The following is a 144179-nucleotide window of genomic DNA, read 5'->3' on the forward strand; positions in this document are numbered from 1 at the left end:
ACCATTTATTTAGGACTACAAGTTAGATTTACCGTTTTCCTTAAACTGTTTTCTTGAGTGTTTACTTATTGCATTGTCTTTACATTTCAATTGATTATTTTTCTTTCTTTCGATAGAAATAGAATTGCATGAAATTGACCATCCATGCATGATCACCTAGTTAGTTTTATTGGCACGAAAAAAAGTAAAAGGACATGTATGGATACCTTAGGAAACACAAGAAACCGTTAGGTATTGAAAGGGCGTTAATATAAATATTAGTGTAACCCAAGTTCTTGAATCTTAGAATCTCTAGTTGCATAGAAATCAAGAAAACATTGATAACCCTTGATTGGGTTTTCTAGTCCACTCCCAAAAACTAGGCTAGTGGCAACTCCTAACTTATCTAGGTTTTATTAAACAACTCATAGATAATAGATGAATCCGTCGTGAGAGTATGGGTCTCGACAAGACTTACCATAGTTTAGCATACACAAAGTGAAAATCTCTTAAAGGATGAAGTAATGCCATTTTTATGGTTGATAGTACTATTAAGAGGGCTACTATGGTAATGATACCCCTAAATTCGATATCCACATCCGATCACCTTTTTTAAAATGCATAGTCTATGTAAATACGAATCACGACACCTATCATTGTCACACGAGGATATTTCATGAAATTGCATGAAAATGTCAAATTTAACATTTTCCTCTCCCTATCGAGGGAGGGCTAAGGAGGTCGGTCACAACAACCATCTCCTTCTTCCTTAAGTTTCTTTCTTTCTCGCTTTCTCGCTTTCTCTCCCCCACATCTCCATTCAACCAACACCCTTCTCCTTTCCCCTCTCTTTTTCGTCTCTTTCTCTCTTTCTCTTGGTCCATTCACTCGCCGTTCACCCCTTCCGCCCATCTGGCACTACTTCTATGCCATGTCGTTGTTGCACTGCTACTTGCTCACTATTTGTTCGTAGTTGCTGCTATGCCAGCCTCAAGCCACCATCCCCACGCTGTTTGGATTTTCCGCATCTCGATTATGCATAAGTAGATTTCCTAAATGTTGGCTAGGCCATTGCATTATGTAACTCGGATTTAAGTTCGATTTAGAGTTGTTAGAGCTATCATAGGTAAAGGAGTTCATGTGATTAATTTTGTATGTTTGTTCATGATACGCTTGGACTATAAGCCTTGGGGATAAGCGGGGAATGAGTATGTGATCGTCGAGGTTGTTTGGGTTGGCGTGATTCATAGAAATAATTTGTTTAAGCTTAGGTTATTGCTCGGGTTCCAAAAATCATTGTAATTGTTGCTTGTGGATCGTTTACTATAGTTAATTAGGCTTAATCTTCATAATGATTGCTATGGTTGATTGTATAAATGTAAGGTGATGTGGTTTATTGCATGTCATTGTTAAGGAAATCCCTTATGATGTTTTGAAGATGACAAAATAAATCAAATGCTACTAAAGTGTTTAATGATTAAGTAATAGACCATGCAAATGATAAAACATGTAAAGGATATTGTCAAAGTCTGAAGACGGCCAGAAGACTAAACGTAACACATGTCTAAAGTATATTTTGAAGATTTCCAGACTTCTGTGTCAAAATTTGAAAACTGTCAGACTTTAGTGTCAAAGTCTATTCTACATCAGAAGTCTGCCAACTCTGACAAAATTCTAGATTGAACGTGAATGAAGAACCAGAAGACAGATTATATGCTGAAGCTGAACCAGAAGATAAATTCTATGTTGAGGCTGAACTTATTCAGATAGTGTCTTGACCTTAACGCTAAAACTGTTCAGAAGCAGAATATGTTCAGACTCAAATTATAAAGTCTATTGTACTCAGACTTTACATCTAGATTCGATAGAATGTAACATAAGTCACAATCATATAACGGTTAGTGATCTGGTTTGGATTTCACATCAAGATTGATTTGATTGACTCAATCTAATTAATTGACGATTGACTATTGAAAACAAGAAATTTCTATACAAAGAAGCTCTACTTATGGAAACCAAGATTATGTTTGTATGGGCGATCAGAATCAATTTGAAATTCTACTTTTATCACTCAACGGCTACCAAATCTTCTAGATACAGATCTGTCCAATGAGTAGATTGGAAGATGATCCTCAAAATACTGTCCAACAGCTAGTTTGGAAGTTGAGGAGTATTTGAGGAGATCAAGGACCGATAAGTAAGTAAAAGACGGAGCGTAAAATTTGTAATTCCAAAGTCTGAGCGACCTTCGATCATACACTTGTCTTTTATGAGCTTAAACGTTTATGATCGTGAGAGAAATACCAAAAGAGTGATTTAGTGAGATAGTGTGATCTACTACTAAGTGTTTGCACTTAAAGTGGTAATCTCTTATTGATTGCATAGTGGAATTCAGCCAAGACGGTTGTTAGCGTGGGAGAGTGGACATAGGCTTGGATTAAGCCGACCACTATAAACATTATGTTTTTATTCTTTTCCCTGAATCTCTTTATTTTGTTCGTAGTTCTATTTAACTGCTAAAGTCTGATCTTACTCAAAATCTACTGCTCTTCAGACTCAGTTACAAAAGTCCATTGTTATTCAGACTCGGGTTAAAAGTAAAGGTTTTCACTGAATTTTACAGAATCTGTTTTTACACCTATTCACCCCCTATCTAGGTGTTTATACTAGCACTTTCAGTCATAACTATTGTGGTTGAATGGTCCATTTGTGCTACTATTAGATTTGATCTTCAGGGATTATGATTGCAATATGGATGTGGTACTCATATATAGAAGCCCATAGGTCATGGTTGATGCTTGAATTCACATCAAGCCTCCAAAGCTAGAACGGGGTTGGTTCTTCGACGTGTGTGGAAGCACGCCATGCCAGGTCACTCTCTTGGTTTGGCAATATTGAGGCGTATCATCTTATCCCAATTTGACCTAGGTTGGTGCTGAAACATAACGAGTCAAGCCACAATTCTTGTTTTGTGCTTGACATATTTTAACGACGCATTCCTCATAGGTCATGATTTACACATTACTTGGCAAACACTTGGTGCATTCATACTTTACACTACTATGAATAATAAAATCGATTGTATGCTTGATTCATATGGTCACACAAGGGATTTCGTTGCCAAAGGTTTCGGGGGACGATGCCGCCACCAAGAGACATCGAAGGATAATGCTCGAAGGTCTCCGGATGTCATTCGTTGGAGTATTATATTGGAACAATGCCTAAAAGGATGGCTGATAGGAGTTTGAATGCCATGCTCAATGAGGTGTGACGATGTCCCGAAGGTTTTCGAAAGAACCGGAGGGTTTCGACTATGTGTGATTAATAATTAGACTCTAAATAGTATAATATTATGAGGTATCATGTGATTCTCGAAGCATTAAATGTGTGCGATGCATTTGCATATTATATGCATACTTTAGAAGTTGATATATGACTCGTGCATGTTTACTATGACCTCATGTGATGTGTGGGATATGTGTGTAATTTCATTGTCATTTTTAGTGACTTGGAAAGCACTTGCATGCTATAATTGTCGTTACTTGTGATGTGAGAGGCATGTGAATGTTCTGAAGGTTGTTAATTGAGTCTCAAAGGCTATAGTATTATTTTAGATGTTAATATTCGACATGTGGGAATTTTATTGGCTATTAATTGCACTATTGGTAGTATGTGCAAATTTATATCCCTTTAATTAGGTCTCGAGGGACTTTTGTATGAGGTCAAAGTCATTAATTGATACGTTTAGAAATTTTATAAATAAGGACTATTTGGTTGTTTTGATAGGATGGATGTCTAGGTAGAGGATGGGCTCTCTTATGTATATAATTAAGGCAAAGCATAGACTTTGCTATTAATATGCCATCGATATGTTTGGGTCGGGTAATCGTAAGATTCCAATGCGAGGCATCTGTCTATACGAGATTTAAATTATTTACTTATTGAGTTTTCAATTCATTTGTTGTTATTTAACTTTTTTCAAGCCTGGAGGTATGAGTCTTTTGCCTTCATGTTTTGGTCTCCCTATACATATGAAAGTCATGGTGCTTGACTTTGAGGACACTATGACTAACATCCTTTTCTACCGCCACACTACAACAGTGTGGGTGGACGAGGGTGTGGAGTACCCAGTTCCCCATCTTTTTGTGGCCTGGTTCACCTGGGTCAATGGGGACTTCTACGGTCCTTTGTGCGGGTTTGATGGTCCGCACGGTGACGTTGATGGATTGATGTTTCCCCCTCTTGATGGCACTATGGATGACCCCGAGTCCAACCCCGACTATAACCTAGAGCTCGAGTCCTAGCCATGAGGATACCAGCTTTTGATGGGAACCATTTTTGGTAGCCATCCTATAGAAGGAGTTAGGATGAACCCCTCTTTATATCTTTTTATGTGGGGATGACAAATCAAAATAGTCATAAAGATAAGGGTTTGTAAATGAAATGTTCCGATAATATAAATGAAGCATCTAAGTTATGACAGGGCTAGTAAAGACACCTAGATGGGGTGAATAAGTGTTCTAGCAAGTTTTAGCTAGACTTTCAACAAGTTAACTCGTCTTTCAAGAATAACAGATTGAATATGTAAAAGACTATAAGCAATTAGATAAAGCTATGAATTAAAGTAAGAAGTATAGGGAAAGAGAATTGAAACATAGGGTTTATAGTGGTTCGGTTTAGATTAAGTCTACGTCCACTCTCTCGCACTGACAGCCCACTAACTCAATTTCACTATGAACCAAAATAGATTTTTACAGTCTCACATCCTTGATTCTACAGTGTAGAGACTCTACTACACTTCTTCAAGGTCTCACAAGTATTTAATCTCTCTTTTAAGTACAACTTAAGCTCAGCGAATGAGAAAGCAAAGAACTAAAAGTTTCAGACTTTAGAATTTTTCTTTCATACACACACTCAAATAACTTGAGCGTCTTCCTTATATACTCCTTCATGCATTTATATTCGTTGGCACTTTCCAAATGAGTTCTTCCAATCTAACCATTAAACAGAATCAATCAAGGAGATCTCGAGTTGTTTAAGGAATGTGATAATAGCCCACCAATCATGCTCGCCCATACAATCAGGATCAAGGTTTTCATAAGTAGAACCTTCCAAGTATACTTCGCCTTTCAAAAGATCTTGATTATCCAAATTGATTCCAATAAGAATAATTTATCACAATGTGTTATCTCTAGCCGTAAGATCTTCTTTAAACTGTACGAACCGAATCCTTAAAGATAAACTCGCATCTGGATAAGTCTTCTCTTCGTTGGTCAAGAAACTGCCAATGAGGGTAGACTTTAAGTCTTGAGTCTTGCAGTCTTCAGACTTTGACTACAGATGGAAATGTTTTGTCAACTTCAAAATAATAGAGTTTTCTCCAACAATCTCCCCATTTTTTATGGTGACAAAACTTTCTTGCAGATTTGAATGCTTTTGACCTGCAAAACAAAACTTAAGTAGAACAAGATATCTCATAACAAGTTAATAGATTAGGACAAGGATAGTAATAATTCTTCAATCACAAAAAACTTGTTAGTCCTGCAAACATAACTATCCTTCCATAATCATTACCACAGCCTAAATTATTGTAAGCATCAAAAGATCAAATCAAACAATCAAAAAGTTCAATCCACAACCAAACAAAAAATAAGTCCAAAAGTCAAAGTCAATTGTCAAATCTACACAAACTTTCTCCCCCTTTTTGTCAACAGCAAAAAGTGGAAAACATTAAAAGAAAAAAAAAGTGTTGGATAAAATCAAGGTTTCTTGGGGATGCAAACGAGCTGGAAATCTCCCATAGACTTAACAGTCTCCTCTAGCCTCCTCAAATCCTCCTTCAGTTGTTCTAAATCCTCACCCTTCGCATTTGCTTGAACTTGAAGATTAAGGGCTTGTACTTGGTCGTGCAAAGAAACTGAAGTGGCTCTATAAGCATTCTGCATGGTCTGAAATTCACATCACAACCCATAAACCTGAGCTTTAATTTCAAGAAGAAGCTCGAGTAGTCTTTTAAAGTCTGTTGTATTATCAGTTTGAGTACTTGCTTCAGCACGATCATACTGTGGAGTATTAACTGATGATGGAACTTCAGCATGTATATTCAAACTTGAAGATGACGCCTCATTACGATCTTCAGGAAATTGAGAGGCATACCATCTTCTGGATTGGCAGGAGAACAACTAACATCATCACTAGTAAAAGCAAGTGAAGAAGTACATCTTTTATCAGCAGCTCCCCATGTTTCAATGCCTTCAAGTGGACAAAAGTACTCTTCTTGCTCTTGCTCCTCTTCAATATCATGAAGATCTTGTCCTTCGTCCTCTGCACAAGAATCACCATGATCCTCTTCTTCTGCTTGCTCGTTTCCTCTCTCTTCTTCTTTTGATCTTCCTTCTTCTTCTTCTTCCCTCATCGCTTCTTTCTCTGCATCTCGCTGCTCTGTCTCTTCTCTATCCTGGTTCTCTCAATCCTTTGTCTCTGAAACAAAACTCTGTAAGTTTTTCAAGTCAAGAGCAAAGATAGTAATGTCATCCTCATCTTCTTCATCCTCCAAGATGAGTGCTCTCATCTTCTTAGATGGTGCTGTCATGGGCTCTTTGCCTTTCCTTTTTCCAACCGTAGAGTCTTATCGTGCCTTGACAAGGTTCTTCTCCTTAAAGCGCTCCAAAGCCTTGTTTAGCTCCTTCAGACGCATCTTGAAAACCATCTTCAGTCTCACTACCATTGGATCAATGATTCGAACACACAGAATTTTGAGAGGCTGAATGTTAAGATGTCTGAACAAACGAGTGATAAGAGCAAAATAAGGAACTTGTCCCTTATCCTTTGCCACTGTCCTATACATGTGCATAAGGATAGTGTGAGGCAGAAAGAACTTAAAACCAATGTGAATGGCGTATATTAGCTTTGCTTTAGAGTTTGAGACATCAGTCTTTGATGTGGATTTGGGTCTAAAATAGTTAATGACAATCTTGTGAAGTAAGATATTGAAAGCATTCATCTTGTTGTAAGAAATCCTGCCTTCAGCAATTGTATCTCGAACAAGCGCCAAGGAAGCACGAGTAATAGACACACTTATTGGTTGAAAACTCCCTCTTTCCACCCCAATCACATCAGCCAGAGAGTCCACATCCACCATAAAATCCTGGTCTCTAACATTAAAGGAAAATCTATTCGCATCTAAAAAGGATAGATTGGAATAGAAATAAGCTATAAGTTCTAGATAAGCAACAATTGTTATAGAGCAAAACTGTTTGAGTTGAAGCAATGAAAACTTCTCCCGTAACTTCACATTCAATGAATCGAGAAAATCAAAATCCACACTCCTTAGAACAAAAAAGATCCGTTCTTGTACCACGAATGTTCACAACGACACCCATCTTTGGCTTAAAATGAGTGAACATCCTCTCATCATCATCTTTTCCTTCAGGTTGATTAAATGATCCAAACCGCGGATCACTTGGGAAATTTGCAAAAGCCCTGTCTGCCGAACCAGCAGTAACAATGCCTAAACTCTCCATTGTCCTTAAAAAATGAGTTTAATTTATGTACCCTTTTTTCGCTCAAAAACTCATCAATAAAGGTCATGGGAGAACCACCTTCCTTCAAAGCGGTGTAGAGTTTGAAAAATAATGCAGGCTTAAGAGTTCTTACAGGTTCTACATTCTCGATGATTTCTTCCTATGCTTGTTGTTGCAAAGGCACTTCAGTTCTAGCCTAAGAAGAATGGCGCGGTTGAGAATGTTGTTGACTTTGCTAATGCCTTTGAGAGTCTTCTTCATCGGTAAGATCAAAATGCATAGGACCCTCAGGCATATGTTGTGATCCCCTACTTACGATCTTAGAGGACTTTCTTTGGGAAGACATTATCACAGTCTTTGAGAGATTTCTTGAACTCGATTCGCGAAAAAGATGAGAACTTTATGGATTAAATTAGTGAGAAAAAGTAAGAAAGTAAGGTTCTGTGTTCTAGGGTTTGTGAGTGAAAACAAAGAAGAAAAACAACAGTATATAAAGCAAATAAACCGGGGTATATGAATCGTTATAAAGGAATAAATAAAACTGCCTTTTTTTGAAAATGGATAACTGCCTTTTTTAAAAAGAAAAACTACCATAAAAATATAACAATCAATTAGCGATTAAAAAGAGACTACACCTTTTCAAATCTTTAACTAAAATTATCAGTACGAAATAACTTACAGTCATAACTCTTGATTTTCTAAGTCTGAACACTTTCAGATTTTACCTCTGAGTCTGGACACCTTCAGATCTGGATAAAAGTTGTGATGTTTAGTCTGGTGTGAATAGACTCAAATAAGCTTTTCTTCAGAGGCTTTATAAATATGTCTGCTAGTTGATTCTTTGAATTGATGAACTGTATCATAACTTCTCTATTTTGAACATGATATCTAATGAAATGATGTTGAATCTCTATGTGTTTTGCTCTTGAGTGGAGAATTGGATTCTTTGTAAGACTGATTGCACTGGTGTTGTTACATTTGATCTTAGTGCACGAGTTTTCTATTCCAAAGTCTCTCAGTTATTGCTTTATCCACAAGATTTGAAAATAGTAACTTCTAAGAGCCACATACTCTGCTTCTGCTGTTCAAAGAGTTACAGTGCTTTGCTTTCTTGAGAACTAAGATACTGTCCTGTTTCCCAGCAATTGACACATACCAGAGGTACTCTTTCTATCAACTCTGCAACCTGCTAAATCTGCATCTAAATATCCAATGAGAGTAAAGTCTCATTCTTTGAGATACCATAGACCTAAATTTAAAGTAGTTGCAACATATTTGATGATGCGTTTTGTAGCACTTAAATGAGATTATTGGGGATCTAATTGAAATATTGCATAGATACAAACTTAAACAAAATGTCAGGTCTAGAAGCGGTAAGATAAAGAAGTGAACCAATAATGCTCTTGTAAAGTTTTTGGTCAACTTTATTTCCTCCTTCGTCTTTGTCCAGCTTCAAAGAACTTGATATTGGTATTTCAGTCTTTTTGCAATTCTCCAATCTGAAATTTTTAACGAGATCTTTTACATATTTTTCTTGGTGAATGAAAATTCATTTCTTCAATTACTTCACTTGTAATTCGAGAAAGAAAGATAGTTCACTCATCATGCTCATCTCAAATTCATCCTGCATAAACTTAGAGAACTTCTTACACAGATTTTCATTGGGTGATCCAAATATGATATCATTAATATAGATTTGAACGAGTAAAAAATCTTTACCTTCTCTTTTAATAAATAAAGTAGTATCCACTTTTCCTTTAACAAAACCATTATGAATTAGAAACTTATTTAACTTGCCGTACCAAGCTCGAGGTGCTTGTTCTAATCCATATAGAGCCTTCTTCAGTCTGAATATTGAATCTGGTCTCTTTGGATCTTCCCACATAGACTTCTTCTTGGATAAATCCATTTAGAAATGTGCTTTTGACGTTCATTTGGAATAATCTGAAATTTTTATAGCAAGCAAAAGCAAGTAATAATCTAATTGCTTCTAACCTTGCTACTGATGCGTAGGTCTCATCATAGTCTATCCCTTCTTCTTACGTATATCCTTTGACCGTGAGTATTGCTTTGTTTCTGACCACTTTTCCTTTTTCGTCCATCTTGTTCCTGAAAACCCATTTAGCTCCAATAATGGATTTACCTTTTGGTTTAGGAGTTAATTCCCAGACATCGTTGATGCGAAACTGTCTGAGTTCTTCTTACATAACTTCAATCCAGCTTTCATCATCTAAGGCCTCTTCTATGCTTTTGGGCTCTATTTCAGAAATAACTGCCAGAACACTAGACTCTTCTCGCCTTTTGGATCGTGTGAAATCCCTTCATCAATGTTGCCGATGATGAATTCCTTGGGATGACTAAACTTATGCTTCCAGTTACTGGTCGGTCTAACAGTTTGCTGATCTTCTAATTCAGTTGATCCTTCCGTTTGTTGTTGATTTTCAGAAGTCTGAGCTTCTTCAGGGGAGGTAGACTTTGTAAAGTCTGAAGCATGTTCAGATTCTTCAAGTTGAGTCTGACTCAATTGATTCTGCAAAGAGTCTTGGAATTTGACGTTCATAGATTCTTCCACGGACTGAGTTTTCTTGTTAAATACTCTATAGGCTTTGCTTGAGGTTGAGTAGCCAAGGAAAATTCTTTTGTCTGATTTCTCTTCAAACTTACCAATTCGATCATTTGCATTTTTCAAAATAAAGCATTTGCAACCAAACACATGAAAATAAGAAACAATGGGCTTCTTTCCTTTGAATAGCTCATAAGGAGTTTTCTCCAGAATAGGCCTTAAGAATACTCTGTTAATAATATAACAAGCTGTATAAATTGTTTCAGCCCAAAAACGAGAATAAATATTACTTTCAATTAAAATAGTTTTTGCCATTTCTTGTAGAGATCTTTTTTTCTTTTTTCTTTTTTGCACAACTCCATTTTGTTCTGGAGTGTATGGAGAAGAGAAAGCATGCTGAAAACTAGATTCATCATAGAATTTGGCAAGGTCTTGATTTTCAAACTCACATCCATGGTCTGTTCGTATGCTTGAAATTGCATATCATTTCTCATTCTGAACTTTCTTTGCAAACTTTGAAAAGTAAGAAAATGTTTCAGACTTACTTGTCAAAAAGTAAATCCAAGTAAATCGTGAATAATCATCCACAATTACTAGGCAATATCTCTTTCCACCAATACTTTGAGTTCTGGTTAGTTCAAGGAGATCCATATGCAAAAGCTGCAAAACACGATTAATAGAAATCTGATTTATTGGTTTAAAAGAGCTTCTAACATATTTTCCTAACACACATGGTGTGCATAAGTCAGATTTTTGATACTTCAGGTTGGGCATTCCATGAACAAGATTCTTGGATGAGATCTTGGCAATTTGCTTCATGTTAACATGGCCAAGCTTTCGATACTAAAGATTTGCTTAATCTTGAATCGATATTAGACATCAGGATCTTTCTGGTTTTATATCTAGAAGATAAATGTTCACATATCTTCATTCGGTAAAAGATTGAGAAAGATCTTTACTAGTTCCCGAACATATTCCTTCTTGGAACTTGATTTTGAATCCAATGTCACACAATTGGCTAATGCTGAACATATTGTAATTTAGTCATTCCACCAAGAAGACATTGTTGATTGTGAGACTTCCAATTTTTACAGTTACACACCCAACAATTCTTCATTTGTTGTTTCCACCAAAAGAGACTTTTCCACCATTTATTTGCACAAGTTTTATAAAACAATTTGAATATCTAGTCATGTGTTTCGAACAGCCACAATTCAAATACCATTTTAATATTTTTCTTGATAGTGACCTGCAATTATAAAAAGAACTCAAGCTTTCTTTGGTACCCAGATCTTTTTGGGTCTAGAGAAGTTAGTTTTAAACATAGTCTCTCCCCAATCATTCTTAACAGGCCTCCAAATCATAGGACAATCTTTCTCAAAATGTTTTGACCTATTGCACTTTGAACATTTGAGAGCACTTCGGCCAACAGGTTTTACAAAAATTTTTTGAAAATGATTTCTATAAAAAGTTTTTGTAGGTCTTTATTTGATTCTTTCATTTACTTTTGGAAAATCGATCAAAGGAATGGTTTCTGGGGTCATTCACAATCCTGACTTGTTGAAATAATGTCTTTGTACTGAAAGAATCTTTTACAACTTCTCAGATCCTATTGAAAATCTTTTTCAAATATTTGAAATATCTTGTTTCAAAAATGTATTTTCTTTTGAAAGAGTGTCTGCATTTTCTTTTAAAACTACAAAGCTTTTGTCTAGATTTTCAAACTTTTCTTTCCAAGAAATTTCTTATTTCTTAAGTGTAGAATTCTCCCATTTTAGCTCGGAAATCCTCTTAAGAGAGGTTTTGAGACTGAGACAAAGTTCATCAATATATTTCGAGACTTTAATAGGAATTTTTAAACTGTTTATCTCGATTTCACTGTCTGAGTCTGAATTTCATTCTATCTCTGAGTCTGAGTCTAAACTTGATTTTGTCATTAGACATATATTGGCATAATCTTCATCACTTTCTTCACATTAAGTATCACTCCATGTCTTTGCTTTGAGAGCATTTTTATATTTCTCAGCTTTTCCCTTTTTTTTTCTTCAACAGAGGACAGTTGGGTTTGATGTGTTCCTTTTTCTTGCATTCAAAATATATTACATCTTTGTTTGTTTCATCATCCTCAATTGATTTGTTTTGAAACTTTTGAGTTCTTTGTTTCTTCCAATTGAATCTTCTTCCCTTTTTGTTCAGTTTCATGAACCTCTTTATCATAAGTGCTAACTCTTCATCGTCCATATCATCTTCAGAGTCTGTAACATTAGAGTCATCGTTAGATTTTAAAGCAATTGACTTCTTACCCTTGGGATCTTCTTCCTCGTTGATTTGCTCCACTTCATAAGACTGAAGTGTGCTAACCAACTCGTCTATAGAAAGCGGCATGATCCTTTGAGTTTCCCTTATTGAAGTCTTCACGTGATTCCAGTCTATGGAGAGTCCACGCAGCAATTTGTTGACCTTCATTGGTCTTGAGATTGGTTGTTTCTAATACTCCAGACCATTTACAATCTCTGTAAAACGACTAAACATATCAGTAATAGATTCTCTTGGCTTCATCTTGAAGGCTTCACACTGTCTGAGTAGAATATCGATTCTTGTTTCTTTCACTCGATCAATGCCTTCATAGGTAATGTGTATCTATCCCAGACTTCTTTCACTGTTTCACAATGTTGACACCTATTTTTAGCAAATCTAGGAAAATAAAGAAAATAAAAATTGCATTAGAACAAATAAAAGGAAAAAATGAAAAAAAAAATGAGGGAGATTGATTTGATTGATTATGCATGGAATTTTAAAATTCTGATGAATATTCAGATTTTGTTAAATGCGGAAACAATTTTAAAATCAGGTAAATAAAGGGCAATGATTTTTATAAAATGGAAGGAATCGGCGCAAAATCGAGCGATTGCGAAATCATGCTCCGATTTGCATTCTTAATTTAATGCAAATGAAGATGGAAGTTTGAAATTTACCATAGAAAGTGGCCGTGCGAAAGCATTATAAAAGGAGTTGACCTGCACAAGGTTGGGGGCGCGAAAAATTGGGGGAATTTGTGAAAATTTTCGTGAGAAGAAAACCCGAGAGAATTCGTGAAAGTGAAAAAGAAGAAGAGGAAACCTCCTTTGTCGTCCAAGAAAAGTCATTTTTCTTCTCTTCTGACAACCTGCAGAAGTGCAAGGAAAAAGAAAAGTGAGCGAGAGCTAAAAAAAATAGGGAAGAGAATTCGTACAAAGGGGATCATCTTCTATTTCTATTGTTCATTTCCCTTTTGCATGAGTCAAAGTCCACCAAAAGTGAGTTTTGGTTTCTGCAGAAAGGTACAGCAGAGAGACGTCGTGTGAGGAGACAGAAAAAAAAAAAAAGAAGAAAGAAAAAAAGAAAAAGCAGCAGCAGCAACTGTTCTTCTTCTTCGCGTGGACACCAGCCCGTGCCCGCGCCTGCACCACGACGCCGGCCACCGTCGCGCCTAGCCACCTCTCCGGTTCGCTCTTCGCGCCCACCACCGCAACCGTCGACGCCGTCGAATCTGCAGCCAACAGCCCCTCGCGCCTGGACCCGAGCCCTGCACCGCAGACGACTCCGCCACCGCGCCTCCGCCCGAGCCCCGCACCGCAGACGACTCCGCCACCGCGCCTCAGCCCGAGCCCCGTCGCCGCGACCCTTCTCTGCCCCGACGGACCCCGCGCTGTGCCCTTGCTCCACCGATCTCTGCTGCCCCGAGCTCAAGCCCGCCGCCGTCCACCTGCAGCCGCTCCCGCCGGAGCCCCGACGACAGACCAACGCTGTCCGGTTTACCCCCCCTTTTACCTTTAGGTAGTTTTTTGTTCTTTTTATTTTATTCTGCTTTACTTTTATAGTTTAGTTTATTTTATTTGTTACGTTATTTTTTTGCTTATTTAATTTGACAGCATTTTTAGTTTAGTATTTAATTTGTAATGGTAGATGTTAATATTTGTGAATTTAGTATGCATTATCCGTAGGGATTTTGTTCGAAATTGATATAATTATTAATTTGATCCGAGAGACATCGGATCATTTTTCTAATTATTTTTAATTTTTGGGCTTTTGGTAGAATCTCAATTGTTAAATCATAATAATTATTTAATTTGGTCCGTAAGACTTCGGACCAGATTTTTTAATTATTTTAAGTTGTTGTGATGATTAGGGTTAGAATAATTGTTAATTTAACCTGTGAGACGACGGGTTATTTTCTCAATTATTTTGATCCTTTATTTAGTGATTATATTAATTGTTTAGACTTAACCATAATTTGACAATTATTCAGCTTATAAAAAAAACCAAAAAGAAACTAAAAAATCAAAAAAATCAAAATATTCAAAAAAATTGCACGAGCATATAGGACATTAGGGTTTAATATAGTAGACATTTAGGTTTAGTAAATTAGAAATCTTTTAGGATTGCTTTTTTAGGAATAAGTTAGGGTTGAACCTAAATATTTTATTTTAAGGTTTTAGTTAATGTTCGCATATTCTAATTATCTATTTTTCCCAAAAAAATAGTTTTCTAAGATAGGATAGGGTTTAAGTCAAACTAATCCCTAGAATAAATTAGAAAATTATCATTTTTTTTAATTAAGGTATTCATGAATTCTGAATTTCTATAAAAAAAATTATACGAAAAATACTAGGTACATGTTAACTAGTTTGCATAATAGGATTATTTAATCAGAGCTTGTTAATTAGTGAAATTAGGTCATGAGGTGCATAATAATTAGTTTGCATAATAGGCCCATTTAATTAAAATTTGCATACTAATAAGATTAAGTCATTTAGTTTTAAAATGCATTTTCATCTAATTTTTAAGAAAACCCAAAAAAATGATTGCTTGCTTTGTGTGATGCAATTTATTTGAATGCTTTAATAATGGATGAGCACTCGTGTGGTCACCATATTTGCATGAGTAATTTAGGTTAAAATAAATCAGCTGCTTGCAAAAACATTTTGAAAAATTAAAAAGAAATGGTACCGAAAATGCATTAGAGAAATCTAGTGTAATCAAGTTCCCGTACCCTCAGTCTCTGGTTCGTAGGAGTAAAATAAATCTCCCTTTATTTTACTTAGGTGTCTAATCGACCTACCCTAAACCGATTAGTGGCGACTCCTAGTTATTAATAATTTGCGTGTTAAATGTTTGAACCCTAAGTCGCGAATTGGTATGGGCTTGGGAGAGTCCAAGCTAAGTGTAAAAGTTTAGTAGTCCATTAACCTAGTTTTAGGTGGTGCACCCGAAAAACAGGTCGCCCAAAAATTAGGTCGCGACACACAAGAAGAAATTATGTTATACTCAGTAGGAGATAAAGCACAATATAAAAAGTAAATTGCTTTAGTATCAAGAGCTTATCTCTTGGTTATTTCTTCTTGTGTCATCTCACTAGCATCTGCAACTTCTTTTCCTCTTTCTGAAATTGATACAGCTTTATGAATGATTCCTTTTTCTACCACATCCCATTCCAGAGGATCTTTCGATCTTAGGAATGCCTTCATCTTATTTTTCCATATGCTATATTCATTTCCATCAAAGTAAGGAGGTATGGTGTTGCTTTGGCCTTCAACAAAACCTAAAGCCAACATACTAGCATAGATCTTTAACTCAGAAGTAAAAACACTTCAATTAAATGAGTACACAGGCTCTAATACAAATTAATAGGGCTATTAAAGACACGTAGAGGGAAAAAATAGGTGTTCTAGCAAGTTTTAGCTATACTTTCAACAAATTAACTCGTCTTTCAAGAATAATAGATTGAATATGTAGAAGACTATAAGCAGTTAGATAAAGTTACGAATTAAGGCAATGAGTATAGGGAAAGAGAATTGAGACACAAGGTTTATAGTGGTTCAGTTTAGACCAAGCCTACGTCCACTCTCCCGCACTGACATCCCACTAGCTGAATTTTACTATGAACCAAAAGAGATTTTTACAATCTCACATCCTTAATTCCACAGTGTAGAGACTCTACAACACTTCCTCAATGTCTCACAAGTATTTAATCTCTCTTTTGAGTACAGCTTAAGCTCAATGAATGAGAAAGCAAAGAACTAAAAGTTTCAGACTTTAGAATTTTTCTTTCACGCACACACTCGAAGAATTTGAGCGTCTTCTTTATATACTCATTCATGTCTCTATATCCATTGGCACTTTCCAAATGAGTACTCCAAATATACCTGTTGGACGGAATCAATCAAGGAGATCTCGAGTCGTTTAAGGAATGTGATAATAGCTTACCAATCCTACTTGCCCATATAATCATGATCTAGGTTTACATAAGTAGAACCTCTAAGTATACTTCGCCTTTCAAAAGATCTTGATTAACCGAATTGATTCCAATAAGAATAATTAATCACAAGTGCTATCTTTAGCCGTAAGATCTTCTTTAAACCGTACGAACCAAATCCTTAAAGATAAACTCGCATCTGGATAAGTCTTTTCTTCGTTGGTCAAGAAACTGACAGTGATGGTAAACTTTTAAGTCTTAAGTCTTGCAATCTTTAGACTTTAACAACAGAGTATGGAGTTCATTAGACTTTAATAATTGAGTCTTGAAGTCTTCAGACTAGACTGATGGAAATGTTTTGTCAACTTCAAAATAAGAGAGTTTTCTCCAACAAGTTATATAGTATGTATATGTGTTTTCCTTATTATCCGTTGCTGTTGTTGATTGGGTGATTGAGATTGCATGCTTTCACATGTGCTTAGTGGAAAGATAAAATCAATGGGATGGCGATGCATCCCGGGATGTCATAAATTAATCTCGATGTAACAGATGTCCCATTCTCATGACGAGGGCAAGGTGTAGGGTGTGACAATGATAATGAAGATAAAGAAGTAGTTCTCTTTAGAAGGAATAACAGGTCTCATACCTATGATCCAAATGCTAGAAATCATGTGTTACTATTTAGGAAATTTGATGATGCAAAATAATTCAGAGATGCAATTGTGAAGTACTCAATTGTTAAACATGTTGATTTCACTAGAAATATCAAGGAATATGTCTGAACAAAGTGTGCACAAGAGAATGTCCATGAATGGGATAAAACATTGACTAAGAGCACTAGCTTACTCCAGTCAGGTGATTCCATGAGTAATATAGCTATGTCATTGTATTTGACAACAAAAGAGTGATCAATATGTGATTGGTCAATCACTTCTTCAACACCATCAAAGTTGTGCTAGACATCAAGTCATCAATTGAAGCAATTAGTGAAGAAACAACTAGAGGGTAATGTGTTTGGAAATCAATCCAAATGGATCAAGTACAAGGTAATGAGTACATTGATGAGCTTGTACAAGGAAAATTTTGTATAGATATGTGACTATGTAGGAGAATGTAGGTATCAAAACTCAAGCAGTAAAGTTTATATAAAGGATATTGAAAGGCCATCGCCAAATTCTAGGGCTAAGTTTGACAAGACATATTTTTGCTTAGATGCACGCAAAAAGGCTTTCTTGGCTGGCTATAAAAAGATGATAGGGTTAGATGGATGCTTCTCAAAGGATTTATGAGAGGTATTGGCGGCTATTGGAAGAGATGGATACACCAAAAACTTCTTACATAAAGTTTAAGTCTCGGTTGCAGATGGGAGGTATAGGTTGCCATTGGAAGATATGGAAAAAAAGAGAGAAAGCTATTGCAGAATGTTTACTTGGCTGCAAATGGAAGGTATTGTCACAATCGTTCTCTCTTAGTCATACTCTCTCACATGAGCGTGCGGCGTAACACAACTTCGCTTGAGCTATATAGCGCATTTAATTTCCTTTTCTTTTATGTGGAAGTGCAATTTGTTTATCCGATCTAGTAATGAAATGTTGTGAGAAAGCATTCACACCTTCGCAAAACTCATGCACAGGAAATGGCAATCAGTGACGTGAAAACTCAGTTGGGCACTAATGCAAAATTAGCCCAACTTAATAATGCTAAAATATTGTGAGAACGCAATTTTTTGTTTTTCTTTTTAAATCTTTTTTTATGTGGCCATTAGCCCAACTCATCCTTAAAAAGTATTAACAATATCATGTCAACTGTCAGGTCATATTTTCTACGGTGCTCGTTGATAGGTTTAACAGAGGGTAGATATTTCTCATGGGTGTAAGTTTGACAAAGGGATTTGTAAATCCACTGTGGGAACAGTGGAGGGTGTGAAAGCTCTGGTACTATTACGGGGCATCGGTAGAATAAAAGGGTTGATTCTACTGTGCGGCAGCAACAAAAGAACTAGTCTTGCGGAAAGGTGAATTGCACGAGAAACAAGTTCTGCCCGAAAGCAATTTGTAATATTTGTTAATACTAGTGGATAAGGCTTGATCGGATCAGTAGAGACGAAAGACTGGAGTAGGCAAAAGAAGAACCGAATCACAATAATCTCTCTCACGATATTCACTATCCCTCTTTCTATTGTCATTGCTTTCATCGCATAGTTTTGAAGAAGATCCAAAGTTTAAAGTTTACAAAAGTTTTAATATCTGCACTAGCACTAAAGGAGTTTGTAAATAATTTGATTACGTTTCAACCAATTCATTGACCTATTGGTTGTTATATATGATGTAACACGGGTAGTCTTTCTTTCCTACTCTAGTCTTTAATTATGGCCTGACCACTTTCCTAGGCATTTTTTGAAAGGTCAATTCTTTCATTATCAAGAACCACGTGCCAAATTAGCCGTCATTTGGCTGACAAGCCGAGAGATTAATTTAATACAGCAAGAGCTCATTACATCACCATAGTTTTCTCAGCATTATCACCTGAATTCTGAATTTAAGTACAAAACAACAATTTCATTCATAGTTCAAAAAAGGAAGCTGCATTAATTTTCTTAATTATGAAATGCAATGACGGTTTCCCACGGAGGAAGGGACGCTTCTACGCAGTCGCCGCCAGTTTTGGCATCAATTCCACATCTTCAAAACGAACCAAACATCTGGAATTCAGAACAAAAATTCACTTGAGTTATCAAACAAGAATTTACATAGATTCAAAACTTGGAAAAAAAAAAAACCACCAACACAAATTTCACTGTTGCGCTACGTAATCTCGTTCCCTCCTTTCCATAGTAAATCACCCCCGCTCAACGACCCTCTTCGATGCTATTAGTGATGAAAGGCTCGCCGGAACAAACGGACGGTGGCAACGGCGTGTTGTACACTGCGACCGGCAACTTATTAGGAAGAACCGGGACCGCAGCCTCGAAATTGAGGACTTGAATCACCTGCCTTACGGTGGGCCTCAGGCTCCGGTCGGGATGAGCACACCACAAGCCCACAACCAACAAGCGCTCCACTTGATTTTGGTCGAAATCCACTTGGAGTTTATCATCCATGGCCTCAATAACCTGACCTCTCCCGTAAAGGTCCCACACCCACCCCACCAAACTCACATGCGAGGATTGCTCCATCGGATCAACGGCTCTCCGTCCCGTAGCAATCTCGATGGCGACCACCCCGAAGCTGTACACATCAGACTCCTTGCTTGCCCGCCCTGTGCTCACGTACTCCGGAGCCAAGTACCCGAATGTGCCAGCCAGCCCAGTAGTCTGTGGCCCGAGCTCGTGGTCCATGAGGCGGGCCAGCCCAAAGTCTCCGAGCTTGACGTTGAACCCCGAGTCTAGCATCACGTTGCTCGACTTGATGTCCCGGTGCACCACGCACTGCTCCCACTCCTCATGGAGATAGAGGATCGCGGAGGCGAGCCCAACCGAAATCTTGAGCCGGGCAGCCCAACCTAGAATGCGCTTCTTGCCGAAGAGGTGCCTATCGAGGCTACCGTTCGGCATGAGCTCATAGACGAGCATGAACTCGTTCGCCTCGTGGCACCAACCTATAAGCTGCACCAAATTTCTGTGCCTCAAGCTGCTGATCACCTTCACCTCTGTGATGAATTCCTTCTTCCCTTGTTTTGAACCTCTCGATATCCGCTTCACCGCGACTGCCGCATCCAGCCCAACCAGATATCCCTTGTAGACCGCCCCGAACCCGCCCTGGCCCAGCTTCCTCTCCTCGTCAAAGTTGTTGGTAGCAGAAACGAGGTCCGCATACGTAAATCTCCGTGGCCCGGCGCCTCTCTCAAGCTCGCCGTTTATGGACATCAAGTTTGCCGTCTCCGATCCCTCGCTCCTCCTCTTCCTCCTCCTGAGGATTGCCGATATCACCACGATGCCGCAGAGTAGGACCCCAGGAGGAACTGCTACACCGACAACCAACTTGGTCCTTTTTGCATTTCTATGCTGTTCCTCGAATTCGAGATTTGAACTGAAGGACCAAGACTCAAGTTGGTGACGTTCCATGTAATAGCCAGTCGCGGCTGAGAAACCGATCATCACCTCCTCGGGCAAGACAGTGGTGAGATCAATCTGATACGAAATACTTGTGCTCTCGTTTGGGTTTGACGTGGTCTGGTAGCTCCAAGAAACGCTCAAGTTCTTGGTCGTGGAGTTGTACACAATCCATGCATCAGCGCTGTCGGCGCTGTGGAAGCTGGCGTTCCAAGGGGTGGTCACGACCGAGGCGATCGAGTTTATGTTGATCCCAACGTGCTCATATGGAGGATCCCAATCGGAATTGGCGCAGGGGTCAAACTCGACCGCGACAATTCGGTTCAAAGACGAGTCACTGTATGTGGTGTTGAACAGGCCTAAGAAGCCACCGACTGAATTGACTGGGATTTGGAACCCGACCGGGGCAAGGAAGAAGGCCAAGCCGGCCCCATACTCCAACGACCGGTTCCACGTGTCGATGGTGAAGGAGAAGCGAGTGGAGAAGTCGGTGAGTCTCCTGGTGGCGGAGTCCCAGAGCCGCAGCTTCTGTGTGTAAAATGCCCGGCCAACATGGCAGTAGTAAGTAGCACTAGTGAAGTCGACGGTCCCGGTCCCGCCATTCGGCCTCGCGTCACCTTCATAGACCATATTTGTGACCTTGCCGTCGAACCGAGAAATGTTGAAGGAAAGAGAATAGCTCGATCGAAGCGGCACGAAGAAGGACAAGAAGAGAAGCAAATGGCGCAACGAGAGCTTTGATTCCGAGTAGATGGCCATGGAGAGAGAGAGAACGTGAAAATTGAATTTTGAGACATCCAGTGACGATTATTTTATGTTGTCCATGGGTCTGAACAGAGTCAAGACCATAATGTAAAGAACACGCCGATCTTTCCAGACCGATCATCATCCCCAAGATAAACGGCGAAAATAACGACATTATAGGATTAAATACGATGTAGTCAAGGAGGGCAGAGCTCGATTTGTCCAAACCTAAGACGAGCTCAAACGGGGAGCTCGGATCTTTCCTCGTCCGAAACAAATTTAATTCAAAAGGGTCAATTGTTCAAGTGACATGGGGGATTGGGGAGACTTCAATAGAAAACTTGTTCATATGATATGATCGGCTCTATAATTCCAAATGCAACTTTGAGAATATATGCGATATTATAATATGTCTCGAATCTGAGCTCATAACGAAACAAATTTGAAATAAATTATTATTATTTCCGGATATCCAAATATTTGCTGTGGAAATTTAGATCTCGTTTGAGCTATGTTGGATGAGGATTACAAATAAAACAAGAATAGGAAAAATTGGGTGAGAGAAAGAATAAAAAAAAAAGATTTAGAAATATTTTTTTTTCCCTAATTCTCGTTGAAGTTACGTTCAAGAAAAGGAAGGTGCAAGAGTTGGACTCGTTGACCGGTTGACCGGTCTTGCATGGTTTCCTTTCAAATTCGTCGGTCATCGCGCACCGTCCTTTTTCTTGGGTATATACATGTAATTATTGGACAGCTAGATTTCTGAAGCCTTGAAGAAACGTCTTTTTTTCGTGAGATCTTGAAGCACCGCCTTTTACGCGAGTGCTTGGAAAGGAAGCCGTGTTTGATGCGAGAAAAGACTTGAAGCGCCCAAACTAGTGCTCGGGTAGTGTGGGCTATTTCCGTTGATTTTGTTAACGTAATTATATCCAAGAAAGATTAGTGTTTATAGCTGTAAAATCTTGTGAAAAGATTTGCGTGTAATTCGTTCGTGAGATTGAGAGATTATTTCGCCAGGAATTTCGGAGCTAAATACTGCTGCATTATTAGATATAATTAGGATTTAGACAAGTAACTCGAGTGTCTAATCTTTTTATATCGTTTGATTTATATTGAAATTCGTTACTGCTTTACCATGGACATAGGTTGCTACAATCAAATCATGTAAATTTGTGTCCAATTTATTTTTTTATTATGTCTATTTTATTATTTGATCGCTCGCTTTCCGCAAAAATTGATTGCATCAAGTCTTCAATTATTCAATGAAAGCTAGTGTCGTCATACAAATTAATAGTGAATTTGGCCACTTGAGTTCACACTTATTCCAATCTAGGTCACTAAACTATAATTTGTTTTGGGTTGATGTCTTGACTTCACGAAATATGTCGAAGTTGGGCATCTGATACTGAAGACCGATGTTCAGCACAACTTGACTGAATGGAGAACGTAACGGTCCAAACCCCAAATCGAATGAGAGAAATCTTCTGACATAATTCAGAAGAGCAACTGCTCTTTATGTCCATCCCCTTAAGTACCCTCTTGGGAAAGTGCAAAATGCCTTCCTTTCTTGTTTCTCGTAAGGACTTTTGTGCCTTCGTCATCACGCGACGTACGGTTGGCTGGGTCCGAAAAGTCCGCCTCTTTTCGGGGGCCAGCTGACATAAAATAAAAAGGAAAAAAGAAGTCAAAGAGCAAAGAGGAAAAAAGGTAAGCCTTCTTTAATTCCTTAATTTCGTTTAGTTAATGAGAGAGGAGAAGACGGAGTGTGTGGATAAGCAAGCAATACTAAGGTTCGATGGTAAGCATTCAAGGTAAGTTTCTAATCATATTTTTTTTTCCTTTTAATTTTTAATCTCTAGTAGAGCCAACTAAAAATTACAGATTTCATTTAGTCTTTGAGTGGAACTTCTCCGAACTCTCTTTCAAAAATGGGTAGCTATTGACATTTGATTTTTAGTCAATGCATCACAAAAAATAAAATCTCAAGGTTAGGATTGCTAATTGCAATGGAACTCATTTCTTGAGCAAAAAAAAAGTGTCACTTTCCATTTATTTTTCATTGGTCTTTCATTTGTAGATAATTTTCTAGCCATTTTCAATAAAAACCCTAAAAGTCAATTGACTTTGTTATCGAGAAACCTATTATTTCTATTTTCGGTACTTAAAATTCAATAATTAATGTTTTTGGGTTTGGCAATGCTTAATTTCTTAGTATTTATTTTTATGTTTTATCATAAAAGCCTTAAATGTGGAGGAGGGTCCAACAGTGTGAAATCCTCACCTCACCTAATGAGCGGGCCAAATCCACATTTTACCTAAGTGAACGGGCCGGGAGCTTTCTCTCTAGTCGACATTGTTGAAATTTGTGGGCTTTTTTCTTCAAGAAATCTTCAATCTTGCATATAGAGAATCTCCTTAAGAAACAAGACTAATCCTCCTCATCTAATTAATAAGTGACGATCACGCAAATTTTCTTAATGGAAAACCAATCCAATTTAAAAGTTTTGTTCAGCGGAAATGTGGAATAATGCACTATGAGAAACATGTACTTTTATAGGGAAAATGAAAAATGACATTACTATTAACACCCGATTTTTAGTCGACACGTCAAAAGATAAAAATCAAGACTTCGGTTTCGATTGCGACGGAGATCATTTCTCGACCAAAAAGTATTGTTTTTCATTTATTTATTTTGCATTGTGGCTTTTAAGTAATTTTTCATTTTCAAGAAAAACCCAAAAAGTCAAATGGTTGACTTTCGAGTTAAATTTTTTGTTAATCCTGTAACCAAAAATCATGCTCGGGTCATAAATTGGCTTTTCATCCAAAAAGATATCATTTAGTTTTAATTTCTTTTTTCTTAGATCAATTTCTCAAAATCTAAAAATTTGGCTAAAAAATCAAGCTTTTAGAGGTCATAACCTTTGACAAAAAAATTATAAAAGTAAAAAAGTCATGAAATACTTTTTTTTTTTAATGTCAACTTGATTTTAGGTTCTAAATCGATTAAAAATAAAATTACTTTTATTTTAGTCATAATTAGATATAGTTTATTTTACGACATTTGGTCTCGGGACTATTATAAATCCACTTGCGCATTCAATTTTCCGAATTACACATCAAAAGGTGAATTGCTATTTTAAGTCCTAATTAGGGGGTCAAAATCACTTATTCATAATTTACGAATGGATAATTTTTTTTCCACTTGTTTTCTTAAGAAGTCCGAATCCGAAGTTGATTTTGAGAAATTTTCATGAGAACTTCCCAATTTAAGGGACTTTACTCTCTTGAAGATAAGTTGACCCATTCAAAACTAGGATTCAATTGCATGAATTTAGATTCAATTTTAATATTAGATCTTGATTCATTTTTTTGCCTAAGTTTTATTACTTCAGTTCAAAGTCAATTTGGATACATTAGGTGATCCTACACATGGATAATTAGTTGAATAGGTTTATTGTAACATTAATTTAATTTAATTTTAATTAATTTACAATCTTAGCCAAGGAATTGCAAAATTATTCATTATGGCCTTCAAGGGTTGATCTCATGTACCCATGGTTTTGGTCCAATAATAAGCACTCAATTAGGTTAATAGAGAGTCCATAGATTATATTTATAGAGTTTATCAGCCTAATTGAATCAAATTTGGACAATTTTTCCTCAAAGCATGCAAATTTTCTTTTCAATTTGGTCTTTAAAGGATGAAATTGCATAAATTTTGAACCCAAAAGGCCACAAAATCATGAACCGGCAAGAATAGGCTAGAATCAATCAAGAACTAATCAAATTGGTGTGAACCGGCTTGACCAATCCAATTGATTGCCAGCGGGGTAGGTCGGTTCAACCCCTTGTCGGCCAGTTTCGGACTTTCAGCAACTAGTTCTAGAATCCTCTCTATGTCAATTTCACTCATACGCCCTCACTTTCTCACGATTTTGTAGATTGATTCTCAAATTTCATGAATTTGCAATTTGACCCCTAATTAGGCCCTTAAGTGCAATTCTCCTTTTAAACTCGAATTTTTGCAAATTGAACTCATCCAATCGGTTGCATGACACCTCTTAATGATGATTAACCCTTTAAAGACTTAATTTGGCCATTAGATCAATTTTTCAACCATCGGATCAAATTGATATTTGAAATCAACCGATTTGGAGTTAGCATAAATAGGTTTTTTCCCTTCAAATTGGAAGGGGGAATCTCATTTTCTTCAACTAACTCTCTCCCTAAACACAGCTTTCTCTCTTCTCTCTCTTTCTCACCCTCTCTCATTGACTCTCTTCTCTTGCTGTTCTTCTCCATGAGCCACCGTCACATTATGGCAAGCTTGCCATTGCCAATTAGCCCCCCGACGGCCTTGTTCTCTCTCTCTCTCTCTCTCTCTCCCTGATTCTCTAGGAGTTGAAGTTCCCTCTGACGGCCATTTGTTTCGCTTGAACTAATGAATTTTCTTCCAGTTGAAGGAACCGACGACCAAGCCAATTTTTAAGTTAATTGGCTTGATTAGCAATCTGGTGGTCCTGATCGATGGCTAATTGACCGCTAATCCTCCCTTAGCTACTCTTCAACATGTTTAAGGCCAGCGTTTCCTCTGGCAAGCCTCACGTCCTCCCATTCCACTCAATTGAAGTTCAAATTTAGTGATTGAATTGATGATCCTAATCTCATAAATTTGTGGCCATCGGCAGTTCTTGCTAGTTTCGCTTGCTGCCAGTCTCTACTTTAGTCAGTTCTTGACCTTGTCATGGTCAAGGAACCATTGATGGTAACCAAAACTCAGCCAATGACCTCAATTCCTTCTAGCCATCCTAAATCGATCCATCTTGGACTAGTTTCTATCGTGGCATTGAACTGACAGCCCAACCAACCTTAAGGTGGTTTGAAGTGTCATAATCTGTCTATTGGAGTTTAGATCGAGGTTCGACTAAGTTTCGGCAAGATAGATTCATTCGATCATGTCAAAATTGATAGAATTGTGCATAAGATAATAATCAAGAACTTAAATCCAATAAAGCAAGGTTAGAATAGCTAACCAGGGTTAGGATTCGCATTAGGAACTATACAAAATGCTTAGATATATTGTTGATAGGTTTGATCATTGGTTTGTTGAGGTTGAATGGAGATTGAAGATAATTTGTGGTTGATTATGTGATTTTAGTGCAAATCTATAATTTTCGTGTATCTATGACGTGGTTGCTATTTGGCCTAAAATGAGGTATTAGATGGCCTTATTTCGACTTGAGACCTCTAAAATTAGAAAGTACATTCCAAGATCTTTGATTTGATAGGTCACATAGCCCAAATAGTCAAATATTTGAACCTCGAAAAACGCATCGCAATCCGCTAGATTCTATAGATTTTTCAATAAGTTTTTTGTTGTTAGTCCACCTTTTAACTTTGCTATTTTTGTGTTAATTCTTATGATTGATTTTTGAGAAAATTTTATTCAAGGTATTTTTTCTAATCGTCTCATGTATGACATACTTTTTTTCTGGATTTTTTGGATAAGTTTTGGTAAGTCAAAATTGCTTAAATTTGAGTATAGGTTAATTTGCCCCACAATAATCTGAGGTGCATTTTGACAAAATTGAAACATACAGATGAATTCATTTAGCTTTAGGATCTTCATGAAGTGTGAAATATACATCATGTGCTTTCTATCGGTACATGATTTGTATGATTTCATTGCCATTTGGTATGTCAATAGCATGTGTAAACACATGAAGGTTCTGCTGTGATTAAGATGCTTAGTAATGCACACCTATTTTGCCATTTTTGTCATGATTTGTGTGCTCAAAATTAGATTTTGATGTCTTAGCAAAAAATATTTGCCAACATGCATTCAATATGCCAAATTTTTCACTAGATTTTTACATTTTCTTAGATAACCTAAATCGAACCTTTTCTGTTATGCTGAGATTAATTTAAGGTCTTGTCATGTGCACGTTTTCTCGTAGTCTCGTGCCAATGTGTTCTTGACTATTAAAGTGCGCATTACAAGTTTCCTATCCATTTGTGGTTCATCATGATTGAATGTCATTTGGTATGTAAAAATCATGTCATAATTGGACTAGTTGCACTTACAAATCTTGAATTATCTCATTATAGTCTTAAATCATCTTATATTGACATTGACCTACATGGCATTTTCACATGCCGACTTAGGATTAGATGTTTACCCTAATCACTTATCGCATCCAATTCTTGGTCGTGTGTGATTTTCACACCGATTGTGCATTGCATGAGTGATTTTGAGACTTCATAATGCATATTTGTATTATGGTTTCTTAACAACTGATGTGTATACTTTCACAAACCTCAACTTTAGAGTACTGAATTGACATCAAAAGGACTTGAACCCTTCTAGGTAGTCCTAAGGCACACTCAAATCTTTCAATTGCTATTGGTTTCATGCAAATTGTTCGTCATTAGACCCACTTTCTTTTCTTCTTCTTCTTCTTTTTCTAAACTAAATTAGAATTCTGACTTATGATTAAATTCGGAACCCTATTTTTACCCTTGTTTAGGCAGACATTTTCTATTTTTGTGGCAATTTTTCAATAGAGATTCTTGAGTTGGACCCTTAACAAATTCTGTTTGTTACCCTTTTACCTGTGTTATGGTGAAATTTCATAACTTTGATTTGGCATTATGATAGTTGAGGATTGGACAGTATTAAAAATGTCTATGATTCATATATTTATGCAAGCCTTAGGCTAGCCTTGATAATTAAATGTGTTCCACAACTAAGACATCACTTTATCTCAAAAACATTACTTTTCATTATCAATAATTTCAAATTCATCTTTAAAACATCATATGTACCCTTTATGCATAAAATCATGCCATTCATTAAAAACGCTCTTGTTTATGATTAGTAATCCGCTGAAAGTTCATTCACTTGGTTGATTGGTTGAAAAATAAAGCTTTAAAAACCTACCCATGTGTTTAATTCATGCCAATGCATGTGAATTCTAGATGTATGTTAAGTGTGATGCACAATACTGAGGAAAAATCTTGGGAAATCACCTAAAACATCTTTATAGATACTTACAAGTGTTATTGGCTATGCAAGAGCATAAATGATTAATAATAGTTATAAGTCATCAAATGAATTGGATAGGAGTTTAGAGGGACTTATGCAAGAATTGTAAAGGCCAACTCTGAGGCCCAAATTTGGTTGATTTTAAATCTTGCCTTGTTTGATTGATTAATTTTCATCTCATGTCATGCTTTTAACTATTTTGATGTTTATGAGTGTCTCTTTCTATTGTATGTACCTAGCTATAGTTCTTAGATTATAATTAGATTAGGATCCTGAAGACGGAGTTGACATGAAGATGGTGGAATGTCGATATCCATTCCAATCATAATTTTATACCATTTGTCCCCAACATATGTCTCGGGTTTTCCTCATTTGTATATATACCAAATGAGTTGCGGATTCTTTTTCTTTATTTACCTTTTATTGCTTTTAATTATTTTTTTTAAGAATTACATGATAGGTTTACCACTGTATTTGGTTGTTACTTACCATTTTATACTTTAAGTTCAATTGAGTGTCTTCTTTTTATCTTTTTAGGAATAGAATGGCATGAAAAATTCACGCATGATCACTTAGTTTAAGATAAACGATTATGAAAAGTTAAAAAGAAATGCATCAACATCTTATGTAACACGACATACTATTAGGTGCCGAAAAGGCACTAATAAAAATATTAGTGTAACCTAAGCCCCTAAACCTAGGTGTCTAGTTGCGTAGAAATCGAGAGACTACTCCCAACCATTGATTGGGTTTTCTAGCCGGCCTCCAAAAATGAGACTAATGGCAACTCCCGTATTATTTTTAGGTTATCTTAACCAACTAGATCGCTTAATAAACCCGTCGTGAAGTGTATGAACCTTAAGAAAAGGTTCATGGTTATGATTTAAAATACTAAAGATGGTGAGCTAAAAAAGATGAAGTGATGCCACATTTGGTGGATATACATTTTGAGAGGGCTATCATGATCGTAATAATATCCTTAAACTCACATTTACGTCTAGTTTCCTTTCGACTTTAAAACCTTCAATCAAGACGTGCCATGATGTTAGCGTAGGGTCATGACACCTTCTGTTGTCACGCGGGGTATGAGCTTGGGAGAGTTCATGATCATGACCAAGTGAACTCACAAGAGGTTCGCCCGAAAAGTAAGGTGATGACGCCTTTGTGGATGAGAACCGTAAGGGAACTCTCATGGTCAAGTACTTCTAAATCCAACCTTTCCCGCCTTCTTTTCCGCGAAGACCAATGGTAGAGAGATTGGGTCATGACAACTATGGATGCCACTTTAGTGCTATAACTTTACAATCAATCAATGAAGTGCCTTAACTTTTGGAAAAGAAACATTGAATTGAGTGACTTTGGCAATATATCTCCAATGACAAATCCTATGTGGATTAACTTATATAACATATTTGACGTAGCTTTCTTTAAAGAGATTTAAGATCAAAGTGAAAAATCAACCAAATGACATGGCTACTAGTTGAGTAAAGTGAGAAAGGCCATAGCTTATACAGTAAATTAGGACTGATGCCAGTGTGAAGAATCTTAGAATAGAAAAGTTGAGTAATTTATTATGTTTATGGGGAAGATTGTTGGCTTTTTTCCACCCATAGACAAAATCAATTATTGTTTATTTAATTTGGTGCAGTTGTGGGGCCCAATCGCTCAATTGGTTGTCTCTATGTCTTTTGCTCCTTGACATTTTCTTTTTCCAATATCGACATAAGTGATATCACTGCACTCGTTAATGTTTAATACGGTGGGGAGTTTATCATTGGTGATGACTGGAAATAACGATATTGGTAGAGTCAATATGAGTAGATTATTACATAAATAATACGATAGGGATATTGTGGAATAGCTTGTTTGTAAAAGAGAGAAATTGCATTGTAGGGTAGTTGGTAAGAGTTTAAAGGAAGATATAAGATTGTTTCAAGATGATTATGGTGCTAGGGAACTTGTTTACCCTTATCTTCATGGTTATAATGTTTATGTACTTTTTTAGTGTTATGGTGATGAAGATGAAGATGAGGATGTAGAGGTAGGTCATGGATATGATTTAGAGAAGGAAAAGTGAAGCAAATATTGAACAGAGTGCCCAAGTAGGTTATGGAGCTGGTTTAAACTAGTATTGAATAGAGACTAAAGAAAACTAAGGCCAGGCATAGAACTAGTACTAAAGAGAGACTTCAGCAAGTTAAGACAAGGAGTAGATCTGATAACTAAGATACACTTGATGAAAAGTGATTGGAGTACAATAAGGTTGGGAAGTTGCATTGTCCATCTATAAAGATGATGAACCTTTGGTGCATGTAAGTGATGATGATGATGATGATGAACTTGCATAGCCAAGAGAACAAGTTAGGAATATTAGTAAATGAGGAATGCACCACTTGAGGAACTAGATCAAGTTGTGAATAAGAGGGAACAAGAAGCTTTAGTGGCAAATGGTTATGACACGGAATATCACTAAAGTGATGATGATGAGAGTGTTACATGAGAGGATTAGAATTAAGATGATGAAGTAGTTCTATGTAGATCCAAAGGCTTAAAATCCCGTGGTTTCCATATTATCGAAAACTGATTAGAATTGTTATTATGAAGCACTCAATTGTTGAACAAAGCAAGGAATATGTCAGAGCAAAGTGTGCACAAGAGAATTCTCATGGAAGGTATATGAAGCACCAAGTAAGATTACTGGCTCATTCCACATCAAGTGATTCAAGGATGAACATAACTATGGTATTGTATTAGACAATAAAAGAGTAACTAGTGTGTGGTCAACTAATCACTTCTTCAATACCATCAAGATCATGTCAAAACTCAAGAGTCCTTAATTGAAATAATTAGTGAAGGAGCAACTAGGGATTAATGTGTTTGGAAATATATGCAAAAAGGCCAAGTACAACGTGATGAGTACATTGATAGAGATCGAAGAAAAAATGAGCATAGATTTAAAACTATGCTGGTGAATGTACACTTCAATATCCAGCAGTAGAGTTTATATAGAGGTTATTAAGATGCCACTCCCCAATACTGGGTCTATTGATAGGATATATTCCTGGTTTGATGCATGTAAAAAACACTTCTTGGCTGGCTATAGAAGAGTGACAAGATTAGATGGATGTTTCTCAAAAGATATATGCAGACAAAAAGTAGTGGCTACCTGAAGAAATAGACAACCTAGGAAGCTCTTACATAAAGTCTAAGAAATGACTACAAATGAGAGGTAGTAGCTGCCATTGGAAGAGATGGAAACAAAGAGCAAGTTCTTACATAAAGTTTAATGGGGCCGCCAAAGGGAGGTACTGGTTGTCTCATTTTCTTGCTCATGAGCGCATGATGTAACTCTGCTTCAAGCGAGCTATATTTTGCATTTGAAATTTTTTGTGATCTCTTCATCTGGTCAAGGAATAAGAATGTTGTGCGAAAGCATTTACACCTTCACAAAAACTCATGCCTAGGAAATGAAGCAACTAGGGGCGCGAAAACTCAATTGGGCATCTCGATTTTGGCCTCAAGACTCAAAGAGAGACCCATCTTTTTCTTTTTTTCCCTTTACTTTCTGTTTGCTAAGTCGCAGAGAGGATCCATCATCACTTGCCCAGAAAGTGCGATCCCCCTTCTTTTCCTTGGATGGCGGAAAACATATCAGTCACCACAGCACATCACGTGCTTCTCTCATTATTTTACGGCATGTTTGGCATCACCGCTTAGAAAGTAAACTCCTTTTTACAGCTCGGTGACTCAGCAAAGCAACATTCATGCATTGTTGGGATTATAAACTAAATGGAAGAACATCCACAGGATTACTTTTCCTTGGTCTTTGAGTTTCTATGATTTGCTGATGATTGACACCTGTCTGAGCTCGTTCCTAGAGGCATTAGAATTCCAATATCATGAGATCTTCCCCTTGAAATTGGAGTCTCCATGGTCCCATCAGGGTTTTCTCAAAAGTGAGAATCTTATTGGTTTAAGTAAATTATCGTCACATGGGTGTACCCAACAGGAAATGTTCATATTGGAGACAGCTATGAACGCTTTGCTATCATCTTTTCAATAAGATAAAGGGAAAACCATTAGAAGAATACTTAAGTTATACATGTATGTAACACACAATGATAAAAAGAAAATTATCACTAACAAGACATGATTTGTGATGAATGTATTCAGAGGTAATTGCCACAATCAACTGCTACACACATTAACTTTACCAAAAAAAAAAAAAAAACTGCTACACACATTAATAATTTGAAACGACATCTCAAACACGTTGGCTATCTACGGTTACTTGTGAATTTATCTTTTTTTCTATTATCATAATCCATCGGGGATAGTGTTTTCCCTTTGACAGTAGCCCCAAAACATCATGTTTAATTAAGAGGCGCCCAAACCAAGGCGATTGCTCAGCCCGTGTTTGGCTTGTGATCTGAAGAAGTGGAAAAAAAAAAAGACGCCAGGTCATCAGGTGTACGGCATGTCTGCGATTGGCTGATTTTGCTGAGAGGCGTGCGAAGTTCTTTTTCGATTGGTTAATTCCACTTTCGCGACCATCACGTGTGTCAGTCACTTGGGCGCTGACATATGTTTCTTGCTATATCGCTATCCGCGCTTTGAGGTGTGAGATTTTCAATTAAGAATGCGTAGTTCATAAAGACTCACAGAATATTTTATAAATATCTGGGTACTTGAATTTTTGCGCGCGTACCTCCGAATTATTAAGAAAATGATTGTAATTATAATCAAGAGTGTGACTACAAAAAATAACTTACGATGGAAGTATGACTTAGATATAGGTATCGACTCTTTATCGAATGCCTATCAAATGTAGGTCAATTAGCATAAACCAATAGATCCCATTGTAGCGAGAGTTTCGATGATCTGACGAAGCAAACGGCTGGTTTTTCACTGGCACAATACCATTGGGGTAAGGGAGAAAGAAATCTAGCTTGCAGCAATTAAATTATATGCGCTCTCAACTCTTTTATTTTTCAATTTTCCATTAGAGTTTTAAAATTTCCGTTTAATTAAGAACTTTTACATGTATGATATACTAAATGAAAACTCATAATGAAAATGAATGAATCAAAGCACATTTCCTTCTGCGTCTACCTAAATTATGATTTAAACTTATTTTACAAATTGGGTCGATAACATAAGTAAGTAGTGTGAACACCATTAAGGCAAAAGAAATTTGTATTTCAATATATTTTGTATTATAATTGATCTTATCCTATCATGTCAACTAGCAACACATGTCTATAGGAAATTTACTTCGACACAATCACTCTCGGTTAACTGTAAGTTATCCATTTATCTGCATAGTAACAACTCAAAGCAAGTGTTCGTAGATATGCATATGAATTGCTGGAAACAACATAAATTATTTTCCTAATCTCTTCGCTAAGCTACAAGGACCTGGTCATGTGATGTATTCTTCGACCACCGTGCTTTTGTTTCACTGGCAATTCTCGTCCAATCCGCGTTGCGGACACGATGGATCTCTTGGAATAGTCAATTAACAAGAAGATAGTCCGGATCGTGCATCAAAGGGTGAGCTTTGTGCGTTGCTTGATAGCTTCAAGTTCCGATCCGACAATCTCTTAAAAAGCGACGAAGAGATAAAGTGTGGGGTTGCAGGCCCCTCCTATTAAGTTTCGACACATGGCATGAATCTACTCCCGCCGAAATTGGCAGGGCCGCTCTATTTTAACTATTTAATATATGCCTTCATTTGATCTAACTCAAGCATCAATTGAATTTCTTTTTCATGATGTGTTGTCGCATCCCAAACGAATAGGAAGACGCTTATAAGTAATTAGCACATATCAATGGATTGCGATATATTTTGCGGATGATGAAGCATGTAGGGGAGTGTATCTCAATTTTGATTCCTGCATGCACTAATACGGTTGGCAATCTTCTTTTCGGAAATATCTTCCAGGTTTTCTTCCAACCCAGACACCTGAAGCATCCTACCTTGCCTTAGCTCAGCACCACTACAGCATGATATCACAGTTTTCTTACCACTCGCCATGACCACGGAGGGAATCTATTATAGTAACCGGTGACCCATGGCATCCCACCCTCGGATGGTGACTATGGACGTGGCAAATGACTCTCATTGAGGTCACTATAGCTACAACTACTATGGATTGAGGTCATCAATAATGTTGCCATCAATTTGAGGTCGCCTACACCATGATACCCTCGTCGAGGTCATCTTGCTAGTGCCCCACCGGGGGCGGGGGGGACGTAAGGGGGTTTTGAATTAAAACATAACCGCAATTTTCTATTAGACCTGGAGAGAGAGAGAGAGAGAGAGAGAGAGAGAGAGAGAGAGAGAGAGAGAGAGAGAGAGAGAGAGAGAGAGAGAGAGAGAGAGAGAGAGAGAGAGAGAGGGAGGGGTTCTAAATTAAAACATAACAAAATTTCCTATTAGACCTAGAGTTGGTCAAGGTACTATTGCGGCGACAAAAAATTATACATTAATTCCTTAATAATGCTATTTCCCAAGACAATCCACATCGAGTTTGGGAGGGATGATCTCGGTAATATTATCAATGATTCGAAGGTTATAGAGGCCACACTGCCGTTGGAATATGGCATTGGGTGGACTAGATTTGGGGTCAAAAAACCATAGATGACTTAGAGGTTTGAGTTTTTTGGGGTTTTTCACTTAGGGGTAATTTTGTCATTTGAGATGTATAACTTCAATTTTTATGTTTATTTTTTCGTCTGTCTCACTTTAACTTTCATTTCACTCTCAAACTTGAAGATGAAGATGAACCCTATCCTTTTGCAGAGCGTTGAAGATGAACCCCACACTTGAAATTAAACATCCCCACTCTAGCCCTCATTTAGAAAGTAAAGTATTGAACTCCCTATCTTCCCATTCCCATATAAGAAGGGTGGCCATTGGGGCAACTTTCAATAATTGTACGGCTTTGAATTTAAGTCCTAAAGAGTAGAGATCAGCTAGAAAATGGCATATGCTACTTTGGAAGAAAAGAAATCACATTATGCATACATGTCTTGTAAACATAATAACTTGACACGTTAGGTGGATCCTAGTGGATCCTTTAACATGTGTGGAATGATGAGATAGCTTTCAAAAGTATTCCATTGGAAACTTCCTCCTCCTTTCATCAGCTTCTAAGATTCATGTGAAACTTTTTACATCTATATAATTATTCTCTTTTGACAATATATATATATATATATATATATATATATATATATATATATATATATATATATTGTTACTCATTAAAGCATAAATTCTTTCTTACACTACCATTGTCTCTGACTGCTTGATCCAATGGCGGCCTCATCAACACCCCCCAAAAAAAAAAAAAAGCAACACCGCCTTAGCTGCCCAACTACCACCCCTCAATTGCGCACCATCTAGATCCTTCAAGCTCCCTTGGCAGCGGCATCAAGTTCCCCGCCGTTGTCACCATCAACTGACTCCTTATTTTTCCAAATCTAGGCAGATTTAGATCATCACTATTGGAGCTCGATTTGTACAACGCCTACCAAGATGCAATGGAGAGATAGAGATAGATAACGATAACGACGGGTAGACAAGCACGAAAGCTTATCAAAGAGCCAGTGAAGTGGAAAGATGATGCAAGAGAGAAGGGAGGGAGTGAGAGATGGTGATTGATGGAAAAATATGATATTAACTCACAAGACAACATGATGATAACCATTGAATCCGTAGGCCCCATGATGGGTTTCACAAGATCAATAAAAATGACCGTATACATAGACCGAGTTTATTAAGAACTTGTAATTATAGATAATGTTAGTGATTCTTAGGATGTGTGGCTTTTAAAAGAGAGTTAACATGTGGATGACACTAAAATATCAGGAAAGATGAAGTTTATATCACCAGAAAAAAAAAAAAAAATTATGCAGGCAGTTTTACCTACCTTTGATTTGAGAATTATAACTACTCTATCTCACAAATCGGTAGTGTATAAATTAAATATTCTATTACACTACTGGTATATATTATAATTACTCATAACATTAATAATAGATAACTAATCAATATTAGGTTGGAGTGAACTTCCACCAAGAAATGAAAAAAAACAGTCCTTTTCAAAATCAAGAGATGCGCACTTGCTAAAAGATTTCCTCGACTTTTTTTAACAAAGTGAATCTTCACATAACGGGTACAGTACAAAAGGTAAAGACTTTAAATACGCGATGCTGAGACGACTTAACGGTTGTTCAGCGAAATTTCTCTTCGGCTTTAGAGACTAAAGCTTTGTTTATCGTCTTCGTCATAGTTAAGCTACTCTCTCTCTCTCTCTCTCTCTCTCTCTCTCTCTCTCTCAAGTCATATCCCTGTACAAAAAGCACCATCACTCCACCACCCAAAAACCCTAGAACTCTAAGAGTGCAAATGGGCAGAGGAAAAATTGTGATCCGAAGGATCGACAACTCGACGAGCAGGCAAGTCACCTTCTCAAAGCGAAGGAAGGGCTTGATCAAGAAGGCCAAAGAGCTGGCTATTCTCTGTGATGCCCAAGTTGGGCTCGTCATCTTCTCCAGCACTGGAAAGTTGCATGAGTATTCTAGCACCAGGTCAGCCCCAACTCCGGTTCACGTTTGCATTTTCTTATTCCTTTCATTTTGTCAGAGTGAGAGAGAGAGACAGAGACAGAGACAGAGAGGGATATCAATTTTCTGCGCCAGATTTTCTTTTTCTCAAAGCTTCTGTGTGGTCATTGAATTTAAAAACTTCCCGTTTAGATCCTGCTGTAATTGTTTCTTTCTTATTGCCGTTTCTTTCCTGGATCTCCGCCGCCAAATTAATCTTTTTCATTTTTATTTTTTACAACATCGGTAACGATAATTTTCCACACACATGGTATTGGCAAGTAAATTATATCTTGAAGTGAACAAGGGAAGTGAAGCTTTGTTAGAGCTGTGGTGCCATTTAAAGAATCTCAATTCATAAAACTTAACTAAGAACAATATATATATGAATTATATTATCCTTAATATCATACTCAGCGCAGTTATTATGCTAACATGATAGAAAAATTCAACAGAAAGGATCAAACAAAGTTTTAGATTATCAAATGAAGGAAATAGATAACCACAGAGAAGACCCTTTATGTGCTATTTTATTAGACAGAATACAGTATCTTGCGATTGCGGTCTGCTATTTCATTTGTTTCTAGTTTATTGCCGCTTATAACTGACTTCTTTCCATGCACCTATCATTTTCTGGACCTCTGTTATCAACTACTGAAAGGGAAGTTTGAGTGATGTCCTTAACATGCAATTTGATAGTGAAGGTGAAATGGCCAATACTGGGCAGGTTGTGGCTGATGAGAGTGACTCTGTCTAGTATACGCATCTCATTGATACATGCTTATTTTGTGTCACTTGCACTTGTATGATAAGTATAACCATGTTTCATTAAAATCATTACCTTTTAAGTACTTTTACATGTGTATATGAAAATACTTGATAGGTTATTAAATCACATTACCTCATAAAAAAACAAAAACAAAAACAAAAACAAAAAAAAGAAAAAGAAAGGAAAGACTCTTTCTTGGTGAGCAAAGTAATGATCCCCAAACACTTAAAAGATCCATTAAGAAATGCCGATGAGGAAGTTTAAATTACCACATGGAGGATGGTCCGTGTGGATAGTATTACCCATCAGCAAGTGATAGGCAATACAAAATACTTTAATAGCTTGAAGTTATTTGCGTTGTTTCTCAAAGTAAAATATTCTAGGGAAGCATCGCCATGTTGTTTTCCAACCTTCAAAACTTGTCAAAATTAATTCTCTTGCTAGAGATTCTTTTTCTGAATCCATAGTTTTGGATCAGTGGTTAAAGAATGAATTTGGTGTGTGAATTAGACGTATGATACATGTTCGATTCCCTGTGCCACATAGATTGAGTAAATAATTTTATTTTAGATTATCACTCACATGGCCTTTGGCTTATGTCTTACCCAATTAACCAAGTTAGTATAGTAACACATGTATTCGGAATTTAGCTATCTAAAGTGGGTTTTTTTGTCATAAAAAACAAAATTTGACCTCCTTGGTTTTCCTAACTCAACCATTGATGCTTCCAACTTTCGCAAGCGTGCCTATCATGACAGTCCCATTAAAGTAATTACATTATATGCAACAATGGCATCCTTATTTTCATCTTGGATACATAAAGAGAAACCTAGGACTAGTCTTACAAAAACGTAGGTAACTTTTAATTCTCCTAGCCACTACTTTGACTCACTATTGAATAGGCAAAATATTTACACGGTTTATGTAAATTCTTCCGATTCAAGTGACACCAACAAGTCGATGTCATGTTGATTGTACGTAGTTCTCAATGTACTGGGAGGTTATTAGTATCGAGTGCCTATCTTAACTCTTAAATATTAAGTGGCTTGATAAAAGTTACTTTTGTTATTACTAGTAAAGCCATCAATGGTAGTTACAAATATCAATATCCAAATGTGCATTATGTCAAAGCTAGCGTCTTTTATAACTTTTTTGCAATGGGAATGTGAAAATTTGTGTTAAAATGTCATCAATAAATGGTAGGAGGATTAAAATTGTTATTAAAACAAAGTATAGGGACTAAATTTGAACATTCCGAAAGGTATAGGAACTTAAATGTAATTTCCATCAGGGATATGTACAAGTCGGACTCACGTGTCAGTGTAGCCGGTGCTGACTAAATGATTTCTCACAATTTTTTTAAAAGAATTCACCTATAGGACTTAAGTTGCCACCGGATGATAGTATGAGGGTTGGGGTTATAACCGAAGTACAAGAACCAAACCTGAATTTTCACAATGTTACAGGCAGCAAAAGTGTAATTTCCCCTAGTTGTTATTAAGTTCCAAACTACTAATTAAGAAAAGGAGTCAATTGATTGTCACATACACAATAACCCATTTTGAGTTAATAAATTGCAAACAACATGGAAACCCCAGCGTATCAAGCGATAAAGAACATGGAATACAAGCAAACAATTTTCCTCGAGGCCTTATAATCTTCAATCTTCTTCCACAAACCAGTTTCTTCTGTTTAACGCAGTTCTATCCAGCTAATTAATCTCATGTACAAGTGCTTAGAGCTCTTGCTGGATACACATTGCATTATCAATCTGCCGTTTGACCAGCGGAAAAAGAAAAAAGAAAAAAGAAATAGAAATAGCCTCTTGAAATGGATTATGACTGTCGATATTCCCAAGTGTGGTATAATAGACCATACAGAGGTGAACTAGAGCTTACTGATTGCCAAAATCTATTGCCTTTTCCCATTATTCTCTTTTTCTAAGGAGTACGAGTTCAATAAAAATTCAATGTGCCAAAAATGGAGGTTGAACTCGTCATCTTATTGTCTTTGGATCTTCGAAGCTCAAGCATTAGCTACCTTCATGACCTTGCCCTGATCTAGCTCTTCAATCTACACCCTTCCCTTATGTGCAACCAACTTTTGGATCACGAATTTATGGTCCCTCATTAGTTATATTTCACATGTAGTGGCGTCATAGTTGGCTCTTGATTATACTAGAAGTTATCACTACATCATGTGGACAAAAAGATCGAATTCAGTAATAAGTAAAAATGACAATATTGCAAGGGTCGTTCCACTTGTAAACCAATTTCAGTAAGCCTAAGCAATATAGGCGGCATCACTAGTTATTCCTTATTAGTAATATAGTTTTAGTAGTGCATGCACAACTACATAGAGATCATATTTTGTTGAACTTATTCAGTTTTATCGTTCTAGGGGTAAGATGAAAGCCGTCATATGCAAAACTATCGGCCAAAAACTTCTATAATGACGATAGTGTCCATAATTTTCCATTGTAGTGAGGATTGAGGAAGTGTTAGGACAATATTGGCTCTTGTCAAAAAGTGAGACAAAAGAATGGGTTAAGCAAAGAAAAAAGTGGGTTGGTTACGCAGTAAATAGATATTATAGATGCAAGGGTAATTTTGAAAAGGAAAATGCGAGGCGAATGAACCTTTTGACTTAAGTACCTTTTTTTTAATATATGAAATACGGTTTTTTCATGGTTATGTTTTGCATTAGCATGAAGTCAGTTTTCGAAAGATATCAGACAACAAAAGAAGAACATCAGCAGCCTCTCAATCCGTTATCCGATCTCAAGGTATTACACTCTACTCCTTAAGATCCTAGACGGTTTCTACGCTCATCAAAGATTATATCTTGACCTGGTCTTTTTCTTAATCAGAATGTTGGTCTTTTTCCTTCACTAACATGCTTTGTCCTCCATCGACGTGACATCTCAAACATATGATGCGAACACTAGACAAGATATGAATACAAAGATTGGCATTGTTTTATCATCCATCAATCTTGATTAAGTTACATAAAAATTGCACGACAGCAAGATATTCCTCCATGATAATCTAAGGTTCTTTTGAAGTAAGCATGACTTTCTGTTTAGAATTTAAGCGTCAGTTAAAAAGGAAATAGAAAATAAAATAGGGGAGCATGTTAAGCTTGAATGGAGAGCGACGGTGACCCCGTCTCTTGCTCTTCCTATGTGCAGTTTTGGCAAAGGGAGGCGGCAATCTTAAGGCAAGAATTGAAGAGTCTACGTGAAACCCACAGGTAACAATTTTCTCCTAATGCAGTACTTTGTGGTTCTTGAGGTCATATCGCTCGTATGCGATGTTCGTCAAGTTTTTCCTGGAATAGATGCATAAAGAACTGTCCCTATCGCTAGATTCTCCTTATATATCTGTCCTCTTTTAGACCTTGATTCCACGTTAATTTGTTCTATATGACATCCTAGCACTCTACCGTTTAACATATGTGTCGGGTTTAATATAAGTCTCTTATCTCACATCATCTAGACGTGGTTGTGTTGGCAGACAAGTCTCATGCAATGTCATAATAGTACGGCATGTTTTCAAACCAAGCGTGTGTAATCCCACTAGAGATGAGCCCGCGATGGGCTGCCCTCAATAATTTATCAGGAACGGGGATATCGGGTTTCAGATATTGCCTGATCCCATGTCGCCCACGTAGGACTTACTAAACCAAACCATGAGTCAAGCACAAGCTAGAATTAGCCCTATGCATTTAAAGTTGTGCAGACGTAAATGAGTCGTGAACAAAGCGGATAATATCATGCGGGGGACTGGTCTAGGTGGAGCTGTCTAAAATGGGAAAGAGATCGGTCACCACGATGGGAGTCTCTATCAAGCAAAACATTCCCGGCCTATGTAATGAATTGAATTGTTATTTCAAAGTACCGTTGGTGGAGAGAGCTTTCTTCTTAATTGATTATTATTACCTCGATTTTGGATAGTGAAATGGCATGTTGGCATAAGCAACAGATGAACGGTGTTGATGCCAGTTGTGATGAAAGGTTTGCTCGCTGCTAGAAGTTCCAAGAAAAATCTTCATTTGATCAATTAACTGAATTTTAGCAAGACAGATTTATGGCCCTCGTCAGTTTTGGAATCATCAGGAGCTTAGTTGGGTATTTCATGGGTTTGTACTTTACCTAATATATTGTTGTACAAGAAAGGTGTGCGCATATATATAAGGCATTTTTCAATTGGAAATTGCACACATCTCTAAAATCTTAACTAATATTGTACGTTGTGTTGAGTTAGGAAGTTGATGGGAGAGCAACTCAGCGGACTAAACGTAAAGGACCTACATAATTTAGAAAACCAGTTGGAGATGAGTTTGCGTGGTGTCCGAGTTAATAAGGTTAGAAAGGCTACTCTTGCCTACATAGCCATTAACCCTAAAATTCAATGGTCAACTTTTTACACTAACAAAGAGCTTTTGAACATCTTAAATTGCAGGAGCAGATTTTGAACGACGAAATACGAGAATTGAGTCGAAAGGTAGTTTTGAGATCGAACCCATTTAGCTGTTCAGGTGATTTGTAAATTCTCGCTATGAAGCATAACATTGGTTTGAAATCGTAGGGAAGCATGATTCATCAAGAAAATGTGGAACTATGTAGGAAGGCGAACCTTGTTCGCCAGGAGAACATGGAGTTACTAAAAAAGGTAATGGTGTTCGTCATAGAAATTTTTCTCATTTTTGTCGAAACATGTGGTGTATACACTTCGAGAACTAAAGCACGATGACAGGTTTATGGGACGTCAAACGTGAATTCGTCAAATGAAAATGGGTTTTATCCGTATGAGCTTCGCACAGCAGAAGATCCGCACGTGGCCATTCATCTGTAGAAGGTCAACCCGAGAGATTTTATATAAGCAATACCAGAGTAATTAATGAGCTGGGGTAGCATGTATTATGAGTCGTCCATACGCTTGTTTCGAGGATGATGTCGTTTCTTTTTGTCTTCACTTATGTTTACCTACGAAGGCTATGGCACTGAATGGCAATGAGAAGCTATTGCTACTAAGAATGACAGATCGGTACGTCAAGCAATGCTTCAGAATCAAATTCATCACAATAAGAGTGACAAGCGTTAGAACTGCTTGTGATTTATACGATTCTGTCTGACCGATCCGAAAATATTCCCAGGAATTTATCAGCAACATAAAAAAATTTGTAATTTTTAATTCACCAAAAAAAAGTAGACGAACTTTTGCACGAGGGATAAAAACAACCGTGGTTAAAATTTCCGTCCATATAGGTTATCATAGCATTTGAAGTGGCTAATAACACTAACAAGTACAATAACCATGTTAACAAAGCGAAATGACGCCATTTCTAGTTACTCAAAAACAAAGTCACACTTGAGTCTTCTAAATCAAGGACTTGTCTATTTTAGCGGGAAAAAAAAGGAAAAGAATAAGCAGCCCAAATTGAAATTGAAAGAGTTAGGGTTAAAGCACATAATATGGCCATACACTTAATGAAAGGATTATTTATTTTTATTTTTTTTGTTTGAAAACTTAATGAAAGGATTTGATTGAGCAAATTTATAAAAGTTTTGGGGATTAAATGGAACAAAAAAAAAAAAAAAAAAAAAAAAAAAAGCTCATGAACTACATTGAACATTAAAAGAAGTTTCAAAGAGTCATTACCCCAATTCTTTTTCAAAGTGATATTGAAACAAAAGTTAGTGGGCATTTCATTTTCAAATTTTAATAACAAACTTTCAGATCTACATACAAAGTTTTCTCAACTTTTCATGATGTATTCTTTAGACAGTGTGGCATATTTATTTGAGTTAAGTACAATTTTGAAACATTAACTCTTACCATCAAATGTAAAATTGGATCTTGAAACTTCCTATGCGACTCAATTCTCTAAGTTGTCTTTCAACACAGTCGCAAAAGGATTGTTCATAAAGGAGATTGGCTTTGGTTGCTATCTACACGAAGTACATATCGTTATTCCAAAGGGGACAATGAAGTGATGTCACCAAACTATGTAAAAGCAAATTATTAAATTGAAAAAGCATCTGAGTTGTCAAACATGACTTTGAAAAATATGTCATGGAAGTTCATCTTCATCCACGCTCAGCCAGGTAGCAATCCATTGGAATGATCATGAAAAGGACGTCAATGAATTGGCATGACAAATCTATACTTAACATCTCCTTTTGACAGACGTTCCATGGCAGTGTTCACATAATGGATAGGAATAAGCTCAATATCTGCGATTATATTGTGTTTCGATGCAAAATCAATCATTTCTTGCATCTCTTTAATCCCTCCAACGCAACTTCCTCCCACAATCTTTCTACCTGTCATTATAAGTCTCATTTATCACTCTCTCTTTTTTCTTTTTTCTTTTCCATTTGTGGAACACAAATAAACCTTTTACTAGTAACTAAAAAAATTAGAATTTCACCTTATACACTAAATATGATGGCAGTTTTCTCCAAGAAGTATTATAGAATTCAAAAGACCTACTTGGGCTTACCCATGAGAAGTGGAAAGATATGCAGCTCAAGTGGCTTCTCTGGTGCACCAACCATGACAAGCTTTCCATGAGTTTTCAAGAGACCAATCAGAGGCAAAAGAGCATGCACAGCTGAGACAGTGTCGATGATGCCATCCATTGTTCCCATCGCAGACTATACTTAACAAAAAATAGTAACATAAATTTATTTTCGCTCATCCTTGCCACAAATCGTTTTCAAAGACAATAATTTAATGTGATTGTAACATACTTGCATTTCTTCTTTATTGTGACTAACTAAGAATCCATCGGCTCCCAAATGGTTCATAGCTTCCTTCTTCTTATTAGGGGAGGAACTAATGATGGTCACCTTGAGGCCCATGGCCTTGGCAAACTTAATAGCCATGTACCCAGCCCACCAATCCCAACCACCCCTACGTGCATTCTGACCTTATCAAGCCCATAGTACTTCAATGGGCTGTAAACAGTAATCCCAGCACAAAGGATAGGAGCACAACCATCTAGAGGCAACTTATCGGGGATTTTTATTACAAAATGCTCATTCGATACCATGATATCCGATTAGCCACCATAGGTGATGGTTCCATCGTAGTACTTTGCACCATAGGTCATGATCATTTTGGGGCAATAATTCTCAAGATCGTTTTTGCAATTTGCACAAGTGCGACATGATCCAGCCATACCAGCAACACCCACTTTGTCCCCAACTTTGAATTTTGTCACTTCAGTCCCTACTTCAATGACAACACCAACAATCTCATGGCTGCATATAACAGCAAATCAATATAATTGTTTCCTCAAAATTTTGTTTCCTAAGAAAATCAAAAAGGATGATGTTTATGAGAGAACTCATACTCGGGTACCACAGGATAAGAAGTTAGTCCCCAATCATTTTTTATAGTGTGGAGATCGGTATGGCATATACCACAATATAATACCTTAAAAGTGACGTCCTTCTCTCCAATGGCCCTATACAAAAGAAAATTAATGCATCTCGAGGAAAAAGAATGTTCACCTTTGTTGTATTTTCAGCTGCACCAGAAAAACGGAAACAATGGCTGCCCATCCAAAAGCTTTCACTAGATGTTCATTCTCCGGTGAAAGTGCCATTTCTCTAAGCTTGAAAAGCACTGCTTTCACATCAAATTGGAAGAGAAATCTGCAAGTTGTGTGCTCTGAGGGATGAAGAGAAAGGCGGGAATGAGAAGCGAGGCACATATAGGGAGTGAGAAGATACGGGAAGTGGTGGCGATGACATACTTGGTGAGCAAACTGAACCAGACCTCGTACGTCATCATCTCTTCCCCTTTTTTTTACTAGTTAACCCATGCATGAGAATTTTTCTTTTTTCTTTTTTCATTTTTGGTTGCCAGCAAAATGAGAGAAATAGACTAAACAAGTCTTTAAACTACTTAACCACTAGGATTCGCCCCAGTAGCCACTCTTCCAATATGGAATGGGGAGGTGAGAAGTTCAAATCCCCACCTTCTCAGAGGGGATGAGGTGAGGACGCGTAAGTTTTAGGAGTGGGTTTCAACTCCCACGCCTTGCAAGAGGCAGGACAAAAGTCTGAGAGTGAGTATAGAGTAGAAATAGAGTAAGACTGACAAAAAAAAAAGTCTTTAAACTACTTCTCTGAACTCTAAAATGTACAAGAAAAATATTCTCTTACCAATAAAGAATACGAGACCTGTTGACACCGGCATATTAAAATTGAGAACACAGCCTAACTGGATGCCCTCACTGGGGGGACTACCGCAGGTGGTCCTCGTAGGTGACAATACCCCTGAAGGAGGATAGGCCAGTGGAGTAGCCTTCAATTGCTCTTCACTGCGTGCCCACGACCCTCTAACAGGCCCCGAGTTGAAGGCTGGTGATGACATACTTAATGAGCAAACTGAACCAGGCCTGTACGTCATCATCTCTTCGCCCTTTTCTTGACCAGCCAACCTACGCACCGGAATGTTCTCTTTATTTTTTGTTGAAGTTGAAGGCTGGTGATGACATACTTGGTGAGCAAACTGAACCAGACCTGTACGTCATCATCTCTTCCCCCCTTTGTTTGACCAGTCAACCTGTGCACCACAATGTTCTCTTATTTTTTTGGCTGCCAGCAAAATGAGAGAAACGTCATCTTAACCATTTTTTTTTAAAAGAAGATAGCAAAATCCACTGTTCCTTGCACAGTTTTGTATTTACAACATTGCTATGCCAACTGATTAATGAATAATCTGTTGAAATTTTCTTCCTAGATATATAATGTCCAAGATTCTAAAAATTCAAAGAGAAAAGTGGGAAATTCCATAAAAATAAAAATAAAAAGTGAATATAGGGATGCTTTTATGTTTTCAGGAAAATATTACACGAGATCTAAATAGGATAATCTTTTCCCATATCAAAAACAATTCATGATACATCAAACATTGACGCATACTAGTAATAGTTGAAATTTGATATATCCAATGCTACACTTCTAACCAAAAAAAAAAAAAAAAAAAACTTTGACTATATTGCATGAAATATATTAAGTCAATTTTGTGACATCTGGTGTGGGACCCTTTATTTCTTGAAAAGTCGATTGATTTAGTGCCGTAAAGTCAAACTAAAGATAGATACTTTTGTAAAAGAATTGTTCGGCAAGCACACCTTAAAAGGTGATGTTTGGATAGCACCGTCCATCATCTTATTGTGCCTGTGGTTTCCAAAGTCTTTTGCATTCATACATCTTCTGATGGTTTAGCATTTTCAAAAAATGTCTCCAGCGCTCAATCATATTCAATATATATATATATATAAATGTCGGATGCATTGATCGCATGTAAAACAGCAGAGACGGCCAACGTAGTTAAGATCGCGAACCGACTCACTAAAGACGCGCTGGTCGTGCGCTCTTGGGCCTCGTTTTGGTCCCTCTTGAGTGCCCTTTCTACAGTCCTGGGCTTCGGAAAGATTAAAGTGGACTCAGGCCTACCTTGCCCAAGCATAATCACACTTTTCACGAAGCCCGGATGTCGGACGAGGACTACTTGCTCAGTATCCCTTCATTTATAGCAAACGATCAAATTTTATACCGTCAAGTCATTTCTTTATCTTTTCCTCCGGAAAAAAAAAAAGGAAGGAAAATAAAAGTGCTGACTTGGGAGAGTGGGCTGATGGTTCACATCACTATTTTGACCCAATAAATACCATTGTGGCAGTCTAAGTTTAGAAATATGTGCTTAATGTGGTGATACACTCAACGAAAGGACTAAATGATTGAACTTTTAAAATTCAGCAATTAGATTGGATAAGAAAAGCCAAGGAATCACGTTGAATATTGAAGAAAAAACTCACGGATCGCCCATGTCATTGCCTTTGTTTTTTATTAGTTTTTAGGGGGCTAGAAAAATGAGGGCAAGGTCGTCACTAGTGTTTTAGAAATAATTGCATTAGCTTTATTGAGGGTAGCATTTTAGGTTAGATATTTTAAGACTACGTTTGGTCATCTGAATTTCTGAGTAGGATATGATATAGAATTTAGGGATTTTGCTATATCTTATCTACTATTTGGTGACTTTTAGTAATAAAGTCAAATATATTCACATCTATCATGTACATTTTGTGATATAAATGACATATCAGTGTAAATAAATTTAAAAATTCACAAATGGAGATTGTAAAAATCTCTCATGACATTATTGCCTAATTTGTTTTCATTTTCACTTGCATTTTTATTTTATTTTTCCACTATTTTTAATTATTTTTCTTTTTATTTCTTTTTTCCCTTCCGTCATTGTTTAACAAATTTTTATTAAATAGTAAACTGTATTAATTAACCAAAAATATAAAATACCTAAAATATGTAATAAATATAAATATAAATATATATTTATAAATTGAATTTATATTATAAGATAGAATTATAGTTAAATATATTAATAAAAATAAGATTAAATTTAAAAACTAATTTTTTTATTTTGAATTTCTAATATTAGAATTCAAATATCATTTACATTCAAATATAATTTCAAGTTTGTTAGTTTAATAAGTTTGTCGTTCGAGAAGATTAACTTTTCTTTTATGGATATTAGAAATCCTACACATTTATCCCACATCTCCCATAGAATATTTTTATCTAGGCTATATCCCTATTATATTCGATTTTATCATGTTTTGAGTAGACATTGAGCGTAGAATAGGATAAATTATATCATATCCCGAGTTTTAACACAGTCTAAGGGTTTAAATTAGAGAGAACAACGTTTTGTATTAGATATGTTCTTGGAAATTGAAAATCTTTTTAACAAATGTCTTTAGGAAAAATTGTAATAATATAGATAGAACTATATTCAAAGTGTTGATAATAGAATTGGAAGTTGAAATGTTTTTTATTACATATTTCTTGGGTAAAATTCAAATTTTTAGAGACAAACAAATTCTTTGAATTTTATGGGCTGTGTATATATCGAGAAATTGAATTGAATAGTTCCTCTAAACTTACTATCTACATACAATTTGCATAAGCTCTAAAAGAATTCTAAGTAGCCCTCTAAGAAAGTTCCATTTATTTGTTTTCCTTTTTAAAATCGTTGAAATGGACAAATGCATTGGTTTTATATGTACTTATGTATTGATATGTATTTTTGGAAGAATATGACAATTTTGTAAGCTATAACATCAACTGAGAGTTGGTGTAATTTAAAGTTTAATTCTAAGTGTCGTGATAGCGTCAATTTTAAAAGCATTAGGATGCAGTGGTATTGTGACAAAAGTTAGTGAGGATTTTTTGGAAATTTCAAATAAATTATTTTCAGATCTACATCAATAATTTTTCTCAATTTTTCATTACATATTCATTAAATAGTATGGTGTATTATGTGGATTAAGCACATTGTTGATCATTTAACAATTGTTGTCAAATGAGAAATTGGATCTTGGAACTTCATGTTGATCGTCCAAATCCTATGTGTTGTTGTTGTTGAAGTTTTTCTCCGCAAAGTCACAAAAATGTTGAGAAAGGGCATTGGCTTTGAAAGCATGAATTTCTTAGTATACAAAAGGAAACCCTTTTGCATTTATACAAAATAGTGTTCATTATTCCAAAGGGGAAAATGAAATGTTACCACCATACTAATAAGCAGAAGCAAATTATGAAATGGAATTGTCATCTTAGTAGTAAAACACGACCTTGAAATTACAAGATAGATAAAGTTAATCTTCATCCATGCTCGGTCAAGTAATAATCCATTGGAATGATCATCATAATGGCTTTGATGAATTGGTGATGTCAATGACAAATCGATACTTCACATCTGCTTTTGACAAGCACTCCATGGCAGTGTTCACATAGTCCATAGGAATAAGCTCAAGATCTGTGACTATATTGTGCTTTGCTGCAAAGTCAATCATCTCTTGTGTCACCTTAATCCCTCCAATGCAACTTACTCCCAAAATCTTTCTACCCGTTATAATAAGTCGCATTTGTTACTTCATCCATCCATGAAAAACTCAAAGTTAACCTTTTACTAGAACTAAAATTAAGCTAGTCTATTCCATGGAGAGCTATAAAATTTTAAAAGACTCGCATAGGCTTACCCATGAGGAGTGGCATAGCAAGTAGCTCAAGTGGTTTCGCTATTGCACCAACCATGATAAGCTGTCCATTATTTTTCAACAGACCCAACAGAGGCAAAAGAGCATGCACAGTTGAGATTGTGTTGCAAACTGCAATTAATGAAAGATATTAATGTTAATATACATTCGTTTACCCTTACCTCTATGCATGATAAAAGAAAATAATTTTTTCTTTATTTTTGTTGTGACTCTAAGATACTTATATCTCTTATGTATTACGGCTTCCTTCTTCTTATTAGGGGAGGTATTGATGATAGTCATTGAGGCCTATAGCTTTAGCAAATTTTACAACCATGTGTCGAAGCCCACCAAGCCCAACAACCCCTAAGTGTATTCCAACCTTATCAAGCCCATAGGATGTCGATGGACTATAGACAATAATCCCAACACAAAGGAGAGGAACACCACCATCAAGAGGCGAGTTGTCAGGGATTTTAATTACGAAATACTCATATGATACCATGATATTCAAGAAACCACCGTAAGTTGTGGTTTCATCATAGTACTTTGCACCATAGGTCAAGACTAGGGGTGAGTGGTTCCCGGTTCCTTACAGGTTCCGCTTGGAACCTAGAACCTACCCTCAGGTATAGGTTCCTCATTTTTTAGAACCTGGAACCTACCCGTCAAAATGAAGAACCTGGAACCTACCCTATCACAGGTTTTGGGGTCGGTTCTAGGTTCCAACAGGTTTTTTTTTTCATTTTAAGTTAAAAAAAAATGGAAATGAATGCAGCAATAATATACAAACTTGTCATTCATCACCCGCACATTTCTATCAAATGATGTCGTGGGAAAAATTGTGCATTCCCTGCAATCCTACTAACTTTATGCAGGTGGCATACCTGGGAAAACTTGTTTAAATCAGCAAAAGACTCATAGCTCATGCTTTGATGCAGCTTATGATAAAGCATCTTCAAGTTCCCAAAGATTTTCGCCAAAGTCAGCAAGCTTGTACTTGTCTTTGCGCCATTATCAGCAAGCTTCAGATCATCCTCGCATAAAAAAATTCAGAAAACAGAGATTTTAGCCTCTGAATGAGCAATATGTGAACTTACTTGGCAATGTGATTTCATTCTCACACTTTATAATTAATGGGATAACAAGTGATATTTTGCAGGTATGTGAGTGCATCCAGGGAATGTGCGGTGGGATAAATGTCGTGATAGAAAAATAAGCAAGAGAAATCTGGTTCTTACAAATCGCATTATCAGGCGGTGGAAGCTCTCTCGGTAAAATTGAGTCTATGTTGCCGGATCCTATAAATTAAGAGAGAAAGGCACTAAATTTATGATCAAAATCCATATACCATTATATACTTCTTTTAGCAAAAGAGTAAATGGCTGGATAAATTTGAGAAAGGCATAGACCTTAAATGGCATTCCTAGAACAAGCTTTGTAGCAAGAGAATGGTAGAAATTTTCTGAGGCCTGCACTAACAAATTCTTGATGAAGACCACCAAAACTTACAACATACTTCCATCCTCCCCCCACCCAGAGAGAGAGAGAGAGAGAGAGAGAGAAGAAGAAGAAGAAGAAGAAGAGTATACCCAATTGAAAAGATTCTCAAATATTTTTTGTTTTGTGAAAGTTGAAACAATACCTTCAACTGATTCAAGGAGACAAACATGAGAACAGAACCATCACGATGGAGGACACCTCTGTAATCCACCTCCTCGCCCTACTCCCATGTTAAGTATGGTTGTTAGAAAATGGAACTATCTAAAATTTTATGGCCAATGTCATTTTCAAGTTGATGACCAACCTCCTTTTGCATTGGCAATTACCCTGATCGTCGCTGGAAGTCAAAATAATGTATGTGCTTTTCTCAAATGGTGCCTGATGGTAATTAGAAATAAAGACGGGGCGAATAAGAATCCCGAAATGGTTGACTAATGCAGAATGATACAATAAACTAAATTAAAAACCTACCACCCCCTTCTAGTTCTGAAGCTCTGCTGCTCTCATACCGAGATTTGCCAACCTTCTATAGGGATCTATCTCTTCTTCGGGTGGTTCAAGAAGAGAGACTCGATTGTATCACCTAAACCATCCTGCATTAAAATGTTCCATGAACTTCAAGGTCTAATTAGGGTATAAGGAGCATTTCAAATATCACCAGCAATGGCCCGTTATGCACAATCCACCAAAAACAAAATGACTCCAATCATTCAAAAATATCAATGAAAACAGAATTTTGCAAAGCATTTTAAACCACCCAATCACTGAATTGCAGTGTGATACATCTAGATCAACAGGGGTTCTAATCATGTTCAGGATAGTTACATCGAGCCAGTAGGTGTAAAGGAGACCTGAAGAAGGGTTCCAATGCCAATTGCAGACTTCATGCGTCCATCTTCACCTTCTCCAACTTCAGTCGCAGGCTTCGGGGCACGGCGAAGGCGGTGCAGTGGCGTCGTGGGTTGATGGTTTGTGTTGGTGGCGTCGAGCAGAGGGCGAAGAGAGAGTGAGACTGAGTGTTGTGACTTCGCATTCGCGAGAGTAATTTGGGGCTTTTTTAGCCCTAACCAGACTGGTTCCGATTCCCAGTACCAGTTCCAATTCCAGAACCGGGAACCGTCGATTCCCAGAAAATGGAACCGGAAATCGAAACCGGTCCCTTTAGAACCGGGAACCAAACCGGAACCTCTGGTGCGGTTCTCCGGTTCCCAGTTCTACCCGAGAACCACGCTCACCCCTAGTCAAGACCATTTTTGGGTAGTGATTCTCTAGATTGTCTTTACAATTTTCACAAGAGCGACATGATCCGACCATACACCTGACACCCACTTTATCCCCAACCTTGAATATTGTCATTTTGGCGCCAACTTCTATGACCACACCAACAATCTCATACCTACATATAATGGTTAATTAGTATAATCACTTCATCAAAAATTTCGTTGATTTATCTAAGAAAAACAAAAAGGATGATATTTGTTAGAACTTGTACTCGAGAAGAAAGGGATAAGAAATAATTTCCCTTTCGTTAATGGCGTTGTAGAGATCGAAATGTCATGTACAACAGTACAATATTTTAAAAGTCGCGTCTTTTTCTCTGATGACCCTATAAAAAAGACAATTAGCGCATTTTGAGAAAACAAGATGTTTACATTTTCAGTTGCACCAAAACGCAGAAACAAATAAAAAAAGAGAAATCAAATCACATCACCTTCTTGAGAACTTGAAAGGAGAGAGATGTCCTGAAGAATCTCTGTGATGGGAGAACAGTAACAATTCAAATAATATTGAATTAACACAGTGGAATAAAATAATCTTTCCTCTTGTGTAAATCTAATAGGAATCGATATGATAGAGTAAAATAAATATCAAGCACGCGAACACAAGACGATTTTTTTTTACGTGGAAAACCTCCTCGATGTGAGGAGATAAAAAACCACTGGACCGGAGTCCACCCAAAATCTGCGCTATCAACAAAATTGGGTGAACAATGTTCTTCTCTAATAAATACTAGAGGTACATAGTAGCAAAGATCTCAATAACATAATTCTTGGCACTACACATAAATTTCACAAGAGATCAATGATAAATCTGACCAAAAATGCAGGTTTTGATCAATCCACGAAAAACCTTATGTAAGGAGCTTCAAACAAAAATCAAACCATTCCGATTCAAGAAGATTGTGCAACGAACATGCTGACAAAATTTTAGCTCAATCAAACCACGAATTGACCTCTGATGTCAGCTTGATGTAAATCAGACTTTACCCTAATCCCAGATTTTTTGCTTTCTCTTTTTTCTCTTGTTATTACGTCTTTTTGCGGCTACCACTTTTAAAGATAGTGAGAAACCCTATTTCCCTATATGACTTATTATATGGGCTCAAGCCCTTTTTGGGTTTGCAACTCATTGGGCTTTCTCTACATAGGAGTGAACCCAGTTAACAAATCTCCCACTCATAACAATGTGGAGGGATTCACCATCCCTGCTATCAATTGACAATATTTAAGCTTCTCTCTTGGTAGAATCTTCGTCATCATATCAGAGCCATTACGATCCATATGAATTTTCTCAAGTTCCAACAACTTTTCATCTAGAACATCCCTTATCCAATGATATCTAATATCAATATGTTTCGATCTAGAATGAAAAATGAATTCTTACCAAGATGAATTGCACTTTGATTATCACAAAATAACACATACCTCTTTTGCTTGAACCCAAGTTCTTGTAAGAACTTCTTCATCCATATCATCTCTTTACTAGCTTCAGTCGCTACAATAAATTTAGCTTCGGTTGTAGAAAGTGCAACACATTTCTGCAATCTTGACTTCCATGACACGGCTTCACCCGCAAAAGAAATGAAATAACCAGAAATAGATTTACAAGTATCAATATCTCCTACCAAGTCGGAATCTGTGTATCCAACTAACTCAAGTTTCCCGGTCCTAAAACTAAGTTTCAAATTTGAAGTTCTCCGAAGATACCTCATAATCTACTTCACTGCATTCCAGTGGTCTCTACCTGGATTTGACAAATAAGGACTAACAACGTAACTTCGTGCACCAAGTTTGGGCGTGTACATACCATTGCATACATTAAGCTTCCTACAACTGAGGCATATAGAACACTTTCCATATATTTCTTCTCTTTATCAGTCGTTGGACTTTGCTTCATATTTAACTTAAAGTAGGCAGTAAGAGGAGTATTAACTACTTTAGCCTTGTCTATGTAAAATTCATGAATGATCTTCTCGATATATTTCTCTTGCAACAAAAACAACTTATTAGCATCTCTGTCTCGGGTAATTCTAATGCCAAGAATCTGCTTCGCCGAGCCCAAGTCTTTCATGACAAAAGACTTGCTCAACTTTTTCTTCAATAACTCAATTTTTGAAGCATTCCTGCCAACAATCAACATATAATCAACATAAAGTAAGAAAATAATAAAGTTATTATCAAAAAAAATTCAAGGAAGTCTTCTTATAGCCATGTTATGTTATAACTGACGCAAACATTTTGTACCATTGCATCGATGCTTGTTTTAGGAGTGATCCAATTTGAGTACCTCTACAAGATAGACCTCAACAAAAAACTAAAGAGTAATGGCAGCAGGTGATTGAGTTCAGTAGTTCCTCATATAAAATTATTGACTCTAGAGATATACTATTATGGAGAAGACAAAATTGTTTCAAGCACCGACAAAACCAGAAGACCCTTTGTTTCAATTTTAATTAGTCGTCCTATCGTAACTAAATAAGTGGTAGATCCCGAGTGCCACAGAAATGACTCTTGAAGGGCATCTAGGAATACATAGATTCTGTAATTATTCTTCTTTATCTTTCTACATGAAATATAGAAATATACGTATGATAATCTATTCTATTCTTGCCCCGGCCCAGGAGGAAAGCAAAGATTTTGAGCACTCGGGCAGCATTGGTTGATAAGGACTATCTTTTTCGGGCTTCTTAACTGAACTAAATACATAATATACGACACACGACATTATAGACTGAGACTCGGCTAGTTGACTCGATATATAGATTGATCTTGAGACTTATTTTCAATTTGCACACATAATTCTCTTTCCCTTTCACTTTAAAACCCTTAGGTTGTTCCATATATATCTCTTCCTCCAAGTCACCATGTAGAAAGGCTGTTTTAACATCTATTTGCTCAATTTCCAATTCTAGGGTAGTTGCCAAGCGTAGTACCACACGAATAGAAGACATTTTCACTACCAGAGAAAATATATCATCAAAATCAATACCATTTCTCTGACTGAATCCCTTGACAACCAATCTATCTTTGTACTGTGGTTATGAAGTATGTTCATCTTGCTTCAATTTATATACCCGCTTGTTCTTCAAAGCTCTTTTACATTTAGGTAACTTCACCAACTCAAAAGTATGATTATCATAATGTGACTGCATCTCATCTCGCATAACATCAAACCAATTGCTTTTGTACTCATCTTTTATTTCTTCTACATAGCACTCTAGTTCACCTACATCAATCAATAATACATACTCATCTTCAGAATACATGGTGGAAGGTTGTCAGTCTCTAACGAATCTCCGAACTGGAACATCCAGTGGAACATCTAATTAAGCCTTTGGTTCGGGAATAATATTATCCATTTCAACATGTCCAAGAACATGTGCGTTATTTGGAACATTGACTTCTTGCTACTCTTTATCAACCTGTGTAGGAATATTTGTAAGAAAAATTTGTTTCAAATTAACCAAATTATCACTAACATGTGGTACTGAAATCATCTTTGCCTTCTCAATATTTTCTATTGTTTGATCTTCCATAAACACAATGTTTCTGCTTCTTACAATTTTCTTTTCAACCGGATCATAAAATTTGTAGCCAAGCATATCTTGTCCATAACCAATAAATATGCACTGTTGTGTTTTCACATCAAGTTTAGACCTCTCACCTTTGGAAATATACACAAATGCTTTGCACCCAAAGACCCACAAATAATCATAAAAAACATCTTTACTTGTCCAAACTCTATTAGGAACATCAAACTATAAAGGAACACATGGAGTAAGATTTAATACATGCACAATTGTACTTAAAGCCTCACCCTAAAAGGATTTAAGTAGCTTTGACTGTGAAAGTAAGCATCTTATCATTTCAACCAATGTTCTATTCATTCTCTCAGCTAAACAATTTAATTGAAGCATCTTGGGAGGTGTCTTTTGATGTCAAATACCTTGTTGTTTGCAATATTCATCAAAATGTTCAATATACTCTCCCTCGTTATCAATTCTGATGCATTTCAATTTCTTTCCAATCTATCTCTCAACTGAAGCTTGAAATTGCTTAAAAACATCTAATACTTGATCTTTAGTTTTCGAGATATCAATCTAAATTTTCCTTGAAAAATCATCTATGAATGTAACAAAATAAAGAGAGCCACCAAGTGATTTTGTTTTCATAGGACCGCAAACATTAGAATGCACTAAATCCAATATACCTGACTTTCTTGAAGGAGAGGAGCTTTTAAATGTAATCATGTTCTGTTTTCCTGCTAAACAGTGAGAACACTTCTTTAGCGTCAAACTTTTCAATCCTGAAATGAGTTTCTTCTTAACTAATATTGACAAACCCTTCTCACTGATGCAACTGAGCTTCTTGTGCCATAACTTAGCTGCATCTTCGTTATCTACTGCATTAATTTTATCTATGGACAACTTTGTCTGCATAATGTACAACGAATAATATTTTTCACCTTTAGCCACAACAAGAGAACCTTTGGTGAGCGTCCATTGACCATTACTGAATGTACTGCAATACCCCTCATTATCCAACTTGTTTGGAGAAATCAAATTCAAGTGGATATCAGGTATATGTTTAACATTATTCAATATTAACCTTGTGCCATTGCTTGTTTCTAGGCACACATCACCGATGCCTACAGCTTGAGCTAGCCCATTGTTTCCCATCTTCACAGATCCGAAGTCACTTGACCTATATGATGTAAAAAAATCCCTACGAGACGTAAAATGAATAGATGCACCACTATCAATTACCCAACTTGTCTCATGAGATATAAAATTCACCACATCACCATAAAAAATAATGAGAAAATCTTCTTTAAGTGCAGCAACACAATTGTCATCACTATCGTTATCACTTTTCTTCTCTTTACCTTTCTCCTTTTGTTTCTCCCTTTTGAACTGGCAACAAAACCTCTGAATATGTCCCTTCTGATGATAATAATGACACTCAACATTAGCAAATTTATTATACTCACCTCTGCTTTTATCTCTATTTCTCGGATCTCGAGATTCACTTCTTCCCCTTTTCTCAACAACTAAGGCATCAAAATGTGAAGCGGACAATCTTTGTGTCTTCATTCTTATCTCTTCATTCAAAATACTATTCTTAACCAAATCCAAGATAATCATACCATCAGGGAAAAATTAGATAAAGATGTTCGGAACGTCTCTCATGAGTCCGGCAAAGTACCAAGCAATCATAGTGCTTGTATCTCATTATCAAACTTGATTTCCATCGCAACCAACTGATTTATAATTCTTTGAAAAGAATTTAAGTGATCAGTCAAACGAGTACCATCTTAATATCTCAGAGTTATCATCTATTTTATCAAAAATAACTTATTATTCTCAGTCTTTTGAGCATATAAGTATAGAGCTTATCCCATAAACTACATGCATGTGTTTCCTCAGTAATATGGTTCAAAATATTATTATACACTCACTGCCTAATATAACAACACACTTGACGATGAAATATAAACCATTCAGCATCAGTTTTATTTTCTGGTTTCTCCTCAACAAATATGGGCAAATAAATTTTTTTCATATATAAAAGGTCTTCTATCTTCCCTTTCCAAATATGATAATTCGAACCATTCAATGTAATCATTCTACTCATATTCATTTTCATTATCTAACACAAGGAAAAAAAATCAAGCAATAACCTAAAGCTCTTATACCACTCTGATGGGAGAACAGTAACAATTTGAACAATATCAAAGTAACGCAGTAGAATAAAATAATCTCATCTCTTGTGTAAATCTAATAGGAATCGATATGGTAGAGTAAAATAAATACCAAGCACGCAAACATAAGACGAATTTTTTTTATGTGGAAGACCTCCTCGATGTGAGGAGATCAAAAATCACAGGACCGGAGTCCACCCGAAAATATTCACCATCAACAAAATTGGGTGAACAATGTTCTTATCTAGCAAATACTAGAGGTACATAGTAGCAAAGATCTCAAGAACATAATTCTTGGCAATACACATGAATTTCACAAGAGATCAAAGATAAATCTGACCAAAAATGCAGGTTTGATCAATCCACAAAAAACCTGATATATGGAGTTTCAAACAAAAATCAAACCGTTCAGATTCGAGAAGATTGCGCTACGAACATACTGACAAAATTTCAGCTCAATCGGACTACGGATCAACCTCCAATGCCAGCTTGATGTAAATTAGACTTTGCCAAAACTCCAGTTTTTTTTTTTATTTTCTCTTTTTCTCTTGTTACTACATCTTTTTGCAGCTACCACTTTTAAAAATAATGATAAATCATATTTCTCTATATGACTTATCATATGAGTCCAAGCTATTTTTGGGCTTGCAACTCATTGAGCTTCATCCATATAGGAGTGAACCAGCTAACACTCTGGCCACCCTTCCAAAAGCCTTCACTGGGTGTTCGTTCTTTGGCGACATTGCCATTAAACTTGAAGAGAATTTTGTAATTTGTGTGCTTTTTGAGATACGAAGAGTATGAGAGTGGTATAGGGGTTGAGAAGATGCAGGAAGGGGCGGTGACGAAGTCCCTAGCGGCCAAATTGAACCAGATATGGTGCGTCATCATCGCTCCCCTTTTTTTGACCAGTTCCAACCTTCGCAAGATATACTTGGATCTGCGTGGCTAGCAGCCAAAACATCGTCTATAAGATAAAATAAAGAAATAAAAAAAAAAGAAAAAAAAGAAAGAAGAAAGAAACATCACTCCTAACCACAAGTCATCCAACAACGAAAACTGGTTCAGTCCTCCACTAGGTATTACCCTAATTTCAACCTGCTCATGGTTAGCTCACCTAGTTTGGGTCTAAAATCACTGACTTATCGCCCACTCGCTTTCGCTGCGACTTATGCATCCTCTGATATTATTTAATTGGAATTGGCAAAAAACGGAACCCACTTTACCTGCAAGTATTAATTTTTTATTATTATTTAAGATTCACTTAGGATGATTTGTTGATAGTCTCTTCGTAGACTTAGTAATTTCCAAATCGTTTCTTTAGACCAAGTCCCTAAAAATGTTGATGTCCAACCACCCAATATTCCGAGGAACGTTCGCGCGACACACGACTTGTCACCCTTGACAGGACATGCCAACTCCACGTGGGGGACCAGGCACGTTAGACTAGGGCAAATTTTCTTTTTATTTTTAATTAATCTTAAAAATTAAAATTCCTGAAATTAAAAAGTCCAGGAAAAAGCCAAAAATTCCAGAGTTCAAGAAAATCAGTAACGGTGTTTCTTGGGACAAAAATTAAACAAAATCGACGTATGATGGATTTTTCTTTTCCAATAATAACGACAATTAATCAAAATTAAACACAATTTATAATACATAAAACACAAACATGTATGATAGTTGAAAATTGACATTCCCGAATCGCACTTGTAACAAATTCTCAACTATAATGCATGAAGTATATAAAAATGCCCTCACAATATTTATATAATCACATAAATCTCTCACCAATTCTAAATCCAAATGAATCTTCCATTATATTAATTTGACAAATCACAATTTATGTTCCTCTGCTAATATTGTTTGACATTTTCTCAGCATAACATATACGCCTCTTTAATAATATGTAATGAAAGTGCTACCATGGTTTCCTCATATGTATTCTAATAGGCTATATCATCTCTGCACCACCAGTTAAAGAGGACGTGTTATATTTTTTTGCCTCTCCAAATTAAAATTTTTTAGAGGATGCATATTGTTTCTGCGTTATCTTTTTTCAAGGGGATGCCGTAGACGAACTTGTGGCTGCTAGACCAGCAGGAGCAGGTACGAAAAGGGAGAAACTTCTTCTCGAAGGTTGACTGGCCAAAACAATGGGAAGATATGTTGACGCACGATGTACCCCGAGTTTGCTCACTACGTACGTCATCACCTCCACTTTCTCAAGCCTCTCAAGCCCCATATATACCTCGCTTCTCAGCCTCCTCGTATCACCAGTCTCTCCATATCTCAAAACACACAAATTACGAAACTCTTTCGTTAGTTTGAAGTATGGGTGTCAAAATGGGTCATTGACCCATTTATAGACCCATTTATAGCTAAATGGGTCGTTAATGGGTCAAGCTTGCACCCATAATGGGTTTTAAAAGTAAAAAAGCTGAAACAAATGGGTTTTAAATGGGTCTGCTCTCAGACCCATTTATGACCCACTTATCAACCCACTAAAGCGAACCCATTTACTCTCCCTCTTCGACGTCTTCGTTTTCTCGCTTTCCCTCCATCGTACGACGTACTGCAAGTCGGGACTCAGAGGCCGAGAGCTCGCCGGTGAATTCCTGTCTTTTTCCGAGCATTCCTTCTCCTTCCGCTGTCAGTCGCCGCAGCCGCCGTCGTCGTCGCCGTCTTCGCCGTCCGCGGAAAGCGATTGCGCTTTGATTGGGCGAATCTGCGGTCTTTTTTAGATCTCCGTCGCTCTCGTCCGGCGCAGTTCAGCCGCAAACCTAAGCCATTTTCGTAACAGCCGGGTAAGTAATCGTGTCACGGGCACGCCCTTCTCGCTTGTCTCGTTTCTGGGTTTGGCCTCTTCTTTGGTGGCAAGCTGATTGGGGCATGGGGCTTGCTGGGTTTTTCTATTGGATTGAGTTGCGATGTGGGTCATTCCGATTGGTTTTTTGATTGGTTAACCTCGATTGGGGGCTCCAAAGGTTCATATTCTTCGGGTGAAACGACGGGTCTTTCATTACCAATACAATGCAGCTTAACCTCAATCACGGGCTCCGTAGATACGTGTTCTTCATTTGAAAGCCAAGAAATTGAATCATGGAACTCGTGACTGTTGCTAGGTGGATGGTAGCTAGGACCAAAGTGATTCATTCATGTTGTTTCGTCTGTTTGTTCTTGTGATCTCTACAATAAGAACAGTGTTCTTGAAATTGTGCGCATGTATTTTGTCAAAAGGACCTACGTGAAATAGAAAAATTATTACTTGATTCCCTGGTCTTGTTATGAAAGTGTCTGCATTGCTTTTTAAGCTGCAGCGACGCATTTGGTTACATTTAGGACTAGCATTTCAGGTAAAAGTTGTTGCTGTGTGACCTCTGGTTTGAGTCGCAGAAATAGTTTTCTTGCAAAAATCTGTGTACATTATAACCAAAGTGGTCAGACCTGTCCCATCATCCCGCGCAGAGTGGGAGCTCCGTGCACTAGCTGTTGTTTTGTTCCAGCATTTTGCAGTTTGCTATTGCTTGAGTTAGTGCGCAGGGTCTTTTCGGTGATCCGGTTTGGTTCCTCTGTTCTTGCCTTCCGGATTGATTTGTTTATTGGGTCATTCCGTTTCGGGCTGGTGAATTAGGTTCTATATTGGAAAGTTTGTAACTGTTCGACGGTTTTCTGTTATCTTTTGTTCGACAGTATAATTCCTACCTTTGCTGTGTATATAATTTCCTCCCCTGTTTTATCTACTATTTGCAAGAGATATTACAAAGTCACAGCAGAAGCATTACGAGTTTGTGGGGAGCTTGTTTGTGTTGTTCGCCCAAATATTGAGGTGGGCTCTGATTCTTGTTTCTTTCTTTTTGCATTTTCATTGGCTGATTGGTGGGCTTTTCTGTTTTGCAGATACTGAGCAGACAGCCGTATGGACAAAGAAATTTACAATCAGCTGGTTCAAGGCTGAAGAAGAAGGGTATGACGTGAGCAAGTTCCACAAGACTCCACATAGCGACAGTCCACCGGAAGAAGAAGAACCCAAGGACACCAAAGGCGTTTGGTGGATCAAGTCCATTCTAGGAAGATAGGGGGAACTCGATTTCACAGCCAGCTTGATGAAGATGATGCAGCAAAGGCTTCATGGAGTTCTGAGTACATATGAGTTTTCATAAATAATCAGCATATGATGTACCCCTGTTTTAAGTTAGATTGAAATCTTTTAGTCTCGAGACTACCATGCGTTTGTTTTGTTTGATGTATATTTTGCTTCTGCTGTGTGCGGATATTTGTATCAATGATGAGAGATTGGCAATGAATAGGAGTTATTCAATTATGAGATCATTTTGGGATTCCTTTCCGCTTGACGGAGTGTGGGTCAGTGGCAAATTTCAATACTTGTGACCTCTTAAAATTAGTCTAGGCATAAAGGTGGCACCTGTAGAGAATGTTGCATCAAAGTTATTTGTTCAATGCTCTCAGCAAAAGGGGCTCATGAAGATCTATAGACACTTGCTCAACTATCAAAGTACTGCACTAATATTCCTTAAATTCTTACATCCATTGAGACACATTCCATCTATAAAAAAAAATTTCCTTAGAAAAATCAGTCACTTGGCCAATTGGAAGAATGATACTAGAGAAGGATAGATTGGTTTCTCTTTTTTCCATTGGTTTATTTTGGCCTCATAGTAAAATGAACAAATGCTTGTAAAGTAGAAAGAAAGCAACTTAGCTGTTCTTTTAACGTATGTTGGAACCCTTATGAGAATACTTACATAATTTGCTCGATCATATTGCAGAAAATATATATATATATATATATATCCTCTAGAGCTCGTCGAGCTCGTCGAGGATCGCTTATGGCCAATTGCCGGCCGTTGTCGTGGCCAGCGGCCGCCAAAGAAGAAGAAGAAGAAAAAGAAAAAATATATATATTTAAAAAATAAAAAAATAAAATTTTATTTTTAAAAAATAAAAAAATAATTAAAATTTGATTTTTTAAAATAATTATTTTAAAAATTATAAAAATTGTCCATTAAATTTGTGTTGTATAAAACTATTTTAGCAATACCATTTATATATATATATATAATAAATTAAGTTTAGTTAAATGGGTCGGGTATGGGTTGGGTATGGGTCGGGTCGGGTATGGGTCAAATTTTTTGCATTGCAATAAACGGGTCATAAACGGGTTAAATGGGTCGATTTGGGTCGGACCATTTATGACCCGACCCAAACCCGACCCGACCCACCCATTTAACGGGTCTAGTTTGAAGTAGTGCTCGTTGAACCTGGTGAAATGGCAATGTCAGCAGAGAATGAACATCCGGTGAAGGCTTTTGGATGGGCAGCCAGAGATTGTTCAGGACATCTCTCTCCCTTCAAGTTCTCAAGAAGGTAACATATCTTGGTTTTCCTTTTCTTTGTTTTTTTTTTCCCTTTTTTGGCGCAGTAAAAATGCAACAAAGGTGAAAATCTTTGTTCTGGAATTCATTGTTTTTCATTTATTATAGGGTCACTGGAGAAAAAGATGTGACTTTTAAGGTATTGTATTGTGGTATTTGCCATTCGGATCTCCACAACGTTAAAAATGAATGGGGAACAACTTCTTATCCCGTGGTTCCTGGGTACGTTCTCAAAAACATTACCTTTCTCAATTTTCTTAGATAAGTAAACGAAAATTTTGAGAAAAATAATTATACCAATTGGCCATTGCATGCAGACATGAGATTGTTGGTGTGGTCACTGAAGTAGGCACCAAAGTGACAAAATTCAAAGTTGGGGACAAGGTGGGTGTTGGGTGTTTGGTTGGATCATGTCGATCCTGTGCAAATTGTAAAGAAGATCTTGAGAACTATTGCCCCAAAATGATCTTTTCCTATGGTTCAGAGTTCTATGATGGAACCATCACCTATGGTGGCTACTCGGACAACATGGTATCTGATGAGCACTTTGTAATTAAAATCCCCGATAACTTGCCTCTTGACGGTACTGCTCCTCTCCTTTGTGCGGGGATCACTGTTTATAGTCCATTGAAGTACTACGGCCTTGATAAGGCTGGAATGCACTTAGGAGTGGTTGGGCTGGGTGGGCTAGGGCACATGGCCGTAAAGTTTGCCAAGGCCATGGGCCTCAAGGTGACCGTTATCAGTACTTCGCCTAACAAGAAGAAGGAAGCCATGGACCGTTTGGGAGCCGATGGCTTCTTGATTAGCCGCAACACAGAAGAGATGCAAGTACGTTGTAGTCACAAAAGATTATTATTTTTTAATCATTTATAGGGATAAGGATAACGGAATATGAATTTATGTTACTATCTTTTATTAAGTGCAGTTGGCAATGGGTACAATGGATGGCATTATTGACACAGTTTCAGCTGTGCATGCTCTCTTGCCTTTGATCGGTCTCTTGAAATCTCATGGAAAGCTTGTCTTGGTTGGTGCACCAGAGAAGCCGCTTGAGTTACTTTCTGCGCCCCTCCTCATGGGTAAGTCTAAGCAAGTCTTTTGAATTTCTTAAGGAAACTACCTTCATATTTGGTGTTTAAGATAAAATTTTACTGCTTTTTAGTTTTAGTAAAATAATAATTTTTGAGTTTTACATATGAAAAAAGAAGAAGTAACAATTTAGACTACAATGACAGGAAGAAAGATTGTGGGAGGAAGTCTTATTGGAGGGATAAAGGAAACGCAAGAGATGATTGATTTCGCAGCGAAGCACGACATAGTTGCGGATATTGAGCTTATTCCTATGGATTATGTGAATACTGCCATGGAGCGTCTGTCAAAAGCGGATGTTAAGTATCGATTTGTCATCGACATCGCCAATTCATTGAAGTCTTCTTGAGGTTTTCAAATGGTTTGGTACTCTCCGGAGCAAGAATAAATATCGGCATCTCTTATCTTTTCTTTTAAGAGTTTATATGGCTAAGATCATTTGCCGACTTGTAACAGTTTTGGCGTGATTTGCCTATGCTCTAGTGATGTTATCATTTCATTATCACCTCCGAAATAAATATTAGTGCTTTGTATAGATCGCAACTGTAATTTAGGTTGCTTTCGTCTTGCGTAGGCAATTCTCTTAATGACACGAGCTCCCTTTACGTCTGGAGTAAGAAATTCATCACTCAGAAGTCGACATCCATTTCAACTACTTTTTCTTTAATATATATATATATATATAGGAGTTTATTATATATAAAGAAGTTTTGAAGGTTCGCTTTCACATTTGATAAAAATTAGCGATCAGAAGTACTCAATTAAACCGTTGTAATTATACGTAATGAAAGATTGACAAAACTCTATAAAAAAATATTCTATGGAAATTTAAAAAATTTCCATTACAGTTTGCCTTTATATCTCTTTGATTATAGTCTTTTAAAATCAACACTTCGCATCTTAAGTTTTGTAATGAGACGTAAAATTACACTTGACAGTAGTTCACATTATTCTATACTTCATGTTAAGAAAAATCCCTTACGATGTTTTGAAAATAACAAAATGAATTGGAAGCTACTAACATTTAACAATTGAGTAACTAAGTAAAAAACACACAAGCCGCTATGCAGATGATAGAACGTGTAAAAGATATAATCAAGTACTATATTTGAAAAAACCAGAAGATAGACTCTATGTTAAAGCTGAACTATGTTATGATAAAGTCTGGACTCTAAGGCTGAATATATCCAGACTTTGTGTATAGACGAAACAATTTAAGAAAGTGGCAAGTTCAAAACGAGACAAGTTCAAAAGGAGATAACTTGACAGAATGTAGCATAGGCCAAGAACGTATAATGGCTAGTGATCTAATTTGGATTTTATATCAAAATATAATTGATTGACTTAATCTAATTAACTGGCAAATCAATTTTGAAGATAAGTTCCTTCTAAACGGGAAAAATCTACTTATGAAAACCAAAACTTTGATTATATAGATTATTGGAATCAAGAGGAGATTCTATCTTTGTCACTCAACAGCTACCAAATCTTCTCGATACAAATATGTTCAATGAGTAAATTGGAAGACAATTCTCTGTAGACCATCCAACGGCTAGGTTGGAAGTGGAAGAATATATAAGAAGACCAAGGGACTGAGGAACAAGTAGGAGATGAAGCCTAGAATCTATAATTTCAAATTCTAAGAAAAATTTGATCATAAGCTTGTCTTTAAAATATTTAAACATTTGTGATCGTGAGAAATATCAAAAGAGTAACTTAGTGAAATAGTGTCTAGGAAGCACCGACACTCTCTGAAAGCTTTTGTGTTGTGTTGAACACTTCGACATGTGTTCGATACTCTTAGACACTCTCCGACACTCAATTAGCACGTGTCGAAAAATTCGACACCTGGTCAACTTTCTTGACACTTTCTAATACTCAAGTCGGAATTCCAACATATGAGTTTTCAATTTTGATACGTGATATCAATTTTATTAATTTTCAATAAATGAGGAATCAAATATATATATATATATATATATATTAAAAATAATAAATAGCAAAAGAAACAAAACTTATTATTCTCTTTCTTTTGACTCTCACTTCCCATAATACAAAATTCACACCCCTGGTTTTTTTTTCTTTTTTTCTGATATGTCTAACACGTGAATCCAATATATGAATTACTTGTTTTCCTTCTCCAAATTTTATGGATTATTAGAATGGAGTTGAATTTATTAAATTGAAACAAAGAATGATATTAATAATTTAGTGTAAATTCATTCTAGAATTTTATTATTTATTTATTTATTTATTTATGAATTTGAATCAAATTAATTTATTGAAATAATCATAAAATCATAATTTATTATGTATATATAAAAATATTCATTTAATATATAACTTATCTCAACGTGTCGAAATTCTCTATTTTTTTAAAAACAATGCGCCGCGTGTCGTGTCGCGTCGTGTTACATGTCGTGTGTTGCATGTCGGAGCTACTTATGATAGTATGATCTACTACTGAGTGTTTATACTCAAATTTGTAATATATTCTTAATCATATAGTGGAATCCGGCTAGTAGATTGTTAGCATAGAAGAGTAGACGTAAGCTTAATCTAAACTAAACCACTATAGATTCTTGTGTGCAATTTCTTTAATCCTCACTCTCTCATTACTTTTGTTAAAGTCTAGTGTACACTTGCAAGTTATTCTTAAAGTTCATTCTACAATATAACAAATTTTAAACCATGTTCCAAAATCTGGACCTTGTGCATGTGACATTCCAAATTTTCACTTCTTTTTCTATTGAATAAATCGGGCATTTCATTGACGCGCCTATAAGACTGTTCTCAGAGCTAATCACTCTTGAAATAACTAAACTATCAAGGGAAGTCATTAAGGAATTTTAAGGCAATAGACTTGAGAATTCGACTATGAATTGACTTCTCGACCGTGCTCATCTTTAGAAGCCATTAAGACACAATATAAAATCAATTTGAGATCAGAGATAAGTCGACTCGATTGAGATGTGCGGCTAATCATGAGTGATACCACTAAATTGGAAAATTCTCGTTAGCCAGTACTAGACTGATTTTCTTATTGTTTTGGTACCCTGTGTCTATATTTGAATTCTCGAGATCTTCACGACAACCGAGAGTCACCAATGTGTCAAGTGAGTTAATTGTGGCTCGAAAAAAATCGACCACGAGTCATTTACACTAAAAATTTCTAAAAACTACCCAGTAGCCTAGGTCACGGTAAAATCGCGCCTGAGTGAAATTAACTGCGAATTTAAGTCTGACTTCATAAATTGAAGATTCTGTCATATTACAATAAATTCTAGGAACGTCAACTCAGTCTCAAAAGATTTTCCTGCAACCCGAAACTTTTTAAGAAAAAGTCGTCCTATGACCGTTTTATTCAAAAAAAAAGGCCGGGATCGTTTTTTATTGTGCAAATGGGATGCAAGGTGGATCAATTGGTGAGGAAAAATATCAATTTGATAATTGAGGTGTTGATTGAATTTATTGAGACCAAATCGCATTAATTTGAGGAGGATTCGTGGTCCAATTGAAGAAAAACCGAGCCAAATTCGTGTGCCCCATTACCCACGACCTTTGGACCATCTCAGACTTCTAGAAGCGAGCATTGGTGGCTCATTGGCAACTAAGGAACCACACTTGGCCTAGGATGAGTCAAAGGGGACAAAGACTTGGAAAAGGAATGCATGTGAAGCCCTCCATCTCTCTCTCTTCCTCTCCAAGCTAGCCAGCCACCTCTCTTGCCTTCCTCCCCTCCATTTTCAACCAGCGGGCCGAGGAAGACCAGCCAACAAGCCGCCGAACCGCCTGGAGTCGTCGCCCTCCACCGCAACGCCATCCTCGCCCTGCGTCGCCTCGCCGCTGTGCACGCCTGACCTCGGTTCCCTCTCGCCTATCCCTGCGTCCAGCGTGTGTCCTAGCCCCTGGCCAAGCTTAGCCGAAGCTGTCCTTCACCGTTCCTCCACCGATAAACCTCCGCCAAGGCCCGGTTTGGCCTTTTCACCCTTTCCCAATCAATTCTCGTGCTAACCAAGCTTGTTTCCCTTCTGTTTCAGCAAGAATAGAACAAAAACCCAATGGGTTTCCAACCACCTTTGTGGCCCGTTTTGAGGTGTTTCTGAGTCTCGAAACCTAGGCCCGCTTTGGAAAGAATTGTCCCCCACGACGTTCTCATCGGTTTGATCCAACCTGCTCATTAATCAAGTGATTTTTACTCACTAATCCCTACTTACTAGGCTAATGATGCTTAGAAGTTGATTAGATTTAATTAAGTATGATTAGATTGATAGATTAGAGTATGCCAATTAAATTAGTGCATTATCAATATATGTTAGGTAAATGGTTAGTGACATTAGCAAGTAGACTCATGTTATTATTTATTGAATGAGTCTCGAAAATTTTTCAGGTCCGTTTCGGCTTCCAATTAGGCATTACGAGCCTAAATTTGATTTATTGTATTTATTTAATATTTTCAGTAATTATTTAATTAATTAATTTTTTTCGAAAATTAGGTTGGGATAGTCGACGACCGGAATTTTATGCTGAGTATGATGGTGTGATCCATTTATTTATTTGAGCGTTAAAATGTGCTGAATTGAATTAATTATGATTTTAGGATTTTATTCCTAAATTAACTAATTTTGGTAATTAATTAGAAAATTTCCGGGCATTGGTTTATAGTGCCAAAAATATGTTATGGGCTATTGAAATTGGTTGGACGTTTAAAAATGTGAAATTATTGTATTTTAGCTAAGGCCAACCGTGTACGAAACTGGTTGGATGTTTAAAAAGGCGAAATTATTGTATTTTGGCTAAAGCCGACCGTGTACCCACACATGATCATTTTTTTTACGGGTACTCTTAACCCGAGCAAAATAGGCCAAGATAATGTGTTGATTGAGAAATTTATTTGATGAATGTAATGTTGTTGGCCGTGGGTGAATAATCGTATGATATTGTGGGTTAGATCAAGAAAACCACTAAAGTACGGTTATGTCCATTGGACCGTAGGTTATCACATAATCTAGGTTGTGCTCGCTGAATCGTAATTCAGCACAACTTGGAATCGGTCGTGCACGCTGAGCCATAATTCAGCATTACCACCGAATTTAGAATCGATTGTGCTCGTTAAGTCATAATTCAGCATTACCGCCAAAGTTTTAGTAGGCCGTGCTCGCTGAGCTGTAATTCAGCGTTGAGGTTGAGTATTTGAGACAACCGTGTAGGTCGTGCTCGCTGAGCCGTAATTCAGCATTGAATTTGAGTAAATGAGATGAGCCGACCAAGAAAAGGTCGAGATAACATGTAATCGACTAGGTCGATTGATCAATGATTTGATCTGATGTTATGAATTGATTGAGTGATGTGATATAAGACATCTGTAAATAACATTGATTTGCATGATGGAACTGAGACCAATGTAAGTCATCTGACTCGTGTTGTGCTTAGGCAGCCTCTAGGGCATATTGGCTTCCTAATCGAGGCTTAAGGAGTAGAACTTGCTGAGACGTTGTCTCACTGGTTATTGTATAACCATTTTCAGGCCCCTAGTTGAAAGTGGTGGGGAACTCGAGGCCCGAAGTTCATAAGGTGAAGCCCGGAGAATCAACAAGCATGTCTGACTAGCTAGTTCTAGGACATTCCCTTTTTGTTGAAAGCCAATTCATTTTTATAGGCTTCTGTGTATAAACATGCGTGTTTATAAAATGGTATTTTGTGAAAAATTGGTCATACTTTCCTATCCCATTGTTTTATTGTTTATGATTATTTATATGCTTCCGCTTGCATATATTAAATGAATAGGTCGGCAATGTGTCTTAAGACGTCGCTATTAATCGACCAAGAAGAAATGGGTACATGCTCAAAGGATTGGGGCGTAACAGTGCAAGCCCTTGATTTGTTCTATTTCGCATTAATTTATCAAGATTTATATTTTCACCTAATCATCCCCTCTAGGTGATATGAGCTAGCAACATCACTTCATAACATTTTTCATTTTATCACAAAATGTTAAAGTCACTCTTCTAAGCCTCCCCAAGAAACATACATATAGATTTGACCTATTTTAAACAATAAAAAAATATTAGATGCGTTCTTGAAAATTTTTGAAATTTATGTCTTTAGGATAATATTGAAAAAAAAATTAAAAATTAATATATGTATAGGTAATAAATTTTAATGTGTTGATAGCATAATGAAAAAGAACTGTTTTAAGCTAAATTCCTCTAGATTTAAATTGAAATTTTTGATTGTCTACAAATAGGTTGATTTTTTTTTTTTTAAATTGGCGGCTTAGATTTGAAGCAGTTGAATTGAATAGTTCCTCTAAACTTACCAACTAATTACAATTTGCATAATCTCTAAAAAAAAAAAAAAATCCTATGTAGCGCTCTAAGAAAGTTTGTTTTATTTGTTTTCCTTTATAAATTGTTGAGAAATGGACAAACGTATTAAGTTTATATGTATTTATAGGCTAACATGTAAATAGATTGGAAATTTTTGAAGAATGTGATAATAATATAAGCTATAATATCAATTGATGTATGGTGTAATCTAAAGTCTAATTATAAGTCCCATGGTGCAAAGTGTTGATTTTAAAAGTAGGGGATGCAAAGTGATATTGAGACAAAAGTTAGTGAGGATTTCATTTTCAAATTTCAATTTTTCATGACGTATTCTTTAGACAGCGTGGAATATTTATTCAATTACATTTTTGACCCATTAACTCTTACTATCAAATGTGAAATTGGATGTTGAAACTTCTTGTTGTGTGACCCAATCTTCCTAGTTGCTTAGTTTTATTTTTCCAAATACAGGGTCACAAAAGGATTGTTGACAAAGGGAATTGGCTTTGCTATCTACACATCATCATTCCAAAGGAGACAGTAAGTGATATTACCACACTTAGGCAAAGCAAATTATCAAATTGAAAAATCATCTGAGTTGTCAAATGACTATGGAAAACATGTAAAGAAAATTAATCTTCATCTACGCTCAGCCAAATAGTAATCCATTGGAATGGTCATCAAAAGGACTTCAATGAATTGACAATGCCATTGACAAATCTATACTTAAAATCTATTTTTAACAAATGTTGCATGGCAGTGTTCACATAATACATAGGAATAAGCTCAATATCCATGATTTTGTTGTGCTTTGATGCAAAATCAATCATTTCTTTCATCTCCTTAACCCCTCCAACGCAACTTCTTCCCACAATATTTTGACCCTTAATTATAAGTCTTATTTATCACTTTTTCTTTTGTCCTTGAAACTTGAATGATCCCTTTACCTAAACTTAAAAAACATTAGACTTTCACCTTATACACCAAATATGAAGGCAACTTTCTCCAAGAACTATTATAAAATTCAAAACACTTGCTTAGGCTTACCCATGAGGAGTGGGAAGGTAAGTAGCTCAAGTGGTTTCTCTGGTGCACCAGCCATGACAAGCTTACCATGAGTTTTCAAGAAACTAATCAAAGGCAAAAGAGTATGCATAATTGAGATGGTGTCAATGATGACATCCATTATACCCATCGTAGACTACAATTACAAAAACAGTGACATTAATTTATATTTGGTTATCCATACCACGATACATGTTCAAAGACAATAATTTAATGTGATCAGAACATGCTTGCGTTTCTTCTGTATTATGGCTAACCAAGAATCCATCAACTCCCAAATGGTTCATATCTTCCTTCTTCTTACTCGGTGAGGAACTTATATATGGTCACCTTAAGGCTCATCATGGCCTTAGCAAATTGTATAGCCATGTGTCCAAGCCCACGAAGCCCAACCATCTCTAAGTGGATTTCGGCTTTATCAAGCCCATAGTACTTCAATGGGTTGTAGACGATGATTCCATCACAAAGGAGAGGAGCACCACCATCTTAAAGGCAAGTTATCAAGGATCTTAATTACAAGGTGCTCGTTTGATACCATGATGACCAAATATCCACCATAAGTGGTGGTTCCATCGTAGTATTTTGTAGGGGTGTCAAAAACCGAACCGAAACCGAATCAAAAAATTTGATTTTTTTTTTTCGATTCGGTTCGATTCTCATTAAAAATTAATATTTTTTTATTGGTTCGGTTTTTATTGGTTAACCAAACCGAACCAAGCCACGAACCCATAGAATCCCAAACCGTTTTTATCTGTCCCGACTCCCGTCTCCTCTCCTCTCGTGACTCATCTTGGTCGGCGACGGCGATGACGACTGCGACGGCGACGGCGGCAGGGACGGCGACTGAGAAGTATTTATAGTGGCCACGTGCCCGAGCATGTCCTGCGCAGGCAAGTCTCTAATCCCGTCTTCATTGCTCGCCGCCATTTAATTTAATCCCGTGCTTGCATGCCTACGCTTCCTCCTCTCGGGCTGAGGCGGAGAGGGTTTTTGGGGACATGGGCAATAAGAGCGATTGGTTTCTTGGAGTTCCATGATCACATGGAGTTTGAAGCGTTCGTTCATATGCTCGAGGATGGGTTTTTCCCCAATGAATATTGTTTCATGGTGGTTGCTTGGGCTTGCTCGGTCCCAGAGAATGCATCGATTGGTGATACGGCTTTCGGGTTTATTATCAATAGCGGCTATCTTGATTCTGATGTGTGTGTTGGGTGTGCATTGATTGACATGTTTGCAAAGGGTAGTGCTGATTTGGTTTCAGCTCGTAAGGTGTTTGAGAAAATGCCCGAGAGGAATGTGGTTGCTTGGACTTTGATGATTACGAGATGTATTCAGTTGGGTAGTCCAAAGAAAGCTGTTGATTTGTTTTTGGATATGCTGGTGAGTGGGCCTATGCCAGATAGATTTACACTCACGGCTGTTTTGTCTGCATGATTGTCGACCAAGGAAATCCTAAGACTGTTGCATATGTTTTACATGAGTCAACCTGTAGATATGTTATGTTTCTGATAGATTCACTTATACAAGTTTAGGAACCCGTCATGGATAAGGTCATAGGTTTGATGAGTAGAGTTCTTTACTAATGGAGTTGAGGTATAATTTCAGTCATTATATTTACATTTGCTTTTCTGTTGGATACAGAGGAGGTGAAGTCCAAATGTCCGAGGATTACACATGCAGATCTATACCAGGTGAAAAGACTGTGTAAAGGATTGGTTCTTCTGTCTTACATAGTTGGCTCCCCAAATAGGCGGACAAAATCATTGTTGATATAACAAGCTTAGTTTGAAAAAGACTTCGAATTCTTGCCATGTAACTTTGATGTTTTTTGCCCTCCAGCATGCAACATCTTCAAAACTAATATGCATGCGCGTAGTGAAGCCCTTAATTGGCATAACCCACAAATTCTCTATTTTCAGATGCTTTAGGAGCAAATCTTTATCTATCTTATTTTTAGTCCTCTGGGAATTTAGTTCTCAGTTGCTTATAGGAAATCTCCTCTGTCTAGTTCAACTGGTATTTTTCTTGGTTGTTTAGCGGTTGAATAATGTTATATTTTAGCTGATCAATTCTAGTGGTTACTATTAAAAATGGTCTATCAATTGCGAGTATTGATCATTATGAGTGAAATATGCCTGTTTCAACTAGCAGGAGTTGTTGCAGTAGAAGTCACTGGAGGTCCCACAATCGACTTTGTTCCCGGAAGAAAGGTACTCTGTTTTAGCTGTATGTGAGCAAGATAATTCTTACGAGTGCCTTATTCATTAAGTTTTTTTCTATCTGCAGGATTCAAGAGTTTCTCCAAACGAAGGAAGACTTCCAGACTAATTTAGATTATTTTGAGTTGAAAATAAAAAAATAAAATAAAAAAAACAAATGTGAAAACCGAAGACCAAAAGCTGAAAATTAAAAAACCGAACCGAACCAAAATTTCGGTTCGGTTCATATTTGGTTCAGTTCGGTTCGGAAGATTTTTCTAACGGTTCGGTTCGGTTCGGTTTTTCAAAAAAACCGAACCGAATTGAACCATTGACACCCCTAGTATTTTGCACTATAAGTCATGATCATTTTGGGGCCACAATTCTCAAGATTATTTCTACAAGTTGCACAAGAGTGGCGTGATCCAAGCATACCAACAACACCCACATTGTCCTCAACCTTGAATTTTGTCACTTCAGTGCCTTCTTTAACCACACTGATAATCTCATGGTTGCATATAATAGCAAATTAATATAATTGTTTTCTAAAAAATTCAATTGCCTAAGAAAATTGAAAAGAATGATGTTTTTGACAACTCATACCCGAGTACAATGGGATAAGAAATTAGTCCTCATTCACATTTGACAATGTGGAAATTGGTATGGCATATACCACAATATAATACTTTAAAAGTGACGTCTTTTTTTCTGATGGCTCTTCACAAATAAAGAGATTGATGCATTTCGAGAAAAAAAAAACGAATGTTCATCTTTGTTGTGTTTCCAGCTGCACCAAAAAAACAGAAAGAAAGAACAAAAAAATCCAGGCATGTTACCTTCTTGAGAACTGAAAAAGGAGAGAGATGTCCTGAGGAATCTCTAATCGCCCGTCCAAAAAGCCTTCATTGGATGTTCATTCTCTAGAAAGTGCCATTTCACCAAGTGTGGCGAGCACTTTTGCACATCAAATTGGAAGAAAAATCTCTGATTTTATTTGTTTTGAGACGCGAAGAGAAAGGTGGAGTGAGAAGCGAGGTACATAAAATACAGGAAGTGGTGCTGATGACGTACTTGGTGAGCAAATTAAACCAGACCCTCTACGTCATGATCTCTTCTCCATTTTTTTTTACCAGTCAACCTCTGCACGAGAATCTTGTCAAAAAAAAAAAAAAACCTCTGCACGAGAATGTTCTCTTTCTTTGGCTGCCAGCAAAAAGAGAATTAAAAATCATCTTAACTAATTGGAAAAAAAAAGAGAGAGAGAGAGAAGAAGAAAAAGATAGCTAAATCCACTCTTTCCCTTTGCATAGGAATTCACGGTGGAGATGCAGGGGATCGAACCCTGTACCTCTCGCATGCAAAGCGAGCGCTCTACCATTTGAGCTACATCCCCATTTGCTAGAACTAGTTGATTAACAAAATTTATTGCTAAAAATTTCTTCCGAGTTGTATAATTTTCAAATTCTTTCTACCTCTCGGATGCAAAACTATTAAGAGGTCTAATCACCTGGCTACGCAAGGCCTGTCACTCTGACCGGCCAATTATTTTTTAAATTAAAATTCCAAGAAAAAGTAAGAAATTCGACAAAAAAAAGAAAAGAGAGAGAAATACTGATGTGTTTTTAGGAAAAAATTGTACAAAATCGAAATAGGATAATCTTTTTCTCATATCAAAGACAATTCGTGATACATCAAGCGTTGATATATATAAATAATAGTTTAAATTTTATATTTCAAAGCTACACCTATGACAAAAAATCTCAATTATAATTCACTAGATTTTAAAGTACCTCGCAGGACCCATTATTTCTCAAGAAGTTGATTGATTTAGTGCAATATAGTCAAACTAGAGATAGATACTCTAGGAAATGAATCGCTTAGCAAACGAACCTTATAGTCCCGTTCATCATCTTATTGCACTTGTGGTTTAGCATAAACAGTTGAACAGTTGACATCTTCTAATGGTTTAGCATTGTTAGCATCTCTAGCACTTGATCATGCTCATATGGAAACATTTTTTTTTTTTGCCGACCGCATGTAAAACGACAGAGACAGCCAACGTAGTTAAGATTTCGAGCTAACTCGTGAAATCCCATGGATTCGCAAGTCAAAACTTAGTGTCGACTCGATCGAAACTCATAGTATGACAAGGTTCAATTCGATCGAAACTCATAGCATGACTAAGTTCGATTCGAGGTGAGATCGCGAATCAACTCGCTAAAGAAGCGCCACTCCCCCTGTCTTGGGCCCCGTTTTGGTGCATCTGTGTGTACTTTTGAAAGTTCTGGGCTCCGAAAAGATTAAAATTGGACTGAGGCCCACTTTGCCATCAACTCTTCTCTGTAACTTTTCCTCAGGAAAGAGGAAATGTCACGTTCGCCACAAAGAAGGAATAGAAACAAAGAAAAAAAAAAGTGCTGACTCGGTTGTGCGGGTTGATAGTTCACATCACTATTTTGACCCAATAAAAATTGACGTGGTAGTCCACGTAAAAAGTATGTGCATAATGTGGAAATAAACTTAACGAAATGATTGGATTGGATAGAAAAAAACAGTTCAGGAGTCAAATTGAATATCAAAGAAAAGTTCAGGAATTATACATGTAATTGTGTCTATTTTTTATTAGTTATTAGGAGGGGTAGAAAAATGGGGGCAAGGTCGTTAGTAGTGTTTTAGAAAGTATTGCATTAGCTTTATTGAGGGTAACATTTTAAGTTAGATTTCTTGAGGGCTCAAATTAGAGAGGGCAGCGTTATATATTAGATATGTACTTGGAAGTTGAAAAGTTTTTATATGTGTCTTGGGTAAAATTAAAATTTTAAAGATATGGGTATATCATAAATACCATAATTTTCGTACGGTACTCATTTGAATGTCATAACTTTTTTTTTTCAATCATTTGAGTGCTATATTTCTTAAAAATCGTTCAATGCCATGACAATTTGTTTTGTCAGAAAACCCAGTGCGGCTTTAATTTAGTATATTATGTCTGATGTGGATAGGTGCAAAATGAAGTTAGCAAGTTAGCACTAAACGCATCGTTTAAGCCATCTCTTTGCCCCAAATTGATAAAATAGGGCAAAATCCAACATGCTCTTCACAAAACCCTGGCCCCAATTCATTAAATCGGGGCAATTCTAATCCCAGTTTGATTATTCATCAACACGACGAGCCCCCTCTCTACGACATCAGCTCTTTGAATCGTCATATTCTGCGGCTGCAGAGATGGCTATGGCAGAAGATCGGAATGTGACGGCTAATGGCTATCTATGCAGTGTTAATGCATTCTCCAGAGTGTATGTCTTTGGCGTTTTGACTGCGGGAATGGTTGAGTTAGCGGCCGATGAGCAAACGACCATCGTCGTTGAGAGTGAGAAACAATGCCGTCGAGAGTGAGGGATGAGAACGAGATTTGTGTGCTTTATTGTTGAGTGGAGAGATGACTGGGATGAGTGAAGTTTTGGAAGTTCTCGAAGGAGCCATGGCCGATCAGATATGTGTGAGAGGGAGACTGATGAAGCGTTGCAACATCATCTCTTCATTTTCCTCTCTGGACTTAAAAGATTCATAAAAAAGACATGTCGAAGTCTAAATTTAATAAGCCACATAGGCCGAATTGTCAAAATAGGTACTCAAGTGAACAATTTCTCGCTAATTTAGCATTTAAAAGATCGAAAATAAAAAAGTTATGATGAGTGTTGCACAAAAGATATAACACTTATAATATCTCAATTTTAAAAGTTTAGAAACAATAAATTCTTCTGATATTGTAAACTGTGTAGAGTGTAGATATCAAGCAATTGACTTGAATAGTTCCTCTATTACCACCTACATACAATTTACACAAGCTCAAAAAAATTTATAAGTAGCTCTCGAAGAAAGTTCCATTTTTTTTCCTTTCTAAATTGTTGAGAAATGACAATTTTGTCAGCTATAACATCAACCGATAGTATAAGTCACACGGTAGTGTCGATTTCAAAAGTAGAGGATGTAGAGTGGTGTTGCGACAAAAAGTTAGTGAGGATTTTTTTTTTTTTTAAATTCCAATAAATTATTTTCAGATCTGCATCAATAGTTTTTCTCAATTTTTCATGAGATATTAATTAATTAGTATGGCGTGTTAAGTGGGTTAAGCACACTGTTGATCCTTTAACATTTGTTATCAAATGAGAAATTGGATCTTGGATCTTGGATCTTGGATCTTGGAACTTACTTGTTGATCGATTATATCCCGTGTTCTCGAATTTTTTTTCTTCAGAAAGTCACAGAAATGATGAAAAAGGGCATTGGCTTTGGGTGCATGAATTTCTTACTACACATAAAGGGACTTATTTGCATACTTTACGAGGATAGCAACCAATGGTTGCTGTTTATACGAAGTAGTGGTTTTTATTCCAAAAGGGACGATGAAATGTCATCACCATACTAATAAGTAGAAGCAAATTTTAAAATGGAAATTTCATCTTAGTAGTAAAACATGACCCTGAAAAAACAAGATAAGGAAAGTTGATCTTCATCCACGCTCAACTAAGTAGTAATCCATTGGAATGATCATCAAAATGACTTCAATAAATTGGCGATATCGATGACAAATCAATACTTAAATCAACACATTTTGCCTTTATATCACTTTGCATCTATTCTTTTAAAATCAACACATCGCATCTTAAGTTTTGTAATGAGAATTCAAATTATGCCTAACATTAGTTCACATAGTATTGTACTTCATAGCATTTTTCATTTTATCACAAAATGTCAAAGTCACTCTATAACCTTCCCCAATAGAGACTTACGTATGAACCTACAGATTTGATCTACTTTAAACAATAAAAAAGCATAATAGCTAATAATTTTTTTAGAGTGCTAACGGCATAGTTGCTCAACTAGGGGAAACAAAAGAGCCAATTGGTTGAGTAACTATGTCATAAGGCATGCTCTTCCGGTAGTAGCCCTTTCACCCACCTTTACTCATCTCAAGCATGGGAGGCTACTATACCTACCTACGCGACAGTAGTTAAAACTAAAATCCCGACATGGTATTTACCTTCACCACTGTGAAGCCCTCTGATTCTCTATTTATATTTGTCTTCCTGACAGAAAGGGAATACGAGGTGATGTTGTGGGATCTCCCATCTTAGGGCGATTCTCTCATCTGTTTATTCCCCTTGATCCTTTTAAGGACCTGTTTAGGTCCAGCTGGCTAGGAATCTTTTAGAGTGTATATGAATTGTACGTAATGGGTAACTTTGAGGAACTATTGATATCAATTTATTGATATTAATATGAGAGTGTGAACCTAATCGACATAGGCCAAATCCCTACTCACTTTCTGGAACACCAAATTGCTTATACAACTTCCGCTTTCCCACCATATCTTGAATCAACGATTTGGATGATTCCCAATGTATTTAGACAGGCTTTCGAGTCTGTATTTCATACCTTAGATTTGATTGACTATTAACATCTTGTACCATTCATGTTAAGGTAAACATAGTATAAAATGAATTGAATTTAGTCACAACTCAAATGAGTACATTGGAATTTCATGCATTAAAAAATTTAGATCTGAATTAATATCTACATAGTAGATTTATGATTGATCGGATAATTTCCTTAAGTCACTTTAAACAATAGAAAGATGAATATGTCTACATCCTCCCTTATCTTTATGTCTTGTGCATATTGTTATCCTCGTATTACTGACCAGAATTTTAAGTTTATTTATTATTTTTAAAAAGAATCTTCCTATGAAAAATGTTACAAGAAGCCGAATAGGTAATGATGAAGCTTGGAAGATTATTCAAAGGTCTAGAGGATCGCTGAGGAAGCTAGCGGAAATTGGAAACGTCTATTCTATCTGTCTCTGAATACTCTCTTGCTCTCAATTGTTAAGTTTTGATTGCTCACATGTTTGTATTCTCTGAAAGGGTTGTAAGAGTTGTAATATGTGAATAGTGTTTATTGTAATAGAGGTACTTGTGTATTGTGGAGTTATCTTTTACAATTCTTGAGATTATCCGTGGATTCCAGCTTGATTAGTTGCTATTAGTCTAAAAGAGTAGAGTAAGTCAAATGAATTTACCAAATCACTATACCTTTGTTTGCAAATTCTTCTAACTCTTCAACTCTTCCACTATTTGCTAGATATATTGCATCTAGTCAACTGTTTTCGTTCGACAAAAATGAACTTGCTTAAATCTTTTGCGAAAAGTTTTAATAGACCAATTCACCCTTCTTCTTAATCTCTTTGGTAGCCACTTCATCCACTATGGCCAAGCTCAATTCCTTCTTGGAAGCTTAGCCTTTAGACCTATCCTCATCTTGGGGATGCTCAAATCGGGGCCAAAACTCGGACACTCTTAACATTTTCAAACCATCAAGATCAAATATTTTCTTTCATCAGGCCTAATGAGTTGGTTGAGTGAAGATTGTGATCCATATGCAACAGATTAAACATCAAATCACATCTATTCGAGGGTGTAATTGCCAAGCATTCACGAGTACTGGTAAGTGGAATTGTCATATACCATATGTCATTGAAAGATTAGAGAATATTGGAGACTTTGTCCAAAAGCATATAGATGTCACTTGTGAGCAGCACTTGGTTTTAACTGGAAAACAGCAATCTTTGGAAAAAGAACACTCTTTGAATGTAATTGCCTCGGGCCTTTCTACCAAACACAAACAGCTAGATCGGATATTTCATAATCTGGTGCAATTTATAAGAAAAATGATTAGGTGATCATTTTTAATTATTATAAGAATAAAAGTATGTTTTGAATCACCCGTTGATGAGTAGCTAAGTTGGTTGCTTTTGCAGACTTCATTGCGAGATGCCGTTCCAAGCATGGGGCCTGTAGTGAAGTCCTTGATTATAAAAAAAAAACAAAAAATATATTTTCAATCACAGATAATTAAATAATAATTAGTGAGGCTTTCTTTCAAGAATTTATTCCTCCTATAAGTTGTTATTCTCACCGTAATCCAAACAGCCCTTTATTTAACCTCCTTGGGGTTGCAACGAGAGAGGCGAAGCAAAACGAGCCGAGAAGAATGGACATGAGCTGCCTTCACGCCTTCCACCCTTCGAGCCTCCGTCTTCCTCCTCCCGACCCAATCCCGATTTCAAGAACCAAACCGTCGCCGCCGCCGGCCCGTCAAGAAACCGCCCCTCTCCGGAAGGCCGCGCGTGGTCGCGCCGCGCAGAAGAGAGCTCCCGCGGCGACGAGACCTTCGGTGCCCAGAAACGTCGACCTCATCGCGAGCGCTTCGAACCCGTTCGTGAAGCACTGCGTCAAGCTCCGCCAGAGCTCCTCCTACCGCCACTCCCACAGCTCGGCTCTCGTCGTGGGCACGACCCCGATAAGGTAAGGCTTGAATTTTGATTGTCCTTCTTCGCTCTTGACGTCATTTTGCAGTAGCTAGAGTGAGAGGCGGTGCAGCGTCGTACCGATTTTCGTACATTGAGGAGCGTAGGATGACATATCAGGGTTCTCGATGAATTTCGCCGTCCCGGTTTCTTAGTGGGAATTTCGTCGAACAGGTTGCTGAAAAGCCTATTCATTTGAGCTCGCAAAATCCAAACCATACTCGGGAGTTTGCAGAAATTTGCCGAATGGATGAAGTACCCTGTTTCAACAAAAAAAGAAAAAAGAAAAGAAAAGCTGGAAGATGTGTTAGTTTAGTGAAGTTATTGATTGATACTGAAGGACTTATTCTGGGGTTGCAGGCATAGGAATTTGAAATTAGCGAGCAAGTTTCTTTTAATTTTATGGTCTTTCTGCTTCGGCATGTCTTTTTTTCTTGTACACCACATTGGAACCAAGTAGCTCCAGTCAGCAATAGAGCAGTTGTCTCACTTTATGATAGAGTAACTATGGGTTGAGAATGTGGCACCCGTGTTTATACTTTTGGTACATTATTATTATGCAGGGAGATCTGTAATTTTCAGTCGTCGAAGAACAAAATTGCTATCATTGATTGCTTACTACTTCTTGATAAAGCTCAGATTCCTGATGATCTGGAAGAACGTTCACTCCGTCTGGTGCGTGTAAGTTCATTGGTTATGGAAAAACTTTCTGGGGTCGAATCAGCTGAATCTATCAAAGCAGTTGCTCTGATGAGAATACCTTCCACTTTCTACAATGTCGACGATGAGACCGATGACAGAGATTGTCGGAGATGGTTTGCCTCTCGTCATCGAATTCTTGTCCTTGATGGGATCCAGGTGAATTTTTCGATTTCTTTTATAGTTCAAAGGAATATATGTGTCTGTGAACTAGTAATTCAGTTATTTAGATAATGGCATGCTGGGTATGTCTTCTGCTTATTTTGTTTCATTTTAACCTAATGAAGGACTAAGCTTTTGTAGTTGGTTAAGTTCTATATGTCGGTCTACCGATCATCTAAAAAAAGTTAATTTCTCTAGTCACGTGATAATGCATCTTATTCTTTTTGGTTCCATCAATTTTTTCCTGACATTTTTTTAAATCAATTCTCCTATTTATTTTCCTACAATGGCATAATATTTAAGCTGAATATCCTTGCAGATGCTGAGTGTCAACACGAGTGTGCACACAATAGCTATTTTTATTTTATTAGAGCCTAATCATCCAAGTTCTGGATGAGGGCTAGATATGGATATAACTCACATTTAGGAAGAGAAAATGCAAGAAGTTTTGTTCATATGTGCTTACCGAAATATCTTGTACAAACCATGAACCTCTCAACTTTTATCGCTTGTAGGAACTTTTATGATAGTTGTATGAAATTGATTGTGCAGTCTGAGTGCACTGTTTAATCTCAAGATAGTGGTTGGATACAATGGTTCTCATGATTCATGACTAGGTGGGCATGGCTAACTCATATAAACTGTTTGCTGCAGGACCCAGGCAACCTTGGAACATTGCTAAGATCAGCTACCGCATTTAATTGGGTAATGTAAACAACCCGTGGTTCAGAATATGTTTCTTTAATGGCTCATTGCTCTTCTTGCTCTTCCAAAGTTTCATATGCTTGCAATTGTGACGACATAAGAGCAGTTTGACATGTTTCTTGTGCGTGGTTGAACTGCCACACGGAGATATTGGAACCCAGAAGACTATGCTTTGTTAAGTTAATACCTGATTTATTAAATTGATCCTCATTTGACTGCCAAAAGCTGGTTACTCAGAAAAAAACTTGAGGATTACAAAATGAGGGTTATGCTATATAGGTTCTGTTAAAAATGTAGGTTCTGCCTCTGTTATGTCAATCCATTAGGACGTTTGGAAAGTGTGAGAGACTTTGTTACATGAGCTCCTACAGGGTGTTGTTTTGCTAAGTGCCATGTGAGAAAATCTCATACTTCTGCATCAGTTATTCGGGTGATTTCTGAAGGAGTATGTGGCTTATGCAACAGGATGGTGTTTTTCTACTTCCTGGCTGTTGTGACCCTTTCAATGACAAGGCTCTTCGAGCAAGCCGAGGAGCCTCATTCCAGCTCTCTCTGGTATTAGGAAGGTGGAGCAATCTAGAAACTCTTCGAAATGAATTTCAGATGAAGTTACTGGCTGGTCACCCTGAGAGCAACATGGGACAAAAACTGGTGTCAAATTTATCTCCGAGTTTTGTTGATTCACTAGCCAATGTGCCTGTATGCCTGGTTTTGGGTAGCGAAGGAAGGGGCCTCTCTGAGGAACCTGAGTCTCTGTGCGAGTTGGTAAGTATCCCGATGGCCGGAAAGTTCGAGTCTCTGAATGTTTCAGTTGCTGGTGGAATTTTTCTGTATATGCTTCAACCTCAGGTTTGGGTTACTCCTTCCGCATTGTCCTAATGGAAACAGATACGTTGAAATTGACAAGATGTAGTGAATCATTGTGATGGCAAGTGCGAGAGGCATAATATATGGATATATTCATGCATGTGCGTGTGTATGGAGTATATCATTATGTGGCTTTTATTACGACTATCAAAAGAGCTGGGAGGGCTTGAAAACCTGACCTGAACCATGTATCACGAATTGGGTCGGATATGGATTAGGTTCAGTTCTTTTTTTATATATCAAAAACAAGAAAACATTAAACAGGTCTTGTTCGGGTTTGGCATAAGGACCCGACCCGACCCGTCAGACGTAACACAGGAAATAGGAGTAAAGATGAAGAAGACTGAAATCTGCAGCTACCTCCAGATCAACAACAAATCTCCATCCAGCCATATATACCAATGAAGAGAAACTCAACTCAGCCTCGCTTCGTGGGAACTCAATGGTCCCTTGTTCATTAAATTGTCGAGATCGTTGCCGGCAGTATTGGAGGCGATCAACGAGTGTGCCAACAACGATGATGGTGACTCAATCATGAGTGGGTCGGCTCTGGCCTCAAGCGCCTCGACCCGTGTAGCTTAGGAGCGTGCTGCGGAGCTCGCCAATTCCATCTCACTGCATCTCAGGTCCAGCTACAGCCCCTTGGGCATTGAATCATCGGCAGATATTGACACTGACGGTTATGGTGCTTGTATAGTAGATACTACATAATTGATTTATAATAAATAACGCTATGACCAAACTCTTAAGAAGAATTATTATTAATGAATCAAGAAACAATGTGTTATACCACTTCAATAAGTCTGCACGCCAGATTTCCAGCATCCAACGCTCGTGCAGTAATGTCCACACTTCCTTTGCAGGGTCCACAGCAAAAGAATGGTACATTGTGAATGAGACAGTGCTTCACGTACCTAAGTTGTCATTTAAACAAGTAAAAATTATGTCTTGATCAAAATGGGTATAGCATTTATCTTTTGCATGCCCGTGACATTGAATATCCAACCATACGTTATGCGTCTTGTTAAAACACCGATCCTTATTAATCTATCTATTTTGATTTTTTCTATTCTAACTCTCATTTTTCTCTTTGACTCTTAACCTGCCTCTTTGCAAAATGAAAGCGTGAGACCCCATTTTTGAAACTAAACGGATCCATCTCACCCAATTCCCTCACCCTTGGACCACATGCCTAGTGGACCACAATGCTTATTTACCAACCGTAATTCAAGATCTTGCGTAATCGAAGGTTCTCCCTATGTTAAAAATCAGTGTCATATATCTTGTAACAGTGGCAAATTTCTAATTTTTAAAACTATTTTCTAAATGCAAAGAAGGCAAGAGAATTTTAGCAGGTCAATTGAAGGAGAAGGGTGCTCAATCTACCGAATAATAAGCATCCTTGATGGCTGATTAGCTCGTACAGCAACAATACTATTATGGGTCTTTAACTTTTTGTCTGAAAATGTCCACTTTCATTTCTTCAGAATAAAACCGGATCACTCGACAAAGGAGCCTCAGAACGTAAGAGGTCCGCGAAGTCTCAGGAGGATTGGAAAAATTCTATTCACAAAGAAGAGCCTTAGGCTCCATTTATTTCGCGAATAGATCCATTTATTTCACGAATAGATGAATCAAAAACTGATTATTTGTATTGTTCATAACATTAAACGAACAAAATTATTTTCATTACTCATAAAAATATTTAAGAATAAATTATTATTGTGATGAACACTTTTTCATTAACTAATTATTTTAGGTGATACAAATGATTATTTTCAAGAAAATGTTTTCCAAATATTTTTTTTGATAAACAAATGGAGCCTTAATTCGGTGGGCTTTTGTGACCCGATCTGCTAACTTTTTTTTAGGTTGGTCTCGTCAGTGATTAGCATTTTTCTGTCTAATTTCGTAAATGGCAGGGATCGAACTCCTGCCGTCTCCCTCGACGCCCCCACCCTCCCCTTCCCATGGTCTGATAGATCCAATCTGTTACTTGATTGGCCTTTTTTAGACAATAGACTACTCGAATATCTTGACATTGGCCCAATGGAGCTGCGCATTCAGTGATAAAAGGCGATGAACATCGTACGTGGATTTATCGCGATTTGTGAGGAAGTTAAACAAAAGACAAGCTATCATACTATAAAGTGAAGCTCTAGTTCAGTTCGCGCATGGAAGGGGCTAAGCGTCTCCGAGCAGGCTAGCGTTTCTGCATGCAAAACCGAGGTAGCTCTTGCCGTAACTCACGAGCTTCATCGTATTTTCGATCCGAGCTCTAAAAAATTGTAGCATACCGTCTGTGAAATTTCGATGGATTAGATCGATGCAAATTCTCAAAAGAACACAAAGTTTATACCCCTTGCTTCTCCCTGATGACCCGGTTACCTTTTACATAAATTTTAGGAATACGTGTATTGGAAGTCGTAAAACTTATTACAAAAATACAAATAAATTCTAAAACTTACAAAAAAGTGCAAGTCTTAAAAATTGTCACCAAATGCAGTGAAGTCATAAAATTTTTAGAAAGTATAATTATGTTTTAAGCCTTATCAAAGTGGTTCATCAAGTGTTTATGTTGATTGCAATTTAAAAAAAAATTTAAGAGTCTATTATATTTTGGTGATAAATTTTAAAACTCAACCGTACTTTCTGATAAATTTTATGACTCAATGATACTTTCGTAGCAAGTTTTAGTATTTATGGTGTACTTATATCTAAATTTCAAGGAAGAAAGTTTTAAGTTTGGAGAGATGTTACGAATCTTTCATTTATTTAACCACTACCATCTAATCCATTGAATAATTAAAATTCAGTTTAACAAGGTAAAAATAATATGATGCAACTTTCAGGCAAAATTTCAATATCCCCTTGTGCTGGGACGCCATTCTCAAGGTACCCCTCCACGTCTTCGCTTCATCAATCTGCTCCCTGAATTGGACTGAAATCTTCCAAAATACTGCATAGTTCATCGACACTATAAAAAAAAAAAAAAAAAAAAAGAGCACCACCAATGCTCTTTTTGTCACGAAGTTTCGAACCTCCTTTGTCACGTGCACCACTACTGCTTTGGAAATTCTAATTAGGGGAAAATTGGTCGTGAGAGATCTCAAAAGAGCTTTAAAAAGAACTAACTCGGTTTCCAAATCCGTTAGTCAATAACCCTCCAAAGATCAGTCCGAACCTTGATCCAAAGCGGAAATCGCCAATCTTACTTAAGGACTGACTATTGATTCGATTCAAAATCAATTAGCACTTTTGTACCTATCGAGATTTAATGTGTAGCTTTTACATTTTAGTATGGGAAGTTGATTGATTTACGCAAAATAAAAGATGGATCGATTCCTAAGTAAAATCGGATCCAGTTTTTGAACTGTGAGCTTTGGAAGTCCTAGAGTCAATTCTCGATTCTACTAGGAGTAATTCTATTAGGAATAAGTATGATTCCAAGGTAGAATTGAGATCCTGAGATTCTAATATATGCAAGATAACTTTTAGATTTCAAAAATTAAAGAACTTATTCCGATTGATGGGTTTTGAAACCTAAAACAAGTTTTTGTATTTTTCTTATTCAATATCTCCATGGGATCTACATGATATTGTGGTATTGTATGGCGTTCAATGATAAATATGTAATCTAAAACTATTAGTCTAAGTTTCGATTTCTAGCGATATCTATGATTAAGTCTATTACTTTGTCAATATTTCATAATCTCCTATGTCCAGAAAATTGGCCTATGATGCAAGTTGGGGAAAACAAAAACAATTGTGGTAGGGATTCTATCCCATGTGCACGGCCCTCCACGGCCTTAATATAACGACTGCCGATTAGCCACCACGGCAGCACATGGGAACGAATCTATTCCTCCGTTCTTTTGCTCATCGGAATAAAAAAGAAACAGAAATATGTTTGGTAACATCAACTAATTTTCTATTCTCTAGAATAGAAAAGTAGCTGGGAAATAGATTTGAAACAAAATCAAAAAGAAAAAATAATAATTTCTTATTCCTAAAAACAATTTCTAGAAGTAAGTTTTTTTTTTTTAATTTCCCCTTTTTCTCTTGTTCTTCTTCCTCATCGCTCCTCGTCGACCATTGCGGTTATTTTATTTATTTTTATTTCCTCATTTCCTCTTGGTTCTTCTTTCTTGTCGCTCCTTGTCGACTGTTGCCATCGCGGCATTGCCGGTAGCGATGGTTGAGTGATGGTGGTAATGTGCGGCGAGGGTAGCGATTGTCGACGACAGCAGGCCGTAGTGGCTGACGATTAGTAGCGGCATAGTGGGTGGCAGTGGCCAAACACGTTGGATCGTACTAAACGCATTTCTAGTTTTTTTTCTGCTCTAAAGAATAGAAATTTTATATAGTTATCAAAACATTATTTTATTCGAAAATTGTTTTGGGAAGTAGAAATAGAAAATAATTATATTTGAAAAAAAATTGTTCCCTGAAACAAAAATGTTACTCATGCCCTAAATTTCTCTTCATTTTTTTTGACTCATATCATAGGAAATGGAATAATAGAGTTCTGATGCACAAGTTCCACATTATGACAGATGAAATAAGAAGAGAGCTTTAGAGATTCATAATAAAGCACAAAATATTATTTTTTTAGAAGGATGTTGTGACTACTGAATTATAGCATATGGTGGTAATCAGAGGTGATAATTCACTGTAATTATTTAATTAAAAAAATATGAAATTTAGATAGATCTTGAAATTTATGATATGGTAGGTCTGTACGGTAGATTATGTGTTATAAAATTTAGGAAATTTGTTCCCATGGATAAGTTGTGAGTGCAGAACTGCTCCCCCTTAACCTCTACACCGTGAATCGACCCAGAACCGATCGCAGCGTCCCGTCCGTGTCGACGTCACGATCCTTTCTCTCGTTTTCACTCCACCGTTCGTGACAGTAAACGAGAACTTGCTTGCTGCACGAGCCGAGCCTCGCCTCCGCAGCACCCGATCACGATCCCGAATCGCTCGTCCCCAATCGTACCCGCACCCTCCTGCTCCTCGCCGGAGGGCCCCGATCTCCGACCGATCGATCCCCCACCCCGGGGAAGCTCCGACCGGCGATGTCGGCCGGAGGGAAGCAACCGCAGCCGCCGCCGCCGCAGTCGCCCTCGCCGTCGTCCCTCTTCACCCTCCGGGGATCCCTCCTCACCCTCGCCCTCCTCACCCTCGCCTCCTTCACCGTCGTCTCCCTCAACTCCCTCCGCTCCCCGGCCGCCGCGGCGGCCGCCCCCGGGACGCTGACGCCGTCCTTCAGCATCCTGAAGATGTCGAGGGAGGCCGCCGGCGACGGCGACGGCGACGGCGGGGGCGGCGGCGGCGGCGGGGAGGAGTTGTCCGATACCTACCACCTGCCCGAGGTCTTCCGGCTGAACTATGCGGCCATGGAGAGGGACTTCGGGGTGTTCATATACCCGGACGGGGATCCCAACACGTTCTACCAGACGCCGAGGAAGCTCACCGGCAAGTACGCGAGCGAGGGGTATTTCTTCCAGAACATCAGGGAGGGGAGGTTCAGGACGGACGATCCGGACCGAGCGCACTTGTTCTTCATTCCGATTTCGTGCCACAAGATGCGAGGGAAGGTGTGATTCCGTCCGTTTCGCTTCTTTCCTTATTAGGGTTCGTTTCATTTTTGATTGGATTGTTTAGTTTCAGAACGTCATTAGCAATGAAAGGTGATTTCGCCAACCTTAGTGAAGCTATTCGATCGTAATTTCAATGTTCTGTCTTAGCTTTTGGTTTCCGAAATCGAGACCTTGGATGAAGTTCGGGTTCTGCCTCTTAAGTAGGGAAAGTAGATTTACTTGTACTCAGATACTTTGTGTCCATACAGAGCCTGATGTGGTTAGTCACGACACGTACCAACATGTAGCGCATTCTGCCTATTGATAGTTCTTCAAGATGTACCTGCGGCGTGTAGTTTGGTGGTTATCTCTGTCGAGATCTCTTAACCCAAGGCATGCATCTGGACTATGCTTCGCCATGTTTTCCGAACTTAGAAAGCTCAAATCACATTGTAACCTAAACTGATTGGAGTCGGTTGCATTTAGTTTAATCTTGTCCACAGAGTTTAGAGATCTGTTGAGAATTGCCAACTCTGGACTTTGGAGGTTGTGGATGTTCTGTTCTCAGTTTATGGAAAAATTTTGCTGAAATTTCCTTTCATGCTTAGTGGTAATCTCATGGTTTCAGTCCTCATGCTGGAACTCTGGATTTCTTTATCTAGCTGATGTTTTAGCAATAATATATGCATGGTGTGACTTGAAACTTCTATGAAGCATTCAATTGTTTTATAGGTTATTTTCATGCCTTTTCATTTCATGTTCCTATATTGGCAAGGTTTATTCCCAAATGTGCCTTTGCATTATTTTCATTTTTCATCTAGCTTTTGATTAGATGTTTCTTAAAAATAAAGCTTATACATCTGACATACCGATACTTCAATTTCATTCTAGTTGATGAAGTTTTCTCTTGGGTGTTTTTTTCTTTAATGACTGTATGCAGGGAACATCGTATGAGAATATGACCGTGATAGTGCAGAACTATGTGGGTAGTCTTATTGCGAAGTATCCATATTGGAATAGAACCCTAGGAGCAGATCACTTCTTTGTGACTTGCCATGATGTTGGTGTGAGGGCAACAGAAGGAGTTCCTCTTCTTGTAAAGAATTCAATTAGGGTGGTTTGCTCTCCAAGCTATGATGTTGGGTTCATTCCGCACAAGGATGTTGCGCTTCCCCAAGTACTACAACCGTTCGCTCTTCCAGCTGGAGGAAATGATGTGGAGAATAGGTAAAATAGCGCATAAAAGAGTGAATCATGGTACTTATTAGGCTACGTGTCACTGTTGCTATTTTCTGACTTTTATGATTTGTGGTAATATGATATTGCACATTTGGTTTGGTTCATTTGTCTTGAACTGTTTATCGTACCTTCACTTTTAGCTCATCTAGTTTCATCAAGGGTAAATTGTGCTTTAACTTTTGTCATTTTGGAGTGGTCCCGTATACTTTGTTTTTTGCAGGATAGCCCCATGTACTTCCTCGTTGCTAGATTGATGTCTGTGGTCTATCAAGATAAAATATCCACTATCTTAGTTATGGCAATCTTTCTTGGTATCAATAGCTTGGAAACATTTGCCTCATGCAGGTTCTGGGGTTACACGTAGGAAATCTTTGAACTCTGTTCCTTTCCATAGATGTGGGAAGGGCTTTTTTTTTTTTTTTGGGGGGTGGGGGCGGAAATGGGATGAAGGAATAATCGAGTGCGCTTCCTAATTGCAGTCACATGGGATTTTTAAACCCAATAGTTATGGCCATCTCATCAAGCATTGTGTTTATCTGATCCTTAGCAGATTTTTCACTTAAGTGTTGAGTTTAGTCCAACATTATTCTGTAAATCATTTAATTCGGATAGAATTACTTTAGCAGATTCTTCTTGAGGTCTTTTGTCATTAACCTTTTTTCTTTCGTATTATATCTCGTTATATAGGACCTATGGGTGCTTGGTGGACATTTTGTTTTGTACAAGTTAATTTGAATCCTGCAATTTATATGACTGTCTTTATTCCAGCCTGATAAAACTTTGTGATAATGTGAGCAAAAACTGTCATTGTGAAAAGGGAACTTGCTTTGCAGGACAAGACTTGGTTTCTGGGCTGGTCATCGCAACTCCAAAATTAGAGTTATACTGGCACGTGTCTGGGAGAATGACACTGAACTTGATATTTCAAATAACAGAATAAGTAGGGCAACTGGACATCTGGTTTATCAAAAGAGATTTTACCGGACTAAGTTCTGCATATGTCCTGGTGGTTCCCAGGTCAACAGTGCCCGAATAGCCGATGCCATCCATTATGGATGTGTTCCTGGTGAGTGTCATCTTCATAGCTTTTGATGCTGTGCCTTTCATCTTAGCATATTATTTTCTGTGGATAAACCTTTTACAGTTCAAAAGAGTTTGATGGAGGATCCATGTTCCTCTTGCTGACCACTGCAACTAATTCTGGAAATACTACTATAAATGGACTTCCTGTTGACACTCCAATATGCCTCTTGCCTATGGGGAAAACTATTAAAGCTGAACCTATGATGAGTGTGACCATTTTAAACGTGGTATCATATTGAAATGAGATTTGGTTTAATATCTCATTGAAAGCACCTATATGGTGCTGATACGCAAACTGATCAGCACCAAATGTTTGACTAGAAGTTTGGATCCTTTTATAGCCAAATGATATCAGAATTAGCCCAATCACAACTAGTACTATATATATATATATTGGCCTCTGTGTCAATAGCTCAAGATGATTTCAAATAGGACAATAACTAATTTGTAGTTTTCTTCTTCCATTTGTTAGAACCAAGTCAAGTCAAGTTATAATCAATGTAGTAAACAGTGCATGTTGGCTCATAAAAAACGTTCGATTTTGCAAGCCCAAATTAGAGGATTGCATCAATGTGCAGCAAGAATGTTCGTAAGGTGAAATCATTATAGGATCGCAATTTGACAAGTGAACTCACTTGGAATGCGTTTCAGATGGTCGCGAACTTCACGGGAGCTTCTTTCATGGTAACTTAGTCTTTGCAGAAGCCCCTAATACAACCAGCAGGGAAAGTATGTCTAAAAGATTAGGAAAAAGGAAACGGGAAAAATAAACCTTGGATCAACATCAAAATGGGAATAGATTAGGCACAGCACAGCATAAATATCAGTATTTCTGAAAAGAAAATGAAAAACATAGAAATATGAAAGTGCTAAAGATATTACTTCTCTGAAACCTTGTAATGACAGGAAAGCATCCATCGGGTAAATTCAATGTAAAAAAATTGGTCTGAAATATTTCTTTTGTTATTGTTTCCAGATTTTTCACGTTCTCTTCCTCTATAAGTATTCTGAATAGAATTGTAATGGTTTTATAGTGAGTACGTAAATTGGATAATTTATATGTAATAAGTTGGGAATAGTTTCTGTTTACCTGATTTTTCTTGTTCCTGTACTTGTTACAAGCTTGCTTTCTTTTTCTGCCATATGGAGTTCACTGAAAGACCTGTATTCTTTAATATATCAACAATTTGGTTACCTTATTATGGGTGATGAGTCCCCAATCATGGATTGAAATTTAAAAGGAATCTGTAGCGAGCAATAACACAAAACAAGTTCCTTTAAGCATTGTACTCAATGATGCGTCCAATTTCTTAAGCATTGCACATTTAAAAAGAACTGTAGCACGCAGTTGAATAGCTAATGATTTCTAAAGAAATAATTTAAATGAACTATCTCTTTTCATGGAAGAGCATGTACTGCTAAACTACTGAATCCGCTTACTAGTTGGGATAGAAAGGTAAAGTATGATATTCTGCTTCAAAATTAGCAAGAGGAGAATCATATGTGTCTTATTTGGAAGTCAAAACTTACAGGTAGCACAATTCATTCAACCAAGAGAAGAATTCTTTTCTTAACTGAGTTGTTGGTCGAGGCAAAGTTCAATCTTTGCTAAACTTGATAATGAATAACTTCAATCACTATTAACTTGTCTACTTTGTGATGTTGCATGATGCATTTGCTTGTGAGCTGAGGATGGCAGCAATGAGGTCGTGTGTTTATAGCACCTATGAGTCCCATAGGTAGTGGAAAAGGGGCTGAGAAGTGATGCTTAAGTGGAGATGTACTCCACTTGACTACTTCTTTGGGGTTCTTAGCACATATATTGTGGGATTGTTACTTGATCTATTTATCAAACTACCTTTGATATCTATGTTGGCAATATTTTAATGCAGTAGAAATTGACATTTGGTATGCATATAAAAGCACAATAATTGTGTGACCAATGCCTTGACTTTGAGGAAAATTCAGTGAAACAAAGAATTTCTTGTAATTGCGTTACTCATCTGTATACGTCATTTGCAGTCATTTTGTCCAATTACTATGATCTGCCGTTCAATGACATCCTTGACTGGAGAAAATTTTCGGTCATAGTCAAGGAGAGTGAGGTGTATAATCTTAAGCAAATACTGAAGAATATATCTGATGCTGAGTTTCTGCAACTGCACGAGAATTTAGTAAAGGTATGACTTTTTATGCACATTCAGAGCATGCTGTTCATGTGTACTCTATTGGGTGTTGTAATAGTCAGTATTGTCCAATTCGATGCTGTGAATACTGATTTCTGGAGATTTACTTTTTGCTAATCATATTGAGGCGTGTCCTATGTGAGAACTTCAGGGAGATGGACTGCTTAATTTCATGTAGGCTCAACCTGTACATGTGGGCCACCCAAAAACTATCTTTATTTAAGATGAGATTTCTTCATTACCCTGATTCTTAAAATCTAGATGAGATCCTTTCGTCTGAGGTTATACTGTGAAAAGATAGGGGTGGGTAGGAGAAAGCAGTGGTAGCGAGGGTGCCTCTGATGCCCTATCATAGCTTTGAGATGTATACCGCCACTTTGTGTCATCTTCATTGAAATCAGAGCCTTGACTTGATTATTTTAGACACGAAAAATGATTTTGAAGATAGATAGTTATATGTTTCAGGTGGTGTCATTCCGTGGACTCATTGGTGTAGTGAACACAAAAGACATAATTATGAGTTATTTGCATCTGGTGCTATATCAGAGTTATGCCATTTGAGGATCCATAAAGAGATGAGACATAAGAATATGCAGTTTATATTGTTAATTGGACCCGATGTTGTATGGGCAAGGTTTCAATGTTGTCTAATAGAAGGAGCAAAAACGAGTCAAATTTTATTTTTCTTTTTTCTGAGTGATTTTTGTGGTTAGTTTGCTAATCTGAGAGTATTTTAACCTCGCTTTAGTGAATAGTAGCCTTGATCTACTCATTTCAGAGTTAAGCTTGGCTAACCTTCCAAACAATGCAAGTACCAGAGCATTTGATTCCTTTGAATGAGGCAATTCATTGCAATTTATTGATGGCCATGCACTCACTGTATCACTTGCTATCTTGCATCTTCTGGAACAAATCAGTTGCTTCTTAATCAATTTTTGGTAGGCTTTAGTCCGATTGATTACTGTTGCTGATGCCAAGATTCTATGGCCTGTCCTTCTAGGTCCAGAAGCACTTCCAGTGGAATTCACCGCCAATAAAATATGATGCTTTCCACATGGTCATGTATGAGCTCTGGTTGCGCCACCATGTCATCAAATACTGAAATGGTAATGGTTGTTTTGACTACCTTTTGTCCAGAGTACGACGGATGTTGATTACAAAGCCTGTAAATTTTCACCTTATGATTCTCACCCTCTTCCGTGGCTCCGGTGGAGCAATCACTGGACAAATACTGGGTAATTGAAATTCTTTGGTTCGTTATAGTACTGAGTTGATCTAGTCCACTGTTCTCATTTCACTTTTCAAGTTCATAGAAAGGAAAATCAATTGAAGAATACTTGTTAGTTTTCATCAATTTGTCCGGAAGTACATTCTCTTAGATGCTTGAAAAATTTTGATCCTGATATCTGCCCTCATCTGTCCTCTACTTTCTAGTCCCTTTTTTAGTCTGTTTACTGGCTTGGGTGTATTTAGTTATTGAGTTATGAAAAATTAATAGTGTACTGGTAAATACACTTTAGTGGTCGTTATTATTCATACAAGCATCTATTTATTATTTGGTATTTAACTGAGAGTCGATTTATTTAATTTCCATTTTCCAACTTGATTGACTCGTCTAAGATAATTCAGATTGTTCAAATTGTTAGGTCTGAAATGGGGAGGTATTGAAAAGAATACGGAATAAGCGCATGACGTAAGGTTTTGGCCGTTGGTCAATTGAGGATTTAAAACTTTTTATCAAATTGAGGCCTTAAGGTCTTGAGTACGTAGAATTCAGGCGTAGAAAATTATGCGTGACAAATGACTAAAACATTACACTCTGGGGCCATATCGGATTTTCAACACTCTGAATCCCACCAAGGGCAAGCTCGAGATCTGATTGAAGTACTTTAAAAGTTTTTAACTTGTCGATTTCTGAAATTGGACGCGAAGTACCAGTTGGCCAACGGTCAAAAGAAGTTCAGTTTCTACACTTTTCCTTTAAAAGACCAGATCTGCTATCTTTCCCGTCATCAGGAAGGATGGACATGATCGCGCACCTTGAACCTTGGCCAGAAAAGGACTTTTCGTTTGCCTTGTTTAATGTCTCAGATGTCACCATTTTAACACAATCCAATGATTTACAGCCTATGGCCTAGTGGAAAAACAACATTTCCTCGAGGCTTAAAATTTGCAAATTATTGCATCTTTTTGGTTAGGCGATAAGAGCCATCTGGTTCAACAGAAAAGCCAATTAAGACGTCTGTCCCCTAATGCCCTAGAAGGTCGTAAAGCCACGAACACTCGTGAGATGCCTTGGCGGTTCAGATGAGACGGCACGGAGACTATAAACGTCTCTGGCTTTTCCATCCAATATATAATGGAAAGAAGTCTCAATACACCACTTTCGGTAGTCATTGATCAAGGGCTTAACCTTTCCTGGAAGACAACCCCTCTAGAATGAAGTGTGCACTTCTCTGGTTCACAACTATCATATTATTGACAATCTCGTCATTCTTGCTTTCCATTCTAGAGCACAATCGAGCTTGAGACAATGGAATTAAGAACACGTCATTGAAGTAGCCAAATCACTATAAATTCACCAAGCGAAATTTGCATGATCTCTTATACGAGCATATGAGGTCAATTTTGATGACAAAGAATGGAGCATCTAAACATAAATGTATACACTTCTCTGCTGATGCTTTACTCAAGACCTTTAGAATACAAAATTGTCGGCATCTTAACTTTAAGATACCTTTTCTCCATCCCCAGACCATGGCTGAGTGTAACTTGTTCTCCGATTTTTCTTCTTGTGTCAAGGTCAAAGCTCCTATTTCCACCATACATTTTCTGGAGCTTTCAAATAGAAACTTACGATACATTCTCTCCAGAACTTCCTTATTCAAAGTTGTCCATGATGTAAAGATCATAAAACTGCACCCCTTCTTTACCAGTCACTCAAATGCTGACCCAGTGGGAAGATAAATGTTCGGGCGATTACTCTGTGGAGATCAACAGTGTGCCTCCACGGAGCACAGTTACATCAATGATGCGGTGGAGATTTTATGTTAATTATGAAGAATCAGAAACTGATTCACCAATAATCTCTGCAAGAACACAGGCCATCCTTAATATGATGATATCTCTTTGAATCTCTTGCGACAATTTCTCTTCCTACAGCAACAGAGACATATTTCATCCAAGAATGACAATCCCCACAAACTCTAAGATTCTTAAGAATCCTGACACTGCTGGTCTTATTTTTAGTCCTTGATAAAGCAAAAGCTAAGGCCAGTTTCTCGCTGTGGTAATACAGTGATGTCTCCTTTTTCTCTTCATCCAAATCCTGTAACACATACCTTGTGTCCGGGACATAACCAAGATTTCTAACTTTCTCAATCAGTTCTTCCAGCGTGTCGAGTATCTCTTTCGATCCCAAGTGAGATAAATCACCAGCCATGAATGTATGAACTTCTCTATCAACTTCAACCCAACTCATTGCAGGGTTCTTCTTCAGTTTCATCTCCCTCATCGTGCTTTTCATCTCAATAAGCTGACTCCAATTGCAAGTCGAGGCATATATATTTGACAAAAGCACATGCGTTCCTTCATCTCCTGGTGCTAGTTCAAGCACTTTCTTCATAGCTCTCTCTGCCATTTTCACATCTCCATGAACCCTACATGCACTTAACAGTGCCCTCCACACAACAAGATCTGGATTTTTTATTTGTGTCACCAGCATTTCTGCCTCTTCAAGTCTTCCCGACCTCCCCAGTAAATCAACCATGCATGCGTAATGATCCCTTCTCAATTCTGTTTCACGACTGTCTCGTAAGTATGAAAAGATCTGCTGACCCTCTTCAACCAAACCTGCATTGCTGCATGCCAAAAGAACAGCCACAAATGTCACCTGATTTTGCTCAAGCCCCAAATCTTTCATCCTACTATACAATTCAAGTGCTTCCTGTCCCAGACCATTAACAGCGTAGCTATATATCATGGTGTTCATAGACACCATGTCTATATCTATCAACTGGTCAAAGACCGACCTCGCCATTTCTGCCGTTCCACATTTTCCATACAGGTCAATAAGTGCTGCTCCAGCAAAACCATTTCTAACTAATCCATATTTTGTGAGAACTGCATGGATTTGTTTTCCTGTTTCCAGCATAGCTAGCCTCGAACATGCTCGAAGAATACTTGATAGTGTGAAAGAATTAGGATTTACAGAATTCTGCAACATTTCCCGAAATTTCAAAAGAGCAATCTCTTCCCTTCCATTTTGCACAAGACCTACAATGAGAGATGTCCATGTCACCAGGTTTGGGTTAGCCAAATCATTGAACACCTTGAAGGAGTCATCAACCATCCCACATTTCGAGTACATTGTCAAGAGCGAAGTTTGTGAAGCGGTTGCATAGTCAAAGCCGGTTTTGACTATACACGCATGAATCAATTTACCAGATTTTAAATCTGCTGAGTTTGCACAACCGATTAAAGTGCTTGCAAGAGTGAACTCATTAGGCTTGATCCCCTTCCTGATCATATCCAAGAAAACCTCTTGAGCCTTGAAGTCCTCGCCATGCTGCACATAACCAACAATCAATGCCGTAAGCAAAACCACATCTTGCTCTGTTACACGGTCCACTACCAACTGCGCATCTCTCATTTTACCAAATTTTGCATACATATCAACGAGAGCGCTACCGACAAACACATTAGAAACCTCCAACCCCAAAACCACTGCGAGCCCATGAGCTCTGTGACCGCCGGCCACCAGACCAAGGTCCGAAAACGCCTTGAAGACACTCGAGAACGTGTACTCATCGGGAAAGACTCCCTCCCTCATCATCCTCTCATAAAGCTCGACAGCTTCTCCACTTCTCCTCCGCTTGATATAAGAAGCGATCATAGAATTCCAGGTGACCACGTGCCGTTCAGGCATTTCGTCGAACACGTCGCGAGCGTCGCCCACGCAGCCGCACTTTAGGTAGGCGTCGATCAGCTTGTGGCCCAAAAGGGTTGGAAAGAAAGCGGTTTTTACCAAGTGGGTCTGCACTTTCCGAACGTCCAACAAGCATCTCGTCTCCGCACACCGACCCAAGAGAGAGGAGTAGGACTGGGGAGTCCTCCCCTGTCTCGGGCCGCAAAAAGCGGAAGAACTGATTGCACGGGCTAACCAGTGAAGAGAAGGTTTCAGGGGGATTCGGTGGTTCGACCACGCTACTATGGCGGCATCCGGACGAGGGCCTGGATTGAAAACGAGAGGAGAAGTGACCGGTCTGCAGAGGCGAAGGTTTCTGGGCATTTTCTTGCGACCCAAGCCATGCGCATCAGCCCACGTTCATGGTTCTTGGAACTCAGAGAAGGACAGAGGCGCAGGTAGCCCCCAGGACAAAAAGCGACGACTGTCCATAAATCATTCCCACATAATTCATTTGGCGCGAGCTGGATTTGTAGGGCAATAGCCATGAAATTTAGTGAAGTGGGGAAAATGAAGCAAGGCAAAATATTTAAGATTTTGGAGACAAACCCACATTACAAGTTCTTTTTATTTTATAAATTCATTTTACACTTCTTGAGTATCTCGTGTATCCTATTTAAGTTGGTGCTAATTGTGCTCGACTTTGGTGGTGAATGTTGGGTTTGCCAACGGTGGTGTTGCAATGTCCATGGTGGTGGCGGCAATGCTCAATCTGCGATAATGGCGGGGTGATGACAATAAGAAAAGTTTCTTATAACAAAAGATAGGATTTGGTTGAAAAGTGAAGAAAAGAGACAGGTGTAAATGTATCTTAACCATACAAGATGTGATTGGGTTGACTTGTATTGTAAATTGGCATCTGATATAGAAGCTAATGGCCACTTAACAACAACATGGTGTATGTCCAAAATATAAACAATAACATTATGTCATAGGCCACGGGGACTAGCATTGTTAATTCTTTTTTTCATGGGGTCAAATTTGAGCCGAATTTGAACATTTTAGTTTGCAATTTAGATACCTGATTGAATGATGAATAAAAAAGATTAGGTACTCCTTTTTGGCCGGTTAATACCAAATTTCATAACATCACTTAAAAACGCATACAATTTCACCTTAATTATGGAAAAAAAGTTTAGGATATTCAATTTCATCCCATCTCTTTTTAGCATTTCACAAATGAGCATGTGATTGTTCCAATGCATATGACATATAAATCTAAATCTTGCCCCTGAGTTGGAGGAGGTGTAGACTTGCGAAACGTTAATAATATAGATCTCAATTGAGTTTTCAAACCTTAAACTTCGAATGAAATTAAATCCCGTAATAAAAATCAAATCCAATTCAGATCTTAAGTCGGTTTTGAGATTTCTCATTTCAAAATGAATCTAGTTCGGCCCGACTCCATTTGGTCGTGCCACCACACTAATGACGTAGCATCGAGTATAGATCTTATAAATTGAGTTCATTTTAATCATTAATAATCACGCGAATTATTCAATCAAGGATTGATTTGACATTGGTCATTGGTCCTCCGCTTCATCGTTGTAGACGGTAGGATCCGAAGGCACGACCGGGTCGGGTCCTCCTCCATTTCCGGTCGCAGCTCGCGGCTCCGTCACCGCTATTTTCCCTCAGAAGCTCAGTCTCCGCCAGCCTCTCTGCAACGAATCCAGCTCGCTCTCGCTCTCCATATGCGCGCCGCCGCCGCCGCCGCCGCGACGAGGATGACGTCGGCCGTCTCCAGCCCCTGCGATCCCGCCGCCCTCGCGCCCTGCTCCGTCGCCAGAGCGCTCTCCTCCGTCGCCTCTCCCGCCGCCTCTTGCGCCGCCGAGCCCGAGCCGTCGGACGTCTCGTCTCGGCTTCTCTCGATCCTCGCGTCCCCGAATTGGGAGAGGAACCCTTGGCTCAAGAGGCTGATCCCCTCGGTGACCCCGGCCCACGTCGCCTCTGTGTTCGCCTCGAGTCTCGACCCTCGGACGGCGCTCGGGTTCTTCAATTGGATTTCGGGGAGACCCGGGTTCAGCCACAATGTGCAGTCCTATTCGGCTTTGCTGGCCGTTCTGATTCCTAACAAGTTGTTCCGTGTTGCTGAGAAGCTACGGATCGCCATGATAAAATGCTGCGGTTCGGCAGATGACGCGCGGTTCGTGTTGGAGTTCTTATCCCGGATGAACGGGGAAGGTGATTTGAGATTTAAGCTTACCGTCAGATGCTATAATACTCTACTGATGGCATTAGCGAAGTTTTTGATGATTGACGAAATGAAGAATGTGTACAAAGAGATGTTAGACCTGAAGGTTCTGCCGAACATCTATACTTTCAATACAATGGTTAATGCGTACTGTAAGTTAGGGAATCTGGTGGAGGCGGAGTATTACGTGAGAAAGATTTTGGAGGCGGGTTTGAGCCCGGATACATATACGTATACCTCCCTGATATTGGGTCACTGTCGGAAGAAGGATGTGAATGGCGCCTATAAGATCTTTGTGCAAATGCCCCAAAAGGGTTGTGCAAGAAATGAGGTTTCATACACGATCCTTATACATGGTCTTTGTGAAGCTGGGCGGGTGGATGAGGCTCTGAAGTTATTTTCTCAGATGGAGCAAGATAATTGCAGTGCTTCTGTTCGAACATATACAGTTCTTATATGTGGTTTATGTGATTTGGGTAGAATATCAGAAGCAATGGATTTGTTTACGGAAATGCCTGAGAGAGGTTGTGAGCCTAATCTTCATACCTATACTGTCCTCATTGATAGTTTCTGTAAGAACAATAAGATCAGTGACGCCCGGAAATTGTTGGATGAATTGTCGGATAAGGGGCTAGTTCCAAGTGTTGTCACTTATAATGCTTTAATTAACGGGTATTGTAAGGATGGACAAATAGATGCTGCATATGATATTTTAGGTTTGATGGAGTCAAAAAAATGTAGTCCAGATACTCGTACATACAATGAATTGATAGACTACTTTTGTAAGAATAAGGATGTGCACCAGGCTATGGCATTGTTTAATAAGATGGCTGAGCGCAACCTCCGTCCATCCATTATCACGTACAATTCTTTAATTCATGGTCAATGTAGAGTAGGGGAGCTGGATAATGCTCATAGGCTACTTAAAATGATGGAAGAAAGTGGTTTAGCCCCTGATGTGTGGAGTTATAGCTTTATTATGGATACTCTTTGTAAGAGGTTGAGGATTAAAGAAGCTTTTGCTTTATTGGATTCATTGCATGAGAAAGGTATCAAAGCAAATGAAGTGATATATACATCGTTAATTGATGGCTGTTGTGCATCTGGACAACTTGAGGATGCCCGTAAACTGCTTGATAGGATGCTTTTGGAGGATTGCAAGCCAAATTCGTTTACTTACAATGCTTTGATAGATGGATTATGCAAAGAGAAGAGAACACAAGAAGCATTGGTGATGGTTCAAAATATGCTGAATCTGGACTTGAAGCCGACGGTGTATACTTATACAATTCTGATTAAGCAGATGCTTGATGAAGGAGACTTTGACCATGCTGATAAGCTTTTAGACCAGATGGTTTCCTTGGGATATCAGCCTGATCTCTTTACTTACACATTGTTTATTTATGCATATTGCTCTCAATGCAGAATATATGAAGCAGAAAATTTGATCTCTAAGATGAGAAGAGAGAAGATTGAGCTCGACTCAGTCCCTTACACATATTTAATTGATGCATATGGGCGGTTGGGATTACTTCATCTATCTTTTGATGTTCTCAAACGCATGCTTGATTCTGATTGTGTGCCTTCTCACCATACATATGGGCTGTTGTTTCAGCATTTTCTAGATGGAAATTTTGTGAAAGGGGAAAACCTTGCGGTCGGAAGTGATAGCTTGACATCAAATATCTCACCAGTTGATAAAGCAGATGTGTGGAGGATTGTGGATTTTGGAACTGTTTTGAAGTTTTTCGACAAAATGCTTGAACATGGTTGTGCTCCTAATGTCAACACTTATGCAAAGATCATTATAGGACTTTGCAAAGTGGGTCGCCTTGAAATAGCAGTTAGGATAGTCAAACATATGAGAGATAGAGGCATGAATCCTGATGAAAAAACCTACAATGCTCTTGTTTGCTGTTGTTGTGAGAAGGGAGAATACAGAGAAGCAAAGAAGATGACAGAGGCTATGATCAAGCATGGTCATTTACCCCGTCTGGAGTCTTCTAAGCTGCTTATATGTGGCCTATATGATCAGGAGGATGAGGAAGAGGCTGAACATTTTTTTCATAGTCTCTTAGTTTGTGGGTACAATCATGATGAACTAGCCTGGAAGCTTCTAGTTGATGGTCTACTTAAGAAGGGTTTTGTAAAGAGATGCTCAGATTTGCTGCAGGTCATGGAGAGGAAAGGCTGCCAACTGCACCCTCAAACATATACATTGTTGATTGAGGGACTCGATGGCATGTAAATTGAAATAAAATATCATTTGACTGGAGGCTACTGGCATTGCTATCACCGGAAACAATGTGGTTTCCTTGCTCATCTATCATTTTAAAGAACTAGAAAAAATGACTGCATATCATGGATAACCCTGAACACATGTTGATATGCAGCTGGAAGGAGTACTATTGCTTATGGGGTAAAAAGAATATTTGCAAACTGTTGCACAATCACTGCCCTCTGCAACAGGATAACTCTTGGAAGGTGACTAAGCTAACTTTTTTTTTTTACCTAATCTACCTAAAATTTGTCTGATTTCTCCGTTCTAATATGTTTAGAATGTTGATTTCTCTTGGTAGGATGATTGACAAATAGACGTACGTTGGAGTCAGTCAATATGGAAGCCAATTTTTGGGTAGCACATCCAATAGTTTATGGTGGGTGAAATTTTTTCTTTTGGTTGAGTTTATTCATATAACAATCCTTTTATTGCATTTCTTCGTGACTTGGGTGATTTGTTTAAGCATGGTTATAGATTTGTCTTCCTGTTGTTAGAAAATCCAATTCATAAGTTTAAGTTAATAGGTAGAGAGAAATCACATGTATATGAGACTTATATGAATCTCGTAGATATGCAGCGCGGGATACTATATTAGCTCATTTCACATGCAAATCTAAATGAGGATGGCATGTGGAATTGATGAACCACACATGTAGATACACCAGGGTGGAACTTAGCTTTGCTACCATGCTAAAGTTAAGATGACAGAAGTTAAGACCAAAAGGATTTTGTACTTCCTTTGTCTACACATGAAGTAAATATCGCATGGTGTTTCCGTGTATGCCACTACAAACTCGGTCTAACATTATGTTGACAATTACAAAGAACTCTCAATGCTGCCCCTTAAGTTGGAGCATATATGTCTTATGGTCCAAGCTTGTTACCATATATTTGACTTGAGTATCTGAGAGAGGCTTGGCAATAGAACGGCAAGCTGATCATTATACTTCACAAAGCTTGTTGCAGTTTCTCCACATAGTAATCTCTCCCTATTAAAAGGGCATTCAACCTCATTGTGTTTAAATCTCTAATTTAAATGGGATTAGAAGCTATATTTAGTGCAGTGCAATTATCACGAATTAACCACATGGATTCTGTCTATCCAAAACCCACTTCCTCAACAAGAGACTTTTGCCACGTTAGCTTACATGTACGAATTGTGTCATCGGCACAAAACACCATGAAGATTCAAAAACTAGATGCAGAGACGTAAAAGAAAACTGAATGAGCAGTTGATTTGATACCATGTAAGAAAATTTAACCAGAAAGTTTAAGCTATTAGGTGGAGGGAGAGCACATATGTATAAGGCTCATGTGAAACACATCGACAAGAGATATGGGATCCCATCACAGCCGTCATCTGGTAGCATTAGAATGGATGAAAGTCACAACTGCTAATGCTTGTGGGTCATGATGTAATGGCAGGCTTCTTCTTGTGAGGTCACTTTTTAATGACCATATGATGCGCTTCAATATCTCCTGATCTCCATAAAATTGTAGCAAGTCGACAAGCCATGCTTGAGAATCTATTGTTTCATAATCCAATAAGGCAAAAGGTGCTGAATGAACATTTTTTTTTTTTATCTCAATGATTTATTTTAATGTAGATCCAATAAGCAATGCAGCTGATATTTTCTATTATGGGGATAAAGAACATCTGATTTTAGTATAATCTTGATGCCTGTGGGGCATATCTTCCTATATATCTAGATTAGATTTTGTAACTGAAACTTTTCATTTTGTGCAGGGCAATGCTTGATTTTTTAAGCATCACTCATTCTCAAGAATCAGAGTTTTATAGGCAGGTGTGGAAGAATCAAATGAACCTGATTCATCTAATTAAAAGGATGACCTCTGGAAAATCTACTGTACCAATGAGGTTATGTCCTGTTGGTTCTAGCTCCTTAACGCTTTGTTTGCTGACTCAATCTGTGGTGGTTATGTTCTCGGTAAGTGTCAATAATTCTGGCTCTTGTGATTCAAGCTGCAAACCTAATTGGCACTTATGTTTTTAGTGCTCGTATTTTCTTAGTGGAGGCAGTGTCTTTATAGGCTGTTATTAGGAATGAACTGTAAGAGTCATAATTAGTTGCTAAGCTCAGCTGTATATGTAGGAGGAAGAAGACATTACAATTTTTGCCCAGATCTGGGATTTCATGTAGTTTTTTTGGAATGCTACCCCAAACTGAGGCTCTGTTTGGTTCAGTTTTCCCAAGGGGCTTTTAGCCCCCAAAGCCCCTGAGAAAAAAATTTGGTGTTTGGTTCAGCATTTGGAGCCCCCATTCCCCAAATGCTGACCTTTGAAATGCTGAAAGCCCAAAGCAGGTGGGGACCTGCTTTGGGCATTTCAGCATTTTCGGCATGTTGGTCCCTTTATTAATGAAATTTTACTGATTGCCTATTTTACCCTCAAAATTTTATTAAAAGTCCAATTTTACCCATACTAAACAAAACCCTAACTCTTTTAACACTCTCTCAATGCTTTCTCCTCTGTTCTGCAGCGACGACAGCTCTCTTCTTCTTCGTCCCTCTCCTTGCAACTCGCACCACTCCATCATGATTTGAATCCGAGCACCACTCCATCAAGGCCGAAGTTTGTCGCGACGAGCAAGCGAATCCAAGATCTGGATCTTCTACTCTCTTGACGAGCGAGTGAATCCAAGATCCAAGGTTGGTTTTGTTTCTCTTTGATCGTTTGCTTCCTCTCGCGGATCGGTGACGGCTCTGCTTCCTGCTCTTGCGACGGCGAAACCCTAGGGACGAAATGGGGGTTATCTTGTCTTGTGTTGCTGACTTGAACTTGCCCTTTCGATTTGAATTGGTGGCAGCGAGGATCAAGGTGCACGAGCTGAGGCAAAAGTCGAAGACTGACCTTCTGACCCAGCTGAAGGAACTCAAGGCCGAGCTTGCCCTCCTCCGCGTCGCCAAGGTCACCGGTGGCGCCCCGAACAAGCTCTCCAAGATGTACGTCAGTGTTCTTACTTGATTTTCGCAATTTCGATGGTCTACATTGGAGCTTTTTTATGTTTTTGGTAGATGGTAATGTTGGGTTTGGGATGACCATGAGCTTTGGTTATGGTGGTTAAATTGGGTTTTTGGCACATATTGGATTTCTTGTTTGTGGAAGTCAGTCAGAGCATGCTGTATTTGTTGTTGTTTATATGATGGATGATCAATGGTTTGGTGATGGGTACTTTCTGGTAATGGGTGGCCGGAAGCATGGGATGGTTATATTTTGTAAGGCATTGGAAATTCGGAAAAGCTCGATGGGTATAATTCCCCGCTGGGCAGTTATGTTTGGCAGTGAGGTGTTTTTAGTGTCAGGCTTGTAGAGTTAAAAAAATTCTTCTTGCCGATGAACTCAACCCCTCTATTTTGCTGAGCATTATCGAGTCAATGTCGAGATCACATTGGTGGTTTTGGGAGTTGAATTGGCATTGGACCCTTTCTTTTGCGTGATGGGCTGTCCTACCGGCGGCAACTTGGTCTCCTCCTTTTCATTTGCTGAGATCAATTTGTTTGGTGAGCTGTTTGGTTGCTAGAGCTTTTGCAATCGATTGAGCAACGATGTAGGTTTGCTTACTGGGCTATGTGGCGGAAGACTTAAGACCACCTTGATTGATTTTCGTTTTGAGATTGGAAACTGTTGGGAATGCCAGAATCAATGTCTTGTCTGTTTGAAATTCTCAATCGGAGTTGGTTTTGGGTTGGAAAAATGTGAATTCTGCAAATCGGTTCAGAACGTGTCCAGCATTGTTATCCTTACACATTTGATATTCAATTTTCTGGACACCATTTGACGTATCCATTTTTGGAGGGTGGAGAAGTTATATTGTTTGAATAATGTCATAGGATAGTATTATGACAGATTAAGGTAGGTACGATGCTTTTGAGTTAATAATGACTCATCATTGTCTAATTATCAAGCTGCCTTATTTCAAAGTTGCCAGCATTATACTTGAAAGCCTTCCGAGTTTGCATGCTTCAAATTCAGCAGGGAGGATAAAGTTTCATTTTCGGCATTTTGGACCTGATCTTGAAACGTGGTTCTAGTTATATTGACCTCAGCTGTTGGTTAATCTCTCTTGCTTTGCTGAGAAATGACGGATAGTAATTTGTCTTGACCAGAGAATGAGGCGCCGTCGACACCATCTGATTATTTCCACTGGATGTACCTCCAGAAATTATCTGAATAAAGCTGCAGGGCAGCAAGGGAAAACACTCGCATATAGTTAGATCTAGTGATTTGTCATGAAAGTTGAAGTGTCTTATTTTACTTAGCAGGTCTTTTCTGAGGTAATTTGATAGATGGATAATCTATTGGGCGACTGTTTTACCCAGGAGCAGTGTTCGCTAGAAGCACTAAAACTTCTTCTGGAAATTTCTTTGCAGTGTTTCTCTGATAAATCTTGATTTTTTTTTTAGAAACTAGTAGGGTGTTCAAGCTTTTGATGATTGATAACTTGTTTGAATTTAAACATCAAATAGGGTCTGGTCATATCAATTGCGGATAAGTTTTAATAGGAGGTAAATCTGTCAAAATCACAACCCACTATATCAATTCAGATTTATCGTAATAGATTATCTATGGACCACCTCAAACTTGAAATATGGTAGCAACTCGAGAGCTGCTTGAGATGGCAAGATAGGCCTTAAGGTGGGAGGCACGTGACAGGACCAGGTCCTCCTGGGTTGGAGTGAGGGGTTGTCGGCAAACACGCCGGCAGAGGCCGCGCGGCAGTGAAGGCGGCAGTGTGGAGACTAACGACCAAAGTCACCGATCAACGTCGTTACAAACCAACACAGCCACCGCACAACACCATCGCCGACCATCTCCATTCACTAATTACAGCCGCAATCTCAAGGATATGATTAGGATATGAACAAAATGCATATTTCTAGAAATTATATAACCCAACACCATCTCCAGCCATCGACCGCTTTCGTCAGCCACCATCACCGAATGGAACCACCACAACAATCACCCAAGACTTTTGCCAGTTATTATCCGCCCCAAAATTGACATCTTTTGTCACTGTCGGTCACCGGCATCTCACATTCAGAGCACGAAACAGCAAATATATCAAGAGTACAGATTGGAGAGAAAAATTGATACAGAAGATCTTATAGGATTGACATTACTGATGTAGAGTCCGAACATTCCTTCATCGGCAAGCACATACCGCAAGGAGACGCAAAAGGAAGTAAAAGAAAGGAACAATTGTATGCTCAGTCTTGGTCTCATGATAAAAGTAACACTCCAGAAAAAAAGGGGTTTCCAGTTGTACTAATGATCATTAATTAACGAAGATAATTAATACTATAATAATTAAAAAAAATTATTCAAAGTTGAAAACAAATCTAAAAGAACTCTAGGCCAAAAGTTGAGTTTTGCATCTAATCTATAATCAAAATCTTTTAATATAATTTTTAAATAAATTTACTAATACGTATCTTTTACATCACTCTCAACATGAAAATGTAAACGGTTATATAGCCATTATTTCTTTTTTGTAATTTTAAAAATACTAAAATTAAAAAATTTAATTTGGTCACACCAAATGGCTTTTCAAATATATGTTTACCAAACAATCTTACATTTTCCTAAAGCACTTTTAGTTATAGTTTATCAAACACTCTAGCATTTTGGAAAACTCCTTTACCTCAAAAGTATTTGTATTCTCTCAAGGGTATTCCCCCAAAGTTGAACTAAACGGGCCCTAATTCTGAAAGATAATTTTTAAAATGGGAACAGTTCTTTTACGGATATTGGCATTAATCTGGGGCTTCTTGCTTTTTGCTTGTGCTGATTGGCAAACATCCTCCATAATGTAGAAGGTGAATACCAAATTCTTGACCTTTCTCTCACGTGGATACCATTATTACAATTTTCACAATGTTTAAATTATCAACAGTTTGGGTCTGATTCCATACAGCTAACCATCCCGAAAAGAAAAAGGATGCAAAAGCACAAAAACCTTCAAATGGGGTTCTCACTCTCAAATCTGCTTCTTTGGAAACTAGGAAGGTTTTGTGTGGCACTCTGTCAAATACCACTTGGATATGGTATTCTAATAGTTTGTAATTGGCATTGCTTCTTGAACTTTGATCCAAATCACGATCTCAATGGGCAAGAAGTACTATCTGTTCTTGCCAACCTTCTTGAACTCATTCCACACAGCTATCCATCCCAAAAAGAAAAGAGGTACAAAAAAGTAAAAACCTTAAAAGGGGATTCTCACTATCGAATCTACTTCTCTGGAACCTAGAAAGGTTTTGTGTGGCAATCGGTCTAATACCACCCGGATCCGGTGTTTTAGTAGTTGGTAATTCATATTGATTCTTGAACTTTAGATCCTTTTTATTCCAAATCATGATATCAATGGAAAGGAAGTACTATCTACTTGCAAGAAAAGGACACCACAAGTGTCATAATTTTCGTATGTTGCTCATTTAAGTGCCTTAACTTTTTTTTTTTTTTTTTGGGTAAAAAGTGCCATAACTTTTTCTTTGAACTTATGTATGATACTCACTTTTGAGTGCCACAACTTTTTTTTTTTCCGTTGACTTGAGTTATATATAACTTTTCAATCGATCGCTTAAATGTCACAGGTTTTTAAAAACGTTCACTACAAGTGCGATGCCACGTCGGATTTTCAACTTGAGTTAATGTTTTTAAATATTTTTGGCACTTAAATAATTAATTGAAAGTTATGGTACTCAAGTGAGCGTTTTTAAAAAAATTATGACACTTAAATAAGTATCGTACAAAAGTTATGCACTTATGGTATACTTATCCACTGTACTTGCCGATCTTTTAATAGACAATGTATAGCTTGAACTTTTTGTGGAAAGTTATTCATCTGTCTGTTTGTCATAATTGGCTTGTTTGCCAGGAAAGCTGCAGCTATCATCGATCTTGTCTGGCGCCTAAAAATGCTGATTTTGATGGAAATCTCATATCATGTGCTGGATGCAACCAATTCTTGCCCAGTTGAGCGCTTTTACTAAAGTGGGTTCACTTTCTTATATAATTTTTCAATGGCAACTTTCTTATATCTTAAATTATCTTTAAGCACATATGCACGCTCATATGCATGTTGCAGTCCTGACTAAGCTAGTATTCACGATGAGTGAGTTACTTATGATTACTGTTGATTCTATGCAGGGTTAATATGACTAGTATAATGTTTTAATGACTAGTACATGTTGTGATGATATATGTTTGAGCTAAACTAGTCTTCTAGTATTGTTGTTGATAAATTAACTGAATGGATTTCTTTCTCAACCATTTCGTGATAATGTCTAAAATAGATAATTTCAATAAAAGAAAATTGACTAGAATTGATAATTTTGGGCTTTTCATTAGGGGCATGTCTTTTTGACTAATATCAATCCTATAGTGCTTAATAGATTGTTATGCGCAAAGATGGCATCTCGATAGATGTTGGTCTACACTAATATTGCTTTCCCTACTGTGTCTGAGCTTCAATGGAGTGATGGACTGCACTATCAAAATGAGGGTATTTGAAGTGAGCAGCCACACTGTCAATGGCTCTTCATTGGGTAAATTAGTGATTAGGGGCTGTGTAGGGCATCCCTTTAAACTGCATTTGTGTGTATTGCTGTAATTGAGGGCTGTAAACTTTGGATTGGATATCCTGTCTCTTGAACTTTGAGCTTCCCATCTGTTGAATGACAAGTTACTTAGAATCCCAAATTTGCTTTTGCGCTTATGTTTTTCCACCTTTAAACTCGACTATTGAATAAATTAAATCCCCAATTTCTTAGTTTTCTTAAGTAGCTGGGTTAGGATGCCAAGTTCAGATTTGGCATTGACTCTTAATAGGAACTCTAAAGCCTTCTCAGCTGTCAAGTTTATCCGAATTCAATGTATTGGATCAGTTTTGAATGGCTTCTCTTAAAATATTGTTGAAGCATTTTCAGAATCCTTTTTAATACTGGATCAGAATATATGGTTGTCTTCCTTGATTATGATCAAGTTGGATTTGGTTTTTGATGAAAATTAAAAATCTGTGATAGGTTTACAACAAGTATGCTGCATCATCAAGGAAGAGGGGGAAGACCGGTCCCAAGCTACAATCACTTTGTACCATCCATCAACCTCATAAATTCTACTTCGTTTCCCCTTTGCATGCGCCTATGGGTCCTTATGAAGTCACTTATCCTTCATTTTGCCTTCACAGAACCACATATATGGCATTTTTACAGTTTAGGGTAGTTGCTATCTGTATGTGCCAACTCTGGGGATTTACATCATTGTCAATGAAAATAGAATGTGAGTGCAAATTTTCTTCGTTCAGTGATTCAAGAATCAATGTATTTCTTGACTCCTCTGTCATGTTTATGATACAGTTATCTCCTACAGAGTTTTACAGGCATGTCAAATATGAATTTTTCAGTCTAAATCTTAATTTTAGATTTTAAGACGATATACTGGATAGAAGGTTTAGTAGTCATTGTTTTTTGGCAAAAAGAAACAAAGAAAAAGAAAAAATTATGGTCGTTATCTTTTGATTGTCGAAGTTATGCCCTATTGGGGGAATATGGAATTGATCTTTTCACGAATGACTCGCAAGAGTGATGATATGTTGAGTCGTGTTGGGGAAGTTCAATAACCAACAAGAGTGCAAGAATGTAAAAAAGTACTGTCTTTTGCATTTTAATTGAACTTCGGACTTTTTACAACTTCAGTTCTAGGTTTATACATTTTTAAGGTCGTCAAATGTATTGCTTACACATTTTCTTAATTAATGTGCAATTCCTAAACTTTGTTGCTTCCTGTCAGGGACATAAAACTGCATATTTTTACTTGGTGTGTTGGATGATTACGATGGTGAGGCTAAAGTTTTCATAGAGAAATAGATGCATAAATCAAACTAGCAAGTACTACACCTCAATATGGACTGCTATACAACATGAAATTCCATCTTTAGATTAAGGGCCGTTCATTTCAAGGAAAATATTATGTTTTTGGAAAATATTTTCCAAGAAACCATTTTTTGAGAAAATGACTATTTTCTTACATTCGGCTGAAATTTGAAAATGGAGCGAAAAATATTTTTTCATTTTTTGTATATGATTTGAGTTTTTGGAAAAAAAAATATAAAAAAATCCTTTTAATTTTTTGATTGACTAAAAATATTTAATTTTAATACATATATTAAAAAAAATTAAAATGTTTTTGGTAAAAGGTAACAAATATATTTAAAAAAGGTCAAATGTACAAAAGATCATAGCATCAAAAAGCTTTCACTCAAGATGAGAAAATCATTATGAGTGGAAGGATGCCATGATATAAAAGCCACAAATGCAGCAACAAAGACAAAGACTGCACGGCATGAACAACCGGCTACAAGATACAAACACCTTAGCGAATGAGGAGAAAAGTCCAGCAGCTCCCTCAAGCATCGGCTAAAAAAATGGGCTGATTAAGGATCCCTAGTGAAGATAATAGGATCGATGCCCCAACTCCTTTGCAACCTTCTATTCCTGAAGTTATCATCAACATTTTTTAAGGTGCTAGTCCTATCTCTCACCACCTTGAAAAGATAGTTCTTCAAAGTCGGAACGATAAGGGGTTGATCTCTAAAGAGGATGCCATTCCTATTTTTCCAAATGATATGACAAAATGCACCAAAGGAAAAGTGAACAATGCTTTTAAAGAAGTCCTTGCCCATTAAGAAGGATGTGGCCCAACGGAGGTTTTCTTCCCAGGATCTATTTCGCCAAGGCAAATTGCATCTAGCCGCCCAAAAGAAAGCAATACCGGCCATAACAAAGCAATCAAAAAATAGGTGATCTATGGAATTAGGCATACCATTGCAAAATGCACATGATCCTCTCTCAATTCTACCATGGGACAATAATAGAGCTTGGGTGAGCAACCTGCGCTTGACAACAAGCCAAAGGTTAAGTTGTTACCTTGGCGTGATTACATTGTTCTAGATGAAGGCATGCCAATAGACAATGGTCCGCTTCCGCCTGATGGCTTCAAATTGAAATATTAATTATTATTATTTTTAAAAAATCAATTTTTTATTATTTTGAAATTTTCTTTTTTCTTTTCCTTCCTCCTCTTTCCTCCACCGCCACGTGCCTCGATGATGGCCTACTATCCAACGACCAACCAAGACGCGGATTGCCAGATCCAGTGAGTCATGAGCTCATCGGTAGCTTGCCCAATCAAGGCGAGCCTGAGCTCTACGACTCACCGACATCGGTGACCTCAAACCTCGCCCTCGCTGCATTTGGCCTTAGGCAAGGCTAGAGTTGGCTAGTGGCCGGTCGTTGGCCGCCGTTGTGGTTGTTGAAAGAAGAAAAAGAAAAAAAGAAAAAAAGAAAACATAAATTTAAAAAAAAAAAAATTTCCCTCACTTTTGAAGGTACTTTTTCAATAATGGAAGGTGTTTTTCTTTACTAGTTCATTTTCCATGAGATGAATGTTGGAAAATTCATAAAAAGTTTTCTTAAAAGTTATTTTCTATAAAATGAATAGAGCTCAAGTAAAAAGTAGTTTTCTTAAACGAAAACAAAATGGAACCTTAGTTGATATGTTAGAAAAATTAAGCTCTTATGTTCCTCAAGGTTTATTGAGAATAGGATGTGTGATGAGTTTTCAAATGTATTATGTATGGCTGCTGAATTATCTAAATTCCACGGTAGTTTGATAAGTTGATATAGTATGATGTGCTTTGACTTAACGTGAATGAATGCAGCTTTACTATGTTGAGCTTGATTTGGTTGATTTTTACACCTAATTCAATTTCATTTATGGTCTCTCATGACATTAGGTTGGCCGTTGAGTTGATCTGTCCTGCGTTCACGAGTTGTCTGGAGGCTGTTAAAAGAATGGCATTGGTTGTTCTGATCTAGTTTTAGTCTACCCAAGTCCACGTCGGACACATGCACTGGCTCTGATTGGAGTAGATAAATTGAGGCCTAGTTCATACCTGTATAAGATTGAATTTCCTAAGTCTCCATTATTTTTAGAGGTAAATTTCTATATAGATAGATTATTCACATTCGACTTAAAGTTCGTATATTCATTACTAAAGTGACGATAAGCGGATCTACCTTGGTAAGTTACTAATTTCAGTAGTAATTTACTATTTTCACCTCCAAATTTGTTTTATTGACTTATGAATTGCTAAATAAAGTTGATAGTCTACTCTTGTATTTGACATTCGTAAGTTGCTAACATTTTGCGTTAACTAAATAACAATTAAACGAGTTTATCAACATGGTTTAGAATTCACTGAAGTTCGTATTTTCCTTTCTTTGCTTGCATTCGTTAGGAGAAAGGAACCTGCCGCCCATGAACTCAATCATTTTGCAGCACTATTTAATGGACGGACAAAACATTGATGACATAAAACGTTCTCCATAAGAAGACATAGCAACAATGAACTTCTAACCTCAGCGAATCATCTCACAGACACTAAAAAAAGTTCACTAACTCCTATCAACATGAAGACGAACTCACATTGACAAGCTAAGTAGTCTTTGAAAATAATGTAGCATTGCAGACGGCATTGGCGAGAAAAGTTTCACGTCTCCTGCTCCATTTATGTAACTTCAGAGTCTTATAAGTTCCCCATGAATTTTGGTGTATAGACAATGGCCGATACAAATGATAATCTCCACATATTGATGCTTCCATGATTGCCTTTTGGCATCAGGAAACATGATGCCATAAATGAGGAAAAATTTATCAAAAAAGTCCTAAATCTATTAATCTAATCAATCATATATATATTTACCAATTCAGTTTTGAATATTTTGTAATTGTATTAATTCAATTCATCTAACTAAATTTGGCCGGCTAGCATTGATGTGAATGTTGACCTCCTTCCTCTTGCTCTGGTGACCAATCAAAGGAGAGGGCCAGTCATTAGACTAACGTGGCCTACTAGTGGTAAGCTCGCCTAGCCACTAGCGAAGGCGATGCGAGCATCGCTAGATTTAGGCAAGGTTGGCCTCGCCCAGCGACGATGAGGCTAGCTCGCCACTGGCCGGTTGCGTCAGTCCGGCGATCGACCCTCCCCTTTGGCCGGTCATCAGAGAAGAGGAAGAAGGAGGGAGGAGGGAAAAAAGAGAGGAAAAAGAATAGAAAAATAAAATATTATTTGGTCACCAATAATAATAATAAATATTATTAAAAAAATTCGAAAAAATAAAATATTGTTAAAAAATTGTCCACTGGCACCAGCCAGCGTCCATGACAATGACAGTCCGTCAAATTTAGTTGGATGATTGAATTGACATAATTATAAATGGTTTAGAATTCAATTAGCTAAAATAAAATGTTTATGATTGATTTGGAAAAATTGTAATATAGTTAAGAGTATTTAAATAATTTTCCCCCATAAATGGAGCTGGCCAAGTGGATCGCCGGGAAGGGTCAACGGATGTCCTTTCTATCGGCCCCAACAAACACAGATCGCCTCCCGAAGCTCCCTCCGAAGCTCCCTCCGAACCTTGCTCCTATCATCGGCTTCATGAAGCTCCCCTTACAGCAAGTTCCAGTTCCTCAAGAAGGCTTACGACATGCTCCAATAACCCGTAGCCCAGTTTCTCAAATCTTCGGATCCCGATTGGGCTGGCCCAATCGCTTCTAGGCTCGGTGTGAGGAGTGTTTCCTTCGTTATTCTCAATGCTGCCAGCTTGGGTTTCCTCGGGCCAACATGGGCTTCAAAGTTATGACATTATAGCCAGTTATGAGTTCCAACGCGACTGGTTAAGTCTCCTCAAGGATTATCCATGGCAAGCCAGTCTTCCCTGTTAAGCAACTTCTCCCGAGTGATCCTGAGACGCAAGGCGAAACCGACATGTGGCGGCCGATCAAGGAATGGCTCGATGCGCAAAGGAAAGGTACCATGGTATACGTGGCATTCGGGAGAGAGGCCAAACCAAGCCAGATCGAACTGACCGAGATTGCCTTAGGGCTAGAGCTTTCGGGGTTACCGTTTCTCTGGGCTCGGCTCAGCCGACACCAAGTCGGTCGTGTTGCCGGACGGTTTTGAGGAGCGAGTCAAAGGGCGTGACATGCATTGCAAGAGCTGGGTGCTGCAGCTCAAGATACTCACACACAACTCAGTCGGTGGGTTCTTCACTCATGTCGGGTGGAGTTCAGTGGTGGAGGCACTAAGCTCGAGAGAGCCCTAATACTTTTCGCATTCTTGGCAGATCAAGGACTGAATGCGAGGCTCTTGGAGGAGAGACAGATCAGGTATTTGATACCAAGAAATGTGTCCGATGGGTCGGTCGCGAGGTAATCAGTGGCCGAGTCGGTGAGGCTGGTGATGGTGGGAAGTGGCGGGAAGGCTTTACCGAGAAAAAGCAAAGGAGATGAGGCCTATTTTTGGGAACAGGACATCGGAGTATGTTATGTCGACAACCTTCATAACTATTTGAAGGAACACAGGCCTGTGAAATACCTACAATCAAAGGGGATTACAATATAAGGTAAGGAATATCTAGCGCTTCTGCTTAGTTATTCAATGTTTGGCGAGACTAGGTGTGCGCTTTCGTGAGAGAATTTTAAGGAGAAAGTAGTTTGTGCATCGAACGATTGACGAGGTACAATCAACCAACAGTACATGTTATGGGTATATTCTCCACATAATTTTGCATTTAAAATTTTGAAATCCTTACTTCTGATTGACTTGCATCTCCAAAACGTCATGTGACATAACTTGTAAACAAAACACCTTTTAATTAGGACTTCGAAAATTCTCTGCCAAATAGTTTCTTGAGCAGCACAATTATTTTTCGAGGGACGGATATTGATACCGGAGGAGTTGGAGATTTAAATATCAACTCAAATGCGATAATGAAAATGCTCGCCGGAAAAAGCTAAAGTGACTGCACCGTTACTCTGTCCGGAGTAACGGTGCAATCTCCACCCTGCATTTTCTCAAGGAAACCGGATGACTTTTTTGTCCGGTTTCCTTGGGAAATCAAAATCCCAGTAGTGGGAATTTGATCCCCATAAATCATTCTTTTTCTGCTAAAAGTAAGTTTAAAAGAAAAAAAAAACTGAAAACCTTAATGAACAATATTCAATTTGATTTCCAAAAATGATTGTGAGGACACGATATGATATTCGGTGACAACGGTTTTGGGAACGACCATCTCGCCAATTAACATGGAGAAGTGTAGTTTTGGCGATAATTTCTAAAGCATATGAATAGGCTATGAAATGATGGTGGGATGCGATGACTCTTCGGCCGAAAGCATTTTATGTAGAGAGATAAACGTATCAAGGTAATGAAATTACTCTGGTGAAAAATCAAGTCCATGGCTAACCTTTCAATTAAAAAAAAAAAAGACCGGAAAAAATTGAAAGTCCATTCCATCTATATTACTTTTATGTTGGATATCTAATATTATTTATCTATGACTTCATGTCATTTGTTTTATTTTGGACCCATGCCCGACCATCTAATTGTAGTCAATTACACCATGGATTTCCTTTTCTTGAGCGATGTCATTGGATTGAATAACGCTCGGGTGACGGTCTGTTACTTTTTAAAAGAATGATGGTGCCTTTTGCACCACTAATTTCCCTTGAGGCAACTAGTTAACAAGTTTAATCGGTTCCCAAACGTTAAGGTAGAAGACATGAGAAAAAGGTATACATATCATCCAGGTTAAACACATTAAGTCATTCTACAGTTCTTATTCTCTCACTTTGAGTCGCTTTGTTTCATCAACTATTTAACGTTGCTAGAAAGTATATTTTTTCTAGAGAAATTATTTTTAAGAGATATGATTTAAATTTTCTTATGCCGTCAACCTTCATTAGCACCTCTAGATTTTGGAACTTTGGACCTTAGTACTAGGCTTGAAATCTTGCCTGTGGCAAGCGAGATTTGCAACACCCTTACCCAAACCAATTGAAGCTCGGCCGATGACCTTAGTGCTAGGCTTGAAATCTCAATGCTCGGAAATTATAGGTGAAGCTCACCCAATCCCTTTCGTGGATTACTAGTATCTACAATTGAATAATTTATCTTAACGTCCATGCTAACACAACTCTTGTCAATAAAATAGTGTCGGACAAATTCCTTCATTTGAAAAATATTAGAAGATATCGGTTTAATCAACTTTATTTCAAGATGAAATAAATATGTTGACAGATTACTACTAATTCTACGTTAGATAACTTTTATTTTTGTTCAAGAAATTAAGAGAGATTGGTACATTTCTTTTTAGAAAGAAAGATTAATTTGAATTTAATGTGTAAAGGAAAGAACTTTTGTTTTTGTGTATACACAAAAAATAAAAGGGAAAAAGCCATGAAAAACCTTGAACTTTGCCCAAAATGACACATTTACCCCAATTTTTTTTTTTTTGGTGATGTGAAAAATCCGAACTTTGCCAACCCCTAACACATTTACCCCAAACTTTTTTTTTGTGACACAAAAAACCCTGAACTTTTGTTATATGACACATTTACCCCAAAATTATAGGGCATTTTGGTCTTTTCATTTTTCATTTATTATATTTTTTTTTCTTCTCTCTTCCCTCCGCCGGCTGGCCGGGGGAGGGAAGTCGGCGTTCGGCAAGGGCTACCCTCGCTGGCGTCGAGTGAGGGTCACCCTCGTCGGCGTTGGGCTAGGGTGGCTCTCACTAGCGTTGGGCGAGGATGGCAGGGGCGAGGGCCGCCCTCACCTGTGTCGGGCGAGGGTGTCCCTGCCCTCGCCTGCGTTTGGCGAGGATGACCCTCGCTAGATCTGGCAAGGGGTGCCCTCGCCGGTGTCGGGTGACCCTTGCCGGCTGCTGAAGGAAAGAAGAAAAAAAAAAGAAAAAGGAAAAAATAGAATAAAAAGACAAAAATGCCCTTGATGGGGGTAAATGTGTCACGATTTGAAAAGTTTGGGGCTTTTTACGTCACAAAAAAAAGTTTGAAGTAAATGTGTCGCTCTGGGCAAAGTTCAGGATTTTTCGTGGCTTTTTCCCAAAATAAAAATAAAAAAGAAATCAAAGTTAAAAATCTACTATTTTTGTAGAGCATAATTAACTTCTGTTTTCAGTGAAATGCCGGTTGTCCTTTCCATCTAAACTGAAATGTGTGGCTGCCCTTGCACCGTTATTCAATCAAAATAACCGTACGGTTATATTAGCAACGTCCGATGCTCGCCACCCGTTGAATCCATTTCGGAATATGGCAAATGCAACTCACGCTTACAGTAATTCACTGAAGAGGTAGAGAGGGAAACTTCAATCAAGGAGCTAAAATCCAAAACCTCATTAAAATACTCACTCACCCTCTAGGAAACATAGAATAATTTATATAGACTTGACTTGGCACAACCTCCTAGCATATCTCCAGATGCCATAATATCCAAGACTAAATCAACAATCCTTAAACGAGATATAGAAAAATAAATAAATAAATAAATTGACTCTTGACACTACTCCAGAAATAAAAACATTAGATTGGAATCGGCATTTTCAACCATATATTATTTGACCATATTGAAGCACAAAGCCCTTCAAAATATCTAAACAAAGTGATCCTTATAGGTGGACTTTAACCTTTACGTTTGCATTGAGTGTTGGAGGAGGCTCTCGCTCCCCACTGACATTTTGTGGGGTGAGGCAATACCAGTCCAATACCTTGAATCCATGTATTTTTCCTGTTGAAATATAATATGCGAAAACAATGAAATCTTGCAATTTACGTTAATGTAAAGTTACCAAAAAACTAAACGAGAAATAATTAGATATAAAAAATTTATATGATTCGGTCCGAATATCAGTACCTACGTCTACGGAGAGAGCCAATAGCAAATAATCCACTATAATCGGAGAATCGGAGTTTATAATCGCTCACACATTTGAGTGTTTTCCACATTTAGATTTAACCCCAAACCCAAAGTATTTATAAATAAACAACTTACTTGGACATAAAATCACGTTACAAAAATTACCGCATGTTCAAACTCAAGCAAAATGTTCTATGTACTCCGCACACAATAAAACCCGTTTGCTTGTTCTTCTTTCGTACGGTTCGTTGTTTTTCTTTTTCTTGTGTGCGGCACACCTCAAAGAAAGAATCCACGTTCGATTTTATATGCGTGCCCAACAAAGTCAACATATTTGACTTAGGCCCACCTAACTTTAACTTCAACGTGGAATAGGCTTTTACAGGGAAGAAAGAAATCCTTGCTTTTCTTTTACACAGATTCTGTTGAAAAAAAGATAACTTCTACTTTTGAATAAAGATAAATAAAGATAATAAAATATGTGAGTCATTTTTTGTCTTGTAGCTACACATGATATCTTCCTTACTTATTTTGCACATCCGAAAGAAAGTCCAATAAGAAGAAATATTTCTTCATTCGATTTGTAATCCGCTTGAGAAAATCTTCCTCAACAAAATTCGGTTTAACAAATCAGTATCCGAATTCAAACTTGAAACATTAATTTAATAATTTTCCACATTGGCTCGATATTTGAAGCCAAGTTATAGTGCTCATCAACGTGCCACTCTCCCAACGCATCAAAGGGCGCTCACTCTCCACAGACGCTAATAGAGCTCAAGCAGAGCTTGAGCTTCATCAAAGAAATAGACTTAGTCATCATGTCTACTAGGTTATCTGCTGTAACAATCTTTTAGCTGAGACATCTCGGATCAAGTGGTATCTGATGTTTTTCACTACAAAAGTTAGTGCTATGTACTCTGTCTCAATTGAAGACAAGGCAATGTGATCCTGTAAGGACGCTTTCCAACCAACTGCACCACCTACTAGTATAAACACGTATCCTACTAAAGATCCGCAATCATCCAAATCATCGGCGTGATCCGAATTCACAAAACTAGTGGTCTTACTGCCATTTCTATCTATCCAATACACCATACCCACATCTATTGTCCATTTCAAATATCTGAGAATCCACTTCATAACTTCCCAATAAGTTTTACGAGGATACTTCATATAACGACTAACTATGCTCATAGCTTATGAAAAATCAGGTCTAGTACTTACCATATCATACATAATACTACTCACAGCACTAGACAAAGAAACATAGGACATATGCTCCTTCCCCTCCTTAGTCTACAATGATAATTTATCTGAAATTTTAAAATGCTTCATTAAAGGTTTACTTACAGATTTTGCCAACTGCATATTAAAATGTGCCATGATCTTCTTAATATATTTCTTCTGAGATAGATATAAAACTCATGTAGTCCTGTCATGTAAAATCTTCATACCCAATATTTTCTTTGCAGCACTTAAATCTTTCATCTCAAATTCAGCATTTAACTGCATCTTCAATACATCAATATCAAACATATTCTTAGCTGCTATCAGCATATCATCAACATATAAAAGTAGATAAATAAAAAAACCATCATCCAATCTCCTAAAGTAAACGCAGCTATCTATTTGACTTTTCGAGTAGTCTTGACTAGCCATGAAAATATAAAAAAGCTTATACTAGTGTCTAAAAGACTATTTTAGCCCATATAAAGATTTATTCAATAAGTAAAAATGATCTTCCTTACCTGGAATAACAAATCCCTTTGGCTACCTTATATAAATTTGCTCCTTCAACTCACCGTGAATGCAGTTTTTACATTTAGTTGCTCTAACTTAAGATCCTACAAAGCAACTGAGGTAAGTAAAACACGAATTGAAGTATGTCTTACCACATGAGAGAACACTTCATTGTAGTCAATGCTCTCGCATTGTGTATATCCCTTTGCTACAAGTCTCTCCTTATACCTCCATGCCTTGACATTGGGAATGCCCTCTTTCCATTTAAAAACTCATTTACTTCCGACAATCTTTTGATTTTTGGATATTTTGATTAGCCCCCACGTCTAATTTTGATGGAGTGATTTCATCTCTTCGCTCATAACTCCTAATCATTGTAACGACTCAAAACTAGCCATCGTCTTAAAGTAAGATGAAAGCTCATCTATCTCCACCTTATCACCCACAATCAATGCATAAGCAATATTTGTATAACCATAATGTACCGGTGATTTAATTTGCTTTCTCTATTTATCTACGGCTATAGTGTGATGTAGTTGTGCTGATTGTCCACTATCACCAACTTCAGGAACTACAGCCTCATCTGTAGTCTCAACTTCTGTTACTTTAGCGGTCTCTAGAGACTTCACCTGAAGCTCCACCTCACTAATGACACTATGATCTGTATTTTCTGCTGGTTGTGTCTCAAAACTTTTCTATTGAAGTATTGCAATATTGTCAAAGATCACATCTCTATTGATTAGAAAACCGGGTAATTTGATATTAGTGCACCATAGCCAGTAGCCTTTCACCCAATGTGCATAACCCAAAAATATGCACTTTTTCGCCATCAACTTAAGCTTACCATTACTCGCATGAGCATATATAGAAAATCCGAATATACATAATCCGGAGTAATCAATAGGTTTCTCCGACCATACTTTCTCATAAGTTTTCTACTCAATAGCAGATAATGGAGATCGATTAACTAAGAAACATGTCATGTTCACTATTTCGGCCAACAATATGCATAGTTTATGATTTTTTATATCACAAAAAAAAATCAGGTAATATATCATAGTGGGTATAGTTTGAGGTTGTATTATGGCTTTTTGTCTAAATTATTTGGCCGACGCAAAAAAATCCAGGTTCAACTAACAGTCAATCGTCTGATAGTCAATGGGTAAGCTGAATCGGGAAGGAGAGATGAGAGATCAACAACCAATCAGATCCTGGAATTTCATGGTCGAAGGAGGACAGGATCGTTGCTATATTCCCAAAGTACGATTCTTTATTCGCGAAGGTCGTGTTCTTCGCACAATGATTGAGGGGACCAACTGGCGAACACCGGCCACATGAGACGTCTAGATGATGTGGTTAATAAGAAAATCTGGCCAAAGAAGGCAACAGACGTCATGGATGAGGAAAATTTCACGACTTATGAGCTCTACTTTTATAGACGGCACGGTCTTATATATACTCAACACACTTTGTAAATGCCCTCTAGAGCGATCCAGCTTGAGCTCCCCACGGATTTTTTTTTCTATAGCGCGATGGCCGATACACATGACAATCTCCACATAGTGATGCTTCCATGGTTGGCCTTTGGCCACATGACACCATACTTGGAGCTAGCCAAGTTAATGGCCGGAAAGGGTCACCGGATATCGTTCTTGTCGGCCCCAAGAAACATAGATCGCCTCCCGAAACCCACTCCAGACCTCACCCCTCTCATCAGCTTCGTGAAGCTCCCCTTACCGGCCATTGAACACTTGCCAGAGGGTGCCGAAGCAACCAGCGACCTACCTTACGACAAAATCCAGTACCTCAAGAAGGCTTACGACATGCTCCAAGAACCCGTGGCTCGGTTCCTCGAATCATCGGATCCCGATTGGATCATGTATGATTTTGCTCCGTATTGGGCCGGCTCGATCGCTTCTAGGCTTGGCATAAGGAGTGTTTTCTTCACTATTTTGATTGGTGCCGGCTTGGGCTTCATTGGGCCATCACAGGATTCAAAGGGGGGAGACTACCGGAAAACCCCGGAGGATTTCACCAGGCCCCCCAAGTGGGTTCCGTTCCCAACCAAGGTCGCATTCCACCACTTTGAGATCAAGAAGATTTTTGATTCGGTCACGGGCAACGCATCGGGCGTCACAGATTTATATCGGCTGAAGGCAAGCCAAGAAAACTGTGACATAATAGCACTTAGAAGCAGTTATGAGGTCGAACCCGAATGGTTAACCCTCCTCAAGGACGTCTACGCCAAACCGGTCTTCCCTGTAGGGCAACTTCCCCCAGGCGATCCCGACTCCCGAGGCGAAACCGAAACATGGCGGTTGATCAAGGAATGGCTTGATGCACAAAAGAACGGTACCGTGGTGTACGTGGCATTTGGCAGCGAGTCCAAACCAACTCAAACCGAATTGACCGAGATTGCCCTAGGGCTAGAGCTTTCGGGGTTACCATTTTTCTGGGTACTCAAGACTCGGCTCGGCTCGGCCGACAGTGAGTTGATCATGTTGCCGGACGGTTTTGAGGAGCGTGTCAAAGGGCGTGGCGTGGTTTGGGATAGTTGGGTGCCGCAGCTCAAGATACTCGCGCACAACTCGGTGGGCGGGTTCTTGACTCATGGTGGGTGGAATTCGGCGGTGGAGGCACTAAGCTTCGAGAGAGCCCTAATACTTTTCACATTCTTGGCAGATCAAGGACTAAATGCAAGGCTATTGGAGGAGAGACAGATTGGGTATTCGATACCAAGAAATGAGTCGGATGGGTCGGTCACAAGGCAGTCTGTGGCTGAGTCGCTCAGGATGGTGATGGTGGAAGAAAAGGGCAGGGTTTACCGAGAGAAAGCGAAGGAGATGAGGCCTATTTTTGAGGATAAGGACATCCAAGAACGTTATGTCAACAACCTTCTCAACTATCTGAAGGACCACAGGCCTGTGAAACACCCAAAATCAAAGGGGATCATAATATGAGGCAAGAAGTTATGACGTGGTTCAAGTGTCCTTAGGAATGTCTGGTGCTTCTGCTGAGTTTTTCAATGTTTTGCAACAAAGGTGATTTGCTTTGTGAGTGAAACTACGATGTGTTCTTTCATTACGTCAAGGAGAAAGTGATTTATGTATCAATCGCTCAATGGACAAAGCATAATTGATCAATAATCACATTGTTTGCAATCCAAAAACTACAAGTTTGAATTTTGAAATCTCTTACTTTTGATTGACTTGCTTCTCATATATCAATGTCATGCCTACAAAGAATACCTTCTTCTAATTAGGACTTTGGGTATTCTTTGCCAAATAGTTTCCATGAGCAGCACAACTATTCTTCTAATGACATAGATTGATACTGGAGGAGTAAGAGATTTTAAAGTCAACACAAATGCGACAACTAAAATGCTCACCACCTATTGAATTCACCTCAGGATATGAAAAACGTTAGTCAACGTTTAAAGGAATTCACCAAAGAGGTAAAGAGTTAAGTTAAAACGGTAATCAAACAGTTCAATTCCAAAGTACCGTTAAAAACCTTCAGTGAACCTTACAGGATTTTATATAGACTTAACTTGAAACAACACTCGTAGGCATGTCTCAATACTCTTATAATATTAGTTTCCCAGACAAGAACAATCCTTATACAATATATAATAGAAAATTGACTCTTGATTGGACTAGACATTCGTTAGATTGGACTCAATAAAAAATTCATTAGTGATGCTTCCATCGCTGGCCTTTGTCCACATGATGCCAGCCAAGTGGATCACCAAAAAGCGTTACCAGATACCATTCATATCAAAGCCCAGGAACATAAATTCGTTACAAACGAGACTTTGACAAAGAATAAGGCACTAAAAATTTTAAAACTTATCACAAAACTGCAATTTGTCTTAAAACTTGTGAAAAGTGTAATGAAATCTTGAAACTTCTCAAATTAGTGCGATTGAGTCCTTCCATTAACTCTGTCAAACTTACCTAACAAAAAATGTTGAAGTGGCTTATTTTAATCATTTCTCTCTCTTATGCAACAATTAGTCTAAGTAAAAATATCCACATATGCAAAAGCACGTCGCTTTGTATAATTTACTTATCCAAAACGATGTCTCTCCCTCTTCATAGTCAAACTTTGTCCCCTTCCTTCCCCAATTGAGGACACGCTTCGAACGTGAAGCCCCAAACTCAACATCGTCTCTGGAACATCTCTTCTTCTTCCCAAATTGAAGTCTTCTGACCTAACCTCCAAGCTCAACGTTGTCTCCCTCTCTGAACGAAATTAACACTCGTCTCCTTTTGAACCCTAAGCCCCAAATCAAGTTGATGATTTGGACTTCTCTTGTTCAGTTGGCATTGGGCATTTGTCCTAACCGACTTCTACTAAAGTCATGCAAGTACAATTTCTAATACTAAAATTATGGCCAACGTTGCCTCACAAAAACTATCCATCTCTACTTTTGATGGGAACAGCTATGACTATTGGACCATTTTGATGGATCAAGACATATGGGCCATTGTTAAAGAAATATATAAAAGACTTGAAAGAAGATGCAAGTGTTTCAGTATTGTAACTACAAAAGGATGCAATGGCTCTTGCAGCAAACACCGCAACCAAAAAAGGAAAGTTTGGGACACATTATAAGTTAAATTTCAAGGAAAGTTTTGGACATTATGAAACATGCTTGGAGTATGACATAAATTAGGGAAGTGTTATAATTTTTGTACAATACTAACTTTGGTGTCAAAACTTTTCGTCAAATCATTTAAATATTATTTAATAAAAATCACTTAAATGTTAACTTCAATTCAAGATTCTGGAAATCTGAATATTTTATCAATTTCCTTGATCAACGTGCCTAGTTAGCATTAATAGCCCTAAACAATGTTGTATAAATATTATGCTCAAATAGAAACCTAATTCAAACAAATCAAGCTAGTTCCCTAAAAATTTTCAAACCCCAATTCAGAAACCCCGAAATTAAGAGCTATATTTTGCAATGGAGAGCGGAAGCCGCACAAGTGGCTCAAATTCATTTCAGCAAGCAATAGGTTTGTTTCAATGTGGACAAAACACTCACCTTTTCCCTTATGCAAGATTCCTCCCTCGGGCACGAAGCCCCAATTTCTTTCCTTTAAGCACCAAGCCCTAATTCTTCCCTTCGACCACATGCCCTAATTATTTCTATCGCCGGTCGAGCGAGTGAAAGAAGATGACGATGGTCGAGTAACCAAGTGAGACAGAGACGACATGCAAGCAAGCGAGGGTGACCAGCGACTTCGAAGAGTGAGCGTGAAGTCAAGGAAAAGACAACGGTCAGGGATAGAAGTTTAAATTGTCACTGTTTTTAAAGCAAAAACAAAATTATGGTCGTATTCTTTATGTCCTATTAGGGTGAATGTGGAATCCATCTTTCTGCAAATGACTATAACGCTGAGTCGTGTTGGTGAAGTTAAGAATAACCAAGAGTACGAGAATACAAAAAGTATTGCTTTCTTTTGTTTTTTAACCTTTCTTGAGCTTGAACTTTTTCCAACTTCAGTTCTAGGTTTATATATTTCTGGGGTAGTAAGATGTACCGCTTTCACATTTTTTTTTTAATTAATTTGCAATTTTCTAATAACTTGTTAGTCGCAAGATTATATACTTGACTCTTGGACCATGTCGTCATGTCCTGTCTGTGACATAACTGCACATTGTCCTTCATGTGTTTATGCATTAGATTTGCTGACAATAATGATGAAGCTAAATTTTCATAGAGAAATAGATACATTACTCGAACTAGTGAGTACCACACCTCATTATTATTGAAAGGGACACAATGTATAGACCTGAATTTCCGACTTTAGATTAAGCGAAAAGTACTTTTCTTAAACTAGAACAAAAATACCTTCGTTGATATATTAAAATTAAATTAGCTATATCCCATCGTAGTTTGATTAAGCGTTAGACTACGGTGCACTTTGACTTTGTTGAAGTTTTGAACGATTTTTCTAGAAAAGCCTAGTAGACTCTACAAGCTTCTAGACTAATGCGTGGTGGTTGAAGATTGTGGCCAAGGATAAAAACAAGAAGAAAATCTAACCGGAGCCTATAAGTAGGCTTGGATGCTCGTTCATGTGTTCACAAGAAATCAACCAGAAAAAGCTACAAACACACGTGCGCACACTTTAATATCAACGTTTATTCCATATACTAACACCAGAAACTAAGGGCGTGCATGTTTTATGTTCTTTTTTCTTGTTTATGAATAAAATTTTGTTTTTTTGTTCCCGGGAACAAAAAAAGAACAGAAACGCATTTATTTGCGTTTTTGTTCAAAATCTGTTTTTTTGTTCCCGGAACAAAATTGGAATGGAAATAAGAAACAAAAAAAAATTGTTTTTTTGTTTCAGAAACACTTTGAAGAATAATTTTCTCTCTCATTTCTTTTCTTCTCTTTCTTTTCTTCATCTTTTCTTCTTCTTTTTCTTTGGCCGAGGCCGGCGACCTCGCCGGAGCGTCGCCGGCCCGGCGAGGCTCGGCCTCGCCGCGCCGGGGAGGCTCGGCCTCGTCGGGGCCGGTGAGCCTCGCCGTGGCTGGGCAAGGCTGCCGGCCCCGTCGGCCGGTTTGCCCAGCCTCGGCATGGCCGTCGGCCGATCGCCGGCCTCGGCATGGCCGGCGACCGGTCAAAAGAAGAAAAAAAAAAAAAAAAAAGAAAGGAAAAAAAGGAAAAATATTTAAAAATATTAAAACATTAAAAGAAACAAAAAAAAATAAAATATCAAATATAAAAATATTAAAACATTAAAAGAAACAAAAATAATATAAATATACCAAACGTGTTTCTATTCATTTTTTATTCCCATAATAAGTTTACCAAACGCGTCTTTCTGATAAAAAATTGTTCCCTGCAACAGAAATAGTTTTTTCTATTTTTGTTTTCCGGAACAATTTTTGAACAGAAACACAAACAAACGCACCTTAACAGACTTGCAATGAATGAATGCGACTTTACTATCTTAAGCTCTAATTGATTTGTATTTACACCTGATTGAATCTCTGTGACAGTCTCTCATGACACTAAGTTGGCTGTTGAACTGATCTCTCGATATACATGAGTTGTTCGAAGACTATTAAGAGAGTGACATCGGATGTTTTGATCTATGCTGAGTCGTTCCAAGTTGGCCTTGGACACATGCATAGGCTCAGATTGGAGTGGAAAATAGGCCTAATTCATACTTGTATAAGATTATATAATTATGAGTCTTTTACCGTTTTTTTATCCGAGTGGGTGATTTGGGTATATGATGTCCGGATTGGATTCGATCTATCGTGTATGGACGATTTATTTTCTAGTGGTGACAAAACCTATCTTTAGAAATCTGAGAGTTTCTTGGAAATTTACAGTTTACTATTAAGTGACTCATCAACACCGGCCTTTGCGGGAAATTTAAACCGTAGCAAATGCCATTAGGACTGGCTACAGAGGCATATTAATGACCAGTTCTCAATTTAACTAGCTTACCTAGTCTATTTAATCTGATCATAATGGTGTGATGTGAAGTCAGTATCATCTTCCTATTGCTTTAGAGCAATTAGAAACTCCGAAAAATTAAAAAGTGTCGAAAGAATTCAAAAAAAGAAAGAAGAAGAAGAAGTAAAGAAGAAGATGAAAGTCTGTGCATATGCAATTTGTAAAAGTGACGTAACGTTAGAGTTAATTGATCATGTCGTGTTACATCATTCGTTTGTCAAATCGTTCTCTTCTCATCACGACAACCTAGATGTGGTATGCGATTAGGTTGTAGTTGTCGAGGTGAGTACGCTAAATTCATTTAATACATCGAGAATAGTGGAAGAAAAGGGAACATGGACATTGAGTTCAAGCAAGAAAGTTTTGCATAGACTTAGTCCCCATGTTATATGATAAACATAATCATCCACGATATTGAAATTGCAAGAGAAATTGTATTTTCAATGGAACCAAGTGTAGGTCACATAAATTTTTTGGCGTGATTGATTTGATTTGGTGGACTCATCAATAAATAAATTTGCTCGATCAAAATTGGATCGATTATGGAAAATTGCTGGGGCACTTATTTTCTAGCAGATCCAGCTAGATTGATGGCTTGACTGACAACTGATTGTTCAAAAATTGGTAATAGATATTTTGTTTTCGCGTCAAAGACTAATAATAGATTTGATCCACTCCATTGTTTTACACTTCAATTTCCATTCAAATAAAAAATTTATGTGTTAGCAAGAGTGTCTGATCCTTCCGGTACTTCCTGACCTTTTTAATACGCACTTGCTGGTGATATAAGTACTGGAAAAAAAAATACTCCTCAATATGGCATTATGTTAACGGACAAATCAAACACTAATTGCATTTAAAATATTTTCATAATATCTAAGCATGACATGCAAATTAAGGTATTCCAATGCTTATATGATATTTAATAGGACAAAATTCAGGCGAGAATGAGTCACGTAGCATGCTCTTGCTCTAAAAAAATAGCCTGTTTAAAAAAAAGAAGGAAATCGCCTGTTAAAAAAAATCGTCTCAAAAATTATATTTATTGTCCTATGATAGCACATATTTCATCAAATGAGTAAATCGAAAAGGGAAAAATTTTCCACTCGTCAGAAGTTTATAGAAACATAATCATTCCCCATGAAATACGATTTCTTCTTTGGAGCATCGTCCACTGAAATTAATTTTATCTTTTTTTGAAAAATAAAAAGACAAATGTGTCATGAATCTATCTTCTAAACTTGTTATTGTGCTCCATCCCTCGACGTTCCTCACGCGAACGACCCACGTCAGGTCACAGTCAATCGTCTGATGGTCGATGGATAAGACGAAACGGGGAGGAGGGACAAGAGATGGACAATCGGTCAGATCCCGGAATTTCATGGTGGAATGAGGACGAGATGACTAAGAAATACTCCTGAAGATCTGGTTGAGGGAGGAACTACGTGGCGAACACTGGCCCAATGAGATTTCCATATAATGTTGTCGGTAAGAAAGATCTAGCAACCGGACCCGCAGACGTCATGGATGAGGAAAGTTTCACTACTCATGCTCTATTTGCATGACGTCACGGTCTTGTACGCTCGCCCACTTATAAATGCCCCGCTAGAGCGATCCAAGCTTTGGTGGAGCTCCCCACGCATTTTGTTCTATAGTGCGATGGCCGATCCACACGACAATCTCCACGTAGCGATGCTTCTGTGGTTGGCCTTTGGCCACATGATACCATACTTGGAGCTAGCCAAGTTGATGGCCGGAAAGGGTCACCGGATATCGTTCCTATCGGCTCCAAAAAACATAGATCGCCTCCCGAAACCCTCTCCAGACCTCACTCCTCTCATCAGCTTCGTGAAGCTCCCCTTACCCACCGTCAAACACTTGCTGCAAGGCGCCGAAGCCACCAGTGACCTGCCCTAAAACAAGCTATGTAGCACCGATATGAACACATGAAACACGACACGACACGCCGACACGTCATTTCTTAAAAATAGAAAATTTCGACACGTTCCGACACGTTATATATTAAATATATTTTTATATATAAATACATAAATAAATAATAATAAAAATGGCCTAGAATTAATTTACACGAAAAATATTAAATAATATCATTCATTATTTTAATTTGTTACAATAATACATAAAACTTAGAGGAAAGAAACATTGTTTAAAAAAAATGCTGAAATGATTTTTAAATTTATTTATTTATCATACATAGCATTTTTTATTACTTCTTTCATAGTAAAAGACTTTTTAAAAAACTAAAACAATTCTAAAAAAAATAAAACTGAAAAAAAAATTGACCCGTGCATGTATATTTATAGCATTTTTATTACTTCTTTTATAACTTCTTTTGTGTATATTTATATTTTGACCCCACAAGTATTAGAAATTTTTAAAATTGACCCCGTGCGTGTCGGAATTCTGGACTCGAGTGTCAGAACGTGTCGGAAAGAGTTGACCACGTATCGAATTTTTCGATACTCGTTGTCCGCTTGTCGGAGCGTGTCGAGATGTGTCAGAGCGTGTCGGAGTGTCGGACATGACACGAAAGCTTTCAGAGAGTGTCTGTGCTACATAGACAACAAGATCCAGCACCTCAAGAAGGCTTACGACATGCTCCAAGAACCCGTGGCCCGGTTCCTCGAATCTTCGGATCCCGATTGGATCATGTACGATTTCGCCCCGTATTGGGCCGGCCCGATCGCTTCTAGGCTCGGTATAAGGAGTGTTTTCTTCAGTATTATGACTGGTGCCTTCTTGGGCTTCCTTGGGCCAGCATGGGCTTTAAAGGGGGGAGACTACCGGAAAACTCCGGAGGATTTCACGAAGCGCCCCAATTGGGTTCTGTTCCCGACAAGCGTCGCATTCCGCCACTTCGAGATCAAGAAGATTTTCGATGCGGTTACAGGCAATGCGTCGGGCGTCACAGACTTATATCGCTTTGGGGCAGGCCTAGAAAGCTGTGACATAATAGCACTTAGAAGCAGCTATGAGGTCGAACCCGAATGGTTGAGCCTCCTCAAGGATATCCACACCAAACCAATCTTCCCTATCGGGCTACTTCCCCCACGCGATCTCGAGACGCGAGGCGAAATTGACTCATGGCGGTCAATCAAGGAATGGCTAGATTCGCAGAAGAAAGGTACCGTGGTATATGTGGCATATGGGAGCGAGGCCAAACCAGGCCAAATCGAATTGACTGAGATCGCCCTAGGGCTAGAGCTTTCCGGGTTACCGTTTTTCTGGGTACTCAAGACTCGACTTGGCTCGGCCGACACCGAGTCTGTCGTGTTGCCAGACGGTTTTGAGGAGCGAGTCAGAGGGCGTGGCGTGGTTTGGGATAGCTGTGTACCCCAGCTCAAAATACTCGCGCACGATTCAGTGGGCGGGTTCTTGACTCATGCCGGGTGGAGTTCAGTGGTGGAGGCGCTAAGCTTCGAGAGAGCCCTAATACTTTTCACATTCTTGGCAGATCAAGCACTAAATGCGAGGCTCTTGGAGGAGAGACAGATTGGGCATCCGATACCAAGGAATGAGTCGGATGGGTCGGTCACGAGGCAGTCCGTGGCCGAGTCGCTAAGGCTGGTGATGGTGGAAGAGAAGGGTAGGGTTTACCGAGAGAAAGCAAAGGAGATGAGGCCTATATTTGGGGACAAGAATGTCCAAGAACGTTATCTCAACAACCTTCTTAACTATCTGAAGGAACACAGGCCTGTGAAACACACAAAATCAAAGGGGATCACAATATAAAGCAAGGAGACATGATGCGAATATCTAGTGCTTGTGCTGAGTATCAATGTTTGGCAAGACGTAGGCATTTTGCTTTGTGCATGAAACTAGATGTATTCTTTGGTTACGTTAAGGAGAAAGTAGTTCATGTATTGATCGCTCAATGAATGAAGTACAATCAATCTATCATCGCATGGGATGTACTCCAACTGATTTTTCATTTGAATTTTGAAATTTCTCTATTCCGATTGACTTGTTGTTTCATATGTTTACACCCTATAACATAACTACTACAAAAATTACCTTTCTTTTAATTAGGACTTTGGATATTCTGTGCCAAATAATTTCATGACCAGCACGATTACTTTGCTAAGGGTAGAGATTGATATTGGAAGAGTAAGAAATTTAAAAGTAGTTTTCTTAGTTGATATGTTAGAAAAATTAAGCTCTTATGTTCCTCAAGGTTTATTGAGAAGAGGATGCATGATGAGTTTTAAGATGTATCATGTATGGCTGATGAATTATCTAAATTCCACGTTAGTTTGATAAATTGATATAGTATGATTTGCTTTGACTTAACGTGAATGACTGCAGCTTTACTATGTTGAGCTTGATTTGGTTGATTTTTACACCTAATTTAATTTCATTTATAGTCTCTCATGGCACTAGGTTGGCTGTTGAATTGATCTGTCCTGCGTTCACGAGTTGTCTCGAGGCTGTTAAAAGAATGGCATTGGCTCTAATCTAGTTTTAGTCTACCCAAGTCCACATCGGACACATGCACTGGCTATGAATGGAGTAGGTAAATTGGGGCCTAGTTCATACCTGTATAAGATTGACTTTCCTAAGTCTCCATTATTTTTAGAGGTAAATTTCTATATAAATTGGTTATTCACATTGTTGACACCTAAATTTTGGCGACCCATTTAGACATTTAAAAATTAGGGGTTAATTTTATCCCTGAAAAAATAAAATCACATGGCATATAGTTTAGGAACATTTTTGTTTATTTTATTGGACCAACGGCGAGTGCAACATTTTTCACATATTCCGTTCAGATTCTTCACACATTTAGGCAATATACACAAAATGATATATTTTCAAGCAAAAAGGAAAATTTTGGATGGGATATTTGATAAATACAAAATGTAATATTACGCGGTGCAACGATATATTCGGTGGTATTTTGCATGAGCAAAATTAGAAAGTAAAATATACCACGAAGATCCAATTTTTGGCTTATAAAAGGCACCGCGTACGGACAAAGTTGAAAAAGGAGGCCACGCATTTGAGACATTCGGTCATATCGAAGGGGAACAAATTCAGAGAGAAAAGCACGAGAGAAGGGGGTCCTTTCCGTCGGTAAAAAAAAAAAGCAAAGGGTGAAAAAGTGAGTGGAGAGAGGAAAAGTAGAAAAAAAGAGAAAAAAGAAAAGAAAAGCCCTTGCGCGATCTGTTCATCTTCCCCGAGAGAGGGGGCTCGCCGCCCCGTCGCCGTCGAACCCCGCCCCGTCGCCGTCGCCGATCTCCGTCCGCGAGCGCTCGAGCCGCGAGCCCCGACGACTGCGCCGCCCGACGCCGAGCCCCGGAGCCTCGACGACACGCCGCCGCTGCTCCCGGCCCGCGACCCGCCGCCTCCGCCTCACCTCGCCCGTGTGCAACAGGGAAGCCCGGACGCCGCGCCAATCCCCTGCCGTTGCAACCTCCTCTACAGATCTGTCTCCGCCGTCAGATCCCAAGCCACCGGTGACCTAGAGCCGCGGCGAGCCGAGATCCAGCCCCGCCGGAGTCCCTCCGCCTGCAAATCCGAGGTCCCCGACGACAAGGCCCGAACCCAGCTCGAGGCTTCCCTTTCACCGGTGCCGAGCCTCGTTGAAGACCCACATCGACGCTGCCCTTGCTCCTCGCCGCGACGCTCGCCCCGATCCGGTTCTCTCACGGACGCCGCGCCCAACAGCCGATCCGGGATCCACGCCGGAGCTCCTCATCGCAGCCACCGAGAGGCCTCCCCCGTCCTGCCCGCCCGCCGGGCCGAAGCCCGTGATCCGAGCGCCCCGAGCGCAGCCCCCGCGACGCAGCCCGTGCCGCCCGACGCCGCCTCCGCTTCGCCTCCCGGCCGCGCACCGCGACGCTCCCCTCGCCGCCCTCGCCCGACACGCCGCTCCGAGCCTCGCGGAACCCTAGCCGGTGATCCCCCTCGCCGGACCCGGCCACGGCTTTGTTTTCTTTTTTTTCTTTTTTTAGAAAAAAAAAAGAGAAAAACAAAAGAAAATTTAGGTATTTTCTTTATCTTATTTTTGTTTTATTATTTTTGCTATTTTATTTTATCTTTTAGTGTAATTATTCCTTTAATGTGAAATTGAAATTCCATGATATGAAATTGCAACTAGTGATTGTCGGTCCGATTTTCAAGCTCGAAATCCGACTCGCAATTACTTTAAAAAATTGCCAATCCGATCTCCCGCTCGAGATCCGATTCGTGATTTATGTGAAATTGGCCAACCCGATCTCATGCGCGAGATATGGTTCGTTGATTTGGAAATCAATATGGCTTGATTTGCTGTGATGTTACTTAAATTAGTTTTCTTTAAAAAAAAATCAAAAAATGTAGTTTTAGGGTTTGCATGTTCATAATAGGAATTTTATTTCGAATTTTCAAAAATAAAAAAATCAAATCAATTAATTTAGGTTGCTAGTTTTTTTTTTTTTTAATTTGGATTGCATGTTTAATTATTTGACAATTATTAATTTCGAAATTTAAAAAAGGGAAAAAGGAAAAACACAAAAAATGTCATTATGCATATGTCATGTAGAATTAGGGCATTCTTTGCACGTCATTGCATGCTAAGATTGCATATTATAGGTTTAGATAATTTCTCCTAAATAGATTGCATGCTTATTAGGAAAATAAAAATCATGTGCACGTCATATAGAATTAGTTTCATACAATGCACGTCATTTAGTGATTTTTGTTAGATGCATTTAATTAGAAATTGCCTGTCATTAGAATTAGGTCATTAGATTAATTTAGATTGCATGTTTAAATGTTGCATTTCTTTAATTTCGAATCTCATAGAAAATACAAAAAAAATTATTTAGAATAAATCATCTCATGCTTATGATAGACTACATGCTTAGTTATGTCATATTGCTTAGGTCATATAGCTAAGTCATGTTGCCATGTCATATCATTTCATGTTAAATTAGTGGCATGCATTGCATAAAGCATGATTCTCATTAATTAAGTGAAAACAAAATAAAAATTGCGTGTTAATTAGAAACCATATCTAGGGTTGTTGATGTGGATTTTAATTTAACATTGCGTATGCTTTCGTTGCTTTGAGGTAAGTCCTGCAATTTATTTTCTGCTTTACTTGAGTGTTAAATTGGTGGTTTGCGCACCTGCATGAACACCTCACATGTTAGGGAATTAGTTTAAAATCAATCCAAACTCCTTGCCAAACATTTTTCAAAATTAAAAGAATGGTACCGAAAGGGCATTAGAGAAATCTAGTGTAACCAAGTCCCCGTACCCATAATCTCTCGATTCGTAGAAGTAAAATAATTCTCCCATTACTTTACTTGGGTTTCTAATCGACCCACCAAAAATAGATTAGTGGCGACTCCTAATTAAAAAAAATTGCATGTTAACAATTCAAACCTAAGTCGCGAATTGGTGTGGGCTTGGGAGAGCCCGAGTTAAGTCTAGGCTTAACAATCCATTAGCCAAACCCTAGGTGGTTCAAACCCGAAAAAATTAGGTCGCGACAGCTTGGCGACACCTCACATGAGCATGACCAAAATTTAGGTCTCAATTTGTCTTTTAAGGCAACCTCGTGAGCTCACCTTCAAAGAGGGGCAGCTGTTGACACCTAAATTTTTAGGGTTAATTTTTGCTATAAAATAAAAAAAATCACATGGCATATAGTTTAGGGAAATTTTATTTTGTGTTATATTGCATTAGGATTTTTCACATATTTGGGTAATATACCTTTCGAGGTGTATTTCGTGCAAAAAGGGAATTTTTTGGATAGAATATGTGAAAATACAAAAGAGAATATCACATGTAGTGCAATGATATATTCAGAAAATTATGCACGAGTGAAATTGGAAATAAAATTTGCTTCAAAGATCTAAAATTTTCCCTATAAAAGGCGTTGCACACGTACGGACAAGGGGGGATTTTCGAAATTTTTGAAGAGCAATTACGTGAGGAGTTCTTGGGGTGCGGTGAGCGGGGATTCGAAAGAAAATCAAGAAAAAAATTGCTTTCTTCCGTTTGTCTTTGGTTTTGTCTTGAAGAGAAAAAAAGTCAGAAAAAAAAGAAAAGAAAAGTCATGTCTCGCAGGAAGGGAAACAAAGAGAGAGAGAGTACGAGACAAGGAGTGACGTGAGAAAAAGAGAAAAAAAAAAAAAAAGGGGACGCCCTTTGTTCATCTTCCTCGCCGGGTTGCCCCTGCCCGCGCGGCGCCGTGTGCCAACGTCGTCGACCGCGCCGGCACCGCCTCCACCGGCTACCTCCGCATCTCCGCCGCGGCCGCACCACCACCGATCCGCCTCCACCGCGTCCGTCGGCCCCGTGAGCAGCGCCTTGCCACCGACTGCGCACGGAGTCCCGCCGCCCGCCCGCGACGGACCCGAAGCAGCCGTCGTTCGTCCCACCTCGCCGCGGCGGATCCGCGATCCGACGTCGGATCTCTCCACTGCAGTCCGAAGCTCCGGTGCTCTGTCCCGACACCGCCGTGCCGCCGCGACGCCCGCACCCAGCCAGGCCCGCGGTCCTCTTCCGCCCGACGACCTGCGAGCTGTCCCGACGACCCGCGCCGAAGCCCCTGGTGCCGCGCCGCCGTCACGCCCTCGCCGGAACCCTAGCCGGAGGCTTCCCCTCGCCGGACCCACCAGCTTTATTTTATTTTATTCTTTTTCTTTTTCTTTTTCAGGAAAAAGGAAAAGAAAAAGAGAAGTGAAAGAAAATTTAGGTGATAACGGATCCGTCACGTTCGCCCATCATCACGCGATTAAGAGCGAGAATGGCTGAACAAACCGAAATGCGTGATCGTGTCTCCGCCTGTGGAGACTCAACTCCAACAAGTACTCGCCTCTTTACAACTTGTGACGGATCAACTCCAATTCCTCCAGCAAATCCAACAGCTGCACTCGCTCTTCCGAAGTGGTTATCCCAAAGCAAGCAAACAAGGTTCAAACGATTGACGATGACATGCCCGGACTGGAAGATGATCCATTCTCGATCAATGTGGAAAAGGCTAAGCTTGTCAACATCCCTAAGACGGAGCAGGATGAACGCTTTGCTAAAATGGAAGAAAAGTTGAAACAACTGCAGGAGTCACAGAGTTCACTCCCGTTCGACTTGTCCGTGTACGAGAAAGTCAAGATGCCAAAGAAATTCAAAATGCCGGATTTTGAGAAATACGATGGTACTTCCGCCCAAAAGCTCATCTTCGATGTACCATGTGCGTATGGCTCAATATGTCAAAAACGAGCCTCTCATGATCCAATCATTCCATGCAAGTTTGTGGGCCTGCACTAAATTGGTATGTCATGAAGAATGTGAACCTACTCGACACCTGGAATGAAGTGGCTGACGCATTTCTCAAACAATACAAGTTCAACATGGATATTGCACCTTCCCGAGAGGATCTCGAGAGGATGGAGAAAAAGAGGAGCGAGTCATTCAAAGAGTATGCCGTGAGATGGCGAAATCTGGCAGCTCAAATCACCCCCGAGCCTACTGACAAGGAGCTGATGAAGTTATTTATCAAAACTCTCCCATCTGAGTTTCGTATTCGGATGGCCAAAGCACGTACGTTGAAAGCTTCAATCAGCTTATTTCGTGGGGGAACAAATCGAGATGGGAATAAGGGAAGGATGGTTTATTGAACCATCGAGTAGAAGATTCTCTCGCCAAGAAAGAGAAGGAGACTGCTGTAGACGTAAATATGGCTTATAGCCAGAAAATGCCAATCGCACCTGGCTATCCGATGAATCCAAAGCAACGGCAAACTACCGGCCGTCAATCATTTGCCCAAGCAAGAAGGCAGTTCTCTCCTCTCCCTAGATCTCCATCCCAAGTGTTGGCAATTCTAAGAAAGAAAGGATTGCTTACTAGCGAACCAAAGCGCCCTAACCGCGAAAGCATTCGTAGTTACGACTCGACGAAGAAGTGCGACTATCATAGCGGTGAATTGGGACATTCAGGCGATGAATGTTTCACCTTGAAACACAAGATCCAAAACCTCTTGGACACAAAGGCCTTTTCATTTCTGCATTGCTCGGCCAAACGTCAAGAAAAATCCGTTACCGGAGCATGAAGGTACGGTCAATGCTATCCTAGAGCCCGAAGTTCGTCGAATCAAGAACTCGAAGGTACATGTGGCAGATGCTTACAATGGCTTGGTAAGAGCTGGATATTATCCAGATCAGGAGGATGTTCCTCTTTCACTGATGAAGGAAAGAGTCACCAGGATGGTGGATGACGGAATCATCGTTTATGCCGACCATAACTCTATAGTTTCCACTATTTCCCCATCATTATTGATTGGGAGGAGGAGCAAGCGGCGCTCAATGCGATCAGAGGAAGTTGATCCTTCACTCGTGGACATGCCCCCACTTGAAGATGCATCGACGATGAGATAATGATTGAAATGCCTCAACCGTATGAATATGTCAACAATAAGGCGGTCCCTTGGTCCTATGACCTAGATGTTGACCTCGTTACAAGGTCTGGTCGGACTTATTCTCAAACTAATACTCAACCCGCAAAACCTGTCACCGATGAAGAGGTTAAGGAGTTTCTGGCCGTGATCAAAGCAAGCGAGTACAAAGTGGTCGAACAGTTACGAAAGATGCCCGCATGATTTCTTTGCTTGAACTCCCGCTTACATCCCCGTGCATCAAAAGTCTCTAATGAAGGTGTTAAGTGAAATTCGTGTACCTGAAACGGTCGAGCGGACAAGTTGGAAGACTTTGTGGGATCGATCCTTCTTAAGGACATGATTGCCTTTTCGATGAGGAATTCCCTCTTGAGGGTAGGGGGCATAACAAGGCACTCTATGTATGTATCAAGCATAAGGCTTCTCATGTGTCTCGAGTACTCATTGATAATGGGTCCGCCTAAACATATGTCCACTGGCCACTCTTCATCGCCTTAAGGTGGACCCGTCAGATACATGCAAAGACTTCGTCCGAGCTTTTGATGGTACAAAGAAGGAGGTGCTTGGGGAGATTCACCTCGATGTGCAAATAGGGCCGGTGGTTTTCAATGTTCCTTTCCGGTAATGGATATCCCACGTGCTTTTAATTTCCTCTTTGGGTCGTCCTTGGATTCATGCTGGGGGCGGTACCATCAAGTCTACATCAAGCTGTGAAATTCGTAATCAAAGGGAAGCTAGTCTTGTCTATGGCGAAGAAGATCACCGAATTTATCATGAGACAGCTATCCCCTATGTAGAGCCGACTTTGAGTTCGAATCGAGCTACCACTCATTTGAGTTGGTATCCACTATTCATGCTTCTCGAGACTCACCACCACCAACTCCCGAAGTTTCAAATGCTACTCTAATGGTAGGAAGGATGATGGTTGGGAATGGTTTTATTCTGGCGGTGGCCTTGGAAGAAATGGTCGTGGATTCGAAACCCCATTGAAGCCCCTCGGAGGTCCCGTCCGCTTGGATTAGGTACCATCGAAAAGTTGGGGAAAGTTCGGAGGACGAAGACGGGAAAGGCGAAACCCGCCACCCGACCACGAGGCAAGAAAGGCAAAACCCAATACTCCCAAACATTCGCGAGACATTCCCTGGTCCTCCCATAATGATGCACGGGATGAAGCGAAGTAATAGATACCACAGGGCAGCCAAGCGGAAAATTCGACTATCCGGTGAAGTATTCGGCTCCTCCCGGTTTCTATATTGATCCCGCGACATTGTCCCGAGATGGATGGGGTGGCATGGATGATCCGACACCCGGAGATCGAAACCCCGAAAATGCATTGAAGGAATCTCTAGTCTCTTCGATGATGTCTTCATAGGGGCCATTGACGAAGGACCTCGGGAGAAGATGGGCTCTAGCCCACAAGAGTAACTCATTTACTGCTTTCTTACATTCCTGGCGCGGGAATTTTTATCGCTTTCTAGGGCTTGTTTTTGATTTCTTCCTTTTCGCTTTCTTTTTAGGGCTTGAAAATTGCATTTCCATTCAATAAATGTAATTGATTGATGAATATCAATAAAATTACAAGTTTTATTTTGAGGGCATGATGAGGTACACCAAACCAGCCCGGTGACGATATCCAACAATGAAAAGAAAATATCATCCAAGGAGAATTCGAGGACCGGGCTTCTTCATGCTTCCTCATAAAAAAATCCAAAAGAACCAAAAAAAAAAAAAAGATCATTTTTCAAGACATTTCCAAAAAAGAATGCATTAGATTAGCCTTGTTTAATTTTCTGACTCATTTACTTCATGTTTCAGTGAGCATTACTTTCTTGACCCGATAAGAAAGCATCTGAAAAGGCACATCAAGTTGCAATTGGTTCAATTGTTACTCAACAAGTTTCTAAAGAGTTAATGTCGGCCACATCTCGATACTACTTTAAATATCCATCTTGAAGGGCCAAACAAAGTGTGTTCCATTTCCATGCTTGACGGAATTTTCATTCTCGCTCATTAAATGAGGGCAAGTTAAAAGAGAATCATCCATCTTTGATGAAAGAGATGACTTAATTGGGGGCGCTACAAATTCTAGTAGTGACATGACTGAGACAAAATCTCGATCCAAGCCAAAATGGTTGTGCAATTTGAATTTACTTTGAGTTGCATAGTATCCTATTCATGCACGTTCTCTTGTACAGGGGCAAAAGCAAGAACGAAGTATTCATCAAATCAAAAAGCGGATTTTCAATCCAAGGACATCCATTGAGACAGTCCCTTCGTGGGACATTTCATTGAATGAATGCTTGCAATCATGTTTTCATACTTATAAGAGAATTTTTTTAGTATGGTAAACTGTTTGTTTGAAGCCACAAAAGCTTTTCATGCTTAAAGTTGCTGAACTCTTTTGAGAAGAAAATTTTCATTTAGCTCACCAATTTCATGTGGAGATTTATCAAGATAGACAACTCAATGGAGTGACATTAATGTTTAAGAATGCTAAATGAGACGTGTCAGTATGATGAAAGGCAAGCCTTATCCTATACACAGTCCCCTACTTATACACTTGTGAGATGAGTGTAAAAAGTTCCATATCCGCAAGGTAAAGAGTTCTCTCGCAAAAGGTACGATAACCGAAATGATGAGAGGCAATTCATTTCTCTATCCTAAACACTACAGGTGATCCGTTGCTTAACCCTTTTGAGCCCATACACTTATGGATATTCTTTTCAAATTACCCCTGTCAAGAATCACCCCACATCGGGGCAACTAAGAGATCAAATGGCATCATGAGGTGAGGAAAATGAATTGAAATTTTCTTGCTCTCACTTGCATCAATCTTCAAGTCATGCTATTACATTGAACTCATGTGTTAATTTAAGTGCCTTAGGATGATGAAGAGCATTTCTTTCTCTATCCCATACACTTATATCCTTTGCATAGCCCATTTGAGCCTGCAATTTTATTTCTTTAAACCCAGTTGGTGATCATCCCCCACACTGGGGCAAGGCAAGAGACATATGAAGACCTTTGAAAGTTTGAATGTCATTCAAAGTGTAATTGCTTGACACATGCATAGAAATCAAAATAGAATTAAGGGGCATGAAAAGCAGTGTGCCTGGTAAAAGCAAGGCCAATGCCCATGAAAAAAAGTGAAGAAAAATGAACAAGAACTAGGGGCATGAAAAAACAGTGTGCTTGATAAAAGCAAGGTAGATGATGCCCATAGATGAAAAAAAGAGAGTCAAGATAAAGACTATCTGTTGTAAAAAGATTGTATCTCCAATGGAGCAATACTCAAAGAACTCAAAAGTTGAGTTTTTACAATCAATGGGGCATTTCATGAAGACAATCCCCGATGATGAAAAAGAAAACTGGTGGCAATGCCAAGATGATCACCAACTCTCACCATTTACACACATTTTGAGCCTGATGATCCTTTCATTTCTCAACCCATGAACCTAACCTATGTTACGTCCCTTACAAAGTCTCTTCAGATTAGGGCACTTGAGTTAACATAGAGGTTCACATGTTTTAAGCATCGCTCGAAGAAGTGCGAGCAAGATTATTTCTTTCTCATTTTGCAGGGTTCTTGACTTGTAAACCCGGAGATGATTAAAGAGTTGTTCTTTCAATAGCCTTGACTCAAAGAGTCCTTTTGTTAAGCCGTTGACCAAGCCCACATTACGGTCCTTGTTAAAGACCTCTCGGATTGGTAAGATCGTACCACTTGCGAGATTGCTCGGACCTAGTTTGGGCATGACGATGGTGAGATAGAGTGATTGACAAAATCCCGCATCAAAGGTCGGATGAAATCGCCATTTTAATGAGAATGAGAGAAAAAGTCCTTTCGAGACCAAATGATCCCTCATTTGACACATCCATGACACTCATGTGTTCAGATTGGAATTTTCTTTTGAAATACTTCCCAATGGAAATTAGGTGATGCAAGATTAATGGAAATCATCATAAACCTCCATTATATTGATGCATGTTTACAAATGCATGTTGCCTCTCCTACGACCATGTTTTGCAGGAGACGTGTCCCTGAAGATCGGAGATGTTACCAGGTAAGTATATCTCTATCCATACCTTGAATATTTGTCATTGCACAGGTATTCCCTTTTAAGCATACCGACACTCGATTGAGTTGTCCCCTAAAGATTTTTCTTCCAGATTCAATCTGATTAAGGCGACCGAAGAATGGTTCGGGTCCTGGTCGGATGATTTCTGTGGCAAGGTTGGGCGACCGAAGAAT

At 38.3% G+C, this 144179-nt stretch overlaps 10 protein-coding genes, 1 non-coding gene and 2 pseudogenes across 14 annotated transcripts in view; 9 read left to right on the top strand and 4 right to left on the bottom strand.

The window, feature by feature from the left end:
• Positions 1–19148: 19148 nt before the first annotated feature.
• Positions 19149–23188, bottom strand: LOC104416951 (L-type lectin-domain containing receptor kinase IX.1). Its single transcript, XM_010028283.2, has 2 exons — positions 23122–23188; positions 19149–21076 (listed from the first exon to the last, which is right to left on the bottom strand). The coding sequence occupies exons 1-2, from the start codon at positions 23186–23188 to the stop codon at positions 19149–19151; spliced, it is 1995 nt and encodes a 664-aa protein (XP_010026585.2).
• A 13260-nt stretch (positions 23189–36448) lies between these two features.
• On the top strand, positions 36449–42560 carry LOC104414102 (MADS-box transcription factor 27). The gene is made up of 7 exons (XM_010025121.3): positions 36449–36741; positions 40232–40310; positions 40716–40777; positions 41791–41890; positions 41989–42030; positions 42115–42198; positions 42283–42560. Exons 1-7 carry the CDS (start codon positions 36560–36562, stop codon positions 42379–42381), a joined length of 648 nt encoding a protein of 215 aa, XP_010023423.2. The 5' UTR covers positions 36449–36559; the 3' UTR covers positions 42382–42560.
• Positions 42561–43668: 1108 nt separating this feature from the next.
• On the bottom strand, positions 43669–75968 carry LOC104414101. The gene is given in 12 exon segments (XM_039299877.1): positions 43669–43853; positions 44033–44186; positions 44283–44419; positions 44422–44795; positions 44888–45058; positions 49281–49469; positions 49603–49735; positions 49786–49904; positions 49906–50170; positions 52342–52502; positions 74768–74881; positions 75955–75968. Coding segments are annotated over 12 exon segments (2016 nt in total).
• Positions 60357–65107, top strand: LOC104414103 (probable mannitol dehydrogenase). Its single transcript, XM_039300948.1, has 6 exons — positions 60357–60410; positions 63345–63472; positions 63589–63702; positions 63798–64311; positions 64409–64562; positions 64719–65107. Exons 2-6 carry the CDS (start codon positions 63375–63377, stop codon positions 64919–64921), a joined length of 1083 nt encoding a protein of 360 aa, XP_039156882.1. The 5' UTR covers positions 60357–60410; positions 63345–63374; the 3' UTR covers positions 64922–65107.
• TRNAA-UGC lies at positions 75485–75557 on the bottom strand. Its single transcript has one exon. It is a non-coding gene; the product is annotated as a tRNA-Ala (tRNA).
• Positions 75969–81168: 5200 nt separating the features above from the next.
• On the top strand, positions 81169–84066 carry LOC104414104 (uncharacterized tRNA/rRNA methyltransferase YsgA). Its single transcript, XM_010025123.3, has 4 exons — positions 81169–81531; positions 82097–82391; positions 83049–83099; positions 83565–84066. The coding sequence occupies exons 1-4, from the start codon at positions 81218–81220 to the stop codon at positions 83976–83978; spliced, it is 1074 nt and encodes a 357-aa protein (XP_010023425.1). The 5' UTR covers positions 81169–81217; the 3' UTR covers positions 83979–84066.
• Positions 84067–88776: 4710 nt separating this feature from the next.
• LOC104414105 (probable glycosyltransferase At5g03795) lies at positions 88777–95578 on the top strand. The gene is made up of 5 exons (XM_010025124.3): positions 88777–89569; positions 90492–90778; positions 91624–91856; positions 93896–94053; positions 95060–95578. The coding sequence occupies exons 1-5, from the start codon at positions 89048–89050 to the stop codon at positions 95159–95161; spliced, it is 1302 nt and encodes a 433-aa protein (XP_010023426.2). The 5' UTR covers positions 88777–89047; the 3' UTR covers positions 95162–95578.
• A 1040-nt stretch (positions 95579–96618) lies between these two features.
• Positions 96619–99484, bottom strand: LOC104416954 (pentatricopeptide repeat-containing protein At5g65570). The gene has a single exon (XM_010028285.3). It carries the CDS (start codon positions 99347–99349, stop codon positions 97136–97138), a length of 2214 nt encoding a protein of 737 aa, XP_010026587.3. The 5' UTR covers positions 99350–99484; the 3' UTR covers positions 96619–97135.
• A 1050-nt stretch (positions 99485–100534) lies between these two features.
• Positions 100535–144179, top strand: part of LOC104414106 (pentatricopeptide repeat-containing protein At5g65560) — a 58009-nt gene continuing 14364 nt past the window's right edge. The window contains exons 1-6 of one of the 4 annotated variants that reach the window (XM_039299403.1): positions 100535–103703; positions 103799–103876; positions 105248–105449; positions 106002–106170; positions 106329–106464; positions 107629–108160. In XM_039299403.1, coding sequence (XP_039155337.1) covers positions 100720–103467 — 2748 coding nt within the window. In that variant the 5' untranslated portion in view covers positions 100535–100719 and the 3' untranslated portion in view covers positions 103468–103703; positions 103799–103876; positions 105248–105449; ... (1 more) ...; positions 106329–106464; positions 107629–108160. Of the gene's footprint in view, positions 103704–103798; positions 103877–105247; positions 105450–106001; positions 106171–106328; positions 106955–107628; positions 108161–110396; positions 110513–144179 lie in introns of those variants that run through there. The other 3 variants (XM_039299402.1, XM_018861231.2, XM_018861232.2) reach the window with 3 other exon arrangements.
• On the top strand, positions 115893–116987 carry LOC120287172 (annotated as a pseudogene).
• LOC104414108 (UDP-glycosyltransferase 91A1) lies at positions 123518–125195 on the top strand. Its single transcript, XM_010025127.3, has one exon. It carries the CDS (start codon positions 123569–123571, stop codon positions 124994–124996), a length of 1428 nt encoding a protein of 475 aa, XP_010023429.2. The 5' UTR covers positions 123518–123568; the 3' UTR covers positions 124997–125195.
• Positions 131178–133363, top strand: LOC104414109 (annotated as a pseudogene).
• LOC120287173 (classical arabinogalactan protein 9-like) overlaps positions 143982–144179 on the top strand; it is a 2154-nt gene continuing 1956 nt past the window's right edge. The window contains exon 1 of the mRNA XM_039299878.1: positions 143982–143991. Within this exon, the coding sequence (XP_039155812.1) occupies positions 143982–143991 (10 nt within the window). The remainder of the gene's footprint in view (positions 143992–144179) is intronic.

This window comes from Eucalyptus grandis, chromosome 8 (genome assembly GCF_016545825.1).
Source record: "Eucalyptus grandis isolate ANBG69807.140 chromosome 8, ASM1654582v1, whole genome shotgun sequence".
Lineage (NCBI taxonomy): Eukaryota > Viridiplantae > Streptophyta > Magnoliopsida > Myrtales > Myrtaceae > Eucalyptus > Eucalyptus grandis.

Coding starts and splice junctions, on each gene's coding strand:
- LOC104416951 (XM_010028283.2), bottom strand. CDS start 23,188: ATGGCTAGAAAATTATCTACAAATGAAAGACCAATGAAAAATAAATGG. Junction 21,077..23,121: donor GAAAGTGACACTTTTTTTTT/GCTCAAGAAATG, acceptor AGCTCTCGTTGC/GCCATTTGCTTCTCTTCTTG.
- LOC104414102 (XM_010025121.3), top strand. CDS start 36,560: ATGGGCAGAGGAAAAATTGTGATCCGAAGGATCGACAACTCGACGAGC. Junction 40,778..41,790: donor AGTCTACGTGAAACCCACAG/GTAACAATTTTC, acceptor GTGTTGAGTTAG/GAAGTTGATGGGAGAGCAAC. Junction 42,199..42,282: donor ACATGGAGTTACTAAAAAAG/GTAATGGTGTTC, acceptor GCACGATGACAG/GTTTATGGGACGTCAAACGT.
- LOC104414103 (XM_039300948.1), top strand. CDS start 63,375: ATGGCAATGTCAGCAGAGAATGAACATCCGGTGAAGGCTTTTGGATGG. Junction 64,312..64,408: donor GCAACACAGAAGAGATGCAA/GTACGTTGTAGT, acceptor TATTAAGTGCAG/TTGGCAATGGGTACAATGGA. Junction 64,563..64,718: donor TTCTGCGCCCCTCCTCATGG/GTAAGTCTAAGC, acceptor CTACAATGACAG/GAAGAAAGATTGTGGGAGGA.
- LOC104414104 (XM_010025123.3), top strand. CDS start 81,218: ATGGACATGAGCTGCCTTCACGCCTTCCACCCTTCGAGCCTCCGTCTT. Junction 82,392..83,048: donor TTGTCCTTGATGGGATCCAG/GTGAATTTTTCG, acceptor TGTTTGCTGCAG/GACCCAGGCAACCTTGGAAC. Junction 83,100..83,564: donor CAGCTACCGCATTTAATTGG/GTAATGTAAACA, acceptor CTTATGCAACAG/GATGGTGTTTTTCTACTTCC.
- LOC104414105 (XM_010025124.3), top strand. CDS start 89,048: ATGTCGGCCGGAGGGAAGCAACCGCAGCCGCCGCCGCCGCAGTCGCCC. Junction 90,779..91,623: donor GGAAATGATGTGGAGAATAG/GTAAAATAGCGC, acceptor CTTGCTTTGCAG/GACAAGACTTGGTTTCTGGG. Junction 91,857..93,895: donor CCATTATGGATGTGTTCCTG/GTGAGTGTCATC, acceptor CGTCATTTGCAG/TCATTTTGTCCAATTACTAT.
- LOC104416954 (XM_010028285.3), bottom strand. CDS start 99,349: ATGCCCAGAAACCTTCGCCTCTGCAGACCGGTCACTTCTCCTCTCGTT.
- LOC104414108 (XM_010025127.3), top strand. CDS start 123,569: ATGGCCGATACACATGACAATCTCCACATAGTGATGCTTCCATGGTTG.